This window comes from Cololabis saira, chromosome 20 (assembly GCF_033807715.1).
Source record: "Cololabis saira isolate AMF1-May2022 chromosome 20, fColSai1.1, whole genome shotgun sequence".
In the NCBI taxonomy this organism is placed as follows: domain Eukaryota; kingdom Metazoa; phylum Chordata; class Actinopteri; order Beloniformes; family Belonidae; genus Cololabis; species Cololabis saira.
Window position 1 is genome coordinate 15952227 of NC_084606.1, and position 144179 is coordinate 16096405.

The window sequence follows — 144179 nt, forward strand, 5'->3', positions numbered from 1 at the left end:
TGGCTTTTCATTTAATTTTCAACTTGCAAACAATGGTTTTTACATTTTCTTGTAATATCTATATAAAATAAAATCTATTACTCTATTAGTCAATTATTCTATAAGTCCTCCAATAAATGAAATATTCTTAAATTAAACAAAATAGGAAATATAATACAAAAAATGTATCTAAAATAATAAAAAAAAAACACATAAGTGTTGGGCCACAGTCCTATTGGAACATGGGAAGCCCCCAATTTCAACTTTAAAGGGGACCTATTATGAAAAACACATTTTTTCTTGTTTTAACATATATAAAGTGGTCTCCCCTCACCCTGCCAACACGAGAAAGATGAAATCCCATGAAATTCTGCAGTAGCCTATCTGTACACCCCGCCCGGCTGAATCTTCCAGTGTCATGTGACTTCTACGAGCCGTTCAGAATCAGCTCCCGTCGTTACGTAACGATAGGAACAGATTTCCATAGGTCGGCCTCCGCTGCTGAAACCACGCCCACAACCAACTCAGTCGGCTGGAGCTTCAGCCATTGTTCAGAAGCGGTGGCTGTTTGAACAGCGAGGGGACAGTAAAAATTATGTTTTGCATCGACATTTACCCTCATAAAAGGATCAGTACCAACAGTACGGACCCGGCAACTGCACACGAGTCAGCGGTAAGTGACGTTATTTTTTTTATGTTATTTATATTTGTGTACAAGTATGATCTTTGCATGGGCTAAGTATTTAGCTTAGCTCCGGAACACCTGGGCCACTCACGGAGCTGCGGAGCTGCTCACGGACCGGACCGGTGAGAAGCCCCGGTGGCTCCACTGTTCCCTAACGGAGTGTTAGGTAACACCGGCGTTCTATTAGTATTGTAATAAATTTTTCTTCTGTTCATGGTTTCAGATCTTCCAAGCAATGCACCTGAAGCTGTTCGACACCTTCAGAAGACGCACGGTCCTTCCTTGAGCCAGCAGTGCATTAATGTTATTTATATACAACTTATGTTATTTTTTTAACAATAAAGTTGCCATTTCTGAAAATTCAGTGTTGTGATTTCTTTACAGTTAACATGATTCATTTGTCTTGTAACATATGAAATGATGAGGAATCTGAGTAAGTAACTGTGGTGTACCTGTTTAGAATTGAATTAAATCTTCCTGTGTGAATTAGTGTGAAGACAAGGTGACCCGGATCCCTCTTCACGTAACTAAAGGCTGATTTATGGTTCCGCGTTACACCAACGCAGAGCCTACGGCGACGCGTAGGGTACGCGTCGATTTAACGCAGAACCGTAAATCAGGCTTTAAGATCCGTTTACACACCATGTAACTGAATGCGAGTGGCCGACTATCGCGTCGAGCTGCGTGACATCAGACGCTCTCTGTCCACACTGAAACCGTTAAACTCGCGGTCAGTTAGGACAGTCCAATACAAAAAAAATAAAGCAATGGAATTTATTTTGTCGCCGAAGCTCTGACGCATGGGACACGCTTTGTGTACGGAGCCACTGCTCTTCTGCCCGGAGCAAGGCTTTGTTCCCTCCCCTGCTACACGTCATTCAGGCAGCCAATCAGCGCAGAGCCTCATTATCATAGCCTCCCCTCCCCGTAGAATCCCTCACAGAAAAGAGGTTAGAAGCGGTAAAACTAGAGACATGGCCCAGAGGCTGAATTTTTGTGGCAAAACCTCAGATGTAATCTCAGATTCTTCCAATATTCAGATTTTTTGTTTGTAAAAAAAACCACAAAAACATATTTTATCCAGTACAAATAGCATATCATGTTCCATTGAATAGTGTATTGGAAAATGAAAGCATACTGTAATGATATTATAGTTTTCTATCAATCCTTCAGGGCTAAAATGCCTGTTAGATCTTGCCCAGGATTCGCTCCAGATGCTGCAGGTGGTCTTTCCAGGTGTCATTGAAGATGATAACGTCATCCAGGTAGGCAGCACTACAGTCCTCACACCCCTGTACATCAGCTGCTGTCCATCAGCCGCTGGAACTTGGCAGGTGCTCCATGGAGACCGAAGGGGCATCACGGTAAACTGGAAGAGACCAGCAGGTGTCTGGGATGCTGTGTATGGATGACTGGATGCTTCCAGAGGCACCTGCCAGTAACCCTTGCAAGGTCAAGGGTGGTGATTAATCTGGCCCGACCGATCTTCTCTAGCAGATCATCAATGTGAGGCATCGGCTAGGCATCGAACTCTGACATGGCGTTGAGCTTCCGGAAATTGATCTAGATGCGGAGCATCTTTCTTAACCACGATGACCACGGGGCTGCACCATTCAGAGTGCAATGGCTCAATCACCCTCAGACTCTTCATCTCCTCCACTTCCTTCCAAAGCTTCCCCACCAAATGTTGCGGCACCGGTAAAAAAACGGTAAAACGCTGTCAGATTGGTCCCCTCTCCTTCAAATGAATGAGGTGCTCGACCAGACCTTTCTTCACTGGGTTTGCAGTGAACAGTCTGGGGACTCTCTGGAGTACTTCTCTGAGCTGACTGGAATGAAGAGCAAGGAGGTGATCAGTACGCAAAATCAATATTTCAAAACGGGGCACCACCTGAATTATGAGGAAATAATAACTAAACAGGATTATCAGTCTCAAAGTCGCTGTTATTATATGCGTGCCAGCCTGTTGCCAGGGGTGGCGTTACAGAACGCCGACAGTTAAGGAAGGAGTCCGAGAACAGGCCTTTGCAACCAGCAAATGTTACAAATATGCATGAAATAAACACAAACAACTTCTCTCATTCAAATGAAAGAATTTATTTACACAAGTATTAAAGATGATGAAAACAATACATTTAAACTACACATAAGCAACTAACTAAACATGAAAACAATTTATATTATATACGTGTGTAGTTTAATGTATACGTATGTGTGTCTCATCTATTGAGAACAAAAAAACTCGGCTTTATGGCCAAGAAAAGAGTGTGTGTGTATTAGTAGGAGAGGATGAGAGACATAGAGAAGAAAGTAAAACCCAGGACACTAGAATAACTTCTCACTACCAGACGACCAAGCTATTCTGATGTTTCCCACACAGAGACACACCCACAATCCAAAAACATCCATGCTAGGTGCTGTGTAAATTGATGATTCTAAATTCGCCGTAGGCGTCAGTGTGAGTATGCCTGGTTGTTTGTCTATATATGTGGCCCTGTGATAGACTGGCGACCTGTTCAGGGTGAACCCCTGCCTCTCGTCTGTAATGAGCTGGGATAGACTCCAGGAGACCCCTGTGACCCTGCGAAGGATAAAGCAGGTATAGAAAATATATGGATGGATCCTTTTCAAATTGAAACTGATGTGTTTAAACATATTTCAAAACTAAAAGTGGCACTATAACACTGCTGCTTTCAAATAAAGATACAAGATTACACAAAAGTGACACTATAGAAATCATCAATCAATCATCAGACAAGCCACTTGTAAAATGTAAATATGAAGATAGATAGATAAACAGATAGATAAATCTATACATACATATGTATATAGATAAATACAGACATAAAGTCTATATTTTGATAGCATGTAAGAGATTCAATTCATTGATTTCTTTTTTGTCTCACAGTACTAAATCAGTAAAAATATCTAAAAGGTTGACAATACAAATATAAATGATATGTAATTACTAATATTAGCCACTATATTTTTACAGATTTAATCTAAAAACAGAAATCAGGGAGCCTCCCTTTTCATACCAAAAAACGCAGTTGCTTTAACTGATCGTTTCCAGCGGACTGATCAGACCTTGCTAGGTTTCTCATTTTCTGAACCCTGTGATTAACTAGGAACCACATAAAACTTCTATTTGCTAAATCTCTGCAGCTGCTCTCAAATCATCCAATGAAGCTTTAACGTAAAAGCCCAAATATCCTTGAAAAAAGACCTCGAAGACGAAATGATGACTGAAAGACATAGTAGATATGAGTGAGGCCCAAAGATTTAAGACCGATAACTTCAAGGAAAACGTCAAAGTCGGGGTGGCTGATGAGTTGGCAGCTCCTCAGAGGGTCTCTAGAACTAATTATCCTCACGGTTTCAGTTGAAAGCATGATCGTGGGCAGAGAATACTGCAGAGGAACAAGGAAGTACACCAGACGCTTATTTATCTTCACATGTCCACCTCTGTCACTTGCCCTGTCAATTGTCTTTATTGCTTCATAAATGTTAGCTTTGAAAGACACCAAAACGGTGTGTCTGGCCATGACATGTTTGTCAAATCTGGTGGCTGAATCACTGTCTGAGACATTGGACGGCTGTGTGGCGCATCTGTACGTGACATCAAGCTGATCACAGTAGAGCTCAACAGACTTGAGAGCATTGTGCAAATCCTGCAAAACTTGACTGATGTAGTCACCATCCTGAAGTCTGTTTTGCTGCATTAAAGATGCAAAAGCTCGATTGTAATAAGCAACTGCTGCCCAACAGTGGTCCTTCTGGATGGCTTTAGTGTACATGTTGATACTCTCTGGAAGCTTCCCCATGTTTTGCAGCTCGCTGCCATAGACGGTGTAGTGGTGCAGGTTTGATGAAGGGGATTCTCGCTGGAGGATTTTTTGCATGGCTTTCTCCAAGTCCTCTTCCAGACTGTTCTTCAATGTAATGATAGAGTCGTTCTCATTGAATTTGGTCAGTAGCCACAAACACCAAAATTCATTCAGAGCGCTCACATCTGATGATGCCGGCTTGTTGTTATTGCTTTTGTAAAGAACATCCAGTTTTTCCAGATACTGACTGAAGAGCTCCTCCTCCTTCATTGCTTTTGGGATGTGACACTCCAAGAAGTTAGATAGTTCTTCAGCTACCAAGTTATCTCTGCTCTCTTTAACTATCTTCATACAGCGATTTGACTTAGACTTTTCAGTCAGAAGAAGTGACAGAGTCAATGACATTTGATCAGTGTCTTCATCATCGTTGCTCTCTTGATACAGTCTCAGCTGCATCACAAACAAATTTTGATAAGACGGAGTGTCACCCACCATGTTTTCCAATAATGCCTTAAGTTTTCTTAAGGAAATCAGCAGCTGAAGTTGCTCTGGCAGATGGCTGGAACAGAGGATGAGCTGAGCAGACCCAGGAGATCCTTGTCTAGCAGTGCGACCAAAGGCCTGAGCCTCCACACGTGAGTTCTTGGGCAGGAAGGTCTGCACAACGAACAGACCTCCAGCTCTCTTCACTGCATCAGAAACCTGAAGGTCTGTTCCACGACCAGCAAGGTTTGTTGCTATGACAACTTCTCCTTCTCCAAGCTTCTTGGCAAAGATGTCACTGTTGTCCATGTTGTTGTTTATGTACAGCATTATTTTTGGGACCTCATCCTGAAGAGCTTGGTGGAAAGTTTTTGCTTGTTTGATGGTCTCACAGATGAGCAGCGCAGCTCTTTTGCCTCTATATGAAGCAGGCCTGGTTTGTTCAGTAACAACATCACAGATTTTCTCAATCCAGTTCTCTTCATCCTCCACCACTATTCCTTCAACCTCAAACAGCTTTCTGCGTTTGAATGAAGGTATCTGACAGGTTTGGATACCTTCGTAGATTTTCTGTAAAGTCTCCGTCTCTGCTTGTTGGCCAAGTGTCCCGGTCATTCCATAGATCTGACTTTTATACTTCTGAAGCATGCCGACATTGGACATGTAGTTGGTGGTGGCCGTCATGTCACTCATCTTCCTGTCATGTTTCATCTCCAGAAACTGATGCAGACCATCTGACCATGTCATGAAGTTTTCAACGACCCCTGTGCAGCTGTAGTCCACCGGTACTATCCCATGTTCCTCCAGGATGTAATCATGGTCCATTTTCATGTTTTGTGCCCGGAACGCATTTTCAATCCAAACTTTTAGTTTAGATGTGACCAGATCTGAGAGGAAGCCAGGAACGTAGCAGCTATCTTTAGTTTCCTTCAGTTCACATGGTGTAAAGTGCAGATCAGCTTTTATTTCTTCTTCAGCAGCTCTCAGCACGCAGTTTTTATCAGGATACATGTACTGACAGAAGCCACCGTTGATCAACAGCAGTGATACTCGTCTCTGCCCGTTTTCCCCCTGTTGTCTTTTATTCAGTTCCTCTATTTCACCATTGTGGTTTATGGTGTGCAGAGCAAACTGGCAGGATGGGAATCTCCTCTCCACTTCCCTAAAGAACCCACCTAGCTTGTCAGCGCTAACACCTGCAGTTTTTTCACTGAAAAGGCTTGGTTCCAGTGTTATTTCCCTGACTGACCCTTTGTCCAGTATCCCTGTGTCTTCAGCCATTTGAATAATGGTGCATTTATTCAGACCCTTGTCCTTCAACTGTTCCAACACAACTTGATCAATGGGGTATTTTTGCCCCACAGTTGTGTCTGTGCCAATCTTACTGTACTGGTTAACAGTGGCCCATATGAAAGCCAGCAGTGGGTTGAGATGCTGTAAAGCAGGCATGTCACTTCCTAAATAGACCACATGATGACCCTTGTCGAGCATCAAGGAATCCACTTCATCCACGATTGCACACTGAGTTGTCCTCTGTCCAAATATGTCCATCCTGCTAAAGTTGTGTTGAAGCCAACCTCCAGCAAACTCTTTCACAGTCCCATAAACGACTTGACACTTGTAGCACTTTTTCAAGTCATCATCTCGTTTGTTGACGTTGCAGTCTGCTTTGATTTTTAAAATTTCATAAAATTTCCTCCAGTCTTCCAAATCTCTCTGTGCCAGAACTGGTGAACTAGACATAATGTCTACTTTTTGTCCTTTCAGTGCCCGAAAAGCTGCAAACATAGCCACAATGCATGACTTCCCCTCTCCAGTACCGACCTGAATTAGCCTCCCTGTTGGTGAAAGAGCCATAATACACCAGCTCACCATCTGCGTTAGCCGCGGCCTGAACTTAGTTTTCTCTGCTGCCTGGCAAAGTATCAGGAGATCTTTTTTCAGTCCCTTCAACTGTGAGCTCTTGTTGTTTGACTTAAGATCTTCATAAACTGCTGATACAATGTCTTTCACCTCATTCAGCAGCTTTTCATCAACTTGGTTTGACTTTTCCTTTCGTATTTCCTCAATGTTCTCATCAAGTGTCTTTTCTGTGTTGTTTGCCAAATGTGACTTTAGGGTTTCATCTGTTATACTCTTGTCTTGAACCAGCTCAACAAGTCTTTTTCCTGACTGAGATGTCCAGCTGGAAGTGATATAGTTCACCTCGATACACTGCAACATTTGTATGATCCAAGTGAGGAGATGTGATCTGTCATTTGATGATGTCAGGTCAAATCGCTTCAGAAGAGCATCAAACAAGACGGAGACGTCCTCTGGACTCCATTTGATATTTGTTACCAGTCCTTGCAGCTTCTTTAGGAGAAGCTTTTCATCATCGTTTGGAGACGAAAAAGTGCGAATGAGGTTTACAGTTATTAATCTGTGGATCTGGTGTTGGACTCTGAGATGCCATAAGATGTCATCCATTTTGTAGAAAACAGTCAAATCTGTTGAAAAACAACAAAAAAATGCATTTTTGGGTTGTTCTTATGATACAAATTCTACATCCAGTTGGTTGGATGAGCGATTTATCTTATTTTTTTTATATCATATTTTGTAAAACTTTCTAAATTTAGCTAAATAAACACTTACAAAGAGGAAAATACTGTACTCTAGCATATGACTATTATAAAATCAATACTTACCAATATACGCACCCCTAAATTACACCCCTTAGGTATACTTATATCTTTGACATTGCTGCATTACATGAATTACATTAGGAATGTGATACTCACTTTGAACCAAGATGACAAACCTCACAGGAGATGTGTGTCCTTAGAAGATCTAACGTGATCTGGGTCCTGTTAAGTATTTGATTTCTTAGTTTTTAATCATTTTTTGTTACTCTAAGCTCCGCCCCTCAAGGGACTTTCCAGTGTTTTGACTCCGATTTACTGTAAATCAAGATGTTTTCTTACTGCAGTGTCACAGTAACCCCACCCAGATCAATCTGTTTTTGTAATGCATAAGCAAAAGGTTTATGTTTTAAATTAAGACCTTCTTTTAATGTACCAGTACTTAAAACTACATGTCGATGGATTTAGTTAACAAGGGATTTTTTGATTTTTTGTTGATTGTGTTCAATCAGGTAAAAAAGTGCATACAATTAAGACTTTATTAATTGTAATCAGTGGTTACCTAGGGGTGGCCATGGCAGATTAGGATGAGCATAATAAATGAGCATAAATACATATATCTCATAACCATTTAATCAAATATTTCCTCTGTAATTATATTTCAAATACCCAGCTTTTATTATTTTAAGGGACCTTTATTTCATGAAATGACATTTAATAAACAGCAGTTTTAAATATTTCAGGGGACTCATATTTTCAGGTTTTTGGTATTTTTTTATCTTTTATCTTATCTCTTTATCTTGTTTTTGTCTCTCTTGTAGTCATGTGACAGTTAAAGCAACAGGCTTCTGAAGTGTTTCTGAGGACAATGAGCCACATTAGGCCAAAGCTGTTCTACACATGTGAGAGTACATATATCACAATCCTCGGCACGGTTATGTAAATAAATGGTTATATACTGTATAGGCCAAGTAATAATGAGGTATGAGTTCCTGTGTGAATGCAACAAAAAAATCAAGTTATCCAGTAAGCTTTGTCCAGGGCCAGCATCTATTCACCTCAGCTTTCCTTTCTTTTCTGACTTAAAATTGATTTTTTTTTAAACAAACCAACATGTGCACATGACAACCTCTAACCCTGTCTTGGGAATTTCTTTAAATACCTTATAAGCAAATGTGGTTTAACATGGTTTTTCTTTTATTGTCTGGACAGCCATGTGATGTCTGAGAAGCACATTTCAAGGTTCCTCAATTTGACGGTGTCACATAGCTCTGTTGGTTGAGCAGTTGCCCGTGTCTGGAGGCTACGGCCCTTATGCTACTGGACAAAGTTCAAGTCCTGGTCTGTGGCTCTAAATTGGGTCTCTTACCTCTTTCTCTGTTTTTCCTACCTTTTTGCTGTCTCAGTGCTATTGATAAAGGTCACTAGAGCCACGAAATCTATAAAACAAAAGAGGTTTAATTTTTAAAGTTATGTATTATGTACAGAGTATAACCTATATGTGATAGATTTATCCAACATTCATTTTGTTCTGAGGTAAACAAGCTTTCTCTAGTACATAATGATAAAAGGTGGTATATGAACATTTTTGAAACTACTACAAGGATCATTTGAAAATCATAACAGACATTTCTGATCAGTGTTCCTATGAAGGAATGTGTGTTGCTGTGGAAAAGCTGATACGTAATGTACCTGCAGCTTGACTGGGTACAAAGACACCTCTTTCAAATTACAACCCTATAGGTGGCCCACCTCTATGAACAGCAGACCGATTATCTCTACAGATGAGAAATTAAGTGAAGCTTTATCTTTATTCTGACACATAAATCCTGTGTGACGGCTTATACCAGTAACACCAAAGTTATCAGTGTTTGGTCCTTCGTCTCCATGTTGTTGTTTGAACTGTCCTTAAGGCAAGTCTGTGTCTACTGGTGATAGGGACATACTGAAGGCTCAGGAAGGATACATATTACCCACAAAAACAAATCATGAGTCAATTGAGTGCTAATATGTCATCTTTTCAGAAATTTTAATGTAATGCCTTTCTACTAGACCTCAACGGTTGGACCTATAAACTGAAACAGGGTCTGCAGCAGATGAAAATGTTTCGGCTTATGAGCGTGGGGTTTCACACACTAGTATGGATGGCACACATAATCATAATAGATGTTTTTTTTAATAAAAAAAACATATTAATGTAAATATAATCAAGTTTTTAATCAATAATGTGCACTTACTCCCCAGTGCACATCAAAGTAACAACATAGTTTTCCTCTCTTCCTTCAGGCCTTCTCCTCAGGAGTTTGCTCATAATAAACAACTGAAGCCTCTGCAGATGTCCTCACTACTCGTACTTAGATCCAGCGATTCCTTTGGTTTCCCTCAGCTCCATATAAACTATCATTTCATCAATGAGAGGTTATATGTATTTGTTTACATATGCGTTTATAAAAATGTATAAAAGTGCTTATTTACCAGTGTATATTTAGGTCTATGTTGAATGCAGGAAAAGCAATGAGACGTTGGTGCCCAACAAAAACAACCATCTCTGTCTCGCCACCTCAGCAAAAGTTTCTAATTCTTCCACTGACTGAAATACAGTAAACTGCATCCTGAGTCAGCATATACCGCTCCACCTCGGCTTTATTTTCTGATCTCAAACGTCAAAAAATTACACATGACAGTAACACATGGAAAATACCGTGTGGTCACATGACTTCTTAGCAGCAATATCAAGGTTCCTCAATTTTGATGTGCCACATGGGTGAGTAGGTGGTAAGTGTCTGGAGGCTACAGTCCTCATGAAGCTGGTCAAGGTTCGAGTCTTTGCTGCACCCTGTCCTATCTCGCTACTGTTAATGAAGGTTATTAGAGAATCCATATTTGTTATCTCTTACTTCCAATATCGAAACGGTTTCATTTTCAGTCCTGTCTGGATCATTTGGCCAATGCTTAACAATAAATACCAGGTTGTGCATTTTCTTTTCCCAGCCACCATTTGGGGTGGGGTGGCATAGGACGGCCGATGTTATGCAGCTTTACAGTGGTCTTTGCGATACTGCTGATGCCAGTGATCTTCTTTCTGTATGTTGCATAGTTTTGGCAGTTGGTGATGAGCTGCCTGTGTGAGCTGTGATAAACAGCTGTTATTTTCACAGGGGATTTCTAGTATGGCACATGGAGGTCATACTCGACAATTGTTTCAAAACAATCAACAGAATAGTCATCAATCAAGAAGATCGCTGGTTGTCCACTAGTCAAGAGGAAATATTTTCTGGGTTAAATTCAACAAAAGAGTAAGATACATTGCGTTTTTTTCAATGGCAACTAGGGCTGGCTGCAAAAGTGAGTGAATCTACACTGACTCTCATGTTAATATGTCCAGCTTTGCAACAGACATTCATATTTATGGGCTGGTACAAAAGTTTGGTCTGGTTTTAGTCTCCATGGATAGAACTTACATCCGTACAAGGGTGAATGTTTATATATTAAATCAGGTTTAATTATAAACAGCAGATAATGGGTAGTCTTTTTGTTTGACATTGCCAGCGCTAGCAATCATCACTTTAGCACCGTGTTGACTTGACCTCTGGGCTGTGAATGTACCAGATCATAATCATAAAAAACTTTTAAGATAACATTGCACCGTTCCTGCAGTCATTCAGCCTGTAGCTCATAGACATACAACCCCCCAGTTGGCAGACCCACAGGATGAGATCTATCACTCAAACAGTTTTACAGTATATTCATTGAACCTTCAACCAAATAATCCACATCTGTTAAACTTGTCACATTATTGCATGTATTTTTAAAACATTTCAGAGGTTTTATATGCTTTCCTCAAAGAAGAACCATCTCCTACACAGTAAGAACATCAAATGAACGAATCATAATATCGTATTATATTCAACTGGTCAATCATTTAGAAATGCAACTCTTTGTTATTGAAAATCAGTAAATAACATGATTAGACACAACTAAGATAAACATTTATTTTATATAGATAGACAGACATATATAAAGGGCTGCACAACAAATTGTTAAAAAAAAAAGAATTGCGATCTTGATTCACAAAATTTCCAATTGTAACAAGTATGGAGTGAACCCAATCACAGCACAAATAAAACAGGTTTTTGTATTTATTTTTGTATTTATTTTTTTGGCAGGTTATAGCCAGTCAGAGGGTGGCACCAGAGACTTCTTCCAGAGCTTGATAAGTTTGCGGAGGATGTTGGCTGGAGAGTAGAAGCTTATCAGGTGGGTCTCTTTGTGGAGCAGGAACCGGCCTAGTGCCAACCAGCCACAGACTAGGAACGGAAAGCAGGCAGGCAAACTCGAAGGCTGCAGGATCAGCTGGAGCTTATTCAGAGAATTACTTGGACATCTTGCTAATAATACATTACAGTAATCTGGTTTGGAAGATATAAACACGGGAATTACTTTTTCTACATCATTATAGGAGAGGATGATACTAATCTTTGTAATATTATGGAGATGGCAAAAACGCTGTTTTACGAACCTGATTAATATACGGTGTAAATGACAAATCCTGATCAAAAATAAAAACCAACACTTCTCACAGTTGCACTGGAAGCCATGTCAACATCATCTAATCCCTCCCTAAAATGCTTTGGACCAAAAATAACAACCTCTGTTTTTTTCGGATTTAGAAGCAAAACATTACCAGACATCCGGTCCTTGATGTCCCTAAGACCTGCCTGAAGTTTAGCTAACGGTTCTGTTTTATCTGGCCTCATAGACAAATAGAGCTGCGTATCATCAGCATAGCAATGAAAATGTAAACCGTGATTAAACCGTGATTCTGGATTATACTTCCCAAGGGCTGCATGTATAAACTGAACAAGATTGGCCCTAACACTGAACCCTGCGGAACACCATAGCAGGCCCTCGACTGTTCTGAAGAAACCTCATGTACATGAACAAACTGTCTATGAACTTTGACACTTTATTTAGACAGTTTTCAGTCCTCTGTGCCACAGAGGACTGAAAACTGTCTAAATAAAGAGTCTGTGGTGACAAATCTAGCCACTTTTTCAGGTCTTATTGGAGACTTCAGCAGGCAGCTGGCGCTAAAATTACTCCCTTTAGACAGATTAATGTTTTTTTTATTGTGATATGTTCAATTAGTGAAGAGAAAATTGTATCTTGAGACTTTAGACTCTAAAAATTATTAGTGTGTGTGTGTGTGTGTGTGTGTGTGTGTGTGTGTGTGTGTGTGTGTGTGTGTGTGTGTGTGTGTGTGTGTGTGTGTGTGTGTGTGTGTGTGTGTGTGTGTGTGTGTGTGTGTGTGTGAGACAGAGAGAGAGAGAGAGAGAGAGAGAGAGGGTGCCTGTGTGTGTGTGTGTGGTATTCAAAATCACTTAACAATATGACAACACCCTTGTCTGCATTTTTGTAACATAATCACGTGTTGCAGCTGGCAAAAACTTTTTTGTCTTGTGTGTCAGAAATGTAAAGTGGGCGTGGTTAACGCGTAAAATTAGAAAAATGTCTTGTTCCGGTATTTACTTTCCTTTGAGTGCAATCTAATCAAATACATCTCCTTCTTTATCCATACTTTGGTCCCGCCTGTGGGACTTTCCTGCCCTCTGATTTTGATTTACTGTAAATAAGGGCATTTATTGTAGGAACGTTTTATTAAAGTTGTAATGTTGTGAAAACCGTAAATGAAATCCAAATACAATGATTTGCAAATACTTCAAGCTAAATGTAACTGTTAACACCACAAAGGCAACATTTCTAATGTTCAAACTGAGGAATTTGGATTTTTTTCTTCATTTTCTTAAAAAAATATTCACTCTTTAAATTTGATGCCTGGAACATTTACATCAAGGCTATGTTCCACTCAGGAAAAATAGTATTTGTTTAGCATTTGTTTAACCACCCCACCAAGACTAACAGTTGCAATCTGCTAATTTTCTAGTTTTCTGGCTCTTCTACGAATTGTATTTACAGTACACTGCATAGCCAGCATACATTCCTCCACCTCAGAAATACACAATAGCCACAAAAACAAATCACCATAAGCGGGTATTTAGGCTAACGTGTCTTGGCAAACTTGTTTTTCCACATAGGAAAACCCCTCATGAGCACCAGAAGTTTGAATATGGTTTTTCTTTTGTTTTCGTGGCAGTCACGTGATTTCTTTTCATCCTGTCTTGATTTTTCCAAGCACCAACCCTGTAATCCCACGTTTTCTTTTCATAGTTGCCGTATAAGAAACGTTATCTGAGTGGGAGGGCAAAGGTGACATTTTATAGCATCGGTCGGTAAAAGGCACACCACCTTACACGTTTTGCAAAATGAGCAGCTCATTTCACCGTTATTATGCTGCAGCCACGCCCTATGTCCTGAATCTTGTGTCCAGGCTGCTTGTAATGTTTCTGATGAATGTTTCTTGATGTTCCAAAGGATTTGGGTCATTACTGGGGCTGCCAGTTGTGCTGGTCCTGGTGTTTCAATGGAGCAGGTTCCCTTTCAGGTGATAGAGGATTAGATTACATTTGCATACCATTTGCAAATGCTGTGATGGCAGAGGGGGCTCATGGCTTTGCATAAAGCACCAAGTCCCTAGTAAGTATAAGCCTTCTTTGTAGTTTTATGATGAATGGCAACAAGTGCATCACTGCCACCAGTGCAGCATTCAGCTCCGATGCATATGTATCACTGTAATTTCAGAGCCTAGACTCCCGTGTGAAAATGTCCAACTTTAAAAGAGAAATAAGCATGATTACAGACTAGTTGAAGAACAACATGTTGGTCTCTATTGTTTGATTTCACATCCATCTGTACCACATCGGATGAATTCATATAAAACAATGAATGTATTCCTTATATGACTGATTGACAGTGAGCTCAGCCCAGTAATCAGCAGTTTATACAAACTCAGCTTCAACTAAACGCGGCACAACTGACTTCACCAGATACAGCATTTAAAATGTGATATTCTACTGCACACGTCTGCAAGGTCTGCAGATTCCCGTGTTCCCGTCTTCTTCCCTGACAACATGGCTGAATGAAGAAAAATAAGTTTCAAAACAGCTCATCCGAAACCTACAGGTCACATGACTGATGCTGTCCAAAGCATTTGCAGTTGTAACAGCCATAAAACTATTCCTTTAAGTCAGTGGTGCCTGGTCCTCAGGGCACACTGTCCTGCAAGGTGTTTTTGTTGCAGTAACAGCTTTTTCAGGTTGGCTGAGACTCTTTCATGTCAAATATGTAGCAGAAGTTGAAAGCTGGAAAACATAAAATATCTCTCTTTTTTATTATTTTAATATTTTTCTTTTTTTCTTTTTTATTATTTTGTATATTTGTATATATAATAGATATGCCATTGAGATCTCCACAATCCTGTACATGGATGCCTCCGATTTTTAAGAAACTACGCATTATTAAATCCAGCCAATATGAAAACACGAAACTCTGATGCTTTTGTTTCTATGCAATTTTACTGAAACCTGTTTTCAGTGTCATTATTCCATCAAGTCAAGTCAAATGCATCTCCTTCTTTATCTATACTTTGGTCCCGCCTGTGGGACTTTCCTGCCCTCTGATTTTGATTTACTGTAAATAAGGGCATTTATTGTAGGAAAGTTTTATTAAAGTTGTAATGTTGTGAAAACCGTAAATGAAATCCAAATACAATGATTTGCAAATACTTCAACCTAAATGTAACTGTTTACACCACAAAGGCAACATTTCTAATGTTCAAACTGAGGAATTTGGATTTTTTTTTTTTTTTTTTTTTTTTTTTTTTTTTTTTACCTTGTCTGCACACATATTAATTGATTGATACCATGACGGTAGAAACCAAAAGTGTATATATGTGCATTATTACTATATTTAATATATACATATATATACGCACACATATGCGTACACATACATAAATATACACATACAAACCCAGTGTTTTTTTTTTTTTTTTTTTTTTTTTTTTTTGTGGGGGGGGTGGGGGGGGGGGTGACGACATCCACTGCCAATCCAGGAAGCAGGAACACACGGAGACACACATCAAGCACTGGAAATCTGCAACAAAAAACCACAAACAAAGCACGAAACCGGCACGGAGCCAACCAAAACACGAACAGCAATCGACCTAAATCTTGAGATCTGATCGCAGTCTGAGCTAAGCTATCGCTACCGCTACCTAAACCCAAAAACTAGAGAGCCAGCATGCAGGTGAACAAGCCAGTGTGTATGTCTATGTGTGTGTGTGTGTATGTATATGATCATGTGTGTGTGTGTGTGTGTGTGTGTGTGTGTGTGTGTGTGTGTGTGTGTGTGTGTGTGTAATAAACCAAACAAAGCTCCACCTGAAGTGTATCTATAGTGGGGGAGGGGGGGAGCAACCCCGCCACCCGCGAGACCAGAGGCCGACAAGGAAGAGCCCGGAACCCAGGCCACCGGCAACCCCACAGAGGGGAGAAGTAGGAGGGAGGCAACCCACCGCCTGCGAGGCCCCCCCCCCACCCGGCGGCGGCCGAGGGGGCCCGCGGGCGGGGCCCCCACGGCGCGGAAAGAAGCAGCCAGGGATCCCGCAGCGGCGGACCGCGACCCAGGCAATCCCCGGCCACCCGGTCCGGGCCGGACACGCGGCCAGGAGGCCCTCACCCTTCAGGCCAACGACCCCCACCCGGCAGGGGGCCAGCCTGCCCGGAGAGACAGAGCCGCCCCGGCCGCCGACGCGGGCAGGCGCACCCGTCCCCCACGAAAGTGGCCCTCCAAGACCAGAGGGGCGCCCCGCCGTAGAGGCAGCGGGGGGGACCGGAGACGGGCCCGGAGAGAGGGAACCCCCCAACAAGGCGACACCCGCGCAGGCCCGACAACGGAGGGCCCCAGACCCAGGCATCCCATTCATTCATCCATTCACCTATCCGATACCTATACTAATAATAATATAATATACTATACATAATAATAATAATAATACTAATAATAATAATAATAATAATAACAATAATAATAACCATCTTTGTATAATATAATATTGATAAATTATTAAGTTTTTGATGTCCTGCCAATGGAGGCTCAAATCCTCCATGGCAGGACCCTTCCATACCGCATTCTCACCGACACAGACATACAATCACGCACCGTTTCCCCCTCCCCGGGGGGGTCCACCACCGCCAGAAGGCACCCCAGGCTGCACGGCGGGCCCCGCCAGGCCCGGGTAACCCGACCCACCTGTCCCAGGCCGGTGAGGGAACGCGGGTGATGTGGGACCCCCTCCCGCCCCTTGTGTTGAGTGCATGTGATTAATGCCATAAAAACAGGGAGGAGGGAGGGCCAAGTATCGATTGACACCGACCCCCCCCCTCCCGAACTACGTGTCCTTGTCAAGTGTATTTATAAAGTGTTGAATGTGCAGTGTCTATTTTGCTGTTAAAACCGTGAGGCAGGGAGTGCCGGGCCACGCGGGACGGTGCCCCCCACGACCCGGACCCCCCGCCTTTCGCCTATGTGCGTATGAATCGTGTAGGGGGGGCAAGAGGGGGAGCGGAGGCCGAAGCCAGGAAGCAGGACCAGCAAAGCCAGCCCTGATAAGACACCCGCGTCCCCCCACCGGCCATCCAGTAGACGGGGGCCGGCCCTCCAAGCCGGGCCAGGGCCCCACCATACCTCCACGGGCGCCCCCGGCGCCGCCGGAGCCCCCAGACGGAGGGGGAAACGGTCCAACATCCTCCCATTCATACTGACAACATAAGACATAGATACCTGGCAACATTTCTAATGTTCAAACTGAGGAATTTTGATTTTTTTCTTCGTTTTCTTAAAAAAATATTCACTCTTTAAATTTGATGCCTGGAACATTTACATCAAGGCTATGTTCCACTCAGGAAAAATAGTATAGAAACATACATTTGTTTAACCACCCCACCAAGACTAACAGTTGCAATCTGCTAATTTTCTAGTTTTCTGGCTCTTCTACGAATTGTATTTACAGTACACTGCATGCTAAGCCAGCATACATTCCTCCACCTCAGAAATACACAATAGCCACAAAAACAAATCACCATAAGCGGGTATTTAGGCTAACGTGTCTTGGCAAACTTGTTTTTCCACATAGGAAAACCCCTCATGAGCATCAAAGGTTTGAATATGGTTTTTCTTTTGTTTTCGTGGCAGTCACGTGATTTCTTTTCATCCTGTCTTGATTCTTCCAAGCACCAACCCTGTAACCCCACGTTTTCTTTTCATAGTTGCCGTATAAGAAACGTTATCTGAGTGGGAGGGCAAAGGTGACATTTTATAGCATCGGCCGGTAAAAGGCACACCACCTTACACGTTTTGCAAAATGAGCAGCTCATTTCACCGTTATTATGCTGCAGCCACGCCCTATGTCCTGAATCTTGTGTCCAGGCTGCTTGTAATGTTTCTGATGAATGTTTCTTGATGTTCCAAAGGATTTGGGTCATTACTGGGGCTGCCAGTTGTGCTGGTCCTGGTGTTTCAATGGAGCAGGTTCCCTTTCAGGGGATAGAGGATTAGATTACATTTGAACCATTTGCAAATGCCGTGATGGCAGAGGGGGCTCATGGCTTTGCATAAAGCACCAAGTCCCTAGTAAGTATAAGCCTTCTTTGTAGTTTTATGATGGACGGCAACAAGTGCATCCCTGCCACCAGTGCAACATTCAGCTCCAATGCATATGTATCACTGTAATTTCAGAGCCTAGACTCCCGTGTGAAAAATGTCCAACTTTAAAAGAGAAATAAACATGATTACAGCCTGGTTGAAGAACAACATGTTGGTCTCTATTGTTTGATTTCACATCCATCGGTACCAGATCGGATGAATTCATATAAAACAATGAATGTATTCCTTATATGACTGATTGACAGTGAGCTCAGCCCAGTAATCAGCAGTTTATACAAACTCAGCTTCAACTAAACGCGGCACGACTGACTTCACCAGATACAGCATTCAAAATGTGATATTTTCTGCACACGTCTGCAAGGTCTGCAGATTCCCGTGTTCCCATCTTCTTCCCTGACAACCTGGCTGAATGAAGAAAAAGAAGTTTCAAAACAGCTCAAACCTACAGGTCACATGACTGATGCTGTCCAAAGCATTTGCAGTTGTAACAGCCATAAAACTATTCCTTTAAGTCAGTGGTGCCTGGTCCTCAGGGCACACTGTCCTTCAAGGTGTTTTTGTTGCAGTAACAGCTTTTTCAGGTTGGCTGAGACTCTTTCATGTCAAATATGTAGCAGAAGTTGAACGCTGGAAAACATAAAATATCTCTCTTTTTTATTATTTTAATATTTTTCTTTTTTTCTTTTTTATTATTTTGTATATTTGTATATATAATAGATATGCCATTGAGATTTCCACAATCCTGTACATGGATGCCTCCAATTTTTAAGAAACTACGCATTATTAAATCCAGCCAATATGAAAACACGAAACTCTGATGCTTTTGTTTCTATGCAATTTTACTGAAACCTGTTTTCAGTGTCATTATTCCATCAAGTCAAGTCAAATTTATTTATAAAGTACATTTCACATTATGAGCATGGACTCAATGTGCTCATGAGAGGCAAATTAACCCGATGGTAAAGGAGTGGTAGTTACAATCTCGAAGCGCTTCTGCCATCTGCTGGAGTTGTACCTAATAATCTGGTTAACACTGTTGTCTTTTTTTTGTTTTTCTTTTTTGAAGAAATCGACCTTAAATAACCCGAAATTAAAAAAGAAGAATTTTTTTGAAACTGTGTTTTCTGACATTTGCACATTTGACCTGTATATTTGCCTCTTTTCTCAAAATCCAGTTAAAACAGGTTATAATTTACAAAGGAATGGATTTCAAATCATAATAAATTCAGATTCTTGTTTCCCAAACAAGCTACTTTTGTGCATCCTCCAACCTTTTTTCCTTCAAATCTTTTATTTATGAACCTTCAGTTTTTGTCAAATCACCCGCATAAATGAAAAACCTGTTTTTTCTATATTACGGTATTCATCTTGAACAAAATGAGATATTCTTAAATATTTGCACCTGTAACATATAACATTTTTAAGACATTTAACGCGTGCTATGGACATCAAGTTCCTATTTTGTTTCTGTGCCTGTCTTTTATCATCAACTGTTGCTTAGGAATAACTTTACACTACATAAATGGCTAATGACATTTGATTGCAGGACCACTGTGTTGTGCAACAAAGGGAGAGATAATTAATAATGAAGATGACTTATCAAAATGCATTATCAAAATGAATCAATCAAAGCAGGACAGCACCTGACTTATCAGGAAAATAATAGCTAAACAGCAAAGTCTCAAAGTAGCTGTTATTCTATGCATGCCAGCCTGTTGCCAGGGGTGGCGTTACAGAATAACAGTGAAGGAAGGAGTCAGAGAACAGGCCTTTGCAACCAGCAAATGTAACAAATATGTGCAAAATAAACACAAGCAACTTCTCTCATTCAAATGAATCACAATTGAAGTGGTAAAAGATAATAAAATAACACTTGGGAGAAAGTTCTGATATCTAAACTACACACAAGCAAACAACTAACTAAATTGTGTCACTCGCATACGTGACACGACACGTATGGCTGTTCGTACACGTGGTGTGGCAAAAGAAAGATGGCTGACCAAGTCACGTGGTGAATAAGTCTCCCCTGATTCACAATGGCAGATGACAGAGGTTTTATTTTAAATAAGAGTGTGCATGTGCGTGGGGGGTTAGTAGGAGAGGATGAGAGAAATAGAGAAGAAAGTAAAACCCAAGACACTGGAATAACTTCTAAGAAAACCAAGCTCTTCTGATTTTTCCCACACAGAGACACACCAGTGTGAAACTAACTTCACATGTGTTCTCTGGTTATTCCACTGGGAAATGAGGAAGGGTTTTGTTTTCTGTTGTGGAAGAACATGTCATCAAGATCCAGCAAAGTGGATGCAACAGTAGACAAACGATAAAACAAACAAACACACTTAAGCTAATAAACACATGTGACGTGATCAGCGGTGCAGTTCACAACGTAAAACTAGACTAGTTAAATGTGTTATAGTCTAGACGGATTTCAGAAAAAAGGCCTTTTATAAGAAGTAAGGAGCATTTATGGGTACAAGTCGGGAACCAGCCTACCTTACATATTTCAAGAGTGCTGAGTCCAAAAAAAACGGTACCCGAGTGAAATTTTGAGTTTTTTACCTTCTAATTTGCATATTAAAATGGCCGCCAAATTGCCCATCTTGCACAGTTATTGGACCATTTCCTCCTATTTTTTTTTGTAAGTAGGCAATCAAGATGAGGAAATTAAGTTCTAGATCGATAGTCAAGGGTCAAACAAGGATATAGTTGAGGCTCAGTGCCCTTTTTATGTATATATATATATGCAAAATACCAACTTTTAAGGTGAAATTAAGCATTATTTGTGTCATTTTTTAAGGCCGACATAAATATTAAATAAAAGTTACTCTGAAATTTTCCCTGTTGATATGACATATGATGTACACCATATTATATGATAACAAAGAAAAAAATCCATTGCAAGTTGTCTGGGATTTCATGTTTTTTTTTTGCAAATTAAAGCAGCACAACGTAACTTTCAGCTTTTCTGAGTTTGGCGGCATCTTTTGGACAAAAGCGGTAGTGCTTTACCAGAAAGAACACTACGTTTCCCATGAGCACCAGCAGCACGTACTGCCGGAAAACTCCTGTCCCGTCGCTGCATTTGTTTTGATGAGAGGAGACGGGATGCTTTTCTGTTTCACCAAGTGAACAGACAGAACGCAAAAAAAAAGATGTTAAACTGCTGGAAAGGAACTGGAATTTACCGGGATACCTTAAACAAGGAAGCCAGGGAGCGGTATATGGAGAAAATAATGATTATTAACGGTCTGGATCCATATGAAATCCCTACTAAAGAGCCATGTGTTTCAATAAATTTGTATAATAGTACAACATACAGTACATGTTTTGTATCCCTCTTACTTCTCTTTTCTTTTTTTTTTTGACTGCTATATTATGCAGAAGAGGCTCCGAGGCGTGAGCAATATTTTTGTTTTCCTCGTGAGATAATTTTTTTCCTCTGCAGCTACAAATAGAGTTAATATTTTTTCCTCAACAAACTAGTTTTATCTGAAGATTGGGGTTAATTGCACCGCAGAGAGCTGGCCAGCAACTGCGTTTAGCTGGAGAAGTGGGGAATAAAACCCGTGTTTCGATCCGACCCGGTCTGCGTGAATGTTTGTGGTTTAAGGCTGATTTATGGTTCTGCGTTAAACCGACGCAGAGCCTACGGCGTAGGGTAGGGCACCGTACGTTGCGCGTCGCCACGTACCCTACGCCAGGTCTGCGTCGATTTAACGCAGAACCATAATTCAGGCTTTACTGTGTGGAAGGTTTGGTCGTTACAGCCGCGATCCAAGCGAGCCGACGACTCTTTCACTCTTTTACTCTGTTATATCAGATACTTGGCCTGCGTGGTTCTGCCTCCGAGCAGGAAACCGGTGAAAAGTTAAACCATTAGCGATCTTTTCCCCACGTCTGTTGTGTGGAGCTGCTGCAGCCACAACGCAGCAACGGGTTACCAGCTTCTGCGGAGCTGCGCTCCACGCCCCGCCCATTTTCATCTCGACTACGAATCGGGAAGGAGGGGGAAGTGACGTATGCCGTAAAGCAGTCAAAGCCGTAAAGATTTGTAGTTTTTTAGTGTGGCAGGGTTCCTACCATGCTCCTCAAAGTTACATAGTGCCAGTGAAGGCGATACAGACCCCTCAGACCATGACAGAGGTTCATTAAACCTGTTGGAAGTTGATGTTCCATCACAATGACTCTGGAAATATGATATTAAGGTGGAAAAGTTACGTAGTGTCGCTTTAAAAACTAAAAGAATAAGACTACCGGTAAGTAGAATGTATAAAATAGACCATAAATAATGACTAAAACATTAAGATAAAACATTGAGATAAGACAATGAAAATAAAATATGATAAAACAGTTTAAACTAAAGATTAATATAAAACAGTAGTGAGACCCAATAAAAATAGGGGTGAGCATAAAAAATTTAAAAGAGTTAAATGAGTCAGTTAAAAGCCTGATTAAAGAGATGGGTCTTGAGCCTCTTTTTAAAAACATCAACAGTCTCTGCGGCCCTGAGGTTTTCCGGGAGGCTGTTCCATAATCAGGGACCATAAAAACTGAATGCCTCCCCGTGTGTCTGTCTCCATAGAGTGATGTTTGCGGAAACCCGACTGAAATGTCTCATGGATGTTATTTTGATCCAGGAATAATGACAGTTGCTCAGAGACCACCTTCTCTAGGATCTTGGACAAGATTAGTAGCTTAGAGATCGGCCTGAAATTACTGAGGACAGTCGGGTCTAAGCCTGTTTTTTTAAGTAAAGGCTCCACCATAGCATGCTTAAATGCATTGGGAAACACACCGGAAGAAAGAGAGAGGTTAACCATTTCGGTAACCCAGGGGCCAATTACCTCAAACACTTTCACAAAAAGCCTACACGGAAGGACATCCGATGAGCAAGAGGAGTTTCATCTTGGTCACCAGTGCTGATATATCAAGAGTCACAGACCTAAATGAGGACCACAAGCTGGAGACAGGCTCAACGACAGCAGGGGTTCCGCACAAAAGGGGAGGGATTTTCTGCTTGATCGACTTAATTTTGTCAGTAAAAATATCAATAATGCATTGCTGTCCGCTTCACAAAAAAACAGGAGAAACTGGCGCAGCAGGACATACAAGACAATCGATTGTGTCAAACAGCACTTTGGGATTTATCTTATTTACACTCCCCCCCGTCCCCCCGTCCCCCTTCCCTGCCCTGAGTTTAGAGTAAAGGCTAAAGATATCTGACAGTAATGACTGATATGAAGTGTTTTAGGAAGAACAATGATTGACAAGCACAGTGGTGTAGAAGTCAGCACTGCTGCTTTACAGCAAGGAGGTTCCTGGTTCGACTCCCAGCAGGTCTTTAGGTGGAGTTTGCATGTTCTCCGTGTTGTGGAGGTTCTTCCCTCGGAGACCTAGGACAGACTCCAGCAGCTCACCAGATGTTGAAGGAGGAGTCCTTTTCAGTTTTGTAATTAAAATCATCACGTTGTGATTCAGAGACGTGGGTACAACTACTCGAGGATTCTCTCTTTTTTCTCATTTTCTTCACTAAAACTCTAATCAGAAGAGCAGCTGCTGCAACAGCTCCAACTTGTGCTGCAACAAATACTACAACTCGTGCCGCAGTGAAGGATCTGGGTGCTGGTGTCTGAGGTGGAAGATCAGCAGCTGCTGAAGAAGAAGAAGATGTTTTCCAATCGGTTCATGTCCAGAATTAATGAGACAACTGCTTCAAGTTGAACCGGAAAAATCAGGACAATTTCATCTTTGTGAGTGAACAAAAAGTGGATTAAAAGGGCGGCTGGTGCAGGATTGTCCTTCCTGTTTTAACTCTGTTGGATTTACTAGTGTCACCGTGAGGAGGACAGTTCATGGCTGCTGTGGACACAAATCCAACATTTGTAGTGGACTGATATGGAGATTAAAAAAGACCTTTTTATCCACTTTTTATACACTCACATAGTTAAACTAGGGGCTCTAGCAGAGGATCCACATCTACTAAGAAACTCCCTGACACACACCAACCCAGTCTCACATAAAAATGTACCCTGCCTACGTTGGTCCAAAGTGCAAAAACGTAGAGGGGTTACAATAATAGCCCTTGAATTGTATAACTGTTACATTTTTCTGCCTATTATTTCTGCCTATTCGTATTCCAGTCACGTGACTTTCAAGATTCTGGCCATTACACCAAAAAACATGGTGGACATTTTTCATTTTTTAGTGAAAAAAATAAACATTTTGAATTAGTTTCTGCATAAAAATGCATTTTGATTACATTTCTAGCGAGAAATATATATTTTACTTTCATAATATTCACTCAGTGAATGTACATAATCACTCGGTTGCTCCTTGTTGCAAAGTTATTTCAGATCTCGCCAGAATAATGTGAAACCGCAACGTTTTGGTTGCTGGACGCTGCTAACGCCGAGCGTAGCTGTGGCCTCAGATTCCACATAGGATCCCTTGCCATTTCGCTCTGTCTGACGGATCAAACCCTCGCCCACTGCATACTTCTACTTCAACACCCAGCAGAGGTTCTATTAGAAGAGATCCTGTTAGGTTAAAAAGTCATCAAAATATTAATAACTTAGAAAAAGACACCGGAAACTGTCAGAAATGATTTTTAAGGCCTTCTGCGCAGAAGTGAAGCAAAGTCGGAGCCCTGTCGAGCAACACGGCTCTCTCTCTGTGGCTCTCGACGGAATGCTTGCTGGGTTTTTCTTTGCAGGAGGTATTTATTGAAAAACTGACAGGCGTTGGCTATGTTAAGACAACCAATGGTAGACAGTGGATGGACAATTGACAAAAACAGATGGTCACACACATGACTTTTCAGTTAAAGAGGCTTGGTATGAAGAAACAAACAGACATCCTTAAAACACAAAGAGTCAAGAGGTCAACTAAAACAGGACCTCTTGTTGGAGGTTTGAACAGATGGTTTTTAAAAACACTGGGTTATTTACAAACCAGAAGTCACCAGGCCAAACTTCATGGGGGTCTCGTGTTATCAGATGGTCCAACTAAACCTAGCTAACCTTTAAGTCAGCTTAACGTCTTGAAACAACATGAAGGGTCAATAAATGAGCACCTTCTGGACAAACAAGAAATCTGTGAGGCTTTGCACAGATGTGTCTAAAGACACTGGTCAGCTGTTAACAAAGCAGACAACCCCCCCTAAATTCCTTCAGGGAATGGCCTGTCTGGTGACTTCTGTTCCTATTCTGATAGTTTTTTATTTTCATAATGACAATCTTAATTCAAAAGAGTTGATTAACCTCACAATCCCACCAGAACCAGGATCTGGTCCATCTGTCACTCTGTTGTAGGACCAGAGTTGGGGATTTTGAATCCGTTGTTGTGGCAACACTAATACGGATGATAATAATGTCACTAAATACTTTAGTGAAGTCACAGCTGAGGAGATCAGAGGTTTGTCCAGATGTGCAGATAACATCTGTCACAGACCAGCAGGGTTTATTTGATCAATAACTCTACAAATGATCAGTTGTAGTTATTGATCAAATATTTATTCATCTCTGGATCAATGGCAGTCAGTTTTCTTGTCCTCCAATCAGATGAAGGAGGAGTCCTGCAGTCGCTCAGTTTAGTGACTCAAATCATCAAGTTGTGATTAATCAGAGACGTGGGTACGACTCCTGGAGGGTTGATTCTCTGAGACACAACAAGACGTTATTTTCTCATTATCTTCACTAAAACTGTAACATAAATAATCAGAAGAGCAGCTGCTGCAAAAGCTCCTCCAACTCCTAATGTAATTAATCGTCCAGCTCCTCCTTCAGCGTAGGATCTGGTCTTCTCCTGATCTTCTTGTTCTGGGACAATCGTCGGTGTCTGAGACTGGAGATCAGCAGCTGCTGAAAAAGAAGTAAAAATATGTTTGTAAACTTGCTTGTAGTTAGCAGTTAGTTTTGTCCTGAGGACAAAACTGTCTTTCTGAGACACTTTCTGTAGACTCAGAGTTGACATCATCTTGAGTCGTCTGCAGGTGTCGTATTCAGACTCTAAATTAGAGGTTTAATATTTATGACTTATGTCAGAAGCTTAAATTAGTGCTGATGTTGCTACATTTGCTCAGTTCTAACTCACAACTGAGGACTTACCAGAGACGAGGACTTCACAGCTGGCATAGCCCCCTCCTTGCTCCGTTTCCACTTTACACCAGTACTGTCCTGAGTCCTCAGTCCTGAGTCTGGACATGTGGAGTCTTAGTCGTCCCTCTCTCAGAGCATCTCTGTCGCTCTGGACTCGTCCTCTAAACTGTCCATCGTGATAAAAGGTCATTTCAACTCTGTTCACCACATGAAACAGGACTAAGGGTCTGAGATAAGTTCTGAGTTCACAGTAGATGTCAGGAGGTCTGGAGGAGGTTCCAGGTTTGGGGGTGAAGGTCCACTCCAGGGTGATGTTGTGGTTCTCCTCTGTCTGATAGGAGCTCTGTGTCACATTCACTACAAATGTTGCTGCTGAGGAGACAGAGAGGGAAAGAGAGGAGGATGTTGACACATTTCTGTAGTTTTTGTACTTTTAAACCAGTAAAAAACCTGATTGGAAATGTGAGTGTGGTATCAGAGGTGCTGATTATTGTAATTAATTTTTCTTTGGTTTCCTCAACAAATATCTCCATAAACTCCAACTGGTCCAGAACTCAGAACCCAGAACCCCCCAACACACACACTTGTCTGATCTGATCTGTATTTACCCCCCACTCTCTTCCCAGGTCCTCCCTCCACCTCTTGTGTCTTCCCCCCGTTTTAGCACCACGGAGAGCAGCTCTGGACCCCCCACATCTGGAATAGTGACCATGAACCCAGTTCAGGTCCAGACTCCAAACACATCTGTTTCACATCAAATACAACTTACTGTATAATCTCTTCTTCACTTGTTTTTCTATTGTTCTTTTTCTGTTTTTATTTATTATATTCTTGTAAAGTGTCCTTGAGTACCTTGAAAGGTGCTGCTAGTTAAAATGTATTATTATTATTATTATTATTATTATTATTATTATTATTATTATTATTGTTGTTATTATTATCAGAGCTGTCAGAGCTCTTATTATCAGCCACAATGACAGATTTGGAAAAAACTAAGTTTTCTTAAATTATAACTTGATTTTATAGATAAAAATGAAGTAATTGTAGTGAATGTTACGGTCATAATTCACCTTGTTTATTAATTTCGGTTCTACACACCATTCATTATTAAATGCAGCATGTTGTCCTTCATGCAACTATGACGGTTCAGGGATCGCTGTCCCTTTAAATGTGGTCATGACGTTGAGCTCCTTTTTGTTGATTCAGTGTTCTGAGACTTTTCAATAAACGACACACGCTTTCGTATGGGAAATTGTCTAATCTATTTTCTGCAATTTCCACATAATAAACTAGACATAGATGTAAGGACTGAGATCTCTATCGACGCAGAGCCTACGGCGTAGGTTACGCAGTGACGCGCGCCGTACGGAGTCGTTGATCTGTTAGTGATGTTAAAGTGTGTTTAACCTAATAAAGTGAAGGTTTAAACTGACCACAGACATGTGATGTGAGGATGATGAGCAGCAGGATCCTGCAGATCATCTTCTCCCTGTGAGGGACACAGAGCTGGAAAGTGACCCACACATGAGGTTAAAGTTCACACTTTACAGCTACAACAACAAACATCTACAGTGTGACTTCATCCAACACCTCCTTTCTGATCAGATGAAAGTTTCCTTCAAACACAGAGATTGTTCAGACAGAAACATCCTCCTGTTGTAACCCACCTTTGGTCTGTTGATGACGGACAGAACAACAACAGACCTCCTTGAGTCTTTGCTGAGGTGTTGATGTTCAGGGGGACGTGCTCTCGCTGTCAAGGGTCTTTTATTTTGGAATCCCACCGGAGGAAGTCCTGGACTCTACTGGACAGTAAAAAGAGTCAGATGATGACGCTGCAACTAGTGTCCATGGAGATTCACCCACACAGAACATGTTCAGGACTTCATCATTTCTCTCACTTTGAATGAGACATTGAACCCAAACAGAAACAGATGATTTACAGAATAACGTCTAATGAAATAGCCGTTGCAAATCCAGTCAGTCCAGTTTTGCTGTCTATTTCAGTAAGAAACAAGATTTCATCTCATACTTGTTTCAGGCGGCCTTTGTTATGGTTGCTGCATCTCTGTAATGTGATCGAACAAGTACTGAGACCGGGGGGGGGACATGCAAGTCTTTCTGTCCAACCACTGAGACAAACAACAAGCTACAAGTCAACTGTCATCAAAACGACACTCTAAACTGCACAAAAGACATGAATACATTTGCATTATGAAAAACCAAGACTTGTTTCGGTTTATGTGTTAGATTAAAAAATGATAAACAAAATAAAAAGGCACTTTTTAATTTTTTGACAATTGAAAATAGAAAGAGCGAATGATACACTGATTATTACGGACCAACTAGGTCAGTAAATCAAAATTCTTACTTGAGAATCCCGGTTTTGGTCGTCATGTTGGCTTCATTTGCTAAACTCAGTTCAATAGTTCATAATAAGGAGGGAACCCCGGCGCACTGGCACAAAGATGTGATGATTTCATTCAAACCTTCAAATCATTAAGATAAAAACAAAGAAAACCTCAGTTTCACAAGACTTTACTAGTATTTCAACTGATGATTTTAACTGTAGATGTGAATAGTTGTAGTGAGTTTATGTTGAACGTGATTCTGGAGGAAAGTGGAGCAGAAGATGAGAATGTGAAGTTAAAGAGAGCAGACGCACTTCTTACAGACGCATAAACCCTGCTGGATAAAACTGGAATAAACACAATAAACTGTTGTTATGGAGGAAATGCGGTTCAGAAACACGTTTTTTTACGTCTAAAGTTGTGTTTCCGTCACATGACTGAGTTTATTAAACTGTTGTAACCAGTCTCTCTTCAAAATATATATTCTAAAATAGAGCCGCAATCTGCAAAGACTGAATGCTAACAATCAAACAATTTTAGTATGCATTTACTTTTTTAGACACTTTTTTAACTTTTTTTTGCCCCTTTTGGGAAAATGCTGGATCTGCATTCTTGGCCAGGCTTGATTTTTCATTTTCAAAAGCTTGGGCACAGAAAAAACATAGGATTCCATTGACTCCTCCTTGTTTATAATGGAGCCAAGGAAATTCACAGTACCACTTCTCTTGATCTTAAGGTTTTGTTGCTGAGATGCTGTTCTACAATCACTTTTGGGCTAACATGGTTGGGTTCCTGCCTGCCTGCCTGCACTTCTTCACTTGTGCCTGTCCACATATTTCTCCTATGAAATATGAAAATAGATCATGTTCATTTCTTCCTTTCCTTATAAACAAACCAAAATCACCTAACCATTTACAACATATTAACCTACCTGCACTACAGTGCTACTGCTTTCCCCGGCCTCTCTCTGAGTTTGAGCCTGTGGTGTAAGTCCAACATTACAGTTAGTGAAGTAACAGCAGAGAGAAAATATGCTTTCCATACTCTGTCCCGTAATGCAAAGTTCTTTTTACTTTACTGGGGTAATATTGTTCTAAAGTAACAATACTAATAGCCTTTTCCTGGCAGTCTGTTGTCACCTTCAAGCTCTGTGTGTGTGTGTGTGTGTGTGTGTGTGTGTGTGTGTGTGTGTGTGTGTGTGTGTGTGTGTGTGTGTGTGTGTGTGTGTGTGTGTGTGTGTGTGTGTGTGTGTGTGTGTGTGTGTGTGTGTGTATTATAGGGGGTATTATAGTGTTGGTTCTCTCTCTCTCACTCACTCACTATTTTTATATTTAACATCTTAGCTAACTAGCGACAATAGCATAAAAAGTAATGTTGAGTAATATTTGGCTACTCATCTCTGCACAGCCTACCTGCAACACAGCAGTGCTGCTGCTTTTTTGTCCCGCTGCAAAACTGGATTTTAAACAGAGCTGCCGGCTCCTCTTCATTTCTGCGCCGCGTCCTGGCTGTCTGTCTGTGAAGGCTGATTTATGGTCCCGCGTTAAATCAACGCAGAACATACGCCGTAAGGTGCGCGTCGGCGCGTACCCCACGCCGTATGCTCTGCGTCGATTTAACGCGGAACCATAAATCAGCCTTGAGCAGCACGGAGGGGAGGAGGGAGAGCAGGGCTGCGGGGCCGTCAGTACCTTTGCGCAGGTCTGATGTCTTGATGATTCGCAATTACAGGCTGAGCCTACCGTTAGTTTTTAAACTATAAAAAGTGGGGGGGACAAAAACATGATTTTGAAAAGTGGGGGGGACATGTGCCCCCTGTCCCCAGTGGAAATTGCGCCCATGGTTAATATCAATACATTCATACCACATTATACCACATTCTCACCGACAAAGACGCACAATCACGCACCATTTCCAGAGTTTTGCTATTAATCACAAACAATATATACAAAACTCCATAACAGACAACACATTATCTACATTTTATTTTGTATTGCATGAATTGTAGGGTGGAAATGGTACTCACTTGTAATTGAGATGAGAAAACGTGGAAGCGATGTGTGTCTTTAGTGTTCCTGATATGCTATGTGATCGCAAATCTGATTTCTTTTATTTACATCATTTTAGTTTCTTTTTCACCATGGCCACGCCCCATAATTTTCCAGCCTTTCGGTTTTGAATACAAATCAAATACTGCAGCGGCGCTACCCAGCTGCCCTGATCAAACTAAAGGATAACAAACAAAACTTTATGATAATTTTAGACATTGACAAAGCTAAGGGGAAGCCAGGTAATTTAACTTGGGTACTCTTTTGTTTCATGTAGCTTCTATGAGATAAATCTTGAAATAAATAAATCACTTAAATATGAATAAATATAAATTGAAAAGTGTATTGCAAAAAGAAGAAAATAAAGACAGCTTTAGGTTGAACAGATTAATTTTGTCTTCTTTAATATGATATCTGTACTTTTTATCAGACAACTGCAGCCTGTGAGCCCTACCAACTTTGATAGGGCTCACAGACTCAGTCAGCTGATGGACGTCACCTCAGCAGCAAGTCGGATGATTCTTTGAAGAAGGCTGAAGTTAACAGCCAAAACTGTTGCAGCTGTGAAACAATCTCTGATGAAAAGAAAAACTGCAAATATCATATTATAGAAAATTGAGAAGTTGAGAATATACAGTAACACAGGCGAACCGACATCAAGCCCCATCTGTACAACAAAAACAAGAAAAACATCACACACGAAGCAAATACAGTAAAGGTTCTGATCAGAGAACGGATAAGAACAACAGTGAACAAAATTAACACACATATGAAAGAAGAAATGGACGCTTTCCAAGAAACATCACGCTGGAACAAAACATGAGGAAGGAGATAAACACACACCCCAAACTAAAATATGAAAAAGAGGTTGCCATAACAAAACAATGCCAGATCTAAAAACTGTTAATAGAAAGAAAGAGCACATGTGTACAAATGCACTTCAACACCAGTGATATATTGGTACGCAATCTGTGAAAACACACCTTTACGGACAAAGAAGAAACAGTTTCAACAGAGGACTAATGGCCCTTTCGCACTAGTACCGCCTTAGCCCGGCTCGGCTCGTCGCGGCTCCACCCGTTTTGTCCCCGTTTGTTTTTCCACAGCCAGGTGAGAAGTGGGCAGGTTTGGGTGAAGCGGCTGTGAAGTACTCGATTGCGCAGCACCTTTGTTCGTGTCGGCGCAGATGAGAAATCAGCTGGAGCCGCGAGCGGCTGAGAGTAAAACAGCCCGTCTACATCCCCCGACCAATCAGAGTCGTGGAGGGTGGTGATGGCCCCGCCCCCCGACCAATCAGCTGCCTGTAATGTGATGACGTCGGAAATAGTCCCGGCTCAGCCCGGTTAGAACCTCGCCAGAATGGTTACAGAAAAAGTATCTGCTTGGAGCAGCTCTACCCGCCTCAGCCCCTAGTGGAAAAGCGCAAAACGGGGCCGTGGCTGGTGGAAGCGAGCTGAGGTGGTACTAGTGCAAAAGGGCCATTAATCACAGTTCACAGAAAAAACCCACTCATACAGACCAGTACCTCTTCTGCACATCAGAACACCCCACGGCACACAAACTCTCAGTTGTGAGAACGCTTTATAACCGGGCCGACATCACAACAGACGATAAAGTCAGAGATGATGAGGAAACATACAAATATACAAACAACATGCACTCACACTTTGCCAATATCCAAGAGGAGCCATAAATAAAGAAAAAACAACAAGCTAAACAAAAGGGGCAAAAACAAAAGATGAACAAAACAGAAACAGGAAGACAACGATAATCAAAATAACATTATAACTATACAACACATCATGAAGTAACACCACATCAATAAAGCAGTTACTGTAAACCACACATCACGCTCCGCCAGTTACTAGTTCAACCAAAGGACAGGATGGAATTGGACAAAAATGCAGTACTTTGTCTGTCCTGTCAAGATTTCGTTACCAGACCAGTCAGCTGATAAATGACATCGGCAGCACAACGGCTGATGATTCAAATAATGCAAAACTGTCGCTGGTATGAAATATCTCTGCTAAAACGTGGGTTGTCTGATGGAAAGAAAACTACAAATAAAGACAACTTTAATTCTTTTCAGGGGACATTTTTGTTGTGCCACAGAGGGGGTGCTGGTTCGACAATTAATAATAATTAATAAAGTAGATTATTTATCAAATTGAATTATCAAAATGAATTAATAAAACTGGGCACCACCTGACATAATCAGGAAAATGATAACTAAACACCAAAATCAGTCTCAAGGTAAGTTATTCCTCAGAATAACAGTGAAGGAAGGAGTCAGAGCACCGGCCTTTGCAACCAGCAGTTGTGACAAATATGTATAAAATAAACACAAACAACTTCTCTCATTTCAAATTAATCAGAATGTATTTACACAAGTGCTAAAAGATGATAAAACAACACTTAGGATCAATTCTGATGGCTAAACTACACAAAAACAACCAACTAACAGTAAACACAAACTTCAGATTATACATATATATATATATATATATACTGTGTGTGTGTGTGTGTGTGTGTGTGTGTGTGTGTGTGTGTGTGTGTGTGTGTGTGTGTGTGTGTGTGTGAGACAGAGAGAGAGAGAGAGGGAGAGCGAGTCTGCATTTTTGTAACATAATCACGTGTTGCAGCGGGCAAAAACTATTTTATCTTGTGTGTCAGAAATGTGTGATTGGTCAGAAATGTAAAGTGGGCGTGGTTAATGCGTGAAATTAGAAAAATGTCTTGTTCTGGTATTTACTTTCCTTTGAGTGCAAACTAATCAAATACATCTCCTTCTTTATCTATACTTTGGTCCTGCCTGTGGGACTTTCCTACCCTCTCATCTTGATTTACTGTAAATTTCCTACAAAAATATTGTAGGAAAGTTTTATTAAAGTTGTAATGTTGTGAAAACCGTAAATGAAATCCAAATACAATGATTTGCAAATACTTCAACCTAAATGTAACTGTTTACACCACAAAGGCAACATCTCTAATGTTCAAACTGAGGAACTTTGTTTTCTTTAAAAAATATTCACTCTTTGAATTTGATGCCTGGAACATTTACATCAAGGCTATGTTCCATTCAGGACCTAAATTTGGTTAACCACCCCAACAAGAGTAATAGTTGCAATCTGCTCATTTTGGTGAAGTTTTCTGGCTCTTCCACGAACTATATTTACAGTACACTGCATGCTAAGCCAGCATACATTCCTCCACCTCAGAAATAGACAATAATCACAAAAACAAAACACCAGAGGCGGGTATTTAGGCTAACGTGTCTTGGCAAACTTGTTTTTCCACATATGAAAACCCCTCATGAGCATCATAGGTTTAAATATGGTTTTTCTTTTGTTTTCGTGGCAGTCACGTGATTTCTTTTCATCCTGGCTTGATTCTTCCAAGCACCGACCATTGTAACCTCTGGGTCGAGGCTGATGCTGAACTAGTATTCTTTGCAGTTACTTACCTGGCCGTTGGAGGGTAGAGTTAGTCGAAGATCTTGTAAAATAACTGTTTTCAGTAGTTTGGAGGGGAAGATGAAAGTAGGTTACATCAAAATCTTCAAAGACGTTAATTCTTTATCATCATTTGCAACAGCAGTGCAAACTCCGGTATCAAGAGTGTATTAAACATCAGTCTGCCCCTGTCACTGCCACAAAACCTGGAAAACCACTGGATTCAAAGCCCTGCCTGCCTTATACCTCCACACAAAGCTTGTTGCAAATTGTATTTAACTGTGGTGTACCCTACAAAAAGAGGAGAGACACTAAACCTAGAAGCTGACCCTAACGCTAAAGATACAGTTGCAACTGCAATAATGGACGAAAGATGGTTTCAGCAGACAGGCTTGTTTTTCTTGCAAAAAAAAATAAAACATTTGTAAGAGGTCATGCACAACCTACCTATGTTCACAGGTGAGTACATTTTTTAGTTTGAGTTCCAGTTTGTTCTCTCTACACACAAATGAGAAAACCTTTCACCAAATTATCAAAACGTTATAGTTCTCTTGCAAAAGCAAACACAGCTTGATTAACTCTTCACACCTTAGTAAAAATGGTGTTTTCATATCAGACAGTAAACACATAATGTGCCAACTACACACTGATGGTATGAATACAAAACACATTTGGCTTTTTTTTTTTTCTGTGCACAAGGTAGACTAGGTCAGTTTGAGGTCATACTTTTGTCATAGTTCTGTAAACACACAGGAACCAAACTTCAAGTATTGGTGTTTATTCACACTTGTCAAAACAAAGACACAGCACAGATCACAAAATAATAAATTCACAAAAAAAAGACAATCAGCCTACATCATGCCGTCTCTCTGGGACCGGCCACTAAATCTCATCCACATCGCATGCGATGTCCTCCAGTCCAAGGCACCGGGGAAAATACCTCCTTGCATGCCGTATCCAGGCCTGACATGATGCCTGCTCAATATCTCCACATGCCTCCTCCATTGTTTGTAAAAGGGCTGCGTGTTGATGGGGATGGCAGTCGTGGACTTTCCAGCGCCAGGCAGAAAATAACTCTTCAATGGGATTTAAGAATGGAGAGTATGGTGGGAGGTTGAGTGCCATGAAGAGTGGGTGATCGGTAAACCAGTTGCGGACCAAAGCAGCCCTATGGAAACTAACATTGTCCCATATGATGACATATCAGGTCTGCTCTGGCCCTTCTTCCCCCTCTTTTTCCCCCTCCTCGTCCTCCTCTTGCTCCTCCTTGTCCTCTTCCTCCAACTTCCTCTACACCACTCGCTTCTTCACCTCCACGTCCTCTTCCTCCAACTCCTTCCCCTCCACGTCCTCTTCCTCCAACTCCTTCACCTCCACGTCCTCTCCCTCTTGCTTCTTCACCTCCACTGTCCTGGCTCAGACAGGACAGAGAACCCAAAAGCACAACACCAGGCAGAATCAGAGTCTTTAATACTGGTCAAAGGCAGGCAGGGGTCAAACCGGGCAGACAGGCAAACAAGTCCAAGGGGGCAGGCAAAAATCAAAAAACCAGGAGTCATGCAGGGTTACAGGCAGGCAGGAACAGGACAGAAATCAGGAAGGCTGGAAAGCAGGGCAAAAGCACACGACAATCTGGCAAACTAGAAGGTGGAAATGGGCCGGTATATGAGGGGAACTGCTGATGAGGGAAACCAGGTGTGGAGCTGGCTGGGGAAGCACAGGTGAAGGGAATGAGTGGATTTCTGGCTGATTAGAGTGGCAGGATCTGGAAAGACAAGGGAGTGAGTTAACCAGTAAAAAAAACCTATCCTACACTGTGAAACTGTGACATCCACGTCCTCTCCCTCCAACTCCTTCACCTCCACGTCCTCTCCCTCCAACTCCTCTGATTCTTTTTTTTTTTTTTTTTTTTAATATTTTTATCCCGGTTTTTTTCCCCATTTTATCACCCAGTGCTCCTACCTAACAGTCCTGGGCATTGCCATCCTCTACCAACCCTGGGAGGGCCCTGCACTGAGCTCAGGTCTCCTCCTTAACCTGAGGAGTGAGCAGGCCGCATCTTTTCACCAGACAGGGTGAGGTTTCTCCGGCCGAACGTAGCACGTGGAAGGATCACGTTCTTCCGGCCGGATCCTCCCCACCCCATCTGGCGCCCCGATTGGCCAGAGGGGGCATGTATAGCCCAGGACTGTGTGCATGTTTTTGTGAGGGTAGCTCCCATTAGCTACCCAAGGGAACACGGAGAGAACATGCAAACTCCACACAGAAAGATCCTTTCGCCAACCCCACCCAGGGTGTGGGCACTGAAGTCATGGGGGAACTAACACGCACTTCAGCGCCCACAGCATCCCCGGCGGGAATCGAACCCAGGACCTTCTTGCTGTGAGACGGCTGCACTACCTGCTGCGCCACCGTGCCCCCTCTGATTCTGATTCTTACTCTTCTTGCTCCTTCCATTGTACTCCACACAGACAGCTTACCTGTGGCTTATTTATAGTGCTTAGGCTGATTGCAAAGTGTGCCAGACAGTTGGCAAAATAGTGTAAATAATAGCCATACCTGTGTATAATTTTGCTAGGAGTGTTTTGGAAATTGGCAATTGAGTGTAAGCAGCGAATTGTGCCTACAGTTTTGCAAAGTGTGTGTTACAAAATTACAAACTGAGTGCAAAGCAGTATTTGTGCTTTTAGTTTGGCTAACTCAGTGAGTGGTTTTGCTATATGTATTAATAGTTTTAGAAATTGTGCTACAAGAACATGATTAGCGCCTAAGCATTCAGATAAAACTGTAATATCGTTATCAGAACAACGGAGCTGTGCACGCAGCCAAAATTTTACATTAGTCAATTCATTTTCTGCTATAAAGTTTTGAGATGCATCTCGTTTCCTCATCAAACTGCAGCTGCACCTCTGCATCTCTAGCAATACGATATTTTTTTGATGAATCTGCCCCACGTTTCCACCACCTTACACGTTTTGCAAAATGAGCAGCTCATTTAACCGTTGTTATGCTGCAGCCACGCCCTATGTCCTGAATCTTGTGTCCAGGCTGCTTGTAATGTTTCTGGTGCTAGCTGTTTGATGATCCAAAGGATTTGGGTCATTACTGGGGCTACCAGTTGTGCTGGTCCTGGTGTTTCAATGGAGCAGGTTCCCTTTCAGGGGATAGAGGATTAGATTACATTTGAACCATTTGCAAATGCCGTGATGGCTTTGCATAAAGCACCAAGTCCCTAGTAAGTATAAGCCTTCTTTGTAGTTTTATGATGAATGGCAACAAGTGTATCACTGCCACCAGTTCAGCATTCAGCTCCGATGCATATGTATCACTGTAATTTCAGAGCCTAGACTCCCGTGTGAAAATGTCCAACTTTAAAAGAGAAATAAACATGATTACAGGCTGGTTGAAGAACAACAAGTTGGTCTCTATTGTTTGATTTCACATCCATCCGTACCACATCGGATTAATTCATATAAATCAATGAATGTATTCCTTATATGACTGATTGACAGTGAGCTCAGCCCAGTAATCAGCAGTTTATACAAACTCAGCTTCAACTAAACGCGGCACAACTGACTTCACCAGATACAGCATTTAAAATGTGATATTCTACTGCACACGTCTGCAAGGTCTGCAGATTCCCGTGTTCCCGTCTTCTTCCTGACAACATGGCTGAATGAAGAAAAAGAAGTTTCAAAACAGCTCAAACTTACAGGTCACATGACTGATGCTGTCCAAAGCATTTGCAGTTGTAACAGCCATAAAACTATTCCTTTAAGTCAGTGGTGCCTGGTCCTCAGGGCACACTGTCCTGCAAGGTGTTTTTGTTGCACTAACAGCTTTTTCAGGTTGGCTGAGACTCTTTCATGTCAAATATGTAGCAGAAGTTGAAAGCTGGAAAACATAAAATATCTCTCTTTTTTATTATTTTAATATTTTTTTTTATTATTTTGTATATATTTGTATATATAATAGATATGCCATTGAGATTTCCACAATCCTGTACATGGATGCCTCCGATTTTTAAGAAACTACGCATTATTAAATCCAGCCAATATGAAAACACGAAACTCTGATGCTTTTGTTTCTATGCAATTTTACTGAAACCTGTTTTCAGTGTCATTATTCCATCAAGTCAAGTCAAATTTATTTATAAAGTACATTTCACATTATGAGCATGGACTCAATGTGCTCATGAGAGGCAAATTAACCCGATGGTAAAGGAGTGGTAGTTACAATCTTGAAGCGCTTCTGCCATCTGCTGGAGTTGTACCTAATAATCTGCAGTTAATCTGGTTAACACTGTTGTCTTTTTTTTGTTTTTCTTTCTTGAAGAAATCAACCTTAAATAACCAGAAATTAAAAAAGAAGACGTTTTTTGAAATTGTGTTTTCTGACATTTGCACATTTGACCTGTATATTTGCCTCTTTTCTCAAAATTTGGTTAAAACACGTTATAATTTACAAAGGAATGGATTTCAAATAATAATAAATTCAGATTCTTGTCTCCCAAACAAACTACTTTTGTGCATCCTCCAACCTTTTTTCCTTCAAATCTTTTATTTATGAACTTTCAGTTTTTGTCAAATCACCCGCATAAATGAAAAACCTGTTTTTTCTATATTATTCATCTTGAACAAAATGAGATATATTTGCACCTGCAACATATAAGATTTTTAAGACTTTTAACGCGTGCTATGGACATCAAGTTCCTATTGTTTCTGTGCCTGTCTTTTATCATCAACTGTTGTTTAGGAATAACTTTACACTACATAAATGGCTAACGACACTTGATTGCAGGACCACTGTGTTGTGCAACAAAGGGAGTGATGTTTCAGTTATTAGAGAGTTATTAATAATTGTCTTATGATAGTTATTGATAATTAATAATGAAGATGACGTATCAAAATGCATTATCAAAATGAATCAATCAAAGCAGGACAGCACCTGACTTATCAGGAAAATAATAACTAAACAGCAAAGTCTCAAAGTAGCTGTTACTCTATGCATGCCAGCCTGTTGCCAGGGGTGGCGTTACAGAATAACAGTGAAGGAAGGAGTCAGAGCACAGACCTTTGCAACCAGCAAATGCAAGAAATATGTGCAAAATAAACACAAACAACTTCTCTCATTCAAATGAATCAGAATTGAAGTGGTAAAAGATAATAAAACAACACTTGGGAGAAAGTTCTGATATCTAAACTACACACAAGCAAACAACTAACTAAATTGTGTCACTCGCATACGTGACACGACACGTATGGCTGTTCGTACACGTAGTGTGGCAAAAGAAAGATGGCTGACCAAGTCACATGGTGAATAAGTCTCCCCTGATTCACAATGGCAGATGAAAGAGGTTTTATGGCCAAAATAAGAGTGTGCATCTGTGTGGGGGGTTAGTAGGAGAGGATGAGAGAAATAGAGAAGAAAGTAAAACCCAAGACACTAGAATAACTAAAACCAAGCTCCTTTGATTTTTCCCACACAGAGACACACCAGTGTGAAACTAACTTCACATGTGTTCTCTGGTTATTCCACTGGGAAATGAGGAAGGGTTTTGTTTTCTGTTGTGGAAGAACACGTCATCAAGATCCAGCAAAGTGGATGCAACAGTAGACAAACGATAAAACAAACAAACACACTTAAACTAATAAACACAGTTGTGACGGGATCAGCGGCGCAGCTCACAACTTAAAACTAGACTAGTTAAATGTGTGAACTATGTTTCTCTGCCCAGACACAAAACAGCCTCTTAAGTGGATCTTTGTAGTTGAACAAAAAGGTGGTTTGGTCTGCAAGGGTCCCTCGTTCGGCTCATCTGGGGCTCGTAACATTCAAGGGTCACTTGTTGCAGACCCTTCTTCAGGCATGATAATGGAGAAAGCCGGCCCATAGCTAGTAGCTTTTCATGCTAAAATAGGAGCTGTGGCCTTCTTCATAGCTCACGGATAACTCTATGGGAGAGTGGAGAGAGCTGAGGGAGAAGAGAAGCTGGGCCTGGGCTGCCATAAATCGGCTGCGGCCCATCCTGAGTTTTGGGGTCCATGCTCAATTAGGATGCTTTTCTTCATCACTGAAGAGCCATAAATGCAAAGCCTGCTGGGGCTTTGAGTCATTTTGAAGGTTCCTTTGTTTGAAACCATGCTCTCAACGTTAAGAAATAGAGGCTGGGCTCAGAGTTACGCCTCAGAGCTAGGACTCAGAATTGAAATCAAGTTTCCCATGTTCAACACAGGACTATGGCCCATCAACCAGACTACAAGTTCATTCTTTTTTTTTTTTTATATGTATGGAGGATTTTTATTAACAGATTGTTAAATGATATGTTAAATTGTATTTTATTCATCTCTATATGTGACCAGTAGAAATAATGTGGTACTTTCTCAATAAAACCATCTATGATTTATATTTTTAGCATTATTTATTTAATTTCTAAAAGGTAGTTGATAAAATACGTGTCTGATTAAAATAGCCTTTTTTAGGCTATTTTAATAGCCAAATAATCTTTTTTTTCTCTGATTTTATTTATTTTTTAATCTTTTTTTATTTTTTTATGAAATTGATGTAAAGTTTTTGCAACTTTCAAACTTTACAAAATTACAAGCAAACAAGCAAAGCTATTTTTTCTTTATTTACAAGAAAAACTAGAAAAGATTGTAGGTACATTTCGACCAAAAAACATATTTAATTAAAACACAATTGTCATTCAAATTGTAGATTACATTCAATGATTTTAAAATCCTCAAAACTACACATTTAAGACACTCAGGAAATGTGAATGTGAGTAGGGCCTATATGAGTGATCAAATCAGAGATGAAAATATAATTTCTATAAAAAGATGGATAGCCTTTTAGCCTCATGGCTAAAAGAGTGACATGTGCCGTTACATATGGACCTTTCTCCTCCATGTTGAAGAGGAAATATAATATAGAAGCCATGACTAATAATGTGATTTTTCTTTTCACTTCAAAAGTTGTGTTACAGTAATACATCAATCTATATGTGGGTAAATAAACAAGCCAAATTAAAACAGAAGCCCTGGTGGTTCATTGTTTCTGGAGCCTGTTTTTAAATTGGAATCTGAGAATAATATTATTTATTAGTTGATTTTTCATTTGGTCTGCACAGTGGCTGAAAACCATCATGGGACAAATGAATGAGATGTCCCCACTAAACTAAGAAGAGCCCCTCAAAGAGAACACTGAATCTAAGACGTAGCTATGAGTCAGGCCCAAAGATTCAAGAGATCTGAGATCATTTAAGATGTCGAACTCAGGGTTGCTGATGAGTTAGAGGCTCCTCAAAGGGTCTGGAATTAATTTTCTTCATGGAATTGGAAAGGAGGATCATGTGAAGAACATGTGAAGGTGAAATGAGGATGGAAACAAGATTTCTTATCACATTTATGTGTCCACCTCTGTCTCTTGCCCCGTGACAACCGTGTTTATTGCTTCATTAATGTTAGCTTTGAAAGACACTGAAAACTGTGTGTTCGTCAAACCTGGTGACTAAGTCACTGTTGGACGTCTGTGTGGTGCATCTCTAAGTGGCATCAAGCTGGTCACAGTAGAGCTCAACACACTTGAGAGCATTGTGCAAATCCTGCGAAGCTTGATTGATGCAGTTATGATCTTGATTCTTATTTTGCTGCATTGATTTCAGATTCAGATTCAGATTCAGACGACTTTATTAATCCCTTTGGGAGGTTCCCTCTGGGAAATTGACATCTCCATCTCACTCACACAGAACTGTCATATACAAATAAAACACCCCAAAAACCAAATACCCATATAAAGATAAAAAATTAAAAAGATGAAAATTTAAATTAAAAAATAAAAATAACAATAAAAAGTGCAGTTCCATAAATAGAATTATATGAGTAGAAAAGAATGATGAAAGATGCAAATGCTCGATTGCAGCAACTACTGCCCAACAGTGGTCCTCCTGTATGGCTTTAGTTCACGTGTTGATACTCTCTCGAAGCTTTCCCATGTTTTGCAGCTTGCTGCCATAGACAGTCGTTCTCATTGAATTTGGTCAGTAGCCACAAACCCCAAAATTCATTCAGAGCGCTCACATCTGATGATGCTGATGATCTTGTTGTTGTTTTTGTAAAGAACATCCAGTTTTTCCAGATACTGACTGAAGAGCTCCCCCTCCTTCCTTAATTGTGGGATGTTAGATAGATTGTTAGATAGTTCTTCAGCCACTAAGTTATCTCTGACCTTTTTTGTGAAGTTTACACTGAAATCTGAATGGGATGTTTCACAAAATATCTCATCATCGTCATCAGTTTTGTTTCTCTTTGAAAACAGAGTACAATAGAATTGAACAGCCTCCGTGTGACGTCATGCTCCAGCTTGTAAGACAACGCCCAGAAAGACCAAAGCCACACACGTCATGTGACGTCATATGACTTTTGGCCTGAAATAGCATAACTCGCAGCAGGAGAGCTGTTCATGGAGAGATCTAGGAGACACTTTGAAGTTTTATCTTGTAAAAGCCTTTAATTGTGAGAAATGGAAATGAACAATGATAATTTCAGAGCAGAGCCAATTTTTGACATACAATGCCATGAAGTTCTCACTGGCACCTCTTGCAATTACCACATCGAAAAGGTGCTCGGTGTGGGCGCTTATGGATTAGCAACCAAGTGTAGAGAATCAACAACAAACAATTATGTGGCTGTAAAAATACTGAGAAACGATTGTTTCGAAGCTGGAGAATATGAAGCCAAAACAATGGAAAAAATTAGAAAGATTGACGCTGAAAAAAACAAACCTGCTCACCTTCAAAGGACATTTCATTCACAGAAACTATTTTTGTCTCGTCTACGAACTGTTGGATGTGAGTTTATATGATTTCCTGAAAAAGAGACACTACCAGCCTCTTCAACTTCATGAGATCCGAGTGATGGGTCAGCAGCTGCTGGCGGCTCTCGGAGCACTTGAACGCAACCATCTGGTTCACTGTGACATCAAACCGGACAACATAATGTTAGTGCACCATCAGTCACAGCCTTTCAGGGTAAAGCTGATTGACTTTGGTCTCGCTATTGAAGCATCTAAAGTGTGGACTAGCGGTCATCGGCAAATTCTGCCGTACAGATCCCCAGAGGCCCTGCTCAACCTCAATTTCTTGACTGAAGGCATAGACGTGTGGGCCCTCGGCTGCGTTCTTGCTTTCTTGTACCTTGGAGATAATCTTTATCCATATGAATGTGAATATGAGGCCATGAGGATGATTGTGCAGCTGAACGGTGAGCCCTGTGCTGATTTTCTGGACACTGCTTTGGACTCGGACGTCTTTTTTGACCTGGTGCAGGAGGTGTGGCGTCTGAAATCTCCAGAAGATTACACAAATGAGACGGGAGAGGAGATTGTGGAACAATGTCGTGCTTCTTCCAAGTTTAAATCCCTGGATGATCTGCTGATGAAGCAGCCCAGAAAAAATGTCCCCATTATTCATCAGGACACAATGGCATTCGTCAGCCTCCTCAAGCAGATGCTAGCGGTGGATCCACGAGAGCGCATCACCCCAAGTGAAGCTCTCCGTCCGTTTTTTCACTTTGAAACAATTTCCTTCTACAGGTAAAGATGCTTAGGAAGGATATGAAATGATGACAGGTTGCCACCTAGGAAAGGGACATTACTGCTGAGCATGGAGAGGAAAACCGCAGACCTCCTGGAAGCCATGACAGCAGTGTTACTTCAGATATAAAGATATTTCTACCAGCTCTTAAATCAGGGTTTATGTTCTGTTTTTGTTAAATAAATCATGACAAAACTTTAAAACTAATGTTCATGTGACTTTATTTATTCTAATGTAACTCAAAAATCACATTATTCTTGATGTCTTTATAACAATATTGTACTTTATGAAGAATAATAAATGAAAATGAACGATAAAGATAATTGCACAGAGTTGCGATTTTTTATATGTGTTATGATTTCAGTTTTCATGCTTTGCTGAGACTTTTTGAACATGTCGTCACAAACAAGATACCTTGAGTGACTCACCTGGAAGGAGGTCTGGGCCTCTCTTTTCTCCTCTCTCTAGCTTTTTTATTTGTTTTAAAATTATGTGCATCCACAAAGTATTCAGCTAACCCTTTTCACATTGTTGAAGTTAAACACACAATATATCATGTGAAAAAAGTGATAGGTGGGACATGACGTGAGCGGTCTCCTGTGATGGCCCTGGTTTTCCTGAGTCAGGAGGATCTGACAATACTCTTCAGGGAGGTTAAAGGTTACCTCCTGCTTGACTCTCAGCTATGGAGGCATGTACAACCAGAAACAGCTCATCAAACAGCTTTATGAAATATTTCAGGACAAATCTTACATTTACCAGCATTTTAAAACAGGTGTTTTGTGAGTATTCATATAGTTCATATAGGGCCTGATTTACTAAAGGTTTGCGTGCGTAAAAACGTGTGCAAACTTGACGTCACCCGCAAACCAATGTGCAAGCTGATCTACTAACAGCGTGCAAAGAGGACTGCGCCTCTCAAATGAGCAAAATAGCACACGCTGTCCATTTAGTACTTTTGCCCTGATGAATAATCAATATGGGGCGTACCCGCCAGAAAGTGCTAAATACTGGGAGGGGAAAATGCAAATATGTCCATTTACCACACGCAATGAGATTTACCAAGCCTGAAAGTTTTTGCGGGGATTGTGATTGCGTCTGTATTTAATAAGTTCGAAAGGAAGGTGCTAATCTGCCCAGCATTACGCAGGGATGCTTGTTGGTGCCTGATTTGAGGACTGGGGTGGGGATGGCTCAACTTGTGGTGAGGATTCTCCACATGCAAAAGGAGAAATATTTTATTTGAATGTTAAATCGAGTATTATTCAGCAAAAGGTTGCCACAGGAGGCACATTCATTTTTTTATTTGTGATAATAAATAAATCACGTGTTTTCATGGAGAAAAAAGTGTTTCTTATTGTGCGCCTGTTCTGCAGTCATACCCCGGTGTTGTGCCGTATTCAGCACCCCTGCCGTGAAAAGCACCCCCTCGTCTGACAAAAATTATATTCTCATTCCGTGTCACGTTCTGTTTAGCGTCCAGTTTTGTGTTAATGATTCATGTTTAAATGCGCTCATGGATTCCACAATAGTCATACTTTCCCACAATCACAGTCACAGATAACAAAAATCGGGTAAATGGTTATTGATGTCATTAATTAATAACCTGCTTACTGTGTTGTCTTCCATAATATTTGTAAATATATATAATATAAACTCCTAAGTATGTGTTTGTGTGAGTGTGTATATATAAATATATTGAAGTGTCAGTGTGTTGTTTTTTTTCTTGGTCTACTTATCATTGAATATACGAGGGGGTGCTTTTCACGGCAGGGGTGCTGAATACGGCACAACAATTTGCCTCTTCCACTAATATCTCTAACTCCAACTCGTCAAATTTCATTTTGCGCTCGCAAACCGTAAGACACGCAACACCTCATTTAAATACTGCGGTTTGCGCCTGTTATCAATTGCGCACGCATTCTTAGTTGATCACCCGCAAAACACACAACAACAGCATGTGCAAACTTTTTCAGTGCACACGCAATTTAGTACTCTTTATTTAGGATCTTAGTAAATCAGGCCCTATAGTCTTCTAAATAATAATGAGATTAATTTAACAAATGTTCAGTTTTGCTACTTTAAGTCAGTATGACATTTCAACATTTCAATCTTAAACATTCAGATAAAACTCATAAATGCAAACTCTGTATGTCATTTAAGATCTAAGACGGACTACCCGCGGTGTGGTAACCATGGCAACACGGTACTCTTTCAGATGTGGGCCAGCTGTGTTTCATTTTAAAATTAAATATTAATAGTAAAAGGAGAGCTGGTGCATATATATATATATATATATATATATATATATATATATATATATATATATATATATATATATATATATATATATATATATATATATATATATATATATATATATATATATATATATATATATATATATATATACCAGCTCTCCCTTATATGTATATATAGGCTACACACACGCACGAAAGGTTGTATGGAGGATTTTTTTGTGCCAAAATTAAATAAATAAATACATCATTAATTAATAAAAATGGGAATGAAATATATCATTAATTAATTAAATGTGTCATTAATTAATTAAAATTTGAATTAAATATGTCATTAATTAATTAAAATACAATTCATTTTAAGTAAAAAAATATATGTATTATTTCAGCATTTAATTAATTAATGACACATTAATTAATTACAAGTATTTATTTAATTTTGGCTCAAAAAATCCTCCATAGGGTTGAGGCTCAGTCTTTTGTTTGGGTTGACCTTGGGAATTATAGAGAATGGTGATGTGGGTGGATGGTAATGAGTTGGTTTTGAATGCTTCAGATTTCTTTTGTGTGTACACCTCAAATTGAGCGAAACAATCTGCAGATGTCATCCTCTGTCAGCATCCCGTTCACACGCCCCGCAGGCTCCGCCCGGTTCAGCGGGGAGGGGAGACCGGTCCGCCCGCACGGACGGGTGCGCAGTCGGGAAAAGGTAACAACCAACTCTTCACAATAACTGCACAAAGGTCCTATATTCAACTTGGAAATTACTCCGTGAAAGTTTTTAACGTGTTGGTTTTGATTAAAACGTTGCAAATTCCCCTTCTAGAGTATTTTTGAGGGACAAAATACAGACTGCGAAGAGTATATTTTATTTTGAAAGCCACGACAGCGGAAGTTGTGATATCTCCAACTCTAACTTGACACAGGTGAGTCCAGGTGCTGCGTGATTACACACGAGAGGAGACACCGCGAGCCAGTCGTCTGGATCTAGCACTTTTTCTGTTTTCCCTCTAAAACATATCTCTATTTTTATTTTATTTTCTAAATCAAAGCCTACTGATAAACTATTAACTCAACTTGGATAATACATGATGAAAGAAACGGCTGCGGTGAGTTTTGCAAATAATTTAATCAAGAAATGTAATCAAATAAAAAAAAGGGTTAAGTGTTTGAAACATTTAACCCACTAGAGGTATTTATTTATTTATTTATTTAATGTAATTAATTTATTTATTTTACTTATTTAAACTCTTCATTTGATGTTAATTAGGTTGCTGTTGTGGAACCGACCGAACATGGAGGAGACGGGGCGCCAGCAGAAGCTGGATCCAGTGAAAGATCCCCCGTGAGTGTTTATAATTGAAGGTTTAATACTGGCTCTTAGGGGTGATGGCTGCTAAATATGTCCAAATGCTATCCTCCTTTCATTTTATTTTCATATAATTATATATTTAAGGACAATAAGAGAAATATTTTTTGTTTTTGTATTCTTGGCGTTTCCTTAGCATTTACTGACAGCTATTTTTAAGTAGACAAACCTTATATTATGTCAGCTGTTCAGTTGCCTTCTGCAGGGGTTCATGGGTGTAATCATGAACAAGCTCTAAAATGAAGAACACAAGGTCCAATGTTGCAAAGCTTGTGGAATATTCTGTAATATAAAGTCACAAGTGGAAGGCATCATATCTTGGAAAGGACGGGCACTGCAGGCTTTAGAAGCAAAAACGATAACAAACAAAAGCAAAAGGAAGGAAATGGAGAGGCCTCATTGCGCAATACGCATAATAGTTGCCTGCTATGAGCTCTATTTGGTATTTTATCATCACAAAGACTGTTTGTCTGTGTATCTTGTCTACTACAGAGTCTCGCAGTGCTGCAAAATATGCTAAAAAAGGCTTCCCGTACCCCTCTCCGGTATCATGTAAGTGATGGAAATGATCAGTATTTCTATAAAATGTCTATTCATTTTTTATTTATATCTTTTAAATATAACAAGTTTCAGGGCTAAAAAAGGAGGCAATATGAAGGTGGAGAAGCAGATGGTCAGGCTTCTTGTTAGGTTCATGGTATTCCAGATTTATGAAAATCCCACTCGGCTGTTGGAGAAATTAGTTTTTGAACGTCTTTCACTGTTTTTTGGGGGGGGTTTTTCTACATGCTTTCAAAGGAGAATGGTTTCTCTTCCTTTTAAGTCCCAAACCATCTGGCATTTCAGGTTGGGGCGTCTCACAGCAAACGGTTAATTTGCAGCTTGTTGAGAGTAAAAGGACATCCTGGAAATACTCCCTCGGGGACTGAAAACACTTCAGCAGTGCAAGAATGGCATTGCATGTGGTGAAACTGCAAAGACACTATAGATTTGATCATCTGGAAATGCTGGAAACTGTCTTCCCAAATCTAAAAATGCTCTTTTAATTGTGGGGGAAGGTCTTCATGTCCTGTAGTAGCATTAAAACACAACACTACATAAACTTCCTGCTGCATGATCCTGAAACGGTTTTACAAGCAGCTGTCTGATCATAATCCAGGCCTGTTAACCTGAAATCTAAACTATATAAACACTCATCAAAGCATTGCGTGCTCTTGTTCAGGCTGTCAGGGAAGGGATGGCTTCTTTCAACAAACTGCCAAACCACATTCTGCAGAACTCACGGCAGCAGCGCACGAGAGCGCGCCACTTGAAATGTTGTGCATGCAGTCCAGCGGTGTTATATTACAAACTCTCATTGTTGGACAGATGAACCTAAACTCTTATAGAGGGGGTTCCCAAACTTTTGGGCAGTGAAACTCCTGTATTGGTCAAGAACAGAGACCTTTGAAGAAGGTGGTTGTTTAAAGCTGTAAACTTGACCCTGGAACAGATGTTTCAATGGGATCGATTTTTTTAAAAGAGGATTTTATTAAATTCCATTTATTGTAAACATTTATTTTTGTTTTCAACAACTCCGTTGGCTTAAATCACCTGCACGTCAGTGAGCTATTTATTTACATGTAACACAGGGATCCAAAGTTTTCAGAAAATGGGGTTAAACAATTTGAATCAGATCTCCAAATACAAGAAATTTGAAATTTGAGGCCGTGAAAGTAACAAAGATATAATATGTGTAATAAGATTTAAGTTTGAGTTCAGCTTCCTTATGATGATCCATCTTCTCCTTTATTTATTTGTTGCTATCCTGCTCTCCATCAGACTCTCGTCTCATCATCCTCTGACTCCAGCAGCACTTTTGCTAATACATCTGAACTCCAACAGGTCAGAGACTTTCAGCTTTACACGTTAGAATCTGCGTTTACAGCATGTATTCAAATGCTCCGACAACATGAGTGTTCCGTGTTTAAATATAAAGTGAATTGAAAATCTATTTTTGTTCCTGAGAATCAAGACTAAATGCATGGTTCAAATGGAAAGTTATGTCAGAACTTTGTTGACATTTTTGTCCTGCCACATCTGATAGCAGACCCGGCATGAAAGGAGGATGCACATGAACGCACCGTGGTGCATTCATGTTATTAATATCACAGATTTCTGTCCACAGGACGGTGACTCGTCAGCTGCAGATGTGACAGACAGCCACCGCTACAGACAGGTGAGGCCCAATGTCTAAAAATAGATCCAAGCTTTAACTGAAGTGCTTATTCACAGTGACAGTGCAAGATGCAGATAATGATTTCATAACTTCAGACGTTTGTCATCAGAATAATTACCTTCCTCCCGATCTGACACAGGCTACTGCACACCTTTTCTGTTTTGAGTCTTTGATCTACCTAAAACATCCGCACCATCTTCACAATGTGGGCTTTTCTGTCTGTGCTCAGATGCTTTACTAGATCGGCCTATTTATAAGTCATAAACGTCATTTATAACGTTGTTGGCATGAAGTTACAAGCAGCGTGTCGACATTACAAGTTTACCGTCTTGAGTCCTGTGCTTGTAACTTGTTGAGCGTGAAACATTTTTGCCGCCCTACTGTTTGTCTTCAGAATGCAGTGCAGGAGCAGCTTCCTGTTGGCCCGCAGGTATAATTGCTCCATTGAGTAACATCTCTTACTCTTGTCTTGCTTTCCTTTCATCAGAACGGAGTCCCAGCAGGTGTGGTCACAACCAACCCTTTCTATGCAAATTACGTGGTATGTACACAGAGATGAGATGGATGTGATCTTTTAAATGTTCACATGTAGGAATGGGTGATATTTTACCGTTCACGATATACAGTCAAAAAAATTCCTCACGATAAGAATTTGTCATGTCGCGGTAAAAACGATAAATTCCCCTTGATGATGTTTTTGTGTAAAGCTGAAGGAAGGAAGGAAGGAAGGAAGGAAGGAAGGAAGGAAGGAAGGAAGGAAGGAAGGAAGGAAGGAAGGAAGGAAGGAAGGAAGGAAGGAAGGAAGGAAGGAAGGAAGGAAGGAAGGAAGGAAGGAAGGAAGGAAGGAAGGAAGGAAGGAAGGAAGGAAGGAAGGAAGGAAGGAAGGAAGGAAGGAAGGAAGGAAGGAAGGAAGGAAGGAAGGAAGGAAGGAAGGAAGGAAGGAAGGAAGGAAGGAAGGAAGGAAGGAAGGAAGGAAGGAAGGAAGGAAGGAAGGAAGGAAGGAAGGAAGGAAGGAAGGAAGGAAGGAAGGAAGGAAGGAAGGAGCAGGAGGAAGGAAGGGAAAAAAGAAGGAAGGAAGGGAAAAAAGAAGGAAGGAAGGAAAGAGCAGGAGGAAGGAAGGGAAAAAAGAAGGAAGGAAGGAAAGAGCAGGAGGAAGGAAGGAAGGAAAGAGCAGGAGGAAGGAAGGGAAAAAAGAAGGAAGGAAGGAAAGAGCAGGAGGAAGGAAGGGAAAAAAGAAGGAAGGAAGGAAAGAGCAGGAGGAAGGAAGGGAAAAAAGAAGGAAGGAAGGAAAGAGCAGGAGGAAGGAAGGGAAAAAAGAAAGAAAGATAAATTCCCATTGATGACAAACATGGCGGATCTGAGAACGAGATAGATTCATAGTTAAAAAGGTGCAGTTGAATTGGTATTTTTTTTATCGGGATAAATGCCAGAAATAATCGTGATACATTTTTTAGTCCATACCGCCCATCCCTATTCACGTGGAACATATTCTCAAGTACCTTGTGTTCTGCTCTCCAGGATCCCAGCAGCAAGAGTCACGACAAGGAGAACATTGGGGAGAAAACCTTAGAAGAAGCAAACCCTGATGCCATGTTTGCCACTCTTCCGAGCTCTCCCCTGGATCGTGACTCTAAAATGAACTCCGTGGAAAATGGGTCAAATCTTTTGGAATCTCTGAATATTTTTCAGACCAACAAACATAAAGACGACCTTTTCCAAACGCGTACTTCGGATCAGAGTATCGATGTAAGTTTTGCATCGCCAGACCTTTTGAGCACGAGCCCAGCTCAAACGCAGACCCGCTCCGATCTCTTCCGAGGTGACGTGGAGGATCTTTTCCACCCTGCTACAGAGGATTTATTCCGTGCTAATGGGGCGAACCCATCTGAGAACGGTCCCAGTACTCATGTGGACCCATTTAAGTCATCTTTAACCCAGGAGGGTGGTCGGTTCCAGTCTCCAAGAAACCCATTTTACTCCACCGGAGTCACAGATGCAGATTTGTTTCATTCAGATCCAGCTGATATCGATGAACTCTTCAAAATCAAGGAACGCAAACAAGATGCCCCCACTAAAGAGAAGGACCTCTTTGGAATGTCCTTCAAGGAAAATGTGGATATATTTGCATTTTCATCCACAAACGCAGTTGATCCCTTCCCAAGTCCACTTTCAAGAATTGTTTTCCCAGACGTCTCCAGTTTGGACGACCCATTTAGCCCCTCTCCCTCCAAACAACTCAACCCTCTTCAGGACATTTCCAACGGCATACCAGACATCTTTCAACCCTGCCCGTCAGAGGCCGGAGAGAGCGAGATGACTGCGTTCTCCACACCTGTAATCAGTAGTCCGTCACAAATGAAGGTGGACGCGGCAGCATCACCAGAACTACTGAGGAAAACGCTGAGGTCTCCCCCAGCCGTCCCACCCAAGCCTCTCCCCAGAACACAGGCCATCGTCCTGACCAGTCCTCACGGGAGCACGCGTGACATCCTTCAACCGACGCCTTTCAGTCAGGCCATGAGTCCGTCTCCCTCCTCCGACATGACTCACGTACGTACACGACAAGTCTTGAGTTCAGTTACGCTGTCGAACCCACGCAGTGGCGTCAATTCAGCCGAAGCTAAGGTATGGCAAGGTTACGAGTCACAGAACTGGACTAGAGTCTCAATCAACACGTCCAGCAAATATTCATCACAGAAGTCTGCTATGTAGCTTATCTGTAAATGCAGTCTCGCTCACTGCAAAAACTAGGAATATTTGTCTTATTTCTAGTTAAAATGTCTAATTTTTAGTCAAAAAATTTCATTACACTTAAAACAAGAGTCATCACCAGAAAAATAACTTGTTATTTGACCATTTTCACCTGTTTCAAGTAAATTTTCACTTGAAATAAGTAGAAAAATCTGCCAGTGGAACAAGATTTATCTTCTCATTACAAGCAAAACAATCTTCCACTGGCAGATTTTTCTACTTATTTTAAGTGAAAGTCTACTTGAAACAGGTGAAAATGGTTGTTTTTGAGTCTTGTCTTAAGTGTAATGAGATTTTTTTTTTACTAAAAATTAGACATTTTAACTAGAAATAAGATAAATATTCTTAAGATTTTGAGTTTTTGCAGTGTATAATAACTAGTGAAATCGATCATGTTGTTCTGATTTGCATTTGTAGTTATTCTATATGTATTAAGTATAGTATTCTGCATTTCGCAGCCACAATGTGTGTGAATTTAGGTGAGGTGAACTGTAGAAAAAATGTTTTATTATAATTTGATATAGGTCTTTTTTTCATTTTTTTGGTTCAAATGTTGAGACAGGTGGAAGCCTTAAAAAGAAAATCTATCAAGTTGTTAATGAGAAACAGGGGTGGGATTAAATAAGTTTTCTTCTTCCCACTCCCTTTCGAGTGTTGACGAATTCATTTGTATTTTGAACCTGCACCTGATAAACCTGACAAAAGGTATTTGTTTAATTTTATGTTGCACACAGGTCATTTATGTTATGTTTATTGCTCGAAATAAATTTGAATTGAAGTAATAGAATAATCAATACAAATATAGACACAGAGTAATTCCATAAATGTATTAAAAAAACAAACATTTACATTTTCCCCTGAAGCCAAGTTGTGGCGGCTGCCATACCTTGCCATACTGAATTGACGCCCCTGAACCCATGCCAACAAAACTTTGTTCCATGTGACAGGCGCAGGTTTTCAGACGCCCTCCACGGCCGCTTCCTCGAACGAGACCACCCAGACCAGGAAAACCTCCCAAGCAAAAGTCCCCAGAGCCAGAACTCTCGGTAAACCCACAACTCGGCTGACATTGATTTACTGTAGCTTATTTAAAGTCACAGTTACCCTCTGTATGTGTTTGACCACTCAAAAGATCTTCTGTCCTTTTGTTCAGCTGGAACTTGAACCAGACGTACCCAAAGCTTCCCCTAAAGTGGCATTTAGACCGCTGCCGATACCAGCAGTTCAGCGTAAACCAAAGAGCCCGGTATATAACTCATTAATCTGATTAATTGTTCTCCGCACATTAAATGTTGGCTGAAAAGTGCATATAGCTCTTAAACTACATGTTTGGAAACTAATTTCTTGTGTATGTCTTGTCTTTTTTTTTTTTTTTTTTTCCACAGAAAATTAAACCAGAGAATCCTGAGAACTACGTTGTCTTCGAGGACGTCCTGCTTATTGGACAGGTGCTTCACAACACACTGTGAATGAGCTCAGTAAATGTCAGGATCCACGTTAGGTTGGAATACATTTAGTCTGGATGCTAAACATCGAAGGAATTAAGAAACGATGGCAAAATGTATGTTGAATGTTTAGAGTATAAACTATCTAACGGTTTATTTTACTATTGAAAACAGGAAAGGTGTGTTGAGGACTGGCCTGAGGACAGTCCTGAGCTCAAACCTGAATTCAAACCAGTAAGATCATGATTATTATTTGAAACATGGATTATTTCATTAAATCAACCCTTCAGACTCGTAAACGGTCCAGCCAAGTGTTCTTATGTGGTGTCTTTTCAAAATGATCAAATTCATGCCTCCTTTTTTCTCTTTTCTCCAAGTCTGGAAAACTTAAACTAAGGAGAGAGTCGCTGAAGGTCAGAGAAATCTATTTTTATTCACTTATTTATTTTACAAGCATTGTTTTTTTTTCAAGTGGTGGTAGATTAAAGAAATTTTAACATTTAAAACTTCTTCACAGGCAAAGATGGATTCAGACGGAGGAAGTGGTGAGGACCAGGACGTGGCTGGGACTCCCAACAAGGTATTCCATTAATCCTCCACTGGCTGTTGTCTTGCGTTAGCGGAAACCTCATCCTAACTGTAAACATGCGTTACAGAGAAAGGAGAAGAAGTTCAAACTGCACCTGGTCCCCAGACGAGGCTCCAAGGTAAATCTGATCTTGATGTTTTTAATTCAATGTCATTTTTATTTTACTTTTTTTCTTTTTTGCATGGTTGTCATAACAAAAATTTCCACTTGTTAGGAGAAGTTTACTGATGACACGATGGAGAAGAAAAGCAGCAATCTCCCAACACGGAAATCACCAACGGTAACATTTGCATGCAAATAGTTGAAGGAGGTCCTTTAAGTTTTTTTCTAGGGTCGTTTCCATCAACATACGTGATGTCTTGAGTGACATTCATGCTGCCTCCGGGGACACGCCCGCTTCATGCACTGCAAACCACAAAAACATTCCCGGAGCGCAGTGCATGACGTTCTTGTGAAAACCATTCTTGCACAACAAACAGCCTGGAATCGCAGATATGCATCCGTCCTGTAATGTCTGGAAAAATATCAACTGCAATCATGACCCAGAAGAGGAAAATAAAACGGGAGACGAGCAGCTGCTGCATTACAACTGGAAATGTCTGTCCTTGCTCTGAAGGCTTCTGTTTTTTCAGGATTTTGTGGACACAAATGGGTCAATAGGAGTGGATGAGGATGAGGAGCAGTATGGGATGGACTACAAAGTAAGTGTGTTTTCTCCTTTAAAAAAAAAAAAAAATCATTACAGGCAGAATTAATGAGCCAGTTTTATACTTTTTTTTTTAAACAGAAGAAAGCTCTGAAAACCAGAGTCCACCAGTTGTTTCGAAGAGCATCCACAGCTTCTGTGTTTGAGGGAAAGCACGAATCCCAGGCAGGTTATATAATAAAAAAATATTGTATATATATATATATATATATATATATATATATATATATATATACTATATATATATATATATATATATATATATATATATATACTGTATATAATATATTTGTGCACATGTTCGACAAGGACTATGAAGTTTTACTCCGATCTTCAGTGTCATTTATGCCACCTGACGAAGATTATTTGCACTACTGATCATTTCCAACAGGAGAGAGGCACTCATAAGAAAAGTGGAGACAAGAATGCAATTCCACGTCGGCGGTCAGAGGTAAATACTCACGATCCGTGACCTCAAATCAATGACTACAAATAAAAGTGAGAGAAAATAGCTTTAATAGGGAAAAATTAGAGGAATGATCAGATTACATAACGGGTTATAAAGCAGTGTTTATCATTCATTTTATTTATTTATTCCCCCCTCAGGGGAATATGTTGGATGACAGCACTGCTGAAGAGGAAGAGGGATCCCACCTGGAAGAGGTAAGGCCCACATCTGCTGGCTTTCATCTTCACATTTTGACAACTACTGAAGCTATTTAGACATTTCTGGATATCTGAAAGTAGAAATGAGAAACCTCTGACACATTTATTATGGACGTTCTTCTTCCTCCAGAAGAAAAAGAAGAAGATGAGAATCAAGTTTGTGCCACACAGAGGATTTGCCATCTCTGTAGAAAAGGTGCTACACACTGCTTAAGACCTCTTTTCAGTATTTTGTAAATGCAACAAAAAAAGAGTCTTTTTGTGCATCTTGCTTTAATACTTGTTTCTGCAGACCAATGCTGAGCCAAAGGGAGCCCATGGATACACACCTCGCAAGAGCTCAAAGGTATGACGAGTTATGAATGAAGCAGGTTAGGCGATCTTTGTGCTCTTTGGTCACACATAGTTTGAAGTATGAGGATGTTTAAACAGTGTCACATGTTTTGAATGTTTGTTTTTTATTTTTGACTCCTCCTTTCTGTGCAGGACAAGTCAACAGATGAAGATTTTGGGTCGCATGCCTTTACACCTCGTGAGAAGCCCCAGGTAAAAGTTCACGGCGCATTTGACCAACACGAATCTATGGAGCCAAAAGTTTTGCTAATTTGAAAATAAAATTTGAACCTGGAATTTTGTTTTACAGTTTCAATTTTTTTTTTTTTTTTGGTATCAGATCTTTTTTTCAGTTTCAGAAATTTTTATTTCAGTTTCAAATCTTTTTTTCAGTTTCACATCTTTTTTTTTTCAGTTTCATTTTTTTTTTTCAGTTTCAGACTTTTGGCCCCGATGTGGCGTGGGGGGCGTGGCATCAACTGAGAGGGGCGTGGCATCATGAGTGACAGCAGAACAGAGAAGGCGGGGGACGTTCCTCAGTCATGTTGCCTTCAGGAAACGTAGGTTGCAGAAGTTATCAGTAGAAGTATGAATCAATACTGTATATACACCATATTCACGTGATTGGCAGTGGAAAAAACTGATACTAGTGACACATTTCTGTTTAAAAAGCTGTTTTAGACCGTACTTGGTAGTAGGTGTAAGTGGGAAATGTCAAACTTTAAAGTGTGGCTGTTGAACTGTACAGTCTGGCATAGTTTATTGCTTTTATACTGTGATTGGTGCCAAGTACGGTCTAAAACAGCTTTTTAAACAGAAATGTGTCACTAGTATCCGTTTTTTCCACTGCCAATCACGTGAATATAGTGTATATACAGTGTTGAATCATACTTATACTTATAACTTCTGCAACCTACGTTTCCTGAAGGCAACATGACTGAGGAACGTCCCCCGCCTTCTCTCTTATGCTGTCACTCATGATGCCACGCCCCTCACAGTTGATGCCACGCCCCCCACGCCACATCAGGGCCAAAAGTCTGAAACTGAAAAAAATAAATTGAAACTGAAAAAAAAAAGATGTGAAACTGAAAAAAAGATTTGAAACTGAAATAAAAAGTTCTGAAACTGAAAAAAAGATTTGAAACTGAGATAAAAAGTTCTGAAACTGAAAAAAAGATCTGATACCGAAAGAAAAAAAAATTGAAACTGGAAAGAATTTTCAGGTTCAAATTTTATTTTCAAATTAGCAAAACTTTTGGCCTTGATTTGGCTCCATAGAATCACGCCTGTGAAAAATCAGTCGAAATTACAGTTGGAAGAAAATGTTTTCAAGGATTTCTTTGACTCTTGCATATTCGTATCCTAAACACATTTGGATTCAGCTATTTTGAGTGGCGATGGCCTTCCTTAAAAATAAAGGCCTGAAAAGTGATAATGACACAGCCTCCTCTCTCCCAGTGTTCAGAAACCTGGGGAAGCATTTCTAGATCTAGGTGATCGTCAATACACAATAGGAAGTATGTTGTTGCACTCAGTGGGAGTGCTGGACCTGCAAGTGTTGCCTTGTCTTCACTGGACGAAAAGTACTGAACTAGAATAGTATTATTGGATGGAAACCACAAAGGCAGGAACTGACTGAATAAATATTCTATTACAAATGTCAACTGTGCGAAAGAGCAGCTGGATGAGTCTTAAAACATCTTGGATGATTATTTGTAAACATAAGAATAGAAGTTTGCTGGCAAAGGTGGTGGACATGGTGAAAATGGAAGATGTTGCACTCCCCCGACACCAAAACTTCCTCCAACTGTGAGGCACGGTGGGGTGACCATCATGGCTTGAGGAAGCGTTTCCTTTCCTCCTGTTGTGCAACTCATAGAAGCAGTTTAAGGACAGAAACACTGGAGCTTCTTGCTTCTAGAAGGAGGTTGTGTCTCTCATTTAGTTTAAATGCTACAAGATTGCTGATTAGCCCTCGTGTTGAGGAGTCGGCGCAGAAATCACAGAAATTCCAAAAGAGTTGACATGTGTTCGAGGATTTCCTTTTTTCTTTGAATGTAGGATTGTAAATCATGTTTGTATTCTTAGGATGTTTATTCTGATGATCTGAAAGAGATGAAAGGCCAGAGATACCACTCAGCAGGCAAGGTAGACTGTGTTTCTGCTTAATTACACAGAAATACACACGTTACTGTATTTAATATTGCTACTGTTGCTTTACAATATATTAATGTCAGCATATTTTTGAATAACTTGGTCAGGCGGCTTTCATGGATGACAAGCTGTTGCAGAAACCACACCATTACTCCCCTCGCCTGGATCAAGATGATGATGATGAAGATGCATATGGAATCCAAGACTGCAAACCTGTAATGTTTTTTTTCCTTCTCTTTTCTATTTTGAATATTTCAGTATTTCCTCTTTTCTTTACCATGTTAACCTTTTGCATTACAGAAGAAGCCAACAAAGACCAAACTGCGACATGTGGTCCGTCGAAGGTCAAAGGTAAATGCACATTTCTGTGAACAGGCTAGTTGGAAAAGCAAAGGAAATCAAGCTGCTTTTTGGCTTATTGTGTTATTATAACTGTAATATTTAGGAGAACATGCTGGAGGAGCCCAGCCTGCAGAGAAAAAAGAGCAGCCTCTCAGCAGAGGAGCTGGATGATGAAGACCTATGCAAGATGAAGAACTCAAAACTGGTAATTTATATTTATTTAAAAAAAAATCTGCTACAAGCATTTTGTAGCACTACTAGCTTAGCAAGAGTGGCGACCTTAGGTGATGCAACACAAAGATCACTTATCAAAATATTAGTTTAAAAGCAACAGTAAAACTGAAGAAAAAAAAATGAAAAACTGAAATAGTAATAAATCCAGTATTGTATCAAATGTTCAGTTTCTCAGCAGATGACCCGTCTCATCAGGTTTTGAAGAGAAATAAGAGCATCAAAGCAACTGACTGCTGCATGGCTGACAATAATAATCTGTTCCACCAGCAATACCTGAGCACTAAACATTAAAGAAACACATTTTCTAACGTAAAGCTCCTCCTCCTGTACAGCACAAACACAAGCCTGCCAACGGAGCGAGTGGGTTCAGTTACCACGTACCTCAGCAGGACTCGGGGGTACGTTTAAAGCACAAGAATGCCATCAACACCGGGTCATTATGTCCGTCATTAAGTTCCTGAGTTGTAGCTAACTACTGGAATTTCTGACAGGAGGAGTTGGATCAGGATGAAATGCTGAGAAAAGATTTGACGGATCCTGAAGAGGTGCAAGATGAAGAACTAGATGAACAAGACGTCTACAAGCTGGTATATTATCATCCACTCTCCACTCTCTCCTCTCGACTCTGCCACGATTTCACTGAGGGCTTGTCTTAAATGTTGTCTTCTTTTCAACAGAAGAAACTATTAAAACTGAAAGTCCTCAAAAAACTGAAGCCTAAAGTGAGTCTGTGCTCAGATCCTTTTTTTTCACCCCATTTATTGTTGTCAGATATATAAACACGTTTACTTATCCCTCACTTTCTCTGCAGAGCAAAGCCATGCATGCAGAGCGCGAGGACGCACCGGGAGCCACATCAAGTGACTATATGTCAGAAGCTGCTAGGGTGAGGATCTATGAAAGTTGTGGCTCCCTTCATGACATTTCTAGGGGAAAGATGAAACCCTTAATCCATAGACTCAAATGGCTTAGAACACAGTGACTGACCCTGTTTGAGCATTTAACTGACTTACAGGTTTCTCAGTCTTTAACATATCTTGCCTCATCAATGGCCACCAACACACACTTAGTTCAAGTTAACTATTTTCCACCGACTACAGTCCTGGTGGGGGAAACTAGCTTTGATGGAGCTGCAGAATAATGGACAACAAATTACTGAGAAAGCTGGCATCTGATTTCACCGTCAGAATGAACACTAGACAGGAGCATAACTCATCTTCCTGTAGTACTTAAGTACACTAATTGCTTGAGGCATTCAATCAAAGTGGAAAACTACAGAATGACTGATGCAAGGTACGTGTTGATGTCAGCTGAGGACTAATCATCTAAAACCATCAGTGTTGTTGTTGTTTTTCTCCTGTTTGCTTCGTTACTGGGCAAGACATGTTGCTCTGACATGAGGCCAGACCGGTTCAGCCGCATAGCGATCCAGCAGAGATACAAGCGTCGGCCGCGGAGCTTTACCAGCGCCGGGTTTTTAAGACTACCGTAATCTGTGGGAAGACTATAAAGTATGTTGTAAAGCAGGGGTGTCAAATGTGCGGCCCGAGAGAGGTTTTCATGCGGCCCGTGAGAAGTTTCCAACGCAAAAAAACGAAATGTTAATTTACTAAAAAGGAAGGCATAAATAATTGCCATGAATCGCAGCATATCAGATAATATATTTCTTCTACAAATCCATCGTTATTCCACAAATAGAGCAGTTTTCGACATCTTTTTCGTTTTCTAGAATGCATTTGCCGATTTTATTTCTTTGTAGACGGTTGTTTATTTTTATTAACTCACTACTATTATATATTTTCGCAGGAAAAATATCACTGCTAAAAAAGATGATAGAAGATATTTATTCTGAGAATTTCAGTTTTGAATACGAGGATAATGACAAAGTAAAACAGTTAAAAAAGAAGTGCTGACTTTTTCGGCACACTGGCATAAATATCCGCAATTTAAAAAAATAAATACACTTAATTGTACTGGAAAAATCTCTAAATCACAAAGAAACACTCTCGGATGTAATAAGAAAGATTTTGCTTTTAATTAAATTTCCTAGAAAAAAGAGAAATATAAAAAAAACATACTTGTTTCTGTTTATCTTTGTAAAATGATATTAAAAGTATCTTGCCTAATTTGAAAAAAAAAACGAGAAATTTCAAGAAAAGATCCTGAAGAAATATATTTTACATAATTAGAGTGTAAACAAAGTGCATATTTCCTTTAAAATGAACTAAACTGATATTGGATTAGATAACAATAGTAAAAAAAGAATTAGAGAAAACATTTTCGGCACTGTTTTTTTTATTTTGAGCGTGCGGCCCGCGAGAAAAAGATTGGTCAAATCCGGCCCGCCAAGCAAAATGAGTTTGACACCCCTGTTGTAAAGGCTTCCGGACGTGTTGAGCGGTTTGTCTTGGTCAACACCCTGCCTCTCTCATTCAGGCGGAGTGGAGGGCTGCCCAGATGGACGAGCAAGCTCTGGCCGGTCTGGAAGACGACGACGACGAAGGGGTCAGAGGTTCCCCTCATCATTTTTGTGGAATCTATGTAAACATGTTGCACTCGAGTCTGAAATCTTTCCCTTCTTCCCCCTGTAGGATACCGACAGTCTGATGGAGTGGTGGTACACAGTGGAGCGTGAGTCGCACTGTAAAATAAATAATAAAACACCTCACTACAGCCTCTTACTTTCCAGCAACCTTTTTATGTTTGCGTTTCAGAATGGGACGAGGTGCCGTCAGACGAAGAGGCTGCACTCATGAAGGAGGACGAGTCAAAGTATGCCTGTTTATCTCCTCACATGCCACCACTCATCACTCTAAGATCAGACTAGTGTGGGAAGATCTGGATAAGTCACCGCAATGTTTATCTGATAGCAGATAGGGACTTTAAATGACAGTTTGCCACAAGTCGATCACTGTGAGGACTGCAGCTTGTTACACTCTACAACGATCACGGGTTGCAAATCATTTAATTCCTAAACGTACTTGGTGCACAGACAACATATCAGATGATGAATCTGAGGTGTACTACTTGACAGTACTAGTTATTTTAATGACTGTTTTAGGGTACATCTTATGATCTTATTTTCAAAACATTTAATCTGCCACACTCAGTACGTTTACATTCACTAACAGAAACACAAAGTGGAATTGTTGCCTTAATCCGACCGATATAGAATATTTAAAAGCTATGTATCCGCCTTACCGGGCTGTAGTCGAACCTAACTGAAGCTCTTTAGATTGAGTTTTTAGTGCCAGATAATGCATCCTAATCAGAGTTATTCCAGCATGTATACACAACTTAGGATCACGGAGTCAAATGCACCTCTCAATAATCGATTGTCTTCTCGCGCATGTATACTCGGATTTCTCTGAACCTCCAGTTCAATTAGATTAACAGATAAAAGTTGTATAATAAATGATGTAGTTTGTGGTATCTCAAAGATTATAAGCAAGTAATTAACCATATTTTCAATGCGTCTGGTTTAAAGTGGAACCAGTTAATAACTGGTTCTTTTGATTTAGGATTTTGAAGGTTAAATACAAAAAATTGGAAAACTACCTTGGTTGCTTTTTTAAAGGGACTTTATTAGTGATCCCTTGAAATGTCGATTTCTACATGTAAATCAATTGAATTGCCCTTTTTTTTTTTCAATGGGTTTTTTGTGTTAACCATGACAGTTAGGTTGTTGTTTCTCATACTTGGTTTAACAAGCAAAGCGTTTGTTCGGCTCCCAGGTCGTTCACCATCCTGGCGGACAAGGTTAACCACGGCCTACGCGTCTTCAACAAAGTCTTCACGGAACGAGCCGAGGTGCTCTGGCAGTCCATCATCACGCTGCACACCATCGCCGAAGACATCAGTGACTTCCACCAGAAAGCCAAGATTGTCGGCATCACCGGCGGCACCACCACGGCGGTGGGGGGGGTCACCGCCATCGCAGGCCTGGCTCTGGCACCCTTCACGTTCGGTGCTTCCCTGGTCATTGCAGCTGTGGGTGTCGGCGTGGCAACAGCTGGAGGAATCACTTCAGCCTCCGCAGCCATTTCTGATAACGTCAACAACATGCACGACCGCAAGAAGGTAAGAGGAAACAAGAACAGTGCAATGGGCCGCTTGTTTCTAGACTTAAAGGGGACCTTTTATGAAAAACACGTTTTTTCTTCCTTTAACATATATAAAGTGGTCTCCCTTCAGCCAACTTAGAGAAGGAGGAAAGCAACCAAATTCTGCAGTGTCTGTACAGCCGCCCAGATGAGCCGTCCAGTGTGATGTGGCTTCTACGAGCAGTTCAGACTCTGCTCCCGTCGTTACGTAACGAAAATGCGATTTACATAGGTTGGCCTCCGATGCGTGAAACCACGACCAAATTTAACTCCGCCGGCCAGAGGTTCCACCATTTTTTCGTAGCGGTGTATCGCATCATTCAGGCAGCCAATCAGCACAGTGCCTCATCATCATAGCCTCCCCGCCCACTCAGAATCCCGCATAGATAATGAGGTTAGAGACTGGGAAGATAAAGACATGGCTCAGAGGCTGAATTTCTAATTTATTTAGCAAAAACAATCAAAAGCTTGTTTTTAAGACATTCAAGGCCTGTTTAAAATAGGTATTAGATGCCATAATAGGCCCCCTTTAACTCTGTAATCTGGTCTCTCTTAGGTGGAGGTTGTGCTCAAGGATTACGAGGATCACTTGCTGGACATCGCCAAGATCCTCCACTTCGTCAATCAGGGTTTGTACAAACTGCGTGGCCACCCTTTCCTCCGCTCCGGCACCCAGCATTACTCGGAGGACTGGGAGATCCGTAGGGCCGTCCAGATGATCAGCTTGGTGGACTCGCCGGTGAGTCGAGCCACGGAGCTGGCAGACGCTGCTGTGGCCTCGCTGCAACGGCTCTTCAAAGGCATGGACAAGTACTTCATAAAGGAGACCAGAGAGCTGAAGAAAAGCTGCAGGAAGGAGATTGTCAGTGAAATACGAGAGGTGGCGAATGTGCTCAATGACACCATAGTTGAACTCAATTCCATCAGGGAAGAGCTGCAGGATGCAACTGGAATTGTGTGAACAACGCTCATCATAACTGTTTGACTAAATATTCCAGATATCACCAGCGCCCTCTCCTGGCTGAATGAAGGCCAGGCGCTGATGCAGGTTTATTAGTTTAACACTTTCATTTTCAACCAACACATACAAAATGTTGAATTATATTGCAGTAGTTCTGCAAAACATTCAGTCTCTGTGAAGCTCCTGACCATTATTGTTCGACTGATAGAAAAGTTGCACCTCCTTTTGTCTTTGAAGCTGCACATTCTCATTTATGAGGATATATTAACACAGAGGGACTTACTTTTACACGCTGTTCAGGGGTTGTGATTCAGGATGAGGTTATAGTCACGGGTTTAGTTTGAAATACATAACACTCATTACACGTTTAAGTTGGAGCTTCCTGCTTGATGACAAAGATGTACAATCTAACGAATGTGGTTTTGAACGTGACAAAAGCTGAAGTTCGATCAACGCAGGTCTTTTTACCCATATGTATATTTACAGGAGCGTTTGAAAATGTGAAGCCACCTCATAGTTTACTTTTTTTGTTTTTTTTTTTTAAATAAGTGCAGTTTACTGATATGAAGCGAGTAAAACCTTATTTGGTAAAGGAGTCTTTTTAATCTTACAACAACCTACAGAGAAATAGAAACGGTCAGTTTAATCATGATCACTGACATAACTTGATGGTCCAACCTAAAGTCTGCCCACTTTCTTTAGGTGATCTTCAGCTGGTTCTCGTCGTCTTTTAAATGTAGCTTTTGCTGGTGACCTGTTGGCGTCACCATCTTAATGCTTTTGTGCTTTATCGGTACGTTTGTGCTCCTATGTGTATATTTGACCCATGCTTTATTAAATGAGTTGCTCAGTTTAAATGTGTTCAAACTGCATGTGAATGTACAGATAAGACTGTTTTTAATGTGTCCACCTTTGTAATGTATTTAACTTTAAAAAATGAACTTATTCTAACAATTAATCAGCTCACAGTTTGTGTATAATGATGCAACTTTCCTCCCTTAATCTTCTTGGATTTATTTTCATTTTACTTAATCTTTACATATTTAATTATTTAAATTTAGCCTTGTCATATTTTACGTCAATGCAACACTTAAACTGTGAATAAAGGCTCTGAAGTGATTTGTTTTTTTTCCCTTTTGGCTTTTTGGAAACTATGGATAGCAGGTCCTCTGAAGTGGAGGTCTGGCTTAACAGCGTTCCTCTGGAAGCTGCAGGAACTGATCTTGTTTCCCAGACTTGTATGGATGGTAGTTAGAAGAAGTGGGAATTTAGGTGAACACCCCCCGTCTCAACGTCTGAGACGTGCATCAAAATGGATTATTTTCACAGTTTAAGTCTTTGCTCTTTTAGGAATAAAATCTGGGTTTAAAGATTTTAAAATTTGCTGATCATTACATTGTTATTTACATTTTAAAGCATCTCAACTTTTTTGGAATAGGTGTTTTTATTTAATTGAGAAAAAACTGCTTTAATTGGGAAAAATATTAGGAATGATGAAGTTACATAATGGGTTATAAAGCAGTGTTTATCATTTATTTTATTTATCCCCGCCAGGGGAATATGTTGGATGACAGCACTGCTGAAGAGGGAGGGGGATCCCACCGGGAGGAGGTAATGCCTACATCTGCTTGCTTTCATCTTCACATTTTGTGAATAAAGGCTCTGAAGTGATTTGTTTTTCTTCCCTTTTGGGTGTGTTTGTGGTCAGGTGAACAAACTGGTTGTTTGAGTTTTGCTAAACAATGCGTGAAGGTGGCTGGAGGGGCATTACATAAGCAGTAATGGGTAACTTGAAGCTTATTTGAAACTTTAAACTTTAATTCATCCAACTGGGGGGAGGGACTTTGGAAAAAAATATATATATATTTTAAATTATGGCTAAAATTCAATTCCGATTAAAGTGCAAAGCTCCAGAGTTAGTCCATGGGCCAGACCAGATATCAGTACCACTCAAGGTGACAAAACTTTCTTATAATTTTTTGAAAATATGTCTGTAGATGATATTTTGGTATGATAACCCTTCCTGAGTGGCAGCTGTATCATAGTTATCAGCTCATGAAGTTACCCACCCCCTTCAGAAAATTACATTTTAGATGCTGGTGCATATCCTGGTTTAGACTCATGTACAGGATATCTGTCAATGTTTCACAATATTGTCTTTGCTTAAAAGGTCCCCTTTAAAATGATACCATTCATTAAAGCTAAGATGTGTGGGTATATTATACATTTCCTGAACCCTTATGGTCCTGTGAGTGTTTCAGTTTTTATATTTTGTGTCTGTTGTTCCTAGGTGACACAGGGCTAAAAGTATTCAGGTGAACATTGTGTAAAAATGTGTGTTTATAGTTTAAAGAGCTGCAGTGACCTCTATGTTGGTCAGAAAGATTAACCGCTTAGCTTGAATGAATGCTTAAAAGGTCCCTTTTAAAATGATACCAAAGACAATATTGTGAAACATTGACAGATATCCTGTACATGAGTCTAAACCAGGATATGCAGCAGCATCTAAAATGTAATGTTCTGAAGGGGGTGGGTAACTTCATGAGCTGATAATTATGATACAGCTGCCACTCAGGAAGGTTATCATACCAAAATATAATCTACAGCAGTGTATGTTAAATAAATAAAAAATAATAACACACCTAATGGAATACTGTAATCCAAGTCTGTATAAACCCACGTAGTATTTTAAAATGACAAAAATATATTAAGTTATTTAGCAGGATAAAAACTTAATAACTTATTATATAATTATTCAACATTTAATCATACTACTACTCCGACAGGTTGTTAAAGGAAAAATGTTAAAAATGTTGGCGCTCATATTAAAAGAGACATTTTTCAGAAATTATTTTATGTCCTTGCAATTATTTTCTGTGCGTATTTTATACATTGGTGACACAAAATGAAGGTGAGAAAGACAAAGTCATATGTATACAGGGTAAACCAAAGAGAAATGTATCACAAAAACATAATTAATGTCCATTTTTTCAATTAAAGATTTGTAACGAATCACTTTACTCTTTTGGTGCCAGTACATATGGGTCGGGGGGCCCGGCTAGACACAAGTATTTATTTATTTCAATGTAAAGCACTTTGAATTACCTTGTGTTGAATTGTGCTATATAAATAAATTTGCCTTGCCTTGCCTTGCCTATTTATTTATTTCAGATCCCCATTAGTTGCTGCCTCAGCAGCAACTATTCTTCCTGGGGTCCAACAGTACAAATATACATTTCTAAAAAACGTTTACAGTACAATATAAAATGTTAGTTAAACAGAATAAAACAAAGTAGATAACAAGTACAAAGAACAACAACTAAAAAGAAAAACAAGACAAAAAACAAAAACTAATAAAAACTAAAGATAATAAGAAGCAGAAAACAATGAAAAAAAAGAAAATGAATTTTCCTAAATGAAAAAAACGAAAATGAAAAAAACAAATAACAACCAAAAACAGATAGATTAAAGATAAATCCAAGTACAATTAAAGATAAATAAGTGCATACTAAATGAGGCAAATACAAACAACAAAAAAACGGCTAAAACAAGGGGGCTCCAAGGAAAAAAGGTTGGGAACCACTGATCTACAGACATAGATATTTAAAAAAAAAATCATAAGCAAGTTTTGTCACCTTGAGTGGTACTGACAAGTGAAATTTTGGGCTCTGGCCCCTGGACTAAACAAATAGTGTTGTGATGTCTCTCTATTTACTTTTAAGTTTGAAATGAGGAGGCCACGCCCCCTGGCAGGTGACCCTGATGAACAGGTGAAACAGTATCACAATCTGGTGCAAAGCGGTGCCCTGTTAACGCTGTGATGCCCATTGTTCCTTGTTTCCAGTCAAATCTGACCCCAGAGCAGTTTCACCCAGGAACCCAACTCCTCAGATCCACCTGACTCTGTTTGTACCAAACCAGTTTGACGCCTCCGCCCCGGGAAGGGGAAGTGAAGGACTGAGCTGGAGACAAAGTCGTCCCTATAGTTGACCTGGCGCTTTTTTTAGACACGGTGGTAAGCTTGTTTCTCTGTGTTGTTGCTTTATTGTTGTGAAACATTCCTCTGGTTCACAGCGTCCATTTAAGCCTGGATTATGGTTCCGCGTAATATCGACGCAGAGCCTATGCCGTAGGGTACGCGGCGACGCGCCCGTACGGTGTGCGTCGCCGCGTATCCTACGGCGTAGGCTCTGCGTTGGTGTAACGCGGAACCATAAATCAGCGTTAAGCTGCCCGGCGAACGCACCCAGAACGGGCTGCGTCGGCGTGTGACGTCAGCACACACCAAACTGCGTTAGAGTTTCCGTCAACTTTGATATAATCCCTTTTTTACGACTTTTATTACAGCAGAACGTGTCGGAATAACTTGATAGTTGTTGGGTAGGGGAATGTTTCAATTCGGCATACACTGTTTTAACACACGTTGCTATAAAGTAACTTTTCAAGTCAATTTCCGACGGGTTGTTTTTAAAGTAACAAGCGGGAGTTGACGCTTTAAATGGCCGAATATTCAAGTGGAGTTTGGTCCTAATGTAGGTCAATGGAAAAAAGTGTCTGCTACTTTAATCAGGTGTGTGTGTGTGTGTGTGTGTGTGTGTGTGTGTGTGTGTGTGTGTGTGTGTGTGTGTGTGTGTGTGTGTGTGTGTGTGTGTGTGTGTGTGTGTGTGTGTGTGTGTGTGTGTGTGTGTGTGTCAGTCCCAGCACCGTGTTACAGTATGAACATGTTCAAAAGAGATAAAAACCCACCAGCCCCGACTCCAGTCCTTCCACCTAGACCCAGTAAGGAGGTAAGAAAATACTGGATTATTTTCTTTTCAATTCCCACATGTCTCCGTGTCATGAACTGATGCCTTGATCCATCATCAGGAGCTGGACAACCCCTCCAGACACAGCCCGGCCGGTGGGGATGCAGGAACGACTCCAGCCTCACTGGTGACTGTTCAGATTTGTAAACATAAACAAAGCCATGAGCACAATCCTGTGTCACAACTCTCCTTATCTCTTATAGGAAAATGAGATCACAAATGAGCCGAACGCAAGGACCAAGGTGAAAAATCACACACGTGTCGTATCATTCAACCTGGATTTGCAAGTCAAATGTCTTTTTCAGAAGCTCATGCCTGTTTTTACTTTCCTAAACGCCAGAGGACTGGGGTGATGGGAGTTGTGCAGAAGGTCAACCCGTTCAAATCTACCCCAAAGGTAAAAAAAAAAAAGAAGCTGCATTATTTATTTTATTTTTATTTATTTATTTGCACAATGACAACAGTAAAGTTTTTTTTTTTATCATACAAGGACAAATAATTTGTGCAGGAGAGGAAAAGAAAAGAGGAAAAAAATCCTCCCCCTCAATACAAAATCACCAAAACAAATCAATCAATAGAAAAAGAATAGAAAGCAAAAGAAAAGGTAAAAGAAACAAAAAAAAAATACAATAAACACCCAAACAAAAATATCTATGAAATGGCAATTTCATTTCAGTACGAATAGCCTGTTAATTTTGTCTATATAAAAGATACCCCACCAAGCTGGTCCTAAACATTTTTAAGGATGACGCTAACTTAAGAGATCTATCTAAACAGTTCCAGAGTTGAGGGCCATGGAATTTGATAAAGGATTGGTGACTGCAGGTACGACAAAGAGGTAAATGAACGTTCTTCCCTCCTCTAACTGAATAAGAATGAATATCTGATGATAACAGAAAACAATTATGAAAAGTGCCTGGAATGTCTTGTTTGAAATGAATGAACTTAAACATAAACAGGCATGTTTGAAACTTATTAATAGAAACAATTGATAATAATTTAAATTTGCTAAATAAGGGTGCAGAAAGTGCTTGATGAGAAGAAAATGAAATCATTCTCAAGAATCTTTTCTGAATTAGAAATAATTGGTTGAGGTACGAAGAATAAGAAGCGCCCCAAACAATGTTGCAATACGTCAAGTATGAATAAATTAGACTATAATATCATGAGACAGGACTGATTAACTAAGAAAGAAACTCTTCTAATAATACCATAGGATTTCATAATTTGTTTTGCACACATACTCAATATGTTTTCCCCAGGACAATCTTTCATCCACTAGTACACCAAGAAATTTTACACATGAAACTTGTTGGATTTCAATATTATTAATTTGGAGCGTTAAATCCTGCTCAGGAAAAAATTTGTTTTTGTTTCTAAAAAGAATATAATTTGATTTATTTATATTCAAGGAAAGCTTGTTCGTCAGAAACCATCTTGAGGCGTATTCCAACATGGTATTGGCATTTCTTAATAAACATTCAAAATTAGAATGCGACATGACAAAGTTGGTATCGTCCGCAAATAAAATGGGCAGAGAGGACTCAGACATTACAGCAAAATCATTAATAAAAATTAGAAACAGAAGGGGCATTCATGAAATGATTAACTTCTATTAATATTCATCCCTTTACAGGCCTTCTGACACGTATATTCCCTCTTTTCAGGCGGCATCTTCTATGGTCAGCAAAGCTCCTTCCTCTGAGTCACTGGAGCAGGCAGCAGACTCCACCCAGGTGAGATCACAGGTGTTTAAAAAAACTGAGTCCCGATGAAAATATTGGCTTCTGTTACATATTTTTAGACAGATGCTCTCTTTCTAAGGTTTCTACTTATTAAAACATATTTAAAATCCTCTGATTGCTCTTAGTGTCAGGCTGATCAAAAACGATAACCTTCCTCACTGTGCCATTATTTCATTTACAAAAAAGCATCAAAGGGAAATTCTGATCATTCAGAAGCTTGTTTTCCTTTATACAGTTTTGTGGAGTTTAAGCTGATGTGTGGGAAAGGAGTTGGGTTGGGATTTTTAATTGGTATACCAGCCACCAGATAACCAGCTGCCTGTTAACGGCACTTATGTACTCCAGGAGAAGCAAGTCATTCACCGAACTGCTTCGGACCATGTTCATTACAGCCACAGGCGTAGCTAAAGACAGTAAACAAAGCTCCTCTCTGCGCGGTCCTCCTTAGGGGGCAGCAACTGCTGCGATACACCAGTGAAAGCAGTCGTAAGTTCTGGACAGCAGCTACAGGAATGCGTTGGCTCATGTATTAGCTGTGTGAATTAGCTCTTTGTTGTGATGTCAGATGACGCCACCTTTGGGAAGTGGTTAAACTAATGGCATTTTTCCACTAGTACCTACTCAGCTCGGCTCGACTCAACTCGGCCTGGTTTCTTTTCCATAACAATTCAGCACCTGGAGCAGAAGTAGGAGAGTTGGAGCGAAGCTGCTGTGACGTATTTGATTTGATTAGACAACAACACTAAAGATGTAGAACATGGAGGAGATGATATATCTGCTGCTGGGTCTGTGGCTTGTGTTCGATATCAAGTTAAATGAGAGTGAGAGAAGCTTCAAGCGGCAACGCTTTTTAATTTTTTTTTAGTTTGTCTCGGTGCTGCTGAAAAGTCCGTCGGTAGCCGTGAGCAGCTATGAAGTGACAGAGCTCCTGGTAGATCTTGTGATTCCTTATCGACCGTCTAGATCCCTTTTTAATTCTCTCCTCAGCCACCAGGTTTATGAACATCTGCACCTCAGAGCTGAATCACCAAACAGACTTTTGCGCTGCCATTGCCTGTTGAATAAAATGAACAAGAAGCTCTGTCAGAGTTGGTGGCGTGTAGTGTGATGACGTCAGATACAGCCCGACTCAGCCGCTTAGAACCTAGGAAGAATAGATACAGAAAAAGTATCTACTCGGCACGTTAGACCCCTAGTGGGAAAGCACCATAAGATCGACAAATGCTTCTTTTAAGTTAAGTTGCCATGCAGGGCCAAGAAAACTCTACAGCAAGACCACCTGCATGTCAATCAGGGACATGGGATCAAGGGGTTCTTTAGGCATCTTCAGTACAGCCAAAAACATTTCTAGAAAAAGGGGCAAAGCATGAAGGTAGATAAATTGGAGGCCTGGATTAATTAAGTTTAAAATTGGGTTACGAAGATGCAGCGTTTGAATGAGCTTTGAGCTTCCTGTCCTGAGGTGGGGTTACAGGAAGCTCTTCTTCAGCTATGGCACTCCTGCAAGGCTTTAGGAACTGTCCAACACTCAGCGTTTTGGGATACGAGGGTCCGACCCGCTCGCCTCCCAACTATATCACACATTCCGACATACTGATGTGCTGATCTAGTGTGCACTGTGTTACTATTTGTTTCAGAACCCTGGGATGCTGAAAGGGGTCATGAGGAAAGTGAACCCGTTCAAGTCTAGCTCGCAGGTAGCTTTAAGTTTGGTCTAAACGCTCCGTTGGTCAAGGCTGCTCTGTGTCAGACTCGGCTTGTTTTCTCGCTCAGATGACTGAAGCGTCATCGTCGGAGTCCCTGGAGCAGGACAGGGGTTCAGACGCCCGTCAGGTAGGCAGCAGAAGTTCTCAGTAACCAGCACTTCTGTGTTTCAGCTCATTGACGGTTGAAGAGAGTAATGTTTTGTGTCTTGTCTCCTGTACATGCTTGCACCCTCATTAAACAACTGTTTTATTTAAACAATGAGTATAACTTTTATTTATTTTCACACAATTCCCTGTATGCAGTTGTGAATTTTGTGAGTGATTTGTGGTAATGTTTCAGAACCCCGGCATGTTGAAGGGAGTCATGCAGAAAGTGAACCCATTTAAGTCTTCTGGACAGGTGCTGACTTCTGTCATACATGTCTTTGAATAAATAATCACGTTTATATCAAACATGGCAGCTTGTTCTAGTCTAGAGCAGTGGTTCCCCTGGGGGGACGCCAGAGATCTCTGGGGGGGGCGCAAAACGTTGTCTGCTTTGAAATTATGCAGTTGTAAAAATTATATTTGTGAATGAGTCATTCATAAGACATTGTTGGAATAATTTATGAATGTCTTGAATATTTTTTGTTTTTTATACACTGGTGACACAAACAGGAAATTATTTCATTCCTTATTATTATTATATCATTACTCAACATTTAATCTACTCCAACAGGTTGTTAAAGGAAAAATGTTAAAAATTTTGGTCTCATATTAAAGACATTTTTCACAAATATTTTTATGTCCTTTTATGTTCTTTTGTGCGTATTTTATACATTGGAAACATTGGAGAAAAACAAAGTTGTATGTATACAGAGTAAACCAAAGAGAAATGTATCAAAAAAACATAATTAATGTTCATTTTTTTCAATTAAAGACTATTTTGGTGCTAGTACGTACGGGTCGGGGGCCCGGCTGGTCTTAGACACAAGTAGGGGGGGAACAAGGAAAAAAGGTTGGGAACCACTGGTCTAGAGTATAGTGATGTATAAACAATAGACTTCAGATTTAATCATTTCAGACTTTTTTTTTCTTCAAAATGTATTTATTATTTTATTTCTTTCTGTTTTTTAAGGAATCAAAAAAGGATCTCGTAGACGATTCTGCAAATCCTCAACAGTCGAAGGAACTCCAGGACAAACAGGTGTCCTGCTACCTGTCCTGCATAATCACTCACTTACCACCTGCTTGGTTGTGACTTAATAAATGTTACTGTGTTTTTATTATGTAGAATCCAGGAGTGATGGCGAGCATGATGCAGAAAGTCAACCCGTTCAAATCTTCCCAGTCAAAGGTACAGTGTGAAGTTGTTGGGGGGGATGCAGGACTTCTTCCTGGAGACTGTTGTTTGCACACAAAGGGAGACCCTAATTTTAAAAAGCTCAATTTCTCTTTCTGTCTCTCTATTCATCTTTCAGGACGTTCAATTTCGACACAATGAACTCTCCGCCAGCAGTGGAAGTTTGGCCGATAACAACAACGAGCCAGAGAAACAGGCGCCGGTATGTTACCAAGAATACACACTTAAACAAATGAAACATTTTGGACATTGAGCTCATATGGGAGCCTATTGTAATTTAATCCTGATTCAAGCTAAAGGTTTCCAATTGTAATGAAAGAGGAATGCTTTTAAATAGAGAACCAGAGAACATTTTAGGTGTTGTTCTTAATCTCACCACAAGATGGCGACAAAGCATACATTTTCATAGAATAAGTGCTTTGACGCTTTTTTTTTTTCTGTCTGCACATTTGTTTTATCGTAGAACCCCGGAGTGTTCAAAGGGATGATGCAGAAAGTGAACCCCTTTAAGTCTCTCACACAGGTATCAAGGAGATTAAAATCCTCAGTCTTGCGTTTCCTTAAGAAAACCAGGGGTTTACTAAGGTTACTAATGGAAGCAACTGTGGTGTGATGCAGGTGGCAGCTGATGCGTGCGAGACCGACTCTGCGGTTCCCTCCAACCGGATTGGGGTAAATTGACACTGCAACTAGTGGAGATGTTTGAAGAAATGTTTTATTGCAGTCATGAAGCTTCTTCTTTCCCTGGTTCATCAGCTCATGTTGAATTCCTGGCGTCTTGCACATCGGTTTTAGCATTTGCTGTATTTACGTAACACGCCAATTACTTAAAAAGTAAATTTAGCTGTTACACAACTTGGTATTTTTCTCTTTTAGTCTGTAGTTGACTAAACAGGATCCAGTGGCTCTGTGTTTAAAGTCTGCTCTCCATTTTTCTTTCTCATCAGGATGAACGAGCTCTTCACAGTGAGAATTCCACCAGCTCCGAGAGCTTGGATGACAGTGAAATAGAGCGACATGTAAGATCTGAAAGTGGCTAATGACTTAAATGAATCAACATTTATTTGCCCTGAATCCCAGAGGGGGGTATTTTGTTCTGGTGTTTCAGAACATTAGGATTTGTTCTGAGATTGTTCTGAGATGCTTTTGTCCATTTTTAGTGCAGCATCTGTTAATGTGGGATCAACTTAAGTATATCACCAACATAGACTGAATCTTTTTTTAGTGGCTTGTCTAGTCATTACTTTCCCTTCAGTATAAAAGAAACTATTGTGCTCAGGTGTAACTAAGTCATGTGGACCAAGAACAATGCTGAGCATGTGACGTAGAAGAGGCACATGATATGTTTTTACTGGAAACAGTCATTCGGTTTCCGTCATCGGTTATTACCAAACGCCTGAAGGAAAGGTGTGTGTGAGAGGGGGATGAATGAAATCAAAGAGTTTGATATCCAAATAATTAATAAATATATTATTATACATTAGGGCTGGGCGATATATCGAGATTTTAATATATATCGATATATTTTCAAACACGATATGGTACCAGACAATATCGTTTATATTGATTTAAAATTTTTTTTTTTTTTTTTTTTTTTTTTTTTTTTAATGATTTTGATATAGCTTATTTTGTGACAAATTGACTTGAATGTTTTATTTGAGATTTGCACAAATGTTTTGTTATTTGCACAACTGTCAACCTCAGTGGAAAAGTCTGCCTGTTACTGTCTACATTGTATTAATTGCAGTGTATTTTAATTTAATTGTTATGAAGGAAAGGGATATTTATTTTATTTTATTCAAGAAGCATTTTTATTCTATATATGCAGGCAGTTTATTTTTATTTCATTTGTTTTATACATTTTGATATTGTGCAGACCTCTGTTAACAAAGGAACCTGTGTGACATTTGGCACGAGGCTTTGTATTAAAACTGACTGTTTTTTTAAGGGTTTGCCTCAGAAAAAAATGAAGCTAACAGAGATGCTATGCTATAATGCTTTGGGGGAAACCCCAATTAAGGCACAGAAAAAATATCGAGATATATATCGAGTATCGCCATTCAGCTAGAAAATATCGAGATATGACTTTTGGTCCATATCGCCCAGCCCTATTATACATAATAAATGAAACATAATAAATGTTTCAGCAGCTTAATTTTTTTTTTTTTTCACTACGCTCTCCCTCCAGTCTATTTGGTACACAGATGCCGACACCAGCAGTGACGTGAAAACCCACCCACCACAGGCTCCAAAGAGAACAGGGGTCCGTGAAACAGATCTGTCACTTTACATTCAGTTTGTATGCAGGTTACTCTTTTTAAAAGGTTAAATCATGGTTGAAGGTTCTGAGTTTTTGTGTGTCTTTGTCTCGTCAGACGTTCATATTAAAGAGGATTCTTCCCAGTGCATTATTTCGTTCGGAAACAAAGGTAAAACCAACACACGTGGTTCTATCGTTCACTGAAGTGATAGTCTTTTATTTTGGATGTGTGGAACATTAGTAAAAGCATCATCTGAAACCAGGTGAAGTCCAGCGGAGACTCCCCTGCAGAGTGTGGTCTGACAGCTGACCCCAGGTCTGTTACCAGATCCCCAGGTGTGTAAATCTGAATTTCTCTCCGTCTCTGCAGGATTCTGCAAATGCAACCTCCGACACTCCGGCACCCCCTCAGGTTGGCACTATAAGCAGGTTCAAGGGCAGTGCACTTTTGAACTCCAGCGTTGTGTATGATTGTCACACCCATCCTTCCACGCAACTTCATCTGGTATTCAGACAACGTTGTCTACAGTTTGCAATGTTGATGAGAATAAACCGAAAGGGAAAATATGTGGCTCCTTTGTTTGTAAGGCAGCTCTTGAGTTTCTGGTTGGTGGAGTAGCTTCCTGTTAAAGAGACGTATCTGCACCTTCGCCTTGAGGGTAGAAAAGTTGTCGTACGGACAAACCAGATTAGAGACAAGGTTCATATTCCACGCTCTGTGGCAGCAACTTTCATTTACCCGAGTGACCTCGAGCTCTGTAGGAGCAAGACATGTGACTCCGCTGTAAGAAGCTGGAAAAACCGGCTTGGTACTTCGAACAGAACGTCTTTGTCCCAGGTTTGGACATTTCTGCAGGTCATGTTGCTACCACGTCCCTTTCCTGCAGCGGCGTTAGCGTCAAAATTCACTCGATGGATTTTGACATCATTAAGCAAGAGGCCAGGTGAATTAGTCACATTCACACTCGGATGAGTGCAGAGGGATGATTATGTGCTTCAGGAATTGCGGGGAGAAGTGGTAACATGCATCCGGGACCAAAAAAGAGGTGTGTGGGGAACGTGAAACCCGTGGTACCTGAATGATGGGTCGCCGTGCAGCTGCACTATCTAGATCTGTCAAAACTTACCCCAGGCCTTTAATGGTATCTACATGCATACCTCCGAGTTCAACCTGTGGGTTTCTCTAAAGCCATGGCTCAATCTAATACACATTTAGTTCAATTTTATTTATATAGCATCTATTACAACAGAAGTTGTCTCCAGGATCTTTCCAGAGACCCAGAACATAAACCCCCGAGCAATTATTACATAAACAATGGCAGGTAAAAACTCCCCTAGTGGAAGAAAAACCTTAAGCCAAACAGTGGCAGGAAAAACTCCCCTTAAGGAGGGAAGAAACCTGGATCATAAGGGGGGACCCTTCTGCTGAAGACCAACCGGGTTGAGCAAAAACAGAGAGAACAGACAGGGAGAATGAAGAACAGAGAAAGGAGAGACAGACATACTGGCTAACTGGTGCAGTACAGGGATGACTGTAGACAGCAGACACTGAGGTGGTCAGAGGGGGGGCAGGCCAGATAATCAGCTCCTGAAGCTCTGCAAACATGCACAGAAGAGAAAACTACAAGAACAATGGACAACAATGATGTCTATGAGATACCTAGGGTTGCCACCCGTCCCGTAAAATACGGAATTGTCCTTTTATTTGAGATAAAAATGTTGCGTCCCGTATTGAACTAATACGGGACACGATTTGTACCGTATTTTCATTAACTTTTACACCATATTCTAGTTGAATTATTGAAATAAATTAACCTTTACACCAAATTCTAGTTGAATTATTGAAATAAATTAACTTTTACACCATATTCTAGTTGAATTATTGAAATAAGTTAACTTTTACACCATATTCTAGTTGAATTATTGAAATAAATTAACTTTTACACCATATTCTTCACCTGTAGGCTATATTATACATCTTGGCTGATGTGGACATACATAGCATAGGAGGATATTTCAGTTGCTAGTATGGTTGTCTGTCTGTACAGTCATGCAAGTTCAATGCTATTAAAGCACTTTAAACTTTAAATCAAAGCATTTAGTTTTTTCATATAAAATAAACACATTTGTATTCAGTTTATACGTTTTGGGGCTTTTTTTTGGCTCCTGCGCTGCTGAAATCAGGGCGTCCCTTATTTCTATTTCTGAAAGGTGGCAACCCTAGAGATACCTGTAATAAATAAATAAGAGAGGGTGATAATGTGTGAATTACAGAAGCTCTGTGGGTTGGTATTCTGTTGCGTGTTAACGCTGCTTGACTTCTGTGTCTGACTAGGCGGTGGTTGAAGTGGAGACGCTGCAACTGGCTGACGTCCCGGTCCCCAGTGAGGGGACACTGGACCCTCTCGAAGTACGTTCGTCTCATTGTTTTTTTTCCCCCCAGAACCCATTATTAACGATGCATGCTCGTCTACGCAAATGTCTCTGCACATTCAAATAGTTTGTTTTATAGGATGAAGAAGGGCTTCTGGCCTGGTGGGGAACTGTCGAGGGTATGTTGGGTTTCTCACTAATCCTCTTCGTTGCAGCTGCAGCGTGACGTTATTACTCACCTTGTGTTTGTGTGATAGGATGGGACGAGTGGAACGAGGCAAACAAGGAGGATGAAGCTGAAGAGTACGTAGTAACGTTTACTGGAGTTAAATTCACTTGTAGAGACCCAGCCACGTTTTTTAGGCAAGGCAAGTTTATTTGTATTGCACAATTCAACACAAGGTAATTGAAAGTGCTTTACATCAACATTAAAAGCAGCAAGACAGAAATAAACAGTAAATAACAAATAAAATGATAAGAAAAGAGGTAAAATAATAAAAAGCACAAGTTGTTAAGAGGTAAGGGCAGTAGAGTACAGCAAGTAAGTATTTAATTTAAGAGTACGCTTGAGTAAACAGTAATGTTTTTAACCCTGATTTAAAGGATCTACAGTTGGAGCAGACCTCAGGTTTACAGGAAGTTTGTTCCACCGGTGAGGAGCAGAATAACTGAACGCTGCCTCACCTTGCTTGGTTCTGGTTCTGGAACCACAACAAACCAGATCCAGATGAACCTCAGGGGTCTGGGAGCTTCATAGGAACTAACAGATCCAGCATGTGTTTTGGTCCAAGACCATTCAGTGCTTTATAGACCAGCAGGTCCAGTTTCCTGGTATTTTTTAAGACTATTGTTCAATGGCTCTGTATTAACTCCACTGATTCTTGTTCTGTTGCCAGAGTGGTTGAAGAAGCTGCAGACCGCGTCTTCATGGCGGCTCGTCTCTTCGTCCGCTTCTTCAACCAGCGCGGCGCCTCCCTGCAGCAGCGCATCCTGGAGCTCCTCGGTCTGGCCGACGCCGCAGACAACTTCCACAAGAAGACGGTGACGGCCAGCGTGGGCGGCGGGGTGGCCAGCGTCGCCGGGTCCATCACCACCATCACCGGGCTCATCCTGGCACCTTTCACAGCGGGAACGTCGCTCATCGTCACGGCGGTGGGCATCGGCATCGCCACAGCCGGCGGCGTGACGTCGGCCTCGGCCAACATCACAGACACGGTCCATTCAAAGACGGACCGCACAAAGGTGGAGAAGATGATCCAAGACTACCAGGAGGAGATCATGGATATCAAAGACTGCCTGGAGTTTCTGCAGGTGAGAATATGCTGGTGTGGATTGTAACTCGCCATGTCTCGGTAATGCTAAGAGCTCTAGCTGAAGGTGGGTTCATGGAAATACTTGACCTCATCCAAAAGACCTCTTCAGTAGGCCTGGGGATCGATTCAAATGTCAAGAATCGATTCGATTCCGATTCTTAAGATTCAGAAGCGATTATCAACATTTGATTCGTTTCGATTCCGATATTGATTTGGGTTAGTGTTATTAAAACTGTTTTTTGAGCTGTTGCATGAATTATATGACTGTAGTTATGCAAAATATTACTACTAGTATTATATTGAGATTCAACAGCAAGTATTGCAGAATATCCCAGAATGCTGACATAACTGCTTTCAGAAACATCATGTGGATCAGAATTATCAAACAGATCCAGGGAGGAAACAGAGACGTATGAAATTACTTTTATTTTTTCCCACATTCCGTTTTTATTTGTTCCATTTTCGGTCTATTTTGGTTTTTAATTTTTGAGAAGCATTTGGTTTTTAGCATTTTTTGCAAATGTAACCCCAAAACAGTATATAAAGTAATGAAATATAGACAATTTATGCAATTCTAACCTAACACTTTAATGTTTTCATACCTTTAAACCTTTAAAACAGTTATTCTCGTGTCCAACAAAACATTCCTTTTTTGGGGATAAACAAAAAAATAACCTAAAGTTGTAATGTAATGATGAAAAAAAGAAATACATAAATAAATAAAAGAAAATATAAAAAATCCCGCCCCAAAAAAATCGATCTTTAGACATATGAATCGATTTTTAGGAATTAATATGAGAATCGATTTAGAATTGGGAAATCGATTTTTTTCAACACAGGCCTACTCTTCAGTTTGGACCGCCTGGACAGTCTCCAGCGAGTAACTTCAATTCAATTGTATTTATATAGTGTAAATTACAACAGAAGTTGTCTCTAGGCAGCTTTCCAGATAGCCAGAACATGACTCATTGGATTTGACATGTGAAAGTCCAGTTTCTGTCATTTTAATCATATTTGTTTGTGCAATACTTGACTGATAAACGCACCCCACCAACAGATTTCGGTTAACGCAAAGATAAATGATTACAGTGGCCCCTATGCAAAGAAGTGAGGCTTCTCGTCAGTGCAGCTTCATCGGGATCGGAGCTTAAATGGCACGACGATACTAAAATGGGATGCAACTGAGTTGACTTATGAGGTAATGGTGAATCGTCACTGTGATGATCAGCGGCTCAAGGGAGCAGTGGGAATAAGGATTCATACGCAGCAGGAATCTGCTAAAACATTCCACTGGTAGCGCAGATGCTGAAAGGTGGGAAAGTAAAGTTTAATCTGACAAGGAATTGTCAGACGATGAATATTTGTCTTTTGAAATGTTTTTTGACAGTTGATGATGGCGTGATAAGATAAACCAGAGGGTGCTGAAATGTAAAACCCTCTTACCTTGTCTCACCTCCAGCCCCTTTCAGCTCTTCTTCACCGTACAGAGAGGTGAAGCCAGGAGTCGGTGGCCAGAGGCGCCTGGCTTATCTCTGAGCACCAGCAGTTAAAATGGGATGGGGGGGGGGGTTAGCCTGGCTCAGTCTTGCAACGCTTGGCTTTGGCTTGATAGTGGGAACGCAGTACATGGCCTTTTATATAAAACCGGTGACTGTAGTTCATCAGTCTAGAACAGGGGTCGGCAACCCAAAATGTTGAAAGAGCCATATTGGACCAAAAACACAAAAAAACAAATATGTCTGGAGCCGCAAAAAATGAAAAGTCTTGTATAAGCCTTAGAATGAAGGCAAATGGCGAAAGGCGGAATGTTGAGAAAAAAGTCGAAATGTTGAGAAAAAAGTCGAAATGTCGAGAAAAAAGTCGAAATGTCGGGATTTATGTTGAAGTTCAATCTTGAGAAAAAAAGTCAAAATGTTGAGAAAAAAGTCGAAATGTCGAGAAAAAAGTCGAAATTTCGAGATTAATGTTGAAATACAATCTTGAGAAAAAAAGTCAAAATGTTGAGAAAAAAGTCGAAATGTCGAAATGTCGAGAAAAAAGTCGAAATGTCGAGAAAAAAGTCAAAATTTCGAGATTAATGTTGAAATACAATCTTGAGAAAAAAAGTCAAAATGTTGAGAAAAAAGTCGAAATGTCGAGAAAAAAGTCGAAATGTCGAGAAAAAAGTCAAAATTTCGAGATTAATGTTGAAATACAATCTTGAGAAAAAAGTCAAAATGTTGAGAAAAAAGTCAAAATTTCGAGATCAAAAAGGAAAAGAAGGAAAAAAGAAAAAAAGAAAAAAAAGAATAAAAGGAAAAAAAGGTCAAACATTTTTGAAAAACCTCCAGGAGCCACTAGGGCGGCGCTAAAGAGCCGCATGCGGCTCTAGAGCCGAGGGTTGCCGACCCCTGGTCTAGAACAGTGACTCTTCATGTCTTTTTGAACAACTGTTGAGTCAAACGCAGAAGGGGGGGCGCGTTTGCCTGGTAGAGCATATGAGCAATGGATGCGCTGCATGCGCACGTGCGCTATCTAGAGGTGGAAGAGAGAAACGAGACCTCTAATCTGACCACACAGTGATTGACAGTCGAGATCGGACCAATCAGAGGGCTGCGTGGGCAGACAGGCTCCTGCAGAGCTACTTAGGGGGAGATTTCAACTTTCGTCCAAAAGACATCACAAATCAGGAGCAAGAGGAAGAAAAAAAAGCCAAACACGAGGAAACTCGTGCTTCACTTGAAAGTGGAGATGTTGAAATAAAACTTTGTAGCACAAACACCTGAGCTGCCAATCATCAGACAGGAATCTCTGTCTCCATCTCCATCTGGACTGGAGGATTAGTTTTTTCCAGCGGCCCTGATGAACATTTATTGAACGTCTTGTTAACGCCATCTGCATTCACCTCTGTGGAAAAAGAAGTGGTAACAAGACCCGTTGGTCGTATAAAAGCTGTAGATTTTAGCCAATATATAACATATTGGCTATAGTTTAATATCAATTCATGTTGTTAAGAACTGTTCGACCTCATTGATGACTTTGCATCCAGAAAATAGAGAAGTGTGCACGTGTAAAAGGCACGTGTGCATGTTTGGTTCTGGTTTCAGACCTGCTGGACCTGCTTTCAGTTGTTTGTGGGGGGTTGAGGTGATGGAAGTAACTTCCTGTTGATGAGTAATTGATGGCTGTTTATGACTCAGATTTGTGTATTTATTTCAGTTTTTAGTTTATTTAATATTGTTTAAATTTATTTTAGGTTGATTTTTTTTTTTTTTTTTTTTTTTTTTTTTTTTATTATTTCAGGTTGAATTTTATTTTATTTGACTCATACAGTCAGACTATTGTATCTATACATACAGTACATTTGTTGTTATTGATAAAGTTTGTCAAGTTAAATGGTTTTTTGTTATACCATCATTTTATACCTAGGATAACAAATATAATTTCACTTAGGGCCCCAATTCGGTCAGGTACATCCCTGAGTCAAAGTTCCCTGACTTTTATCCGAATGCCAGCTGTGTTCCTCTTGCACTCGTCATCCTCAAACATTGCACAACAGTCGTATACCGTCTGTAGGCCGTTGGCTGTCATAAAAAGCCCTTTTCTTTTTTCTCACCTTTCAACGTCTGTTTGGCAGGCAGGGATGCAGACTCTGGAGGACTGGAACTTTGAGCAGTACGCCGAGAGCATCTCCAAGAAGCACCTGAATCAGAACGTCAAGCATGTGGTGAAGGAGGGCGGCCGAGCCGGCAAGGCTTTGGTCGTAAACGCGGAGAGTCTGATCGGCACCATCCAGGTCCTGAACGTGGCCGGCGGCGCCGCTAAAGCCGCACAGGTGATGAGCGTCACCACCGGGGTCATGTCGGGCCTCTTCCTGGCCCTCGACGTGTTTTTCCTGGCCAAGGATTCCATGGAGCTGAGGAAAGGAGCCAAGACGGAGTTCGCTACCAAGATCCGAGAGGTGTGCAAGGACCTGCAGGACGGACTGCTGGAGCTGAACAGCATCAAGGAGGAGTTGCAGAAGACGATGGATGGAATAGAGGTGGAGGTGGAGGAGGAAGAGGAGGATGAGGAGCTGCTGAAGTCTGATCTGAAGAAGCTGAAGCTTGAAGAGTGAGAACAGGTTTAAAACCTCTGTTAAAGTGCCACTTAGCTGCTTCTAGTACTTTTATTTCTGTTAACGCACAGATGGAATATTTTATAAAGTAGATATTTTAAAGTAATTTATTTCAGTGTAATAAACAAAGTTGCCATATTATATCTGTCTTTTAATATGAAGGACATTTTCCTTTTCTCTGCAATAAAAGTAGTTTCCTACTTATTTGTCTGCCTTTTTTTTTTTATCCCTTAATTGTCTGTTTGTTTGAAACATAATACACTGCGAGGAGGAGCGGAAACACTTGATCGCCTGCCACAGGCATGATCAGCAGGTGCACAAGACATGTGTTTTAAAGGAGGAGAAATGTTTTTTTTTTTTTTTTTCTTTTTTTTTTTTTTTTTCTACCTTGTCTGCACACATATTAATGATTGATACCATGACGGTAGAAACCAAAAGTGTATATATATGTGCATTATTACTATATTTAATATATATACGCACACATATGCGTACACATACATAAATATACACATACAAACCCAGTGTTTTTTTTTTTTTTTGGGGGGGGGGGGGGTGACGACATCCACTGCCAATCCAGGAAGCAGGAACACACGGAGACACACGTCAAGCACTGGAAATCTGCAACAAAAAAACACAAACAAAACACGAAACCGGCACGGAGCCAACCAAAACAATAACAGCAACGACCTAAATCTTAAGATCTGATTGCAGTCTGAGCTAAGCTATCGCTACCGCTACCTAAACCCAAAAACTAGAGAGCCAGCATGCAGGTGAACAAGCCAGTGTGTATGTCTATGTGTGTGTGTGTGTATGTATGTATATGATCATGCGTGTGTGTGTGTGTGTATATGCATGTGACTAAGTGACTATATGTGTGTGTGTGTGTAATAAACCAAACAAAGGAGGAAAAATGTTGAATGACTGTCTGCGTACCGCCATCTCCTTTCACACATTCCTTTTCACGCTACCTGGGACTTTTCGGAGAAAGGAATGTTTCTTTGACTCATTTCAGACAATAGATGCACACAAAGTGAGAACCGAAGGGCTTCTTATGCTGAAAGGAAAGCTGGTCAAGCTGCATTGCTCTGCTAGATTTGTCTTTTTATCAAATTCTGACTAAAGTTTTTAGTTATTCAGAACCACACAGCTAGAGACTACCTATATCAAAATAAATTTGCAGGAAATGCGACTTTTCACAGAGGCCTGTTTTGGTAGCTGCTTCTATAAAATCTTCATAGCTGCTCAAAGTTTAGTAAGAGCCAGTAAATGAGTTTAACCTCTTAGAAACCTTTTCCCTGGAACTACGATGGACTGATTTGGCCACAATTTCCAACATTTTTCAAGTCCCTGACTCGTCAAATATACAGTGAAACTTGGCACCGTCATCAAGGAAAAGTAAATGTGGATCATCCCAGAGTCTGGGCCTGGATCCAAGCCAAGCAGAAACCTGGAGGGCTAAGGGCTTCGAACTAGGTTGAGATGAAACATTTCTGTCACGAGGAATGATAGAAACATCTTAAGAAAAGGTGTGCTGGGTCTGTCGGATGACTGCAGAGAAGACCTAGGGCCGTTGCCAGAAATGCTGCAGAGTAAGGAGCTTATCATCAATGAGACCACACCCTGGTTTAAAGATTCAGATAAGTCAGGCAAAGATGTAGTGAAATCCAGAGAGAATGAAAAAGGATATGTAGTGTTTGACATGTTAGAAAGGATCTCAGATTGTAAAGTGATAGGTCTGAATATTGATGTGTGAGACAATCTGATAAAAAAAAAAGTATTTGAAAAGTACCGGTGCATATATAAAGCATTACTCAGACAGCTGAGAACCTGTTTCAGTTTCAGTAAAAGTTTCAGTAAAAACAAATCCAGGGTGTCCTCAGAGATAAAAGCATTTATTACAAATGTTTTCCCAGCTAAAGACCTAACATTTAATAAAGCCAACTTAAGCGTTTTAGACAAGGCAGGCAAGTTTATTGTACAGCACAATAAAAATTAATAAAAAGCATGATTTACAATTTAGACAAAAAATAAAGAAATAAGATCAACAAAGCATGATTTTTAAAAATTTAACATAAAAGTAGATAGGAATCTACGACGGAGTATTAGGGCCAAACTAAGACAAAAAAAATGGAAATTACGAGAATAAAGTCGTAATATTACGAGAATAAAGTCGTAATATTTTGAGAATAAAGTCGTAATATTTTGAGAATAAAGTCGTAATATTTTGAGAATAAAGTCATAATATTACGAGAATAAAGTCGTAATATTACGAGAATAAAGTCGTAATATTACGAGAATAAAGTCGTAATATTAAATATATATAAATATAACTTCACTTCCTCATTTTAACACAGGGAGAAGACTGCTCTTCCTGTTAAGAGTTCTCATAAATTATATTCCCATAATATTACGACTTTATTCTCGTAATGTTACGACTTTATTCTCATAAATTCCGACTTTATTCTCGTAATGTTACGACTTTATTCTCGCAACATTATGACTTTATTCTCGTAATTTCCTCTTTTTTTTTTGTCTTAGTTTGGCACTAATACTTCGTCGTAGGAATCAGATAAAAATCAGTAGTTAAAAGTTTCTAAACAAGTTTAAAAGCAACAGTAACAGGTTTAGAGCTTTGCTTAAATGCAGCTGAGAACAGGAGAGTCTTCAACCTGGATTTAAATAAACTGAGTGTTTCAGCTGATCTGAAGCTTTCTGGGAGTTTGTTTGTTCCAGACATGAGGAGCATAGAAGCTGAGCTCAGCTTCTCCATGTTTCTGACTCTGGGAACTGATAAGAAACTAGATCCAGATGACCTGAAGGGTCTGGAAGGTTCATTGGAGGTCACTGATGTATTCTGGTCCGAGACCATTCAGAACTTTAAAGTCTATCCTCTGATGGACAGGCAGCCGGTGTAAAGACCTCACAGCTGGACTGATGTGGTCCACTTTGTTGGTGTTAGTGAGGACTGGAGCAGCAAAGATCCTGAATGAGCTGCAGTTGTCAAACTGACTTTTAAAGGAGCTTGAGGCCGGATTGTGGCAGGATTTATGAAAAAAATCTGTATACATTTTAAGTTTTCTAGTAATAATGTCAGATGAAGCGTTCCAAACCAAAAAGAATGAGCCCTCTAGTGTATCTCTCCGTTGCCTTGAACAGGCTGTGTGCTGCAAAATGTGCTGCAATTCGGTTTTCCCGCGCTGTCCTGCGGATGTGACGTCACATGACGCTGCATGCAGGTTCTCCCCGTTCTCCCGTGCCGGTATGGGTACCAGATTGTATCGGGCTGCAATATTTTCCCCGGAAGTGTGCATTTTTTCCCTGCGATGGTATTTTTTTGCCATGTTAAGCTAGGAAGGTAGTTTTTCACCATGTCTTCACATTCAAAACGTCTTTTTTGGCAATTGCGGATTAATCAGTGAGCGCTTAGTTGACGTTACATTTTTTTAATTATATTTATATAATGTATTATGACTATTTTGCTTAGACATTTTTCAACAATGAGAACATATAGAGACATACACTTCTGTAAAGTCAGAAGCAGCAGATCATAGTGGAGGTAAAAGGGAGAAGAAACATATACAAGGAATTATCAGAATTATCAGTGATCAAGACGGAACGTCATCACGTACGGGGAGCCGGTAAAAAAAAGCAGGTGGGAAAAAAAAGCACCGACACCGGCTTCACTGTTGGCTGCAGTACCCCCAACGGCCGTCGTGGTGAAGGGTGGCGCTAGAGAGTCTCATTTCTTAAAAGGAGCTTCATGCTCCTTTAAGGTAAACCTGTAAAGATGCTGTTACAATAACCAAGCTACTAAAGATGAATGCATGGACTAGCTTTTCAGGTCCTTCAGCTCTTTTTAATGACTCTGGAAACACACCTGACATTAAAGACAAGTTAACGATCAGTAACAGGTCTGACTTCAAAATCTTTGAGATTTTTTAGAAAACATCTGTTGGCAGGATGTCTAAACAGGAAGAGGAGTTGAGCTGACGTGAGATGTCCTCCAGGTCTTCGCTGTTAATGGGTTGAAACTTTGTCATCGTATTTAAACCGGTTTTGGGTGTCACATATGCCGAACCTGCTGCTGATGTACCAAATGCTTTTTCTAATATTTTGGATTTTGTCTGTGAAGTAATTTCAGGCCATGGTGGACTGAAGTTCAGCTGCCACTAGGGTTGCCACCTTTCAGAAATAGAAATAAGGGACGCCCTGATTTCAGCAGCGCAGGAGCCAAAAAAAAAGCCCCAAAACTTCTAAACTGAATAAAAATGTGTTTATTTTATATGAAAAACAAAATGCTTTGATTTAAAGTTTAAAATGCTTTAATAGCATTGAACTTTCATGACAGACAGACAACCATATAGCAACTGAAATAGCCTCCTATGCTACGTATGTCCACATCAGCCCAGATGTATAATATAGCTACAGGTGAAGAATATGGTGTAAAAGTTAATTTATTTCAATAATTCAACTAGAATATGGTGTAAAAGTTAATTTATTTCAATAATTCAACTAGAATATGGTGTAAAAGTTAACTTATTTCAATAATTCAACTAGAATATAGTGTAAAAATTAATGAAAATACGGTACAAATCGTGTCCCGTATTAGTTCAATACGGGACGCAACATTTTCTTTCTCAAATAAAGGACAATTCCGTATTTTACGGGACGGGTGACAACCCTAGCTGCCACCGACACAGGAGGGTTTGATAGCCCCTTCAACTGTAGCAAATTAGGCATGAGCATTGTGACTGTTTTTAGTGTTTTAAAGGTATTATTTGCATCCTCCTTGTGTTTGGGAGCAGTCTGTGGCACACAAGGTATGTTTACTATATTTAAAGGTCTTTAAGAGTGCAACTCTCTGTGTTTTGACTGGGCCACATTTCTCCTTCTGTCACCTAGAAGTACAGACATTTTAAAACCCTCTAATAAAATGGGTACCAGTTTGTCTTGGGAAAAGTCACGACTGCTGTAATCCTCGCTGCCACATATCAGACTGCGGAGACAGAACATGATGGAGGGACTGGAAGGGCGGGGCTGTGTGGCGTAGCTTTGGCTGCTCTGGTGGGGTCGGGCCTCGCTGACGGACCTTTGACGGACTGGTGGGAGGTTTATGGGGGACAAAAAGGGATTGGGCTTGGGGTAGTTACAGGGAAACTACTGAGACTCAGTCAAAGAGTCTCTGTGAAAATGTGAAAATTCTTTTGATGCGATAATGCAAGTTTAAACTTGCTAGAATACTTAATTGTTTCACATTACCAATTAGTTACCAGTGAAGATTTTTTTCACAAATACAGGTATCTGACGTACTGTGTGGAGATTTGGGGAAATAGTTTTAAAACCAATCTTCAACCCATTTATCTAATGCAAAAAAAAGCAATAAGAATCGTAAGTAATGTAGGATTTTATCATCACACAAATGTTTTGTTCTGGAAATTAAACGCACTAAAATTGACTGACTTAGTTGAATTTAAAACGGCACAGATAATATACAAAGCAAAGAATAATTCACTCCGCTGCAACATACAAAAACTGTTTAAGGATAGAGATGGGCAATATGAGTTAAGGGGGGAACATAATCTCAAACAACCAACAGTTAAAACAACACTTAAAAGTATGTGTATTTCAGTTACAGGGGTTAAGTTGTGGAATAGCTTGCCAGATAATCTTAAACAAAGTAAAAACATCATACAGTTTAAAAATAGTTTAAAACAGACCATGATTGGTAAATACCAACAAGATTGAAGGATAAGATGCAAGAGAGAGAATTATGGAATTATGCAGGTAATATTTACTGATCTTTTTGTCCTTGTTTTAATCGGGACTATTTATTATTTATTTTTCCTTTTTTCTTTTCTTACTGGTTCTTTGTTGTTACATATATTTTTTTTTTTTGTGTTTTGTGTTTGCTTCTTTTTTGGGTGGAAATGCTAGAAAGCATTTGTTGTAGAAAGTGTAAATAATAATAATGTGAAGGTTAAAGGGTAGGCATTTATAAGCTCAGAGCTTCAGCCTATTCCTTTTCGATCCAAATGATTACACGACATGCTATGAATGAGTGTACCATATTGAGCACATGATCGAAATAAATAAATAAATAAAAAAAACAGGTAACATTTGAAACTAGACTTTGATGTAAACATCTGACATAAAAACTGATTTTAGAAGAAAAATGTAAAATCTGAACAATGTTGCAGTAAATTAAATTATGTTTCAATACAGTTCATTTCATTTGTATGAGGCCATTTCAAAACTACAGTCGTCTCAAAGCACTTTTCACAGAAAACAGTCAAGTCCAATGCGGTTCGGTCTAATTACTGCATCAATAATGTTGACTGCACATATCAATTCCATTGTAAAACATTGAGCCCCAAATTGTTTGGAATTGGTTTTATAACCCTTTTGATGAAGTAGTAACACTAACCAGCAAACTGCCAAAATGATTGCTTTTACAGAAGTCTGGACACCTGCGGATGAACAGAACTGATGATTAGCACCACTCGGCTTCAACTTACCTCTCAAGTACTTTGGAGGCAGTAAGGGGTAACTTGATCTTATGATTTTGTTTTTCTTTAGGCTTAACTTTTGTCAAATAAATGACGGTATTATTGCAAAAAATATGTTTTTGCTCGTGTGAGGTTGGATTTGCATGTTGTAGTGTTATGCAAAAAGATAACACTGAAGTAACCGTACGCAAATAAACAGCACCATCACGTTACACCTATCACAAAGGCCCCCTAATTCCATTTGGTTAAGTTCGATTTTATTTCAATAGCATCTATTACAATACAAATTGTCTCTAGGTGTTTTCCAGAGATCCAGAACATGACCCCCTAAATATTAAAGAAAAATGGCAAGAAAAAAACAGGGCAGAGTAGGACCTGGATCATGGACCTGGAGGTCAGAGCAGGAAAAAGGAGGGAGATTGGATGGAGGGGATGGAGAAAGGGGAGAGGAGAGGCACAAATATAATGTCAATATTACAAATGACAAAGATAACACTATAAACAGGAATAGATGGCAAACACTGATGTGGTCAGAGGATGGTACTGCATGTCAGGATGTGAGTAGATATCCATCTATATAGACCAGGGGTCGGCAACCCGCGGCTCTAGAGCCGCATGCGGCTCTTTAGCGCCGCCCTAGTGGCTCCCTGGAACCTTTTCAAAATTGTTTGATCTTTTTTTCTTCTTTTTTTTCTTTTTTTTTCTTCTTTTTTTTCTTTTTTTCTCTCTTTTCCTTCCTTTTTCCTTTCCTTTTTAATCTCGACATTTTTACTTTTTTCTCAACATTTCAACTTTTTTCTTGACATATCGACTTTTTTCTCGAAATTGTACTTCAACATTAATCTCGACATTTAGACTTTTTTCTCGACATTTCGACTTTTTTCTCAACATTTCAACTTTTTTCTCAACATTTCAACTTTTTTCTCAACATTTCAACTTATTTCTCGACATTTCGCCTTTTTTCTCAACTTTTCAACTTATTTCTCGACATTTCGCCTTTCGCCATTTGCCTTCATTCTAAGGCTTATACAAGACTTCATATTTTGCGGCTCCAGACATATTTGTTTTTTGTGTTTTTGGTCCAATGTGGCTCTTTCAACATTTTGGGTTGCTGACCGCTGATATAGACAAATGGAGGATGGCATAGTAGGATGGGGGGGGTGGAGATCAGCATGCGGCTCTGGAAACTCTGGCCTGAAAACATGCACAGAAGAGAGAAAAGGAGCGTTCAGACGAGCACAACGGAGTGCAACTATGAGATACTTCCAATTAATAACTGTTGATTGAGCTGAAGAAAGGAAAGAGGAAAAGAAGAGAACAAAAGGGGTGAAGGAAAGAGGTGTCCCCCTGCAGCGTAGGCCTATAGCAGCATATCTACGATGAAGACCAGCTGCTCTAGTCCGGTCCTGCAGCTGCAGCTACTGGCCCTAACGCACTATAGTTTACACTAACTACAGATTGATGTTGTTGTTGTTGTTGATGACTATCATGCACAGGTTTCTTGTCTCTCACCATCACTATTTCCAGAGGAAACAACAGGGAGGAATTTCATGCCAAAACTGTTTACAGTAAATGTCTAAGTGGCACTGATAAAATGAGGAAACTAGTGTCAGTGGGTATCACATGATGATTGTTGACCTGTCACTATAATTAGCGCCTGAGGACACCCAAGCGATATGTCCACTTTAAGATGTATTTACAGTAGGTGCAGTGAGATGCATATCAAAGCAGCCACCCTCCAAACCAAAAACACGGATGTGTTGAAATCCTTTATTTACTCTCAAACTAAGTCAACAAGACTAGCATGACATGGGTGTTTGGGTACACACTTTGCTCTGTTTTATTTGTCTGCAAATATGTGAAGATATTCAGACTTATGGAAGTGAGATTGACGAGTCTTCAGCCTAAAACTCTACATGTAGCGTTTGGATTTGGTTGTTTTAATATGAATGCATTAATTCTGATCAGTTTCTATAACACCACTTAGTTTCATTCCAGTGCTTAATGGGGTGTTGGCATGCATCTATGACATGCGCATATTGCAAATATGTAACGCAATATGCAAATATGCAATGGAAATTACCGCATGTCGTATTTGGATGCAGCAAGACAGGAAAAAGCTTTGAAGGGAAGAAAGAGACAAAGTCAAATGGAATGGCTGAAGACTGCCAAAGAGAAATAAAATTAGAAACATAACAACGTCACAAGTCTTCTGTCTGACATTTACTGTAACTGCTATGAGGAACTGCCACAAAAATGGTTTACTGATGCGGAAGAAAAAACAGACTAGCCTTTAACAAACAAGAGCCTTGTTTTAGATTTGACTTTCAGAGCGATCTAGCTCAGAGGAACTTGCTTGGAAGAACAAATTTGCAAAGGCAACAAGCCAGTCCACAATCAATATGTTCTTGAGTCGTGAATCCTGCTCTTTGAAATCTTCAGACGATGTGTAAAATATAAATTAAAACTAGTGCAAGAGCTACAGTATGTAACAAAATTTCATTGTTCAAATTGTTCACGTTTTTTCTTAATATATACTGTCCCATTATCAATTTAGAGCCAGTAGTTTAAAAAATAGAAAATGTGGGCAGGCTCGTGTTAATCACATTCTCTTGGGAGATTAGTTTAAATCTATTTAATAATTACACAGTATTTGTGTTTAGGATGGAAAAAAAGAGTGGGGTGGATGCTACTAAAGTCACAGGGAGGACATCCACAAACAGAGATTACCGGTATTTAAAAAGAAAAAGGGTTTTATAAAAAATTGCCATATCATAGTGAAGATTTTAAGAATATAAAATAGACATCTCATCCTTTTTTGCCAAGTAAACGTTATTCATTTAAAAAATAGAAGCACACTCAATGGGATTTTTTTCTGTTTTATTTTTATTTTTTTATGAAAACAATCCAGTTGTTTAAAGGCTGTTGAAAAGGGAATGAAAAAAACACTACTGGGCAAAACTGTTCTTTCTTTTTTTTGTTTTTTCCCCCATCCCTCCCCTTCATCTCTCCTTCCATTGTTTCCTCAAATTATGTTTCTTCAGGTCTTCTTACCTTATCTGATTTCTGAAACTGAACAGAAAGGATAGTGAAGTGGAAATGAATCGAATCGAACCAAACCAAACCAAACTGTGAACCAAACTAAACCGAACCAAACTGAACCGCACCGAAATGAACTGGGAACCAAACTGAACCGAAATGAACTGGGAACCAAACTGAACCGAACTGAACCGAACTGAACCGAACTGAACCAAACTGAATCAAACTGAACCAAACTGAACCGAACTGAACCGAACTGAACCAAACTGAATCAAACTGAACCAAACTGAATCAAACTGAACCAAACTGAACCGAACTGAACCAAACTGAACCAAACTGAACCAAACTGAACCAAACTGAACCAAACTGAATCAAACTGAACCAAACTGAACCGAACTGAACCGAACTGAACCAAACTGAACCACACTGAACCGAACTGAACCAAACTGAACCGAACTGAACTATGAACCAAACCGAACCGAACCAAACTGAACCAAACTGAACCGAACTGAACCGAACTGAACCGAACTGAACCGAACTGAACCAAACTGAATCAAACTGAACCAAACTGAACCGAACTGAACCGAACTGAACCAAACTGAATCAAACTGAACCAAACTGAATCAAACTGAACCAAACTGAACCGAACTGAACCAAACTGAACCAAACTGAACCAAACTGAACCAAACTGAACCAAACTGAATCAAACTGAACCAAACTGAACCGAACTGAACCGAACTGAACCAAACTGAACCACACTGAACCGAACTGAACCAAACTGAACCGAACTGAACTATGAACCAAACCGAACTGAACCAAACTGAACCAAACCAAACCGAACTGTGAACTAAACTGGACCGAACCCATCTGAAATGAACTGAACCAAACCAAACTGAACTGAACCCAAGTGAATTAACTGTCTGAAACAAATTATTACATTACAATATATTTACCAGAGGCTTTTATCCAAAGTTACTTATAACAGAAGAGTTTAATCAAGCTAAAGTAACAGAGCAGATCAGTAGTTAAGACTTAAAGTTTTACAAAATCTCACTGGATTGCTGGATGATTTGATCATAACTTTTTTGAAACATCTCCACCCAGTCCTGTTTGGTACCAGTTTGGTATCAGTAAACTATGATGCAACACGTCAGGCTCCACCCTTGTAGGATAGGAAATGGGTGAAAGGCGCCTGGTTTGGGAATTTGTTTCTTTGCAGTCTGGCAACACTTGTACAACACATCTTATTGTTTGTTTTAAATGCATTTTGAGGGCATTACTGAACTCTGTCTTATTTTGAATACGTGTCAGAGAAGATAGTATGATATGAAACTCGACTAGTTGCATAAGAGAGCACAGTCACCACAACCAAACCAACCAAACAGGTCAAACAAAGAAAGGTCTGTCAAAAAGTTAACACACTTGAATAAATTTATGTTCAGTTGCACTAATTCACAACAAATAACATCTCAAGGCACTTTGAAGAGAAAAGAAACACGTTTAATACAATCAAATATGTACAATCCAGTTCAGTCCAGTTATAACCCAATTTTTTATAATCTATCTAAAATTCAATATGATCTAATTCATTCATATTTATCTGTACGACAGATTTACTATGAAAAGGGATTAATCCATTCAGTCAGCCAATGTCCACCTTCTTCCTTCTGGGTACTGCTCAAAGTGCCAGAGCTAGTTTACGTTAGTTCATGACGTCTTGTTGCTAGGGAGTGTTGCTATGACCTCAGGTGTGCGACTCTGTCACTTTCAACTCACTGGCAGGAATCCAACCAAGCTGACGTATACTTGTGGTATTTTAAGAACCTGTAATTTAATCTATTCATTACTCTAAACCTAGCACTATACCTTGTTATCTACAGGACTGTCTCAGAAAATTAGAATATTGTGATTTTCTGTAATGCAATTACAATAACAAAAAATTCATACATTCTGGATTCATTAAAAATCAACTGAAATATTGCAAGCCTTTTATTATTTTAATATTGCTGATCATGGTTTACAGTTTAAGAAAACTCAAATATCCTATCTCAAAAAATTTGAATATTCTGGGAATCTTAATCTTAAACTGTAAGCCATGATCAGCAATATTAAAATAATAAAAGGCTTGTAATATTTTAGTTGATTTTTAATGAATCCAGAATGTATGACATTTTTGTTTTTTTAATTGCATTACAGAAAATAAAGAACTTTATCGCAATATTCTAATTTTCTGAGACAGTCCTGTATGTATCTTTCTTTTGGCTTTATCGTGCTTATATCATGCATTGATATAGGATCTTGTTTTTAATGTCTTCCTTAACAACCAGTTCCCTCCTGGGGACAATAAAGTTAAAATAAAGTATTTATACAGTAGAATGCCACTTTATAAAACACAGGTTTGAAAAAGAGGCTTATAAAAGAGAGGTTTAGCTAAGGAATAGTTTGCATCAGTTTCCCTTCAGTCCAGTTCCCAGCACTGAGGAAGGGAAAAAGTTCCTACTACGAGGAAAGATGGTATTCTGGCTGGACCAGTTGGGTGATTTGATAAAAAGGAAAGATAACAAGTTAAAATCATACTTAAAAAATACAAGTGGATAAACACATGATTCGATGTTTGTGCCTTAAGAAAAACCTCCAACAATATCCTTCAAAATGATTCCTGAAAAAAAAGAAAAAAATATTTTTGTCCCATCTCACACTTTGCTGACAATCACCTCCAAGCTTCGACTTCCCTGAACAAGACTCTTTTTCTACTCCTAAAACTTGATTGTATTGCTTTTTTTTCCCAGCTCAACAGCAACAAGGTTTTTTCGGCAATTACAGAAACCTAAAGTGGTCACTGCTACTACTGACAAATAAGTATCAGTACTGAAAAAAGAAAATATATAGCTCGTCAACAGACATTCTGTAACTTTCCATTACAAAAACATAACACAGTTCTTTTTGACGGGGGTTTTGACAAATGTGCACCTTCAGGCCTCCCAGAGTGTGATCTGAGCGCTGGAACTAAAAGCTTGTTTAGAAGAGGAGTCAGTCAGCTTTGTATGCCGGCTCTTATCAAGCTCTTTGGAATACCTGAAGCCCATTGACCAGATGTCATTGGCAATTATTATTGTATTAGTTCAGCTGATAAGAGCAAGAAGCAGCTCTACCAATCACATACGTCTTTGCTTATGACCCATCAGCAGGTATCATGTTGATTAAAGCTGTGTAGTATTTTAACCTTGGTCACCTTGGTCACGCAGAAAAAATTCAATATGTCAAATCACACCACGAAAGATCTTCTTCACCGGTTATTTATCGGATTTCTCCATGGCATCTAAATATTAGAAGAAAATCCTTTATTGTGGGTTTTATCAGTGTAAGGCATGGCAAACTAAGACTCTTTGTTTTCTTCCTCCATCATCATCATAAAAATAAAACATTTCTGAATGGCTGAATCTAATAAGAGCCCCATCCAGGAAAGGGGATAGCACAGAGTAAACACTGCATTTATCTATTTATTTATGTCTTTCCATCATAACCGTGGAGGTTACGGGCATTGTAAATCCTCATGGAAAGAATCAGTTACGAGACAAAAATGTCATTGAAAAATAAAAAAAAACAATGACGTGCATACATTCATTTGTGGTTTCCATCATTATGCCACACCTTTTTTTTCTTTTCTCCTCCCCCTTCTATGGCTTAAATAGCTGACGGCGTGCGGACAGGTATCACAAGTTTACCTGGCAGCCTGTTTGGTACATCAGAGACAAGTAACACCTGAAGAAGAACCCTGTAAATCATTTTCCTTGGTTGGATTGGACACAAGAAGGTCTACAGGTAGGCACAAATTACAATTTTAAAGATTTTTCTTTTGACATTACTCCACTATTCTACAAAATAATTAGATTTATATTCATTACAAAAGTATTTAATTGAAATGAATGTATATATCATAGGCAAGGCAAGGCAAATTTATTTATATAGCACAATTCAACACAAGGTAATTCAAAGTGCTTTACATTGACATTAAAAGCCGCAAGACATAATTAGACAGTAAATAACAAATAAGATTGAATAAAATGATAAGAAAGTAAGTAAAATAATAAAAAGCACAAGCTGTATATAATAATAATAATAATAATAATAATAATAATAATAATAATAATAATAATAATAATAATAATAATAATAATAATAATAATAAGGGAAGTAGAATACAGCAGGTAAGTTTAATTTAGGAGTACGCTTGAGTAAACAGTAATGTTTTTAACCCTGATTTAAAGGAGCTGACAGTTGGAGCAGACCTCAGGTCTGTTGAATAGTTGAATACATCTAATTATTGAACATTAGATTAGATTTATATTCATTACAAAAGTATTTAAGTGAAATAAGTGGAAAATACTCTACTATTGTTAATTTTGTTGTTTGTTGCCACCGCTTACCTCAATCAATCAATCAATCAATCAACTTTATTGTCACATCATATTACTGGTAGTAACATGGGTAAAAAACTTGTTTGTGCAGGCTCATCATCATTATTTGCAGTTAAAAGATAGACATACAAACAAAGTGCATAGTGCATGAATAAAAGCATAAAAACAGTATGTGGAATAAGAGGATAGAAAAGTCTTGGGCTTCTATATGTGATATTAAAAAATCTTCAGTTTAGTCTTTCACAAGAACTAAGTCTTGTTCAGTAATCTGTTTGCTGACAGATAAAAACTGTTCAGAAATCTGGTGGTGCTGCTTTTTATGCACCGGTACCGTTTGCCCGGCCGTGGGTGCGGCAGTGGCTGGAACAGGCTATGGCTGGGGTGATGGATATCCCGGATAATGTTGTGGGCCTTAGCCACACAACGTCTCTCATGAAGTTCTTGGAGAGGTGGAAGCTCCCCTCCCACGATGCGCTGTGCTGTTCGCACCACCCTCTGCAGTGCTTTCTTTTCTGCGGCGGTGCAGTTTCCGATACCTCTATTGTATGTTCAAATATTTGCAAAGTCAATCAATCATTACTTTGACGAGGTTGCAAATATGACATCACAGAAATCCCCTGTTTGTCACATAAAAAAAGTGCTTTTATAACAGAATGTCTTCCTCTTTCTTTAGGAATGGAGAACGGAACGGTCCTCAGTGTCATGTTTCTGACACTGTCCTGGGCATTTATGGGCGCCTACGCTCAGACTACCATGACAACAGCATCACAAAGTATGACCCATGCCAACATGACAACAGCATCAGAAAGTATGACCCATGCCAACATGACAACAGCATCACAAAGTGTGACCCATGCCAACATGACAACAGCATCAGAAAGTATGACCCATGCCAACATGACAACAACATCAGAAAGTATGACCCATGCCAACATGACAACAACATCAGAAAGTATGACCCATGGCAACATGACAACAGCATCAGAAAGTATGACCCATGCCAACATGACAACAGCATCAGAAACAACCCACGCCAACATGACAACAGCATCAGAAACAACCCACGCCAACATGACAACAGCATCAGAAACAACCCATGCCAACATGACAACAGCATCAGAAAATATGACCCATGCCAACATGACAACAGCATCAGAAAATATGACCCATGCCAACATGACAACAGCATCAGAAAATATGACCCATGCCAACATGACAACAGCATCAGAAAATATGACCCATGCCAACATGACAACAGCATCAGAAAATATGACCCATGCCAACATGACAACAGCATCAGGAACAACCCATGGCAACATGACAACAGCATCAGAAAGTATGACCCATGCCAACATGACAACAGCATCAGAAAATATGACCCATGCCAACATGACAACAGCATCAGAAACAACCCATGCCAACATGACAACAGCTGCAACGGCAGCTCCCCCAGTATCACCAAACAACACCGTGGTACCTCTTGAGGTGAGGGGCGTTAATTCAATTAAGGAGAAAAGGCACAGTAGTAAAAGTGCTGTTTTGGTGGTGGGGTTATTTTTCAGTCCGTCTTGTTTCATAAATACCCATCACTATGCTGGACTCTGTCTTTTCTTGCAGACAACTATTTCTCGGACTGGTTGCGGATCTCAGCAACTCTGTGCTGGTGAGCCGGTCCAGTGTGACCCTTCCACCTCGCCAGGATCATGTTTCTTTCTCGGAGCAAGGCAAATAAGTGGTCGAAACTTTGAGTTTGGGCTCGCGGGAGAGTCAGAGGGATACATTTCTGCCTCCTTAGCCACCGGCAGTACAACGGTACATGTTTTGACTCTCAGTTTCAGACTAAAATATGATAATTACACAGAAGTAATGCAGTTTCTTCTTCCAATTTATGATAATATAGTGTAATTATACAGAGACCCGTACAAAAACTGGGAGCTTCATAGCTTAAAGTGCTTTAAAACCAAGGACAAATAAAAGAGACCAGTTACTTACCGTACCTGTTTGTACTCCACAGGGTGTGAACGTCACCACCTATGTCTGTGCAAACAATGGAGGAACCGTTCGCTTTTTTGGCGCTCTCCTTAACAACGACAATCTGGTTAAGACAACGGTGAGTCAAAAACTTTGCGTATACACTGTAAGTAACAGTTGTTGACTTGAGAATGTGAATTATGGTGCTTCACAGTTGACTGGCCAAGTCAGTCCAAGGAATGACTTGCAATGAGTTTGTTCCCTAATTTACTCCTCAGAATTTCAGACCAAGAGACATATGTTCAGTTTTCTTCAGGAGCTTATTAGATCTATGACTTGGACAAAAAGTGAAGTAGATATAATGAATACATTGTAAGAAGCAGAGCCGCCTGGGAGATTTGCGAGGCCCTGTGCGAAATGGCGGGGGGGGGGGGGGGGGGGGCGCAAAATTTTTGGGTTTTTCGGGTCAGATCCGGTGTCTATATGCGCAATTTTAACTCTCCAATTAGCAAAATACTGGATACCTTCCCCTGCCTCATCATCATCTCTTGCCTCGACGCGGGGCCCCACGGCTGCTTGAGACCCGGCCGGATCGGTGATTTTTGTAACAAATTTATCAAACGAGCCTTTCAGAGAGGCATTAAACTCTGCCATTTTCTTTAGTTTTTTTCTTTTTTCATCCCCTGATGGAAATTTTCTGAATCTGTCTCGTTCTCTCGACATTGTGTGACAGTTTGTTCCAACTCCACCGTCTCGATCAGAGCAGCTTGTGTCTGCGCTTGGTCTGATCAGTTGTGTTGAACAACAGACACGCGCATCATTGCACATATATTTATTGATATGCACAGACTAGTACACATTTAGGTCTGTAATGGAACGTGTCTGTTGATATTTATAAGGGAAAAAAGGAAAAAAAAGGAAAAGAAAAAAAAAAATTTGAATTTTTTTTTTTTTTGAAAAAAAAAAAAAAAAAAAAACGCCCATAGCGCGAGGCCCCTTGGGGCGCGAGGCCCCGTGCGGTCGCACGGTTCGCACACCCCTTGCGGCGGCCCTGGTTAGAAGGGTACTGGAGATGGAGTTGTCAGCCAAGAGAAAAAGGGGAAAACCAAAGAGACTTCTTGATATAATGAAAGAGGATATGCAGTTGGTTGGTGTGACAGGTTAAGATGCAAATGAATGATCCGGTTAAGAAGAAAACAACATAACAACATGCTTTAAGGGACATTTAAGGGATATTAATCTTGGGGAAAGTCAGGTTGGTCAGTCCAACTACCTGAAACCGGATGCTGTGGACAAAGCTATAAAAACATGGTCAGGAGGGGAACTGATGCATTGTCTCTGTGGTTTCTAACCAAAGCATGGTACAGTCATTTTATTTATAAACTTAGGTTAAAGTTGTCAACTTCAGCCAACTTCCGTTAACTTCCCTTCAAGGTTTGAGAGCTTTCAGTCATAAGAAACTGAACGATTGTCTTCACAAAGGCCAATGCCTGGTCCACTGGTCTACTTTGCAGATGAACTACACTGCAAAAACTCAAAATCTTAACAAGAATATTTGTATTATTTCTAGTTAAAATGTCAAATTTTTAGTCAAAAAAATGTCATTACACTTAAAACAAGACTTATCACTGGAAAAAACAACAATTCTCACCTGTTTCAAGTAGATCTTCACTTAAAATAAGTAGAAAAATCTGCCAGTGGAACAAGATTCTTTTGCTTGTAATAAGAAGATAAATCTTGTCCCACTGGCAGATTTTTCTACTTATTTCAAGTGAAAATTTAGTTATGTTAAGTTATTTTTCTAGTAATGACTCTTGTTTTAAGTGTAATGAGATTTTTTTGACTAAAAATTAGACATATTAACTAGAAATAAGACGAATATTCCTGGTAAGAGTTTGAGTTTTTGCAATGTAACAGTGTTTTTGAACTTGTTCCTGGAGCATTGTCATGGAAAATAGGTAGGCACAAACCAACTATTAGCATGTCATATTACACGATAACTGAAGTCTCGTCCTCTTTGCTTTGCAGCTCCCAGCGAACTCTGTGAAGGGCAGCGTAAACGGCACCCAAATCCAGTGCACATTTGTCGCCACAGTGCCGGACGCAACAACAAGAACCGAGAACCGTTTTTCACTTTCTGTCGCCACAGGAGCGTACAACCGAAGTAAGCCAGCATCTGAGCATCATAACCTCCAACAAAGAAACCATTGTCAAGGAGACTATCACAGATGTTTTTTCAAATGCAAAAAAAAAAATGTTTTAAATCTCATCTTCTTGCTTTATGCTTTTCCTCTCAGCTTCTGAGGAATTGGGAAGCCCCACCCCAAAAATCAGAACTGCTCAGGTGGACTTGGCAAAGCCTAACACCACCGTTGCCAATCAGCTTTCCTCGGTAATGATCATTTATAGTGATATTTCAGGAATGACGTTCTTGAACTTTAAGTGCATGTCTTATTATTAAGTGTTTCTAAATTCCATTGCAGCCCAGTCTACCGCCTTCAAGGACAGGATGCGGCTCCGATAAACTCTGCGCATCCGAGCCGTCTGATTGCGACCCCTCTGCATCGGGATCGTGTCTCTTCTTTTCCTCCAAGAACGAGAGCGGTCAGACCTTTAAATTCGAGCTCTCTGGCCAGTCAAGCGGCTTTCTTGCTGCCTCCCTGTCGAACGACACCAAGCTGGTATGCCAAGTTCTATCATTAAAGATCACAAACACATAGTTTGTTTGAGGACATCTTTGTAAATGAACCCCATCTGCTCTCTCTGGTTTTGAAAAACAGGGTGGCAATGACACAACGTACGTCTGTGCGAACAACAATGGCTCCTTTTTGTTTGTCTCTGGCATCTTCAACAATGGCAGCTTTACTAAAGACTCGGTGAGTTTTACCTTCAGCACCTTTGGGTGGTGATTCTTGTGGTTGTGAACACAGTTCTATGATAAACTAGTTTACGATTAGGAATGGGTGACATTTTACCGTTCACGATATACCGTCAAAAAAAATCCCCACGGTAAGAATTTGTCATCTCGCGGTAAAAACGATAAATTCCCGTTGATGATGTTTTTGTGTAAAGCTGATTTATGGTTCTGTGTTAAATCCATGCACAACGTACGTGTGTGGGAGAGAAGGAAGGAAGGAAGGAAGGAAGGAAGGAAGGAAGGAAGGAAGGAAGGAAGGAAGGAAGGAAGGAAGGAAGGAAGGAAGGAAGGAAGGAAGGAAGGAAGGAAGGAAGGAAGGAAGGAAATGAGCCTGAAAGAAAGAAAGAAAGAAAGAAAGAAAGAAAGAAAGAAAGAAAGAAAGAAAGAAAGAAAGAAAGAAAGAGAGAAAGAAAGAGAGAAAGAAAGAAAGAAAGAAGAAAGAAAGAAAGAAAGAAAGAAAGAAATGAGCCTGAAAGAAAGAAAGAAAGAAAGAAAGAAAGAAAGAAATGAGCCTGAAAGAAAGAAAGAAAGAAAGAAAGAAAGAAAGAAAGAAAGAAAGAAAGAAATGAGCCTGAAAGAAAGAAAGAAAGAAAGAAAGAAAGAAAGAAAGAGAGGAAAGAAAGAAAGAAAGAAAGAAAGAAAGAAAGAAAGAAAGAAAGAAAGAAATGAGCCTGAAAGAAAGAAAGAAAGAAAGAAAGGAAAGAAAGAAAGAAAGAAAGAAAGAAAGAAATGAGCCTGAAAGAAAGAAAGAAAGAAAGAAAGAAATGAGCCTGAAAGAAAGAAAGAAAGAAAGAAAGAAAGAAAGAAAGAAAGAAAGAAAGAAAGATAGAAAGAAAGAAAGAAAGAAAGAAAGAAAGAAAGAAAGAAAGAAGAAGAGGAGGAAAGAAGAAGAAAGAAAGAAAGAAAGAAAGAAAGAAAGAAAGAAAGAAAGAAAGAAAGAAAGAAAGAAAGAAAGAAAGAAAGAAAGAAAGAAAGAAAGAAAGAAATGAGCCTAAAAGAAAGTAAGAAAAAGAGAAAGAAAGAAAGGATAAATTCCCGTTGATGACGTTTTTGTATTGGTATTTTTTTATCGTCATTTTTATCGTTATCGGGATAAATGCCAGAAATTATCGTGATACATTTTTTAGTCCATACCGCCCATCCCTATTTACAATCCATGTTACAAATGGGTCTTTGTTTTATGTTTCCTCCGGCCCATGACAACTTTTTGTTTGTCCCTTCTCTAAAGAGGAACATCACCAACAGCGGGATCATAAATGGAAGCACCATCCACTGTACGTTCACGGCCGAAGAGAGCGATTCAAGCGTCGCTGCTCGAGTCACGGCTCGAGCAGTGTTCCGGTCAATCATCCTCTCCAATGGAACTTTCAATGCCAGTAAGAACCTTTCCATGAAAAAGACCAACAACATATCCCTCAATCACGTCCAGCAACAATATCGCTGACCTGTTTTTGTCCATATTATTATTTTGCACGCTTTCTCAGGTGATCAGACCGTGGGCGAATTCCTCGTCCAGTTCCGTTCCTCCATCGTAGACCTGGCAAATCCCAACGCCACCGTCACAAATTTGGAGAACACCTCCACTAACCATGCGGTCACACACCAGCAGTCACTCCTGCAAGGTAAGCGAAGTAAAAAGAGCCGATCTCACTGGTTTTCTGATGTTACCTCTATTTATCAATAATAATAATAAAAAGTACACAATCTAATATTAATGTTATTTTTCTGCATTCTCACCTCCAGTTCTGCTGAGCACTGTGGGCGTCCTGGTTCTCACCATGGGGGGAAGAAACTGATTTCCAAACATCAAAAAACATCTTTAACCATACACATGAGCTACTGAATGTAAATGTTTAACACCCAAAGAAGAGATTGACCTGCGTGGTTGGTGTGGTTCGCTCTGATTCCCCCTGACAGGAAGCAGACGGTTAACTGAGCAGTTCACTGCCATGCGTATGTCATTATTTAACTCAGTGACAGGCAAATTTCTGTTTGCTACATGTATATCTTTAAAATATCTAAACGTGGAATTAAAAATGAACACGGAAAAAGATGCATCCTTGCATAAAAAAATATATTATATTTGTTTGTGTTTTTCACCAGCATGTGTAATTGTCTACACACATTTAAGGTAACAAGGTCTGGTTATCTTTAAAGCCCACATAAAAATATATCTTCATACATATTTTAGTAAGTGGATCATTTGGTACTTTCCATGTTTGTCATATTAATTAATATAAGCTTTCCGATTTGTTTTGTTTTTGTTTATTTGAGTTACAGACAAAATAAACATTGAAATGTCGCTGACATTGATGCTGTTTGTAGAAGGTATTTCTATGTTCTTGATATGTATGGTTGCTAAGTTATGTTGTGATATTTTATTTGTGAGTTCTGAAAATATGAAGCCTTCGCTGGCGGATTTCTCCTCGTCTTTGTTTGTGTGAGTCCTGACTAATGTATGAAACCAAAATAGATTTTTGCACCTTGCAGGTTCTAATAACTGAGCTTTTATTGTATTTTTGGAATAAAGATGTATTTTGAAATAAATATTTAATAAACTCTAAGACTACTAAGGATGTTTGTCTTGTTAATAAATCTTTAGATGAAAGTACGAAACTAACAAGAAGGTATGATGCTGAACCTTTAGGTTTATCTAAGCTTTTTAGTTATTTATTAATTTGTTTCTTTTTTGTTTTTAACCGAGGAAAAGCCATTCTGGGAGGAGTTTCTGTCAGGATTTTTGCACTCGTTTTCAAAACAGACAATATGTTTTTTATTCTTAAAAATATATTACTTTTATTATTTTAGAAATTGTATTTCTGATTGAAAATCTATAATAAGAGCTTCAAAACAAGCCCACAAATAGTGCCCTGGTGGTTTTAGTTTGATAGTTGAGCTTACATCACAAAAACTGTAAGATGTTCCTCATTTTTGTTCAAACTCAGTAACGTAACTGAATCAAGGAAAACAACAGATGTTTTTTATTTAAACATCTGATTTCCTTGAGGATTTATCTAGTGGGTAAAGCTCAAGTTATTGTCTTGAGAAGCAGTTTATCTCAACTGCTAAAACATTGGTGTGACTCAGACGCTCAGGTAACTAATCTCCGATGTATCATCCGTTAAACACAAGGACTCACACCCGATCAAGCTTGTTTGTCATGCTGTGATGACAAATACAAGCTAGTTCTGAGTGCAAACAGGTTGGTCCTGCAAGCTCCTTTAAACAATGGAGGGACACAGTCAGAGACACAGGGGGCGTGTAAGAGGAGGAACACTGTTTTGGCCAAATCTTAAACAGGGACAATCTGCAAAACTCATCTGCTTTTGATTCTTATTTTATTTTTTTTAAAACCGCACTTCACACTATGATGTATGTGCTGCAAAATCAAAAACTCTGGCTCCAAAACGTGAACACAACTCCGACACAGCCGCTGCCATCTTTTACACCAACAACTCACCATTGATTGACGGCTGTTGTACAGCACGTCCTTGTTCGTGGGACGACAACAGAGGAAGCAAAACAAAGAGTCCAATGTCAGTTTGGTGAGTTTTTGCAGAGCAGGACATTCAGACAAGTTACAAGTAATTTTTCTTCCTGGACAACCTTTGACATACAGTGTACACTGCAAAAAACGAATTACTAAGAAAGTTAAAAAACACCTTGTCTTAAGAAAATTAGACTATTTATTTTAGATTATTTTGCTGGTTTTAAGAATTCTCGTCAATGAAATATTTCTAAGCCCATTAGCAGAAATAGTTTTGTTTAAAATAAGATTTATGGAATATTAGGAATATTTCTGGAGGGGCTGTTTTTGCAGTGCGTTGTATTGTGATGTTAATTATGTTATCATTTTTACCGGCTATAAATGTTTAGAAGTGCATTTTCCCCTTAAGAAAATTAAAAAACCAGCAAATGATGGTGGAAGGACTGCTCTTTACTCACAGAAACAAGACAGTATCATTAGGTGTGTTTTCACGAGGGTTTCAGGTTCCAGGTAGATATTTCAGGGCCGGATTGTCGACGCGTGTCTCCATTACCAGGACTGGCCCTGTAAAAAGGGCCTTCAGGAACCTTTACAGGACAAAAATGTTCCTGTATTTTGTATTAATGTATTTATTTGACAGGGACAATGCAGTCAAACATGGATACAAGCTTGCAGCTGATGCGATGCATGTAGAATTTATAGCTAGTGCTAATTTTCAACTCCAGTCCCCAGTTGGGCTCTTCCACAACATTGCAGTACAATAATATACATCAATTAAAAAGACCATGCAATTCAATAATACAATAATGCAATATTGCATTTACATGATATAAAACCTTCCCTGACTCACTATCCCACACTGTAGTAGGAGAGGTGCTCAGATTGACCTACAGGAACTACCTGTGTTTCCCAACCCTGGTCCTAGGGAGGGGGCCCAGGGGGGGGGGCCCAGACAGAGGGACAAAAAAAAAAAAAAAAAAAAAAAAATTTTTTTTTTTTTTTTGTCTGCACACATATTAATGGTTGATAACATGCCGGTAAAAACCTAAGGCATATATATATATATATATATATATATATATATATATATATATATATATATATATATATATATATATGTGCATTATTACTATATTTAGTATACATACATATATATATATATATATATATATATATATATATATATATATATATATATATATATATATATGTGCATTATTACTATATTTAGTATACATACATATATATATATATATATATATATATATATATATATATATATATATATATATATATATACTCATACATACGCACAGGGCCGCCGCAAGGGATGTGCAAACCGTGCGACCGCACGGGGCCTCGCGCCCCAAGGGGCCTGGCGCTATGGGCCGTTTTTTTTTCCTTTTTTCCCTTATAAATATCAACAGTCACGTTCCATTACAGACCTAAATATGTACTAGTCTGTGCATATCAATAAATATATGTGGAATGATGACGCGTGTCTGTTGTTCAATACAACTGCAAGCCCAGATGATGATGAGGCAGGGGAAGGTATCCAGTATTTTTTTAATTGGAGAGTTAAAATTGCGCATATAGACACCCGATCCGACCCGAAAAACCCAAAAATTTTGCCCCCCTGGCCATTTCACACAGAGCCTCGCAAATCTCCCAAACGGCTCTGCATACGCATACACATACATACATATACACATACAGACATACATACTACAGCACACTTTGTCTTACTGCAAATTTTATTGGTCTTTGTAGATTTGACTTCTTATTTAACTATTCAATTTAATCAACACATTTAATTAAGATTTTCTGCAAAATGCTCACAATCGATAAGATAAGGATAATTTAATAGCATTTAATAGAGCGTTGTAATAACGTATAAATAATAAAAATCTAAAAATAGTCTGATAGACTGTTTAATATACAACACATGACTTATTTTGGAATACAAAGAACCAACTTGACTATGACTATGCTATGTAAAATGTGAATTAACTTTTATTAGTAACTTTGGTAAGTTTAAGATTTCATAAATAACATCGATGGAGGGGGGCCCAAAAATCACAGTCTGCCTAGTGTAGTCCATCTATTTAATCCGGCTCTGTCCTCGGGGCACGCTGTCCTGCATGTTTTAGATGTTTCCCTGCTTTAACACGCCTGATCAAAATTGTTGTTCGTCATCCGCTTGTCATCAAAGTCTGCACAAGTATGTTAATGACACAGTCATTTGTTTAATGGTGTGTTGAAACAGGGAAACATTATTTAAGTACTGTCTGACGAATGTTCTGCGGTGAACATATTTTCACTTGCTGCGGGAATAATCTTAGTACGTTGTTTGGTTTTGATACAGGATAACAAGTTTTGAGATGATAGGTTGCTTTTGGTTTTTCAAAAGTACGGTTTTGTGAATGCAGTTTGAACATTTGGATTTGTGTTTATGGCTTTGGGAAAATGGGTGGAGGTTTCAAGAAATGTGTTTCAGAAGTCTGGGCCCTTACTTTTTGTGTGTGAACATTGTGTGAACATTGTATTGAGGACAGGTTGGTTTTTTTTAAATATACTTTTAAAAGTTTTAGAGTTCAAAGATAACTTTATTTTTCACCAAACCCTGATAGAAGCCCTAAACAACATTGTAAACTATGTATTTAAGTTAAAGGTGAAGCCTTTATCATGTGTAATAGAAAAAAAATATTTATGAACAAAGGGCAATGTTTTGTTGCATTACACCACATTAAGTAAAAACAAAATTCAAATTTCGGTTTAAAAGATGACAAATGGAAGAAGAAGGGCTTTAAATGTCCTGAGATTCGGGAAAAACGACACTCATTAGTTTTTTTTGGTTTGATTTGTTTTACTGGGCTTTTTCCATTAAAAGTAGGAATTACTAATAATTTTTCCAATTTGCCGGTTTGATTTGGATGCTCTGCTCCCTGGAGAATTTCCGCTTGCAATCTTGGGACTTTTTAATATTTGTGAAGATGGGTATCCATGACAACGGGAAAGACCAGTATTCCACCTTGATAAGCATAGGGATTGGGATAGATGATCTAACAGGAGTGTAGTTATCTATTTATTTATTTCAGATGGTGTTATCCTGGACATGCAACTGTGAGTTTCCCTCCATGTTTCCACCTGTAATACTTGCTGACTTGATGTCATCAGTTGTTTCAACTGAACTTGATTTTTGATGTTTTAGTGTCTTATATATTTTTTTTTTCAAGTAAATAACAGTGCTACAATATTATTTTTTGGGTGGTATAAAAAAATATTTTTCAATTCTAATCAGTTCATTCAGATTCTATGAAATGTAACAAATGACCATGAGAGTTTGTACCTCGCCGTTAATGAAGCCCTCGTGGGGTTCTGAGCAGCAGACAGAGTTTTTCTATGGAGGAAATATTACTATCAATCCAACTGAACTTACATAACAGCGCTGTAGTGTGCACATTTATGTCATTGAGCGGTGAACCCAGGATGATCTGTGAATAACGCTACAGGAGAAAAATGTGAGCCCTCCAGCCCATCCACACGGCTCCTGCCGGCAGGTTTCACCGCCTGAATCACAGCAGCGTTGTGACCGCAGCATGAGAGGAATGCTGCTTTACTATCCATGTGATCCCGTGGCTGTGGGAGGTGCTGTGCGTCAGTAATTACTGCAACCGTCTCCTGGTTAACAAAAGGGCTGTACTTTATTTAATGCAAATACTTACACACCCTGACGGTTAGGGCGGGGCTGGGTGACGCCTTTCCTGGATCTACCTGTACAGCCTGCCTTTTGTTTCTGCTTCATCCGGCTGGACAGCTCCTCTCCTCTCTCACTCTGAAACTGAAAGTCCACAGTGCAGTGATTATTACCATCATCATTATTATTATTATCATAATTAGATTATTATTATCATTGGGAGTAAGTGGGAGGAAATCTATGTAATATTGTGTTTCTATATAAACATCTGTGTGTGTCTTTCCTCACGCTGTCCTCTTTAGTTTTGTTTGTGGTTTTTTGTTGCAGATTTCCAGTGCTTGACGTGTGTCTCCGTGTGTTCCTGCTTCCTGGATTGGCAGTGGATGTCGTCACCCTGTTGGCTTCATCAGACCGGGACCTTCAGCATGTGCTGGGGCGGTTTGCGGCCGAGTGCGACGCGGCAGGGATGAGAATCAGCACCTCCAAGACCGAGGCCATGGTTCTCGACCGGAAAAGGGTGGCGTGCCTTCTCCGGGTGGGTGGAGAAGTCCTGCCTCAGGTGGAGGAGTTCAAGTATCTCGGGAACTTGTTCACGAGTGAGGGAACGATGGAGTGTGAGATTGACAGGCGGATCGGTGCAGCGTCCGCAGTAATGCGGTCGATGTACCGGTCCATCATGGTGAAGAGGGAGTTGAGTCGAAAGGCGAAGCTTTCGATTTACCGGTCAATCTTTGCTCCCACCCTCACCTATGGTCACGAACTTTGGGTAGTGACCGAAAGGATAAGATTGCAGATACAAGCGGCCGAGATGAGTTTCCTCCGCAGGGCGGCTGGACGCTCCCTTAGAGATAGGGTGAGGAGTTCGGTCACCCGGGAGGAGCTCGGAGTCGAGCCGCTGCTCCTTCACATTGAGAGGAGTCAGTTGAGGTGGCTTGGGCATCTGTACCGGATGCCTCCTGGACGCCTCCCTAGGGAGGTGTTCCAGGCATGTCCCACCGGGAGGAGACCCCGGGGAAGACCCAGGACACGCTGGAGAGACTATGTCTCTCGGCTGGCCTGGGAATGCCTCGGACTCCCCTCAGAGCTGGAGGAAGTGTCTAGGGTGAAGGAAGTCTGGGCATCTCTGCTGAGAATGCTGCCCCCGCGACCCGGGAACGGATAAAGCGGCGGACGATGGATGGATGGATGGATGGTTCCCCATGCCTCTTGCCTCACAGCAAGAAGGTCCCCGGTTCAACTCCCAGGCCCAGTAGGGTCTTTCTGTGTGGAGTTTGCATGTTCTCCCCGTGCTTGCGTGGGTTTCCTCCGGGTACTCCGGTTTCCTCCCACAGCCCAAAAAAACATGCAGGCTAGGTTAATTGGTGATTATAAATTCCCCGTAGGTGTGAATGTGAGTGTGTCTGGTTGTTTGTCTGTATATGTGGCCCTGCAATGGACTGGCGACCTGTCCTGGGTGTAACCCCTGCCTCTCGCCTGAAAATAGCTGGCATAGGCTCCAGCAGACCCCGTGACCCTGCAAAGGATAAAAGCGGGTATAGATAATGGATGGATGGATGGATGGTTCCCCATGCGCTTCAGGATCGATTTTAAGGTTCTCTTATTAGTTTTTAAATGTCTCGGGCCTTCTTATCTGTCTGATCTGCTTTTACCCTATAAACCCTGGCGGACCCTGAGGTCCTCTGGCACCGGCCTTTTAACCATTCCCAAAGTTAGAACCATAACCCACGGTGAGGCATCATTTCACTACTATTGGCCATTTCTGTGGAACAGCCTGCTGGAGAGCCTCAGGGCCGCAGAGACTGTTGATGTTTTTAAAAGCAGGCTCAGGTCTCACCTTTTTAAATTGGCTTTTAGCTGATTCCTTTTAGTCTTTCTTGTACACCCTTGTTTTAACTAGCTGTTCTTGTTGTTTTAACCCAGGTTTTATGGTCTTATGGTTTTAAGTTGTTCTTATGTTTGTTTTAGCAGGTCTTGCTTTCTAGACCTACTTTTAGGATTTTATGTTATACTTTTAAACTCTTTTAGTGTGTATTTTAACTTCATAGCCTATCTTATCCTGCTGTCTTTTAGTGCTTGCAGTGTTTTTTTGATTTGATATATATATATATTCAGTTCAGTTCAATCCATCCATCCATCCATCCATCCATCCATCCATCCATCCATCCATCCATCCATCCATCATCCATCCATCCATCCATCCATCCATCCATCCATCATCCATCCATCCATCCATCCATCCATCTTCTATACCCGTTTTATCTTTTGCAGGGTCACGGGAGTCTGCTGGAGTCTATCCCAGCTCATTACAGGCGAGAGGCGGGGGGACATCCTGGACAGGTCGCCAGTCTATCGCAGGGCCACATACATACAAACAACTAGACATACTCACACTCACACCTACGGAGAATTCATAATCATCAATTAAACCTACCATGCATGTTTTTGGACTGTGGGAGGAAGCTGGAGTACAGAATTGGGGCCCTAAGCAACATGTTATCTGGAGGCCCCACCCCACCCCTCTCCTTATCCCAAATGTATCGTTGGTACAAAATGTCCGTATAACACGCCATTTAACTTGACAACCTTTATCAATAATAACAAATGTATGGTAGATAAAGTAGTTTGGCTGTATGAGTCAAAAAGAAAATTTTAAAATCAGTCTGAAATGAATAAATAAATAAATATTATTAATAAAAAACTTAAAACTGAAATAAACAAATCCGAGTCACAAATAGCGATCACTTACTCATCAAAAGAAAGTTACTTCCACCACCTCAAAACCACAAAACCACCACAAAAAGCCTGAAAGCAGGTCTAGCAGGTCTGAAATCAGAACTAAACACGCATGTCTGCCTTTTACAGACGCACGTACATCTCCTTAAAAATAGTTAAAGGAGCTTGAGGCCGGATTGTGGCAGGATTTATGTAATAAATGTCAGATGTAGTAATAATGTCAGATGAAGCGTTCCAAACCCAAAAGAATGAGCCCTCTAGTGCAGGGGTTCTTAACCTTTCTGACCTTGGGGCCCAATTTTTTCAGTACAGAGTGGCCCGGGCCCATTAAATATAAACACTTACACTTTACTCAAGCGAAGGTCCAGAACATCATAATATATATATATATATATATATATATATATATATATATATATATATATATGTATATATATATATATATATATATATATATATATATATATATATATATATATATATATTATGATTATAAAGAATAGTTTAAAATCAAACTGAATATGTAAACTCCATGTGCTGTTAACTAAATCTTTCTGTATGTAAAATAAGGTGCATTTCTCTGACTTTCACTGAAAGTACCATGCTGTAACAGGCACGAGATAAGAGAGGCCCCCAGCAATAAACTAAGGGGGGCCCCAAGCCACCCCTACTTTCAGAGGTAATAAACATGTTCTCAGGAGGAGAGACCAGCAGATCTGGCGGGACGATTGACCAAGCAGGCTGCAGGAGCGCTGCTCTGCCGATCTCACTCATGAGGCCTACTTTAATTCTATCCCAGTCTTGTGTCTTTTTATTTACCTTTTCCAGCTCAATTAAAGAACCCGGGGTGATTGAATTCGATCACAACAATTTGGGGGCGTCGTCCGGGATTGAGAAACAGGAAAGAGGTAATTATGAAAAAAAAAAAAAACAGCTTGGTGCGAAAAAAGGCGAGGACACGGCCCGCGCGGCAAATTCAGGGTAAGCAGACCGTTTATCTGCATTGGATATACTCAAATCAAGACCGTGTCCAAAGTCTTAAGTAAACACCCAGCTGCTGAATTTAAGAACTGTTAAATTTAAGGAATGATAACGGCTGAATTTAATAACTGCTAAATTTAAGGAATGACAACTGCTAAATTTAATGAAGAAAGGACAAAGCTGGAATAGAAAATAAAGAGGAAATATATATAAGTTAAGAGGAATATTTGTTAAGGGTTTAAGTCCCAGGATGTTATTAGAAAGGGTTTATTAACGGTTAGAGTCCGAGGATGTCGGGGTTTGAGGCCCTTTTGAGGGACAGGGTTATTGGAGAATCCTGTTACCGTAGACATTCTGAAGTCTCGGGCGTGGCTGCCCCCCCGTGACGTCGACGGGCGCACGTATTTTTGCTGGGTTAGAGTCCCGGGATTGAGACCACCCAAATTCTAAGAAGCTGCCAAAGAAACTTAAAAAAAAAAGTTGATGGTATGCATTGAGGATGGAATAGGATTTTGGAAACTGTAGAGATGTTTTAAAATGCCCAAGAAACTTTAAATGTTGAGGGAATTTGGCTTTGTGAAGATATTATAAGACCTAAGTTGACATGAGCCTGAAAAACAGATATAGAGATGGTAATATTGTGGAAAATATGTAAAAAAATTAAGCAGTGGCTGCTCGCCTTGCTATGAGAGAGGAGGGGCTGTGATTATGTGTGTGTGCTGGGGTGTGTATGTGTAGATGTGTGTGTGAGAGACAGAGGGAGAGAGAGAGAGTGAGAGACAGAGATAGGGTGTAAGTGTGTGTGTGTGAGAGATAATGTGTGTGTGTGCCTTTGTGTATTGTATGTTCATGGAACTTTGTAGATATATTCTGTCATTTTAAGAGAAAGAAAGACAGAAAAGGTAAAAGAGAGATTCGTGGAAGTTGCATGTTCAAATGCCATGGTCGTAAAAGTCCTCTGTCAGATCATGACCTGCTTTGATCGTTAGCAGATTTTATGGTGCTTGGAGATGCAGAGAAGCAGAGATGCAGACTGTTGCTCCGATGGAAGGAGGGGCTGTTTGGGTCTTTCGGCAGCACAGATAACCAGTAAAGCTTTAAAAAAGCTAGAGATTATGTTGATAATAATCTTATTTAGGGGTTGAATAGGTGACAAATTTTAGAATATATTTGGATATTATAAGATAAAATGTTAAGAAGTAAAAGGTTTAAATTCATATGAGCCTCTCTCTGTTGACTTGGTTAAAATAATATGAACAATGAGCTTCTTTAAATGATACATTCTGTGTCTATAAAGGAGACTTTTTATCTGTTAAAAATACATGAGCTTCAGCTTCTCTGTTGACATTTTTTAAGATAACATTAACAATGAGCTTCTTTAAATGATGCATTCTGTGTCTAATAAAGAAGACTTTTTTATTTGATAAAGCATATATGAACTTCGAGAGAGGACTTTTTGGGAGTTTGTTTGTTTAGGTTAAGAATGTTTGGCTGTGTACTGGAGCGCCCCCCCACAGCGAAATATGGTGAATTGGTTAGGGGCGGCTCACGTTCTTTAAGTTTCAAGTGAGGACCTAATAATATTAACGTCTTAGTGGATATAAAGGAGTTGATGAATACAGATTTTGGAATCTGTGATAGTAGGGACATTGTAATTTCTGTCTGTAATTTTTATAGTTGAGGTTACTGTCATTTTTGGGAAGTAGAAGTGCTTTTGCAATTTTTATTTTATTTAGGAAAAGGACCAGATTGAAATGATAAATTACAGATATAAGTTAGAGGTTTTACAATGTTATTTAGGACTTTTCTATGGTTATTAATATTAGGACAGTCAGTGGATAATTTACTTTTACATTTTTGAACAGGGTTTGTCACTTTCTGTTTACTGTAACTGTTGCTGAGAGAGGAAAAATATATAAAGATTATTTTCTTTTTACAAACATTGGTTAGTTCTCCATTAGCGAACCAAGGATTTTTTAAATAAATTCGGATTAATTTGAACGAGAGGAGATTGGGAATTTAGAAGGAGTGAAAACTGAAACGCTACCTGGAACACAGGGAGGGGGTCGGAAAAGATAACAAAGGAATGTAGGGGTACGGCCAGACCAGACCATGTCGTAAACATGTTGGGTGAAACAGAAAAAAAAAGAGGGGAAACTTTCAGCGCCAGGCGCGGGGTCAGTGGGCTGGGGTCAGCCCAAGAGATACTGTTAGTAAATCAGCATTAAACACACACAAATTTTATGAACCACCTTGAGCACCCAACCTCCACTACCACATACCATAGAGGGATGGGTGGACAAGGAGGGGCCCGGGGGATTTGGCGAGGGGGTTGCCATAGAGACCCAGGAAAAGACACGCCCCACAAAGAGACAACAGGGGACTGGCTGCTTTGGAGAAAAAACAGACTTTACCATTTACATGCCCCCTCAGGATGAGGGTGGGGCGCAAACCCTGAGACATTTTTTCCTCGTGTCACACAAGCTCCCTGTGACCTGATGGGGACAGACCAACTGATCACTTGGGGGTGATGATTCAGTGTGGTCCCGATGGTTTGACGCTGACCTTTCTGGACGGGGGACACGGAGTCAATCAACCATCTGAGTGGACATTGCATGTTATCTCCTCAGCCAGGTCTGGCTGCAGCAGTACAGTATGTTGGACTTTGTTTGAACCAGAAACATCGGTTACTCCTGGCCCGATATACGGTCTATCAACAGTGGCGCCCCTGAGTCGCACCTGGTGTCCTTACGCTTGTTCCCCCAATCCTTTACATATCACATTATTTTACGATACACCTAATGGTAACATGATGCCTTGCACTCACATTATGACACGACTAAGGTGGTATGAAATTATCAAAAGGCTTGCCCTCATGTATCATTGGTTTTTGCGTCTGGCACATCAGGCTAAGGATTTAATGCCTCCAAAGCAAAATTATTATCACCACCCAATAGTTGTACGACATGGTGAAACAACTAGGCGTTAGGATTTAGAATTTTCTGTAACAGGATCACCAACAAGTGACCCTGTTTCAGAAAAGGGGGAGTAAGGTTGGTAATTATGTGACGTGTAAACACGACCCTACATGTATACAGCATGTAGCAGTTAAAAGAAATGAATCAAAAAGAAATTAAGAAAATGAAGCACCAAATATTTCGTACACACACGAAGGATATCATAGGGGAAAACCACACAAGTGCATGCAAAGAATCGTTCGTGACGATAAAGTCAGGGAAGACTTAGTGAAAACACCATTTGACAAAGTGATTAATTTGTTTGTAGACGGATACTGGTTTGAGATACTGGAACGAAGGGTTACAATTAGCATATGCGATAGTAAACGAGGAAGACGAAACATGGGTAACAGTAGATGCTAGAAGGAAAGTAGGAATTAGAATCAGAATCAGATTTATTAGTCAAGTTTGAATATTGCCCAAGGAATTTGACTCCAGTTATTTCGCTTTCCACTCAGATTGGAAAGAAGCAACAGTAAATAACAAATGTACGGTAGATAAAAGAGTGGTACGTATTAAAATATATACGATTAAAAAGTGAAAGGTGCAACAGTATAGAGGTAGACATGGTAAAGACAGCTCTTAATAAGAAATATAAATAGTAAGTGGCCTTGAGATGGGAAACGGAGATTGGAATGAGTAGAGTTAAACCTGAGACCACCTGATATATTGTACAAGCATTATGGGAGTAGTTATATTCTTTAAGGTAAAGAATACCAGAATGGGCAAACGGATGGCGAGTAGATGAATTAAATTCAGTCCAGGAAATGGCACGAGTAATTTTTCTTTTTTGTAAAAGGTCAAATTTTTAGATAGCTGGGATAAGTATTACAGAAAATAATGGTATAGGAATTTAGATGTTGTCCAAACAAAGGTTGATAAAGAATAAGAAGAGCAGAGCGTGGAAGCAGGTGTCTCGCTTTGAAAAGCAGACTGACATTTTTAGATTCTTAGATATTTAGTTTTGCAAAAGTGATCTATATGACGATTAGAGTTTAGACAGTCATCAATGAGGACTCCAAGGAACTTTGTAGAGTTTACTTTCTTGATTTCTTTATCTTTTATTTTGATCTGAAAGGCCAGATTTTCCATATTCTTTTGTTCTTTATTGAAACTGAATGATATATAATTTGTTTATCAATATTAAGAGAGGTTTTGTTCATTTTTGATCCAAATATCCACCTTAGAAAGCACATTGTTAAGGAGCTTTTGAATTTCATGGATGTTGTTATGTGATACAAGAAAGGTTGTTTTATTGAGCATTCCAGGAAAACATGTCAGTGTTTAGCCCCGGAGGCAGATCATTTTCAACTTTATTCTGTACGAAGATATGTCTTTATGTAACATTCAATAGTGAACTACGGAGGAGTTTTAACAAGAAGGAATATGTTTTTCAGTTATTGTAATAATTCATTTGATCATCAACCAGTATTTTGGGGCAAATATGCCATAGTTTCATGAGAGTGAATGATTTTTACTTTTTGTTATGTAGAAATGTCACTTTTCCATAAAGGAAATGTTAATCGTGTGGACAATCCTGAGTACCCCCTCAACGCGTAAAGGATTTCACAGAGTAATTTGCATGTCTGGATTGTTGAAGTGGGTGTACATACAGTGCCCAAAGGGAAAGAAATCAGTAATGTTCATAAATAAGCAATTATTGCTCCACACCCATCTGTATGAAATTATAGGATAATGTATTGAATCATCTGGAGTTGAGTATTGTGTAGTGGGTGACATCAGGAAGGCGTTTGGGAAACGCTGGATGGGACATGTGAATATGAAGACTAAATTGGCAAAAATCTGTGCACAGACCAAAATGACATGGGTGAACGCGGGCCACGGACTGACCCGTACGAACTACAGACTGGACGATTTTTTCTAGGGCCGCAGAATGCGCCCTACTTGAAGGAGACTGACGAATAACAATTTGGTCAGAAAGCTCACTTCTCCGAACTGCAAAGTTTGGTATCTGCTTACTCCAAACAGGTCGGATACGGACGGACAGACACGGACCTCACAGACAGAATGGGTTCCCCTGTGAGTCATCAAGAGACAGTGGTCGGAGCCAAGGTGGACAGGACCCAGAACGGACCTCCCACGTCATCCGACTCCACAGGAAAGGTGACACGTGGGGTCAACGATCGCAGTGGGCAACACCAGACCCCCCCATGAAGATTAGGACCCCAGATCCGCTGGATCTGGTGCAGGAGCGGACATCAGACCTTAGCTCTCAAGAGAGGGGCAGAATAATCCCCTGAGCAGGGTCCACCGGGTGATCAGAGTAGTCTACCTCTGACTCCTGAAGAGGAACAATAAAGAAGAAAGAAGATACATAGGGTGATCTCTGATTAGAGATCAAAAGGGGGAATATTATGATTATAAAGAATAGTTTAAAATCAAACTGAATATGTAAACTCCATGTGCTGTTAACTAAATCTTTCTGTATGTAAAATAAGGTGCATTTCTCTGACTTTCACTGAAAGTACCATGCTGTAACAGGCACGAGATAAGAGAGGCCCCCAGCAATAAACTAAGGGGGGCCCCAAGCCACCCCTACTTTCAGAGGTAATAAACATGTTCTCAGGAGGAGAGACCAGCAGATCTGGCGGGACGATTGACCAAGCAGGCTGCAGGAGCGCTGCTCTGCCGATCTCACTCATGAGGCCTACTTTAATTCTATCCCAGTCTTGTGTCTTTTTATTTACCTTTTCCAGCTCAATTAAAGAACCCGGGGTGATTGAATTCGATCACAACAATATACATATATATATATATATATATATATATATATATGTGTGTGTGTATATATTCAAGTAGCCTCATAGTTGTATCAACATCTGCATCTGACTGTTATATTTAAAAAAGTACATATTTGCCAATTAACATGTTTAACTTGAATTAAACATATTTTTTTCTCTTAAAAATAAAGTAGATTTTATTTTATTTTTCAAATACTATCTTATTTTATTTCTCTACCAGCAGTTTGAATTTCCCCTTTTCTTTGTTAATTGTCTCAACACATTTTTATACTAAATTAATATAAACACATCTTAACAATTTAACAGTTTTGCAGTTTTTCTTTCTTCCCCTGTTATAATCTTATGCCCCCACTTTCTGTTGTTCAGTGAGAGAACTGAGCTCTAATTTCTCCTGTCAGGACTTTAAATCTGGGCTGGATGGTGTCAGGTTCTCATATGCATGTGGAGGTGCTCATTGATGAGCCTGAAACAATATTTAGTTTTAATTATGTTCACTGTGGAGAAAGCTGCTTCACAGCTGTATCTGGACCCAAACATGGGCAGGATGTTTTAAGATGGTCAGTTTATTTTTCTGTGACTTCAGTTCAGACTTGAGTGGATATGTTTGATGAAAAACTTTGTGTTTTGTTTCAGTGGCCTTTCACATTCGCACTTTGAACACCACGGTCTCTGAACGTATGAGACACTGGTTTTGTCCCAGTGGGAAGACTGAACAGGATGAATTTGTCCATTCCGGGTTGCATATTTAAAAATACAGCGAGGACAAAACTTGGTTTGATTTTACTTTAAGTTATTTACATTAATAAGTTGTCAGGACTCAGTGTGTCGGGTTCATCCGAGCCTGATCAGCTGCTGCGACGGGCACAGCCCGCACCGCAGCTCTCTGGTCGCGCTGCAGCAGTCACTTTCCGATGCTTTTTCGAAAGCCCGAACAGTCCAGTCCAGCAGACACGACAGCCCACGCATCTACATCTACCATCCTTCAGCAGTAACGACGGAGCCCACCGCCCGAGCGGCAGCCTCAGCCGACCTCCCCGGCCGCGGGGACGTGTCGGGATAAATGATCACGCCGCGCTCGCTCGCTCTGGGCGCAGACCCAAGTAATCTATCCCTAATCCTGGCGGATCTAAACCTACTCTGTGCAAAATTAAGGATTTTCTCTGTAAATACACACCATTTCTCTTACTATTACACGTACAGCTAGCTGAGTGTCTTCTCCTCATTTGGTCGGGAGTTGCTATGCAGTCCCGCGGCCCCCGCGGCCCACACGTACAAAACTGAATTTTTTTTGGCGGCCCACTAGATGGCGCTCGCGGCCCAAGTGTGGGCCGCGGCCCTATGGTTAAGAATCACTGCTCTAGTGTATCTCTCCTTTGCCTTGAACAGGCTGTGTGCTGCAAAATGTGCTGCAATTCTGTCCCGAATTTCCCGCACTGGGCTGCGGATGTGACGTCACATGACGCTGCATGTGCGTTCTCCCCGTTCTCCCGTGCCGGCTTCACTGTTGGCTGCAGTACCCCCAACGGCCGTCGTGGTGAAGGGTGGCGCTAGAGAGTCTCATTTCTTAAAAGGAGCCTCAAGCTCCTTTAAATTTCTTAACATAAATTGATATAAAACTATAGCCAATATGTTATATATTGGCTGGAAATTATAGCTATTACGACCAAGTGGTCATGTGACCACTCTTTTTCAACAGAGGTGAATGCAGAGGGCGTTAACAAGGCATTCAATAAATGTTCAAATCCTCCAGTCTAGACAGAGATTTTTATCTAATGAGTGGCAGCTCAGGTGTTTGTGCTACATGCGTTACCATGCAAATGCGTCCCCGCGTTGGAAGATGAGGCCCTACGCACAGCGCGTGTTCTGCGTTTAGGAAGGGGCGGCCCTGCCGGAGTACCCGGAGGGAACCCACACACAGTGTTGCCAACTTAGCGACTCTGTCACTAGATTTAGCGACTTTTCAGACCCCTATAGCGACTTTTTTTCAAAAAAGCGACTAGCGACAAATCTAGCGACTTTTTCTGGTGTTATTGGAGACTTATCTGGTGGGCAGAGCAGAGAGGAGACCCTCACCACTCCGCGTCCAGACTGCAAATTAAATGCGCTTGCGCAAAGCCGCCGCTGGCTTGCAGAGCGGGATGTAAATGTAAACGTTTCTTTTTTCTTTTGGGTCACTTTGCCGGTCCCAAGCCCGGATAAAGGAGGGTTGGTGGTAGAGCTAGCAATTTCACCCTACATAACAATCTTTTGATTAAATTTGCTGTTATAACATTTAACAATACAGGACAAAACTGATGTGTGTAATGTGGATCTAGACAAAGCATTAAAATCATTAAATGTTGTTAATGTTGAAATTATTTTTTTACATTTGTAGTTCTAAACATATTTAGAGTGTTTTTTACTCACTTTTGTCTCTCCCACAACGTTATTCCTCTCCTACAGCGTCCATTACATATGCAAATTGCCAATTATGCAAATTAGGCGATGGCGTCATTTCACATCTTTTTTTTCAGTTTCAAATTTTTTTTTCAGGTTCAGACTTTTGGCCCCGATCTGGCGTGGGGGGCGTGGCATCAACTGAGAGGGGCGTGGCATCATGAGTGACAGCAGAACAGAGAAGGCGGGGGACGTTCCTCAGTCATGTTGCCTTCAGGAAACGTAGGTTGCAGAAGTTATCAGTAGAAGTACGATTCAACACTGTATACACCATATTCACGTGATTGGCAGTGGAAAAAACTGATATTAGTGACACATTTCTGTTTGAAAAGCTGTTTTAGACCGTACTTGGCACCAATCGCAGTATAAAAGCAATAAACTATGCCAGACTTTACAGTTCAACAGCCACACTTTAAAGTTTGACATTTCCCACTTCCACATACTAGCCTACCAAGTACGGTCTAAAACAGCTTTTTAAACAGAAATGTGTCACTAGTATAAGACGTGAAACTAAAAAAAAAAAGATTTGAAACTGAAAAAAAGATTTGAAAATGAAATAAAAAGATTTGAAACTGAAAAAAAGATCTGATACTGAAAAAAATCAAATTGAAACTGTAAAAAAGAATTTTCAGGTTCAAATTTTATTTTCAAATTAGCAAAACTTTTGGCCTTGATTTGGCTCCATACAGAGGAAGACACTGGACAAAACAGGCAAACAAGAGGATTAGAACCAAGGTAGTCTTAAAAACAAATGTTTCCTTCAAAAATCCATCTTTCACTGGAGATATAGGCGTGTACCACTGCGTTGAGGCGATAATAGTCTGGCACCGAGGCAGAAGTGTGCAGGTGGGTGCGATCAGCCTCAGCGCCACAGGCAGGGAAGGGGAGCAGCCTCTGGGGAAAGGTAAGCAGCCAAACAGGAAAGAGAACTCCGGCAACAATCCTTCAAAATGAGTCCATGATCACCAGTTTTCTTTCTTGCAGGACTAAGACATGATTTTTGTGTGAAGTCAATTGATTGTCATACAACTTAGTTTTTAACACTCACACAATATTGAACGAATTGTGGTGGTCTGACAAGGCATAAATTGATGTAAGAAATTCTCAAAAATTATATATGTAGGCTATATATATATATATATATAGCCTATATATATAATTTTTTATATATTTTATATATATATATGTATGTATGTATGTATGTATGTATGTATGTATGTATGTATGTATGTATGTAAGAAAAAAAAATATTTTTCTTTTCATGTCTTTATTGTTACTTTTTTGTATTAACTATTCTAACTAGGTGTAAAATAAAAAAAACAACAACACAGCAATCCATAAGAACAAATCCTGGTGAAATCATACAACCACAAGGAATACAGTCTTTAAATGTCATTCTGTCAGTCTACGTTGCTTATTATTATTTCTTTTCTTAATTTACTTTATTTTATTCAACTCCCTGGCCAGGCGGGGGTCTTTCTGTGTGGAGTTTACATGTTCTTCCTGTGCTTGTGTGGGTTCCCTCCGGTCACTCCGGTTTCCTCCCACAGTCCAAAAACACGGATTAATTGATGATTATAAATTGCCCGCAGGTGTGAGTGTGTCTGGTTGTTTATATATGGCCCTGTGATAGACTGGTGACCTGGTGAACCCCTGCGTCTCAACTCCAGCAGACCCCCATGATCCTGCAAAGGAGATAGCTGGTATAGAAAATGGTTGGATGGATTTTATTTATTGTGGCACAAAATGGAGAAGCGTTCCAAATTTAATTTTATGTCTGACATCCAATGACAATAAAGTATTTCTACTTCTACTATTCAGCTTTTTATGGCACGTCTGATTTCATATTAACACAATAACCAAGCAGCACCACCTAGTCTCTTCCTTTTTTCTTTTTAATTTCATTCACGAGACATAAAACCCATGATCCCTCTTCTGGTTTTCCAGTAGTGAAATATTCCATATAAACACTGGAGGGCGTTAATGTTCATTTAATGTTCTTAACCAGTGCTCCCCAACTCTGGGCCCACTGTCCTGCGTGTTTCAGATGTTTCCGTACATCAACACACCTGATTCCAATTAATGGTCATCGTCAGCTTGTCATCAAGGTTGATTAATGACAGAGTTCTTTGTATCAGCCAGGAAACATTGAAAACATGCAGAACAGTGTGCATCCGGACTAGGGTTGGGTAAAACTCATCCAAACTGACTCCAATAATCCAACTCCAACAACAAAAACCAGGATATTTAACCTTAGCCATCATAAAGTAACCGGTTTAAAGAAACAGATGAAATACATAAAGTTCGAGTAGCTCCGGAAATGTGAAACTTAAAAAAAAAAAAAAAAAAAAAAGAAGAGAAAAACTGGACCTGGATCAGAATGATCCAATCCAGAAACTGTTTTTCCTGAGAATAGGGCTCGTTAGATCACGGTGAAGGTTGAAAAACACCATTAATATCCAGGCAACTGAAGGCCACTGCCACAAAAATGTAACCCTAAACGGACCGTCCTCTCGACTGGACCAACACGTAATTGCAAAACGGCCGTGAGTCATTCACTGGATCTGCAACTTCTTTATTTTTTAGTGTCAAAAGTGAGAAAAATATCCTCTCAATTTAATAAGTAAGTTTCACAGGCAGTCATAGAAAATATGTAACTGATAGATTTATAACTTTATTTCCATATAAAATTTAAGATCTGGGGCCCGTTTCACAAAGCAGGTTTAGTGAAAACTCTGAGTCTGTTAACCCTGAAATGAGGGAAACTCTGAGTTTTCCGTTTCACAAAGGGAGGTAACTCAAACCAGAGAAAAAGAGGTAACTCTAGCCTGTTTCACAAAGAGAGGTAACTTAAGCTCTCGGTCAGTTACCGTAGTAACAGACGCTCTGAACCTAACCTGGTCGGGACCAGGTTTATTTCGAGAAGGCCCTCGCTGCAGCACCGCGGAAGGGGGCGGGGCGTCGGACATCACAGGGGCGGGGCGTCGGACATCACAGGGGCGGGGCGTCGGACATCACAGGGGCGGGGCCATAGACATATATAAAGACTAGATGACTCGTCCGCGCTGCTGCCAATGGAGAGCGACGTCGTCACACGGCGGCCATCTTGCCACAGGAGAGCTCGCTCACTTTAACATTGTGTTTAATGGTACCTGTACTGCAAAACAACCATAACTTACTCAATTCTCAACAGATTTTCAAACTGTGTGGTTTTTATGAACGTCAGAGATGTAGTTATGACACTGCATACTTGTGAATAATTATAAACATTGAAAAACGTACTTTTATATGAAAATAACCAGAAACAGATAGCTATAACATGGTATTTCTATTTAATCAATATTTCTATAGTATTCTTAGTAATATTTATATTTACATTTATATTTACATTATAACATATATACATATACATATTATTACCATATAACATATGTATATATGTATGTATATATATGTGTGTGTGTGTGTGTTATAATGTAAATATTAATGTCACTAAGAATACTATGGAGATATTGATTTAATATAAATGTCATAGCTATCTGTTTTGGTTATTTTCATATAAACGTACTTTTTTCAATGTTTATAGTTATTCACAAGTATGCATACATCTCTGACGTTCATAACAAACCAAACTGTTTGAAAATCTGTTGAGAATTGAGTAAGTTATGGTTGTTTTGCAGTACAGGCACCATTAAACACAATGTTAAAGTGAGCGAGCTCTCCTGTGGCAAGATGGCTTTGGTACAGTCTGCCTTGTACATTGTCCTGGATGCGCAGTTTGACTACTCCGTTGTAAGTACATTTCGGCACTGAAAATTACATCTTCCAGATTGCATTTTATGTTGTGCACTAAAGTGAAACAAACAATAATTTCAGCTTGACATGCCTGTTCTGCGAAGATGGTGGTGCCTGCTGCTTTTGGAGAACAATACTTTGAACAGGTATAAAAAAGTATTCACTAGATCATACATCTCAATGACCAAAATTATCTCTGTCTATCTCTCTCTATTCTGTCATTGTTATTGAGTGTCATTGTTTTGCCTATTGTCTGTTGGGCACAAAAAATAGTTTACTTTTGTCTCATACAGGCACTTTGAATTAATTTGATAAATGCTTGTCTTAAAGCAATAGATTGATAGTATTTTATATTTAGTTATATAATCTCATGAATGAATAAACACATTAACACAAAATACCTGCTTTTGTTGTCCTTGTCCCTCTTTTGTTGTTGAAAAAATGTAATTTGTATATATATATACCAATGATTTTTAGTGCTAGCCTACTCATCACACTCAATACCCAATGACAATCTATATATTTTTATTATAATTATGTAATATTAAACATAATAATTATATTACACAAGTATGTTTTATAATCTTATATAATATCTATCTTTGCATATTATGAGTATATATATTAGTGTCACCTTTTGAGTTTAATTACTGAAACAAATTAACTTTTGCACGGTATTCTTATTTTCGGAGATTCATCTGTATAAATGATGACTTTGAATATAAATTTGCATTTGGAAATGGCCACCAGATGGTGCTGTGTCATTTTGATATCACGCCCCGCCCCTGTGATGTCCGACGCCCCGCCCCCTTCCGCAGGGCTGCAGCGAGGGGTACTAGTTTATTTCAGCGAACCTGGAGTTTCTCTCTGTCTCCTCCCTCAGTGGCGTCAATTCAGCCAATGGGCCTTTACGCGATACGCATCCGTTTTCTGCACCACGGACAGCAAGCGGCAGAGTTAGAGAGCAGAAAAGGCTTATCTGACAAACGCAACGTATTTTATTCACTATGTCAGTGCAACAATATCACAGGGACATCCCAGTTTAACTTCAAACAGTTAAAGTCCAAATGCAAAAAGGAGAGGGAGAGTAAAAAAAAGTCAAATATTTCCCTTAAACAGATGTATAAGAGGATTTATATCTTACTTTGAGATGAACTTGCATAATTAATCCATCAGTGGCTAACAGCCTCGTTAATATATTCTGGACCCATCACTTGCCTTCTTTCTTTTTTTTTATTGCGTGGTTGTCTGCTTCATTTTAATTTTTGTAAGTTAGTAACACTGCAGAGCGCACTTTTTTTTAACTTTACTTAAAACTTTATTTAAAAGTTCCAATTACAGTCAGAACATTGACCGTGGACAGTCAGGCATCAAGGAATTAAATAAACAAATACAGTATGAGACATAAAGTGGATGAAGTGCATAAGTCATTACATAAGTAACATAAATATAATAAAATAAATCAATTTAAATAAAAAGAAAGAAAATGGCAGGACATATATTATATCTGCAGAGCGCACTAAAAACGAGATTGATAGCGACCACTGTCGTCAGGGACGCTGGGACATTTCAAGATATGAGGGGGGGGGGGGGGACAAGTGTTGGGATAGATAATACCTACTGAAATCCATCATGTTGTTCTGATATGCATTTGTAGTTATTTTATATGTATGAAGTAATAGAATACATCAATACAAATAGATACAGAGTAATTCCATAAATGTATTTTAAAAAAAACATTTACATTCTCCCCTGAAGCCGAGGTGTGGCAGCTGCCGTACCCAATTGACGGCCCTGATCTAATTGACAATAAAATTTCATTTTTTTTTTCAAAATATGCTCTCATACTCGCCATATGCACGTATTAACGCTTCTAACTCCAGTGGCGTGAAGTATGTGGATCTTCAGATGCAAACTAACATTTCCTCAAAGGGATTTTGTAAATTGAAAAGATAAATAAAGTTAAAAAGAAAAAAAAGAAAATGTATGTCGCTCTTTTGTGTCGCCGGTTGCCATGGTGAATCCTTGTATCAGCGATCTACTGATGCTGGCTTTTTATTTCCCTCACGCTCGCGCTTAACTCCCGGTGAAACTACTTAGAGTTGAGTAAATTACCTCAAATCCGCTGTTCTGGAACCGAAAACTCAGAGTTTCCGATCTCAGAGTAGATCAACTAAGAGTTCAGGATTAAACTCAGTGTTTGTTGAACCTGCTTTGTGAAACGGACCCCTGGTCTTTTAACTGGTGCTAGAAACTAACAACCTTTCAGTTTGTAAGTTTGTCCTAAAGTTGTTGGGTAGGTTGGCTTGCTAGATGTATCCACCCAACCCAGTATGTGTAAATGTTAGAAAATGTATTATTTTGTGTTTTACACATTTGACACGATTCTTCTTTTTGTTGAGGTTTTGTATGCATACACACAAACACACACACAAATATATATATATATATATATATATATATATATATATATATATATATATATATATATATATATATATATATATATATATATTTGTGTGTATATATATGCATATTATATATATATTTATTTATGTATTTATTCTTTACTGCCCTTGAACATGATTTTACGTCTGGAAACATTTTAAATCCTATTCTCTTTTTTTGAGGACACCAGAGCTCACGGTAGAGGACAGTGAGACAGGTGAAGAAGGGCTCAGCAAATGTAAAGGGAATTTTCTGTTCCAAAAAGCAGGAAGATATATTCTCAGCTGAGCTAAAGAGTAACCTGGTTGAGTATCTGGTCAAAGAAGCTAACATATATCGTAACACAGGAGAAAGAAATAAATCTGCCCATGACATGTCTCCAGAAGGCCCGGACATCGTCCGTTGTGCTTCCCCTGGAAGCATTTGACTCAGAAGGGCCTGGAGCTTTCTGAAGTAACGCCCTCACAACTTTATAATGATAAACAATAAAAGGCATTCGATATAATAAAACCATGGACAAATAGGCCCTAACACACTTCAATAACAGCAGGTTAGGAGTTTATCAAGAAGTGAATATGAATGTGATCGTGAAATACCAGTGGATGTGAAAAAAAGATGTACGCATTTCATTTCATACTCCTTCCCTTATATATACCTCCCCATATATATATATATATATATATATATATATATATATATATATATATATTCATATATAGTCATTATATATTGCCTATGATGACAGCAAATGTGCTCAGAATGGACACAAAAGGCAAAGAAAAGAAGAGCAAGTTTCAACTTAACAACAAAGAGATGCACAAACAACTACAAAGAGCTCAAAATAAAGAGCACACATTTACAGAAGAAACAACACAACCAATGAAATCCAAAAAATAAAATAATAACGAGATGGAAAATTATAATGAAAGGAAGACTGCATCATTCCTAAGTGAGACAAAACAAGAGCAAATGGGTGACATAACCACAGATGCATCCAAACATCTGCCAAGACACTGTAAAATAATCCCAGAGACATGAAAAATGAATCTTACATGAAAAGCATTAAAAACCCAAACCCATGACCACAATAAAGAGACAAAATGAGCACAAAGAGGCATAAAGCAGCTGTGGGTGGGGTGAAGGAGGACACATAGCTGTTTGGTCTCATCCAATGAGCCCTCTGTTTCCTAATCTGTCACTGTCATCGTGGGTTGAGAGAGTAGATGTATGCGACTGATTCACAGTCGGGGTAATGCAGGATCAGGGAAATCAGTTAGTCACAGTTGGAGGATCTGAGGAAAACTTCATATAATAAGTTCATTATTAACTGACATGGAGAAATTTCAAACCAAGTGAGGAGTATTTTACACCCAAAGAGACAGCAAATTCAATGTAAAAACAAGAACACTGTTCAACTTTGCATTTATTGTTTTCCTGATTGGAAGATTCACAATGTTGACTGACTCCAATTCACATCGTTATCAGAATAAAAAGGCAATGGAACTTAATAAACACCCGTAAATCACAACAGAAAATGTTGAACTCCAGGGCTTTTACTAAAGAATAGTTATGTCAGGGCTACAGTCTAAAACACAGCTCCGCGTGCAATGAGTTGACTTGTGGTTCTCAGGAAAAGTATCCTACAGAACAAGATCTGTGACATTAACAAGAAATAGTGTAACTTACTAAAGTTTATGATCAAGCTCCCCTCCATCACCACCATCATCATCCCCAGGCTGACAAGACTGGTAAAAGAGTGAGAGCAACGTTTGCCAATAGATAAATAAACAATCACATACAACTATTAGATTATTAAAAATCACTTATTTAGCCATGCCACGGGTGGTCAAAGGTCATCTAACCAAAGCCACCACTTCAGAATCCCTACTAATAATAAACAACATGCAGTGCTGTCTGTGGTTCTGAAAGAAAGTGATAGCTGCACATTCGGTGAAATACTTTTCTTATTATTTGTATTATTATTTCTATCTACACCATATAAATACTACGACGGAGTATTAGGGCCAAACTAAGACAAAAAAAAAATGGAAATTAGGAGAATAAAGTCGTAAAAATTACGAGAATAAAGTCGTAATGTTGCGAGAATAAAGTCGTAATATTACGAGAATAAAGTCGTAAAATTACGAGAATAAAGTCGTAATAGAATAAAGTCGTAATATTATGAGAATAAAGTCGTAATATTACGAGAATAAAGTCGTAAAATTCCGAGAATAAAGTCGTAATATTACGAGAATAAAGTCGTAAAATTCGTAGAATAAAGTGGTAATTTATGAGAATAAAGTCGTAATATTATGAAAATAAAGTGGTAATTTATGAGAACTTCAGAAATTCATGAGAAGAGCATCTTCTCCCTGTGTTAAAATGAGGAATATTGAGCATCTTGTGAAGTTATATTTATATATTTATAATATATTACAACTTTATTCTCGTAATATTACGACTTTATTCTCAAAATATTACGACTTTATTCTCGTAATATTATGACTTTATTCTCGTAATTTCTTTGTCTTAGTTTGGCCCTAATACTCCGTCGTAAAATACGTACTTCTAAGATACACTTATTAAAGTGATTGAACTAAGTCTGCACAGTGAAATAGTTGTAAATCTTAAGTAGTGCTTAGAACCCCACACTGTAAGATCCAGTTGTGGCACTAATAAACTCTACTGCTGCTATTTGTCCATATTATGTCCATGATACGTTGAGCCCATGTAACATTCTTTATATTTACACATCATCAACGTAATTCTTTATATTAAAATTTGGCTTTTAACTATTCAGTGAAATTCTGTGTTTTATAGAGAATTTATGTGCCGTCGTCACTCCGAAAAAAAAACATGTAAATACCGACTGTATGTCTTTATTGTATTTGTTTGTGTGGCAGTTCCTACAGCTGTCCACTAGGGGGTGCTACGGCTCACCCAGCTCACTGGCGGCGGGATACATGACACTTGGCCATGAAGGCGAATAGTCTTCCATTCTCATGCTCATCTCACTTGCTTGCGACTGTGCCTCTTTAAGATCAAGCCATCTTAAATTAAAATACTTATTTAGTTTAAACCTGCTGTTTGAACATTTTGTGAAATGTGCTGCAGGCTAATTTTGGCCGTTTTATAGGCCATTTGAGTACTTTCAAAGACATGCCCGCAGCCCCACACTGGTTTTCATAAAATTCACCAGACTGACCTAATTATCTACCACTGAGAATAAATGGCGTGCAGTTGCAACAATATTGCCTCACCATTAAACATAAGAGGTTTCTTTGGAGTCTTGGGCTGGGTGTGGTAACGGTTTTCATTGTCTATTCATTTAAGTTAGTCGAGAAGGGGGGGGGGGGATAAAAATGGAAAGTTTGAGAGTGGAGAAGGACTGTGGCGCTTCTGTTAGGTGAGAGGGGGGAGGATGGGGAGGAGAGGGCAGGGAGGGGGGAGGGAGGGAGGGAGGTGGGAGCTTGTGGGATTGTCGGGCAGTCTGGGAGAGGAGGGGAACTTCAGCTTGGACATTCCCAGGCTGGGAAACACAGCGGAGACTGTGGAAGAGAAGAGAGGACAAAGACTGGGGTTATTCGCCTTTCCCCTGATTTCTTCTTGCCTTTAGATTTTCTTTTAAAAATAAAAACAAAAATCTCCACGCAGATACCCTACAAGAGATTCGATGTGGGAAGAGAATTACATCCAGGAACCATGGAAGGTTGATGTTCAATGAGAGAAGGAACTTTTTGCAGAGAATGTGGAGAGGAAGCAGAGCCAGGAAAGGAGCAGAGGACTATGTAGGAATTCCCGACTGAAGTCATGGTAAGTCCCCAGAAGTTACGGCGTGTTTGTGTGGAACATGCATGGGAAGTAAAACAAGACAGATAACCTATCAGCTGCTGGTCCAGCTTCAGCTCAACATAAACCTCTTCTGACCTTAATGATCTTAAATTCTGTGTGGACGGTGTTTATGACAGACCTTTGCAGTTTTTGACCCGCTACGTTGTTAAACACATGTAAACACTGAGAAATGTGACTCAGGAGCCTGTTTTACTTATTTAATCTTAGACATCTGACAAAGATTTGAATCTAATTTGGGGAGGAGTTAAGTCAGCAGTTTATAAGTCTCAGTTCACAAAGTTGTAAAATCCAAATGATGACATGGCTCCAGTCGATGTTGATGTTTGTGGTTGACATGCAGAGAGAAGCTGTAGACTCCTCTGTTGTATCTGTTGGGGTTTTCTTTTTACAATCCCCACCCACTTGTGGTCCGATCAGCAGCACACGGACCAGAGGGACCGGGAGATGGCACACACATGCAAATATGTATGGACATGATTTAGTTTAAGGAAAAATACATGGAAAAAAGACAAAAGTCCCATTCCAACTTCTGTTTGTTGTGCTGGGTGGAGCAGTTTGGCAGCCGGAGGAAAAGAGAAATCAGAGAGAAAGGAAAAAGCTGCAGAGGGGAGCGAGCAGAGTAAAAGAAAAGGGTAGGGTTACTTTTTATTTTAGGAGACTTGGAAGGCAGCGACGGTGGTTTCGGTGATGCCGCATTTTCCACATTGGACCCGGGACAAAAGGGGAAAGAGAGGGAAAAAAAAGAGGAAAATGAAGGGGAAGAAGAGATGGCATGGACTTGAAAGAGGAGAGAACATGTGCTGCACAGTTTCACCTCCTGCAGTGCCCAGTTGGAAAGGTTTAGAAACGGAAAACAGTAACAGATGTATAAGTGGAAGAATGTAAAGAGTTGCGGGAGAGTCACCAAACTCTGAACTTTTGCCTCGACCACCAGGCTCCGTTTACTCTCCAACAGGGCTGCGAGCTGCAGGACCAAGCAAAACCCATCCTGGAACATGTTTACCAGAAGAAAAAACAAGAGGAGTGATTATGCACATGGCTCATGCCTGCCCAGAGACAAAACGCTGCTCACATGAGTGTTAAAATGCACCAGGAAACACTCACACACAGTCAACCAGTCATTCACACAGCAGCACTCCCCTGCCAAGAATATGTGGCAGAGGGTGTTTCCATTCCCCATGCCTGTAAAAAGGTTTTGAAACTATAAAGATGTACCAGTCTTCAAGTCCTGCAAAATTAACAGGCCACTTTTTGCGGCGAAAGCGAAGGCAAACAGTTTTACGTTCCCACAGAGATGGAGATAACAAGCCAGACGGGATCAGAAATCGTGATGTCAATCACAGGAATCTTCGTAGTTTCCTGTGATTGTCCACAGTTTCTGACCCGTACAGTGCCTGCAGACCAACGGTGGCAGCGTTCCAGTTCCACGATTTGCAGCTTGCGGCTATTACACTGGCATCTTCTTTTCTCGTCCATTTAATCAGTTTTGGACGTTTTCATCCTGTTCAACCTATTAGTCACAAACGCAGCAGTTCTCTTGGGAGCATTTTATCTGGTTTCAGCTCACTGTTATTCTTGTGAGGCCTGCTATTGCTGTTTTGGTTTAACCTTAACATCATTACAGTGGAAAAGCCCTAATTAGCAGCACAGATCCAATCTCTGCTCAATGGCAAGCAACAAAGTTATCAAGTAGGAACACAAAAATGCAGGATATCAGTAAGAATGCAACTATTTGCCTCAGATGATGAAGAGCTTCCAATCAGAGTAGAGGGAGAGTGAAACATTCAGTTAGTTGTATTTAGAACTGCTACGAGGTTAGGGTTAGGAAAATGTCATGACATATGGCATTAAGAGTCCTATTCCTTTTTTTTATTTCAAAAAGTGACACTTTGAGCCAAAAGGCTCGATGAAACAGCCGTGACGCTGTTTTATCACGGTAGCAGAGACACACAGGAGCCTCTCTTTCAACCATGTCTTCTCAGCTCTGTTTATCATAACTGCTTTAAGGGGTGGAGTCGGTGTGACAACTGCACTCCGCCTCTCACATGTTCACTTCAGAGGTGCAGCAAAAGCAGCAAGATGGGACATATAGCAGGGATGAGGACGGGGAAGATCCTGCTCCGATCCGACCTGGGTCTGCAGATGGAAAAGTGCCCTTCAAATCCGAACAGATGTGTTAATAACGTTTTCATACAAACAAAGTGACAATGTTTTGATCTAGTCTTAGCTTCAGATACCCAAATATGTGCTGTGACGCATAATTTTTTTATTTTTTTTTTAAATGATACACTGTCATTCCACCTCTATTTCACTATGATCTTTTATCTTAATGAAGTTTCGCCCTATATTTAATGAGTTTTGGCCATTTGGACATCAAACTTTTAGCACCATTTAGTTTTTCTTTTCTTTTTATGCGGTAAAGCTGGAATTGATGATCATTTACACAAGTGTGGCGTGATTACTATGAAAAAGTCATTTGTGGAAGCTGGAACGTTGCAAAAAAGAAAGACACTGCTAATTCGTTTACTGTGGTTGTGGGAAATGATTCATCATCCTTCCCGTCAAACAGCCAGACCCTTTAGCTAGTTTCCGTGGCCGTTATGCACACCCATGCCTGTTCAGTGCATCTGACCAATGTCGTAGTCTGGCAGGTGGAGGCGGAGCTGCCAGGAGCTGCCAGGAGTTGCCAGGGGCAACGCCAGCAAAGTTCTACCTCAATGGCTAAGAACGCACCAAGAGTTGGTGTGGGTCAAAAAAATAAATAAATAAATACAATTTATGGTCTGTATTGGAGACAGTTACATCCCCCCAAAAAGAGGATGTTGCAAGAAGTAAAGTGAGAGTTTATATTGGTGTGGCGTTACCATGGTGATAGCTGGGGGAACAGATAGGACTGATCAGCGATGCCATGTCGACCGTGTTTCTGTTATCATGTTACATCTTTACAGAATTCAGCGGGTTCGATGCCTTTTCACTTGGACCCAACGTGAGGAAAATCTTCTTCATCTCCGGTTTACATTTCGCTCCCCGAACAACACTGCATCGCTTAGCAACAAGTATTATTCTTGTGTCATCCCAGTTTCATAGCAAGTGGCCCTCGTTGGGGCATGCAGCGTTTCCGTAGTGTCGGAGTCTCAGAAGTCTTAGACGCACGCCAGCAGGAAAGGTCGAAACAACATGGTGATGTGTTTGTGGTCTCCGTAGGACAGCCGGAGGAGAGGGGATGGAAACCCACAGGAGTTAGAGGAGACATGACGTGGAGAACACACTGGAACAGTTCAGTTCCTTTTTTCTGTTTCATTTTCTCAAGCCGGTGCGTTTCTGCTTCACTCGCTGCCGTGCTCCAGCAACCCACCCCGACCGATCTTAGTGTTAAAACCTCTTAGTTATGGGTTTGAGTGAAGACTGCCTGGTTGGGATTATTAAAGGAAACTTGATCTGGTGTGAAATACGCTGCGCTATGTTCATAAAAATACATTAAGGACTCGATTCTCCAACCATGTTATTTGAGGAGACATGGTATCCTTTCTTCTAAAGTTAACACACTTCCCTGTTCCCTCCATCCATCCACTCATCCATCCATTCATCCATCCATCCATTCATCCATCCATGCATCATCCATCTATCCATCATCCGTCCATCCATCAACTCATCCATCCATCCATCCATCCATCCATCCATCCATCCATCCATCCATCCATCCATCCATCCATCCATCTATCCGCCTGTCCGTCCATCCATCCATCCATCCATCCATCCATCCATCCATCCATCCATCCATCCATCCATCCATCATCCGTCCGTCCATCCATCCATCATCCATCCATCCATCCATCCATCCACCCGTCCGTCCGTCCGTCCGTCCGTCCGTCCGTCCGTCCGTCCGTCCGTCCGTCCATCCATCCATCCATCCATCCATCCATCCATCCATCCATCCACCGGGAAATTTTTTGAGCATAATGCATTTAAATGCATCAATCTGGTGCACTTTGGAAAGCTAGAATAACAATAATAGGGTGTCTGCTGCCTTAACTTACCTTGGAAACATATCCTCTCCGGAGCTTCTCTACCCGGCTAAACTAATATTAATAACTAAATAATTAATAACTAATATTCTCCGCTCCTCTGTTTGTGTGTGAGCACAGCGCGTGCACAGCCTTCACCGCTGATTGGCTGTTTCCCATGCCTGTCTCTGTGTGTAACCAATCAGATGGTGCTGTGGGCGGGACATTGCTGGACACAGTGCAGTGACGGCAGGCAGAGAGATGCGGCTGCATCAACCCCAAAATAACGCCGTTTTAAATTGTACAAACACAATATTGGTATCGTTGGAAAGGGAAAAATGTCCTCTTAATTTTGTTGGGGGGCTGAGATCAAATTTGGGGGGGCTTCAGCCCGTTTTTTTATTTGTAGTGAGAACATAATCCACAGCAACCGACACAAATCCATTCATGTGTATGTGTCCGCGGCGCAAGGACCACATTGATTGTGCTGCAGCTGCCCTCATTGCCGCTTGCTGATTCGTTTTGAAGAATCATGCAACTCTTCCTTCTTTTTGAAAAAGACAGTAAATTCAACTGTCTTTTTGACATGTTTGCGTTGCTCGCTGCTTGCTCCCCAGATCCAGCAAATTTCCAAAGTTTTTTTGGTCAGGGGCGTGGTTTGCGGGCCCATCTTTTCATTGCATCAACAAATCTCCGACTCTTTCAAATGACGTTAAATCTTTATAAACAACATGAAATGCTTGGGATTTGTTCTGTAAATGAATTTATGCATATTATTATTTTTTATACATTAAAAAAAAACTTTTTTATATTATTATTGTTTTATATATACGAGAGGTGCCGGATCTGCCCAAATAAGTCCCGGAACGCAGGGAGGCCAAAATCGAGAGGTGCCGGATCTTGTTCCGGCAGGATCCGGCACAAATTAACCCCTGCATCCACCCATCTATCCACCCACCCATCCATCATCCATTCATCCGTCCGTCCATCCATCCACTCATCCATCCATCCATCCATCCATCCAATCATCCATCCATCCATCCATCCATCCATCCAATCATCCATCCATCCATCCATCCATCCATCCAATCATCCATCCATCCATCCATCCAATCATCCATCATCCATCCATCCATCCAATCATCCATCCATCCATCCATCCATCCATCCATCCAATCATCCATCCATCCATCCATCCATCCAATCATCCATCATCCATCCATCCATCCAATCATCCAATCATCCATCCATCCATCCATCCATCCATCCATCCATCCGCCCGCCCGTCCGTCCGTCCGTCCGTCCATCCATCCATCCATCCATCCATCCATCCATCCATCATCCATCCATCCATCCAATCATCCATCCATCCATCCATCCATCCATCCATCCATCCATCCATCCATCCATCCATCCATCCATCCATGCATTCATCTAATCATCCATCCATCATCCATCCATCCATCCATCATCCATCCATCCATCCATCCATCCATCCATCCATCCATCCATCCATGCATTCATCTAATCATCCATCCATCATCCATCCATCCATCCATCATCCATCCATCCATCCATCCATCCATCCATCCATTTTCTGTACCTGTTTTACCTTTACGGGGTCAGGGGGTTCTGCTGGAGCCTGTCCCAGCTCATCGCTGACGAGGGGCAAACTTTCCTGTTGTTTCAATGAAATATTCAACAGAATTTGTTAAAGAAAGAAACAACAACATGAAAACATGCCTTTATCTCTCTGTTTTCAGACGTAAGCCACCTGAGGAAAGTTACAGGGTTGTGATACATCAAACCTTTCAGTCGGTAGTGACTTGGAACACCCAAATGAATGCTCCCATGCAAACTGACAGGACACCTTTATTGTTGTAGTTTTCATATCTTACACTGTTAAAAAGTATTATTAAAACACTCACGTATTAGTAGACCTCAGCAAAGGATTTGGCAGGTGATTGTACTACTGAATTCTCAAAGATATTTTTTGGGTGGTTTTAGATGTAGTACCTTTATGTAAGTCTCGAGCTACATTTTTGTGACAAATGTGCCGTTTGCCTTGCCTCGTGGATCTAAAAAAGCACCTTTTTGCCTGTGTTTTTAATATACGGCTAATCCATGAATGCATATGTCCGTCAGTATTTGACTTGAAATTGTTAGATATTGACTGCTCCTGCTCTGGACCTTTACCACAGCTGGACACAGCTGGACATAGCTGGACACAGCTGCACACGGCTCAATAAAGCGCAGACATTGATAATGACGAGGCACATTATGAAAAAAGTAGCTTCATTTCCAAGGTAACATGATCTTAAGCTGTTAACTCAGAAGATGCATAAGGAAGACGGCGGACTGTGACCAGTTCTGATAGATCAGGAACTGGGACAGTATTAAAGGAGCTTGATGCAGGATTTATGAAAAAAATGCGTATACGTTTTAAGTTTTCTAGTAATAATGTCAGATGAAGCGTTCCAAACCCAAAAGAATGAGCCCTCTACCGTATCTCTCCGTTGCCTTGAACAGGCTGTGTGCTGCAAAATGTGCTGCAATTCGGAGGACGAATTTCCCGCGCTGTCCTGCGGATGTGACGTCACATGACGCTGCATGCACGTTCTCCCCGTTCTCCCGTGCCGGCTTCGCTGTTGGCTGCAGTACCCCCCAACGGCCGTCGTGGTGAAGGGTGGCGCTAGAGAGTCTCATTTCTTAAAAGGAGCCTCAAGCTCCTTTAAAATCTCAGATTCCAGCATGTAGCCGTCAAAAAAAAACAAGGGTTTGATCGTACAAGCTGATTTACGAACGGAAATCCATGTTAGGGCCTCTTCCTTTTCTTTCTCTTCATTTTTATTTCCTTGTGTCTGTCTACCCCCCCCCCCCCCTCCTTTCTTCACCTTTCCTCTTCTCTCTTTTCTGTTTTTGGCCTGCACCTCTCGTTTTTGTCCTCCTCACGTTGTCGTCCATCAGTTCCACATTCTGCAGACTTCTCTGCTCTCCGCTGCTCTCCCTCTCTCTTTCTGTCCTTCATGTACATCTGGTTTCCATCATGGTTGCTGCTGCTCTTGTTTCCCATCGATCTGTCCCCCTGGACAGCCGCCTCCTTTTTCCTCTCTTTTCCTCTTTCTGTCTGAGCTCTCCCTCCATGTAAATCTGTCTGGGTTCCTCAGTGTTACTCCTTCACACCGTAACATTTCCAGCTTATTTCTCAACTCAGATTTGTTCTGTTTTTTTCCCCTCCTTTTGTCTTATTCCCTGCTCTTTCCTCTCTCTTTATTTGATCCCGCTGTCAGCTTCTCTCTATTGTTTTCTCATTTTCCTGGAAGACACTTGTCTCATCCCTTTTAGTCTTCATGCAGAGATTAAAGACGAGGATTCTGACAGTTTTCTGAGCTGTGCCTCATATCCATCGTACAAACATGATGATACACAGACATGTGCTGTCCATTTGTTCTGTATTAACACATTAAACACATAATTAACAGTAACTGTGTCAGGACCTTTAGCTTGTGTCTCTTTTCTGCTTGATCCATCCATCACTGACCAGGACAATCCACAGGATAGCAACTGAACCCCCCCGTGATCTCGCTATCTGAGGTCCGTCTGTCTCTTAGCATTCCCACCAGGGTGGTCTGAATCGGGTCAAAGAAGGAGGCTCTGCTCTGCCTAAAATATGCACACCAGATGCAGGAAGTGGACTACAATGTGGAGCATTGTGGGTATACACAGTCTAAACATATGACATGTTCAGCAGTCCGACGTGGCGTGAGGACAGAGTCAAAGCTGTAATGAAGTAGCTGCTTTAACCAATAGACGTGCGATGTTCCTTCTTCCATGTTTATCCTGTCTTCTCCTTCAGTAGTCCTTACTGCAGCGCCACCACAGGCCAGTACAGGAATACGTTACTCGAAGGGATGGCTTTTATTTCACAAAGGCGACCATGAAAGCAAATCCCCAAGCCTATGGAGTCGACTGGACTATCTGGTATGAAAACAACTTAGGAAAAGATAACAGGTGATAACTATTTCAATGAGAAGTCCCAGCTATACGAAAGTATCCCATTAATCAAGATCTGGATAAGTTGAATAGTTGAAATATTTGGCCTCTTCCATACAAGTACCGCCTTACTAATAAAGTTTCCTCCAAAATCAACGTAGCCACTTTTGCTGTATGGAAAATTTACGTTACTTTTTCCCTGGTGTTTAGAGTCACCATCAAACCATAACCTCTGACATAACACACACTAATTCAGATAGTCCTTCAGAGTTGCAGGATACTGTGACATCAGGGTGCTTGCGTAAGTCTTGAAAGTCTTAATAAGTATGGAATTTTGAAACACTGTTTTCCAGACCTTGAAAAGTCTTGAATTTTGTGTGAAAGTCTTAATAAAGTATGGGGAAAAAATATATGGTAGAATTTTACAGTATGCTCAAAGGCATTGTGAAATGAGAAATAGAAAGGTAGGCTATAAAACTTATAGTTTATTCAACTATAAACTATAAAAATAGTTTATTTTTTGTTCTTACCAAGTGAGCTAGGTCAAATATGCACTTTTATGTGTTGTGATATAGCTTGTTCAGAAGTTAAAATGAGATAACATAAAGATAAGATCAGTCATGTCAAGGACAGAAAAAATAAGATGCGAGTGAAGAGACTGAATTCTACATACATTCATCCATCCATTCATGTGTTTTTATAGATAGTCTTTGTGACACTTGTTTGAAGTGAATTTCATGTACTTGTGATTTTCATGTTTTGAAACATTTTCATCAGTAAAAACATAATTTACTGTGAATAATGCATTCGTTCATTGAATACTAGCCTATAAAAAATTCTAACAAACATTTCTAATAAACACAATTGGTACAATCTAAACCAATGAAGTAGGCAGTAGCCACACAAGTATACAAGTACGTAAGGTTAAGGTCTTGGGGAAAAAAAAAATCAGTTTTAAAAAAGTCTGGGAAAAGTCTGGAATTTTAATTTGGAAAAAGAGAAAGCACCCTGTCAATGATCCAGATCCGATCAGAATTATCCGAGCTTGTTAACGTCTACACAACTTCACATTATGCTGCATTTGCTGTAGGTCAGAAGTGGGTAGTGTACAGCGGTAACGCCCCTTTTACAGCAGGTGCACTGGAAGGTGGTGACTGACTTCATCCCTCAAAACTGGCTGCTTTCAATAGAGTTGTAAAGATGTGGCTGAAAAGGGAGTTTTGGAGCTGTATTCGTGTATTTTGACTAAAGGATGTCACAGAAGCACGACACGGCGCCTTTAAGGTAGACATATCTATAAATGGAGGATTGCATGAACTGTTTACAGATATGTTCTGACGATGTCCCTCCTGAATTAAATTTGTGAAGACATAAACAGAAATATACAGTTTGTGATTCGTCGAAAGGTTGCACCATTTGGTTTCCATAGTAAAAATAGAAGGAAGCAGAAGGCGCTGCATCTTGCCAGTTTTCTTGTTATTTTGGGGGCAAGTATCACATCCAAAGTTATCTTTAGCATTCATTCATCACTCTTGATTATGAAACTGATTAGTATCATCAAACCATGTTAGTTTTGAAAAACAATTAAGCTGTCAAGACGTGTCATTAGTGCTCTACAGTTAATCCTTTTACTTTGATACTCCCCCCGGCTCTGCACATTGAAACTGTTTGTGGTTGAGACAATGCACAGCTCTTTGATGAAGCCCACGAATCTGATGTTCAACAAGTCTAGTGCACAAGACAGAAGAGTATTTCAGAAATCAGCTTCTCCACCATTTAATGGATTCATACTCGTGACCTTGTCCAGTCAAGGACCTATGAGCATGCCCAGCATGCCAGATATAAACATTCATGTTTCTTTGGAAGCTAGTTTGTTTGTTTGCCTCTCATCTTTAAGACCACTCGAATATTACAAGGACAAAACATCCGTCATATACATAATACTTGAGGAATACACCCATTGGTTCAATTTAGATGTATGTAATCACTCAGCAAGAAACAACCAAGACATTTACTATAACGCTGGAGGAGAAGTTGACCAAGGAAGAACCCAGCAGGACCATCGAGGTCAGTCGTCTCCAAGACCTTTGTCTGGTTTAACTTGGTAATAGCAACTGTACAGATAGTTCTCTGAAGGTCATTTGCTCATTTGATTTACATAAATCTCAAATGTAACTGCACTTCCATTTTCCCACTAAAATGCATATAATTGCGTTTGTCTAAGTGCCTGAAGAATAACAGAATTACACCTGTAGACCCTTAAAAGAGAAGCTTTTACATCAGAGTCTGTCCGGCATGAAAATCTAATTTATGGACACACGAGCGATGCCTTGTTCCTTGCACACAAATGAGTGTACAAGAATGGCAAGATGATTCAATAATTGAGTTATATGCATTGGCATTGTGAGGGTTGACGTAAACAGGAGTTGACCTGACCTGAGATGCCTCGTGGTTGTGTTGCTAAAGACGTCATCAAACACGGAACAAATGTACATTTTATAATGGTTTTACAATTTGTTGGGTAAGCAGCTTCCTTCTTTTCCTCTGTGTACTAGTCGTCATTCCCAGACCATCTGAATGATTTCACTTTGAGACAGAGGTTCCTTTCTTTGGAAGTAAATACAGCTATACTCTGTTGCATGGCGTGTGATCTGGAAAAGATGTTACGTATACAGCATCATCGGACATCGTGACCGATTGAGACGAAATATTGTTTCAGGCTTTGAACTAGACTAGTCTGCTGGTTTCAACATGAACGGCATCATGACGAAGTTGGACTTCTTCACATGTTTATACCAGTAAAGCCGGGCATACAGTACACTGTGCGATATTTTAAATCGTATGAGACTGCCCCATCTCACACTGCACGACTAGATCGCGGAGTTCAAATGTTCAGAGCCCACGATCTATGTTCTCACATTGTACGAGCCGATGCTCGGATGCGACCAGTCTGCTCACACTATACGATCATAATCCTCCCGTCGGACCTCTGTGTACTGGAACTCGAGGCCGGTTTTGGGGCAGGGGTGGGCTGTTCCAACCCAAACGTGCGTCCTGCCCACCCGATCAAAGGTTATGGGATCCTTTATTTTTTTATAATTATATATATATATATATTAAAAAAATCCCAAAATATCTGTACCGTTTCTGATTGGGTGTGCACTGCGCATCATTTTTTGACACAACAAAGAACGCAAACCGCAAAAGTTGTGTCTCGGCGGAGGAACCCGACGTCCCAGCAAAATGAGAAGAGAAAAAAAAGGGGTTCCGAACAGCAGACAGCGCACACACTAAAGGCTGATTTATGGTTCCGCGTTACACCAACGCAGAGCCTACGGCGCAGGGTACGCGGCATACGTGGAAATGCTGTCTTTTTTTGCTATTAAAACATTATTTGTAATGTGAATTTGCAACACTTAAACTGCAAATAATAGTTTTTGACGTGACATCAGAGATTGCGCATGCTCTCTGCGAAAGGATGAGGCAAATCGGGTCTTAGCTGCTTCAACTGTGCGACTCCTTCACGAGGAGCGACCAGGATTTCAAACATGCTTGATTTTCTTGTGACCTCACGATTCCTGATCGGGAGCTCGTCGTGAGGTGTTGATCTCTCGTCGTTACCCCACGTACACTGCACGAGGCACGAGCAACGATTGGGTCAAAATCGGGCCCGATCAAAAAAAAGTCGCACGACTGGAAAATCGGCTCAAAACGAGCCGATAATCGCACAGTGTATGCCCGGTTTAAATCCCTCTGAGTGGAAATGATACCATAGTTTTGGTTCAGTCGGCACAAGATACATATTTTATCCCAAGACGCTTGCAGGGCCAGATGGAGTCAGAGTTGCGACTGTGAGAAGTGTTGAAACTGCGGAGGCTCTGCAATGACTCAATGAAGCACAAACTTTGATCCATTTTTATTTATAGTCAGTGTGATTACACATTGACGGTTGTGTCTTTGGCGGGTGGACCTAGATGGCATAAAATGAACGTCAGGTTTAATGAAGAGCTGAATTAGCTGGAGTCGTGCAGAATGCTTTCAAAAAGCCTTTCGTCTAAGAGGAAGTTCCTGCTGGCTCGCCTTACAATCCCCTCAACCCCCCGCTGTGCTTTTACTCCGCTCAGTATGTTTTGTCAGTGAGCCAGACGGCAGTATGAACCTTTTTTTACTACCTCTACACTCTTTACTATACACTGTGTGTCAGACTGTCAATTATCGTACCCAATGCATTCACACACCTTCTCGAATATACACAAATTATGCAACTTTGAAAAGACTTTTACGAGCATTTGTTGCCACTTTCTGTGCGGTGGACTCACTGAGTACGGTTTATTTCTGCCATCATTGCACTGTAACCTGTTACCAGAGGTGGGTAGTAACGAGTTACGTTTACTCCATTACATTTACTTGAGTAAGTTTTGGGAAATTCTGTACTTTTAGGAGTAGTTTTGAATCACTATACTTTTTACTTTTACTTGAGTAGATTTGTGAAGAAGAAACTGTTACTCTTACTCCGCTACATTAGGCTACGTTGAGCTGTTACTTTTCTTTTATCCCTTTTATCCGTGTATGCGTCAATCTCATGACATCA

The 144179-nt window shown here is 40.1% G+C and overlaps 5 protein-coding genes across 13 annotated transcripts in view; 4 read left to right on the forward strand and 1 right to left on the reverse strand.

Annotated features, from left to right (window-relative positions):
- Positions 1 to 24886: 24886 nt before the first annotated feature.
- On the reverse strand, positions 24887 to 30756 carry LOC133420262 (uncharacterized). Of its 8 annotated transcripts, none has more exons than XR_009770594.1 (7): positions 30081 to 30197; positions 28689 to 28806; positions 28350 to 28449; positions 27985 to 28122; positions 27751 to 27823; positions 26327 to 26689; positions 24887 to 26077 (listed from the first exon to the last, which is right to left on the reverse strand). XR_009770594.1 is itself a non-coding variant. In XM_061709908.1 (7 exons), the coding sequence occupies exons 2-7, from the start codon at positions 28712 to 28714 to the stop codon at positions 25896 to 25898; spliced, it is 882 nt and encodes a 293-aa protein (XP_061565892.1). In that variant the 5' UTR covers positions 28715 to 28806; positions 30695 to 30756; the 3' UTR covers positions 24887 to 25895. The 8 variants fall into 8 exon arrangements, 7 of the variants coding, with proteins under 7 accessions (XP_061565892.1, XP_061565896.1, XP_061565893.1 ...); XM_061709908.1 differs by lacking the exon at positions 30081 to 30197 and adding an exon at positions 30695 to 30756 and having other exon boundaries at positions 24887 to 26080; positions 27985 to 28119; XM_061709912.1 differs by having other exon boundaries at positions 24887 to 26080; positions 26327 to 26686; positions 27985 to 28119; positions 30081 to 30198.
- A 15946-nt stretch (positions 30757 to 46702) lies between these two features.
- Positions 46703 to 65015, forward strand: si:cabz01007807.1 (uncharacterized). Its single transcript, XM_061710424.1, has 36 exons — positions 46703 to 46727; positions 46845 to 46944; positions 47289 to 47363; positions 47880 to 47939; positions 49209 to 49271; positions 49555 to 49605; positions 50093 to 50146; positions 51124 to 52155; positions 53304 to 53402; positions 53510 to 53602; positions 53742 to 53804; positions 53976 to 54035; positions 54179 to 54214; positions 54319 to 54381; positions 54458 to 54508; positions 54605 to 54670; positions 55023 to 55091; positions 55178 to 55261; positions 55488 to 55547; positions 55703 to 55759; positions 55893 to 55958; positions 56055 to 56108; positions 56249 to 56308; positions 58184 to 58243; positions 58357 to 58464; positions 58550 to 58600; positions 58695 to 58796; positions 59158 to 59223; positions 59317 to 59412; positions 59503 to 59547; positions 59637 to 59711; positions 61262 to 61330; positions 61417 to 61456; positions 61540 to 61597; positions 62560 to 62905; positions 63485 to 65015. Exons 4-36 carry the CDS (start codon positions 47901 to 47903, stop codon positions 63887 to 63889), a joined length of 3741 nt encoding a protein of 1246 aa, XP_061566408.1. The 5' UTR covers positions 46703 to 46727; positions 46845 to 46944; positions 47289 to 47363; positions 47880 to 47900; the 3' UTR covers positions 63890 to 65015.
- A 2659-nt stretch (positions 65016 to 67674) lies between these two features.
- Positions 67675 to 83707, forward strand: apold1b (apolipoprotein L domain containing 1b). Of its 2 annotated transcripts, none has more exons than XM_061709586.1 (23): positions 67675 to 67904; positions 68585 to 68676; positions 68756 to 68821; positions 68898 to 68936; positions 69035 to 69091; positions 70362 to 70430; positions 72077 to 72136; positions 72213 to 72272; positions 72486 to 72545; positions 73263 to 73331; positions 73419 to 73481; positions 73606 to 73689; positions 73951 to 74010; positions 74106 to 74159; positions 74435 to 74506; positions 75676 to 75750; positions 75863 to 75916; positions 76118 to 76159; positions 78083 to 78157; positions 78260 to 78299; positions 78378 to 78423; positions 79017 to 79431; positions 83050 to 83707. In XM_061709586.1, exons 2-23 carry the CDS (start codon positions 68605 to 68607, stop codon positions 83527 to 83529), a joined length of 2112 nt encoding a protein of 703 aa, XP_061565570.1. In that variant the 5' UTR covers positions 67675 to 67904; positions 68585 to 68604; the 3' UTR covers positions 83530 to 83707. The 2 variants fall into 2 exon arrangements, with proteins under 2 accessions (XP_061565570.1, XP_061565571.1); XM_061709587.1 differs by having other exon boundaries at positions 68591 to 68676.
- A 13098-nt stretch (positions 83708 to 96805) lies between these two features.
- Positions 96806 to 104957, forward strand: LOC133420726 (uro-adherence factor A-like). The gene is made up of 11 exons (XM_061710509.1): positions 96806 to 96899; positions 98169 to 98980; positions 99113 to 99307; positions 99510 to 99605; positions 101495 to 101630; positions 101764 to 101858; positions 101950 to 102147; positions 102247 to 102342; positions 103612 to 103759; positions 103868 to 104005; positions 104127 to 104957. Exons 2-11 carry the CDS (start codon positions 98171 to 98173, stop codon positions 104177 to 104179), a joined length of 1965 nt encoding a protein of 654 aa, XP_061566493.1. The 5' UTR covers positions 96806 to 96899; positions 98169 to 98170; the 3' UTR covers positions 104180 to 104957.
- A 26321-nt stretch (positions 104958 to 131278) lies between these two features.
- Positions 131279 to 144179, forward strand: part of arhgef40 (Rho guanine nucleotide exchange factor (GEF) 40) — a 63386-nt gene continuing 50485 nt past the window's right edge. Inside the window, exon 1 of the mRNA XM_061710155.1 lies at positions 131279 to 131552. Within this exon, the coding sequence (XP_061566139.1) occupies positions 131550 to 131552 (3 nt within the window). The 5' untranslated portion in view covers positions 131279 to 131549. The remainder of the gene's footprint in view (positions 131553 to 144179) is intronic.

Bases quoted from the DNA above. Each gene is read 5' to 3' on its own strand.
- LOC133420262 (XM_061709908.1), bottom strand. From the start codon at position 28,714: ATGACGACCAAAACCGGGATTCTCAA. The intron at 28,120-28,349 runs GTATGAGATGAA...ACTGTCCAGTAG, and splicing joins ACAAAGGCCGCCTGAAACAA to AGTCCAGGACTTCCTCCGGT. The intron at 26,081-26,326 runs GTAAGTCCTCAG...CTTCTTTTTCAG, and splicing joins CTGTGAAGTCCTCGTCTCTG to CAGCTGCTGATCTCCAGTCT.
- si:cabz01007807.1 (XM_061710424.1), top strand. From the start codon at position 47,901: ATGCTAAAAAAGGCTTCCCGTACCCCTCTCCGGTATCAT. The intron at 49,272-49,554 runs GTCAGAGACTTT...TTCTGTCCACAG, and splicing joins ATACATCTGAACTCCAACAG to GACGGTGACTCGTCAGCTGC. The intron at 54,671-55,022 runs GTAACATTTGCA...CTGTTTTTTCAG, and splicing joins CAACACGGAAATCACCAACG to GATTTTGTGGACACAAATGG.
- apold1b (XM_061709586.1), top strand. From the start codon at position 68,605: ATGAACATGTTCAAAAGAGATAAAAACCCACCAGCCCCGACTCCAGTC. The intron at 72,273-72,485 runs GTAGGCAGCAGA...GTAATGTTTCAG, and splicing joins GGGGTTCAGACGCCCGTCAG to AACCCCGGCATGTTGAAGGG. The intron at 74,507-75,675 runs GTAAGATCTGAA...CTCTCCCTCCAG, and splicing joins ACAGTGAAATAGAGCGACAT to TCTATTTGGTACACAGATGC.
- LOC133420726 (XM_061710509.1), top strand. From the start codon at position 98,171: ATGGAGAACGGAACGGTCCTCAGTGTCATGTTTCTGACACTGTCCTGG. The intron at 98,981-99,112 runs GTGAGGGGCGTT...CTTTTCTTGCAG, and splicing joins ACACCGTGGTACCTCTTGAG to ACAACTATTTCTCGGACTGG. The intron at 104,006-104,126 runs GTAAGCGAAGTA...TCTCACCTCCAG, and splicing joins CCAGCAGTCACTCCTGCAAG to TTCTGCTGAGCACTGTGGGC.